At 37.0% G+C, this 126,069-nt stretch overlaps 5 protein-coding genes and 5 pseudogenes across 8 annotated transcripts; 5 read left to right on the top strand and 5 right to left on the bottom strand.

Annotated features, from left to right (window-relative positions):
• The first annotated feature begins 6,946 nt into the window (after window positions 1–6,946).
• On the top strand, window positions 6,947–19,827 carry LOC101975579 (uncharacterized). Its single transcript, XM_021721076.3, has 6 exons — window positions 6,947–7,184; window positions 11,764–11,878; window positions 12,040–12,213; window positions 15,032–15,138; window positions 17,672–17,809; window positions 19,779–19,827. Exons 1-6 carry the CDS (start codon window positions 7,015–7,017, stop codon window positions 19,783–19,785), a joined length of 711 nt encoding a protein of 236 aa, XP_021576751.3. The 5' UTR covers window positions 6,947–7,014; the 3' UTR covers window positions 19,786–19,827.
• Window positions 19,815–78,219, top strand: LOC144374220 (uncharacterized). Of its 4 annotated transcripts, none has more exons than XM_078037145.1 (19): window positions 19,815–20,174; window positions 22,737–22,770; window positions 26,037–26,103; window positions 28,357–28,414; window positions 28,510–28,655; window positions 41,843–41,926; window positions 42,098–42,170; window positions 44,238–44,311; window positions 57,380–57,452; window positions 59,914–59,990; window positions 61,614–61,695; window positions 63,570–63,668; window positions 64,226–64,251; window positions 64,343–64,430; window positions 66,485–66,558; window positions 71,361–71,433; window positions 73,895–73,971; window positions 75,595–75,676; window positions 77,551–78,219. In XM_078037145.1, the coding sequence occupies exons 1-19, from the start codon at window positions 20,120–20,122 to the stop codon at window positions 77,847–77,849; spliced, it is 1,641 nt and encodes a 546-aa protein (XP_077893271.1). In that variant the 5' UTR covers window positions 19,815–20,119; the 3' UTR covers window positions 77,850–78,219. The 4 variants fall into 4 exon arrangements, with proteins under 4 accessions (XP_077893271.1, XP_077893274.1, XP_077893275.1 ...); XM_078037148.1 differs by having other exon boundaries at window positions 73,898–73,971; XM_078037149.1 differs by having other exon boundaries at window positions 66,488–66,558.
• LOC144374215 (replication protein A 32 kDa subunit pseudogene) lies at window positions 54,953–56,427 on the bottom strand (annotated as a pseudogene).
• LOC144374213 (replication protein A 32 kDa subunit pseudogene) lies at window positions 68,929–70,411 on the bottom strand (annotated as a pseudogene).
• On the top strand, window positions 78,212–92,215 carry LOC144374221 (uncharacterized). The gene is made up of 7 exons (XM_078037150.1): window positions 78,212–78,232; window positions 78,324–78,411; window positions 80,494–80,567; window positions 85,358–85,430; window positions 87,894–87,967; window positions 89,591–89,672; window positions 91,547–92,215. Exons 2-7 carry the CDS (start codon window positions 78,369–78,371, stop codon window positions 91,843–91,845), a joined length of 645 nt encoding a protein of 214 aa, XP_077893276.1. The 5' UTR covers window positions 78,212–78,232; window positions 78,324–78,368; the 3' UTR covers window positions 91,846–92,215.
• On the bottom strand, window positions 82,926–84,407 carry LOC144374217 (replication protein A 32 kDa subunit pseudogene; annotated as a pseudogene).
• On the top strand, window positions 92,208–106,216 carry LOC144374222 (uncharacterized). Its single transcript, XM_078037151.1, has 7 exons — window positions 92,208–92,228; window positions 92,320–92,407; window positions 94,490–94,563; window positions 99,357–99,429; window positions 101,894–101,967; window positions 103,592–103,673; window positions 105,548–106,216. Exons 2-7 carry the CDS (start codon window positions 92,365–92,367, stop codon window positions 105,844–105,846), a joined length of 645 nt encoding a protein of 214 aa, XP_077893277.1. The 5' UTR covers window positions 92,208–92,228; window positions 92,320–92,364; the 3' UTR covers window positions 105,847–106,216.
• LOC144374214 (replication protein A 32 kDa subunit pseudogene) lies at window positions 96,925–98,407 on the bottom strand (annotated as a pseudogene).
• Window positions 106,209–120,204, top strand: LOC144374223 (uncharacterized). The gene is made up of 7 exons (XM_078037152.1): window positions 106,209–106,229; window positions 106,321–106,408; window positions 108,491–108,564; window positions 113,355–113,427; window positions 115,892–115,965; window positions 117,590–117,671; window positions 119,546–120,204. Exons 2-7 carry the CDS (start codon window positions 106,366–106,368, stop codon window positions 119,842–119,844), a joined length of 645 nt encoding a protein of 214 aa, XP_077893278.1. The 5' UTR covers window positions 106,209–106,229; window positions 106,321–106,365; the 3' UTR covers window positions 119,845–120,204.
• On the bottom strand, window positions 110,930–112,403 carry LOC144374216 (replication protein A 32 kDa subunit pseudogene; annotated as a pseudogene).
• Window positions 120,205–126,069: the final 5,865 nt, after the last annotated feature.

Below are 126,069 nucleotides of genomic sequence, written 5' to 3' on the forward strand. Positions count from 1 at the left end.
TCCTTAACCCTAAACCTTAACCTAAACCAATCCCTACCTGAAACCTGACCCTAATAATACACCTGACCCTTAAATAAACCTAATTCTTACACTAGACCTAGTCATACCCTAACCTTAAAACTAACATTAACCATAAATCTAGACCTGACATTAGCCCTATCCCTAATCCTAGCCCTAGCTCTAACACAAACACTCGTCCTAGCACTAAACATAGCCTTAATCCTAACCCTAGCCCTAACCATAATTCTAACCCTCATCCTAGCCCTAAGCCTAGCTATAACACCATCGCTTCCCCTATCCTAAACCTAACCCAATGTTAGTCCTAAATCTGGCACTAACCTTAAACCAAACCCTAACCCCAACAATAACCATTACCCTAAAACAAACCCTAGCTCTAAATCTTATCCTAACCAAAAACCAAACTAGAACACTAGACTTATCCATAACCCTAACGCTAAAACTAGCCATAATCATATCCCTAGCTCTTATATTACCCATAGCCCTAATGCTAGTCATAAACCTCACACAAACGTAGCCCTTATCCTAGCCCTAAACCTACCCCTTATTGAAATCCTAACCATAAGCCTAGACCTAACCCCAACCCTAACCCTCGCCCTAACCCTAATTCTAGCTCAAACTATGAACTTAATCTAAACATAACCCTAACCCTAAACCTAACATTAGCCCTGACTCTAACCCTAAACCTCATGCTACCCTAATCCTAGCTCAAACGCTAACACTTACCCCAAACCTAACCGTGACACTAACCCTAGGCCCAACCCTAACCCTACTCCTAATTCTAACCTTAACCATAGCCCTAAACTTAGCTCTAACCCTATCCATTAACCTAAAGATAAGCCTAACCCAAATGCTAACCCTAGGCCAAACGTTAACACTATTGCTAACACTAATCCTATTCATTACTCTAAATATAAACTGAACACTAAACCTAACCCTATCAATTATCTTAACCTGGACCCTAAACCTATCCCTAACCATAATTCAAGCCCTAATCCTAAATTGTAACATAAACCAAACCCTACTTGAACCCTGACCCTAAAAATACATCTAGCTTTAAACTTGACCCTTAACCTAAACCTAACTCTTACACTAGACCTAGCATTAACCTAACCCTAAAACTAAACATAAACCCAGACCTGACATTAACCCCAGCCCTAATCCTAGCTTAACCCTAACACAAAAACTAGTCCTCATCTTAGGCCTATACATACCCTTAATCCTAACCCAAACCCTAACTCTACCCCTATCTCTAATTTTAACCCTTGCCCTTGACCTGAACTTAGGTATAACCCCATTCTTACCCCTAACCTATCACTAACCCTAACCCTAACACTAATCATGTCTCTAGCCCTAACCATAGGCCTAACCCTAATACTAACCCTAGCACTAATCCTAGCCCTAAATTAGCCCTAACCCTAACTCTACCCTTAACCTTGGCCTAAGACTAACTCTAACTTTCCCCCATCCCTATCTCTAGTTCTAACCCTATTCATTAAAATAAACCTAACAAAAGCCCTAACCTTAGCCCTAAACCTAGCCCTAGACGCTACACTAGATCTAACCATAACTCTAGATTTGACTCTAACCCTAAGCCTAATCCTCACCCTACCACTAGACCTAACACTATCGCTAATCCTAAAACTAACCATAACCTTAGCCTTATCCCTTAAAAAAAAGGAGCCATAGTCCTAACCCTAAATGTTAACCTAAACCAAACCCTAACCCTAAACCTAGCCATAGCCTTCTAGCTCTAATTCATGTCCTAGTCCTAAAATTAACCCTAACTCCGACTTATATTCTAACACTAACCTTAGTTCTAAATATCACACTAATCCTAAAGATAAGGCTAACGCAAGATCTAGACAGAATACTAACTCTAATCATAACCTTAATTATTATATTAGCCATAGCCCTAATCCTAGCCCTAAACCTAACAGAAAAATTTGCCCTAATCTGAGCCCTAACCCTAGAAGTAAACCTAAAACTAATCCTAGCCCTAGCCCTAACCCTAAACCTAACCCTAGCTCTAACTCTATCAATTACTCTAAGCTAAACCATATCCATAATGCTAACCTTAGTCCTAATCCTAATCCATAGCCTAATTCAAACCCTAATACTCTTACTAGTCCTAACTCTAGCTGACGTTCTAGCTCTAACCCTAACTCAAATCTTTCCCTAACACAAACCCTCAGTCTAAAACTGACCCTAACCACAAACCAAACCCTAAAACTATCCATACCAGTAAACTTATACCTAAACCTAACCCTAACACTAGCCCTATACCTAAGCCTAATCATAAATATAGCCATAACTCTAGACCTAGACCTAAAAAAAAAACAAAAAAAACTGAGCTCTAGCCCTAATATAATTCTTAACCTAAAGTAAACACTAACCCTATCCCTAGACCTAACTCTAGTCCTAATTCTGGCTTTCACCTTAAACCTAACTCTAACCTGAACCTTGAAACAAACACTAACACTAAACCTAGCTCTAAACCTGAACCTTGCCCAAAACCTAAACCTAACACTAGACATAGCCATAACCCTAACCTTAAAACTAGCTCTAATCAGAACCCTAGATCATACATTACACATGGCCTTAACCCTAGGCCTAAACCTAACACTAACCCTAGCCCTAATCTGAGGCCTAAACCTACCTTAAGCATAACCATAATCCTAAATGTAGCCCTGACCCTAACCCTCGCCTTACACATTACCCTAGCTCAAAGACTAACCCTTAGCCTAAACATAACCCTAGCCCTATTCATAAACATAAACCTTAACTTAGCCCTAATCCTAACCTTAACCCTAGTACTAACACTAGCTCTAACCCTAACGTTACCCTAAACCTAAACCTAACCCTAATTATAACCCTAGCCCTAAACCTAACCCTATCCCTAACTCTACTCATAAACCTAACCTTCGACCTAACCCTAAACCTAACACTTGCCATAAATTTAACCCTAACCCTTACCATAAATCAAAACTAAACCTATATCTAAACCTAAATTTAACCATAAGTAACCTAAACTTAACCCTAAACCTAATCTTACATCGAATTCAATACTTTACTCTAAAGCTAACCCTAACCCTAATAAAAACACTAGCACTAACCCCAACCCTAACCCTACCATAACCAAAACCCTAACCCAGACCTAACACTAAACCTAGCACTCCCCCTAGCCCTATCTACAGATTAAATCCTAACCCTTACCCTAAGTCTAACACTAGCCCTAGCCCTAACCATAACGCTAACTCCAGCCCTAACCCTAACCATAACGCTAACTCCAGCCCTAACCCTAACACTAAACCTAACCCTATTTTAGCCCTATTCCTAACCTTAACCCTAGAATTAAGACTAACTATAATTCTCACACAAGACCTATTCCTACTTCCAACCCTATCCCTTACCATAACCCTAACCCAAGCCATAACCCTAGTTGTAACCCTTGCACTATCCTTAGCCCTAGCACTAACTCTAGATCGAACCTATCACTGAAACTAACCCTTAACCCATGACTCAGCCAAACCCTGAAACTAGCTCTAACCCTAATGCTGATCCTAAAATTAGCCCTAACCCTAGCACTAGCCATAAACCAAAATGGAGCCATACTCCTAACACTATCCCTTACCCTAGACCAAACCCTAACCTTACACCAGCCCTAACCCTAGCCCTAATTTGAAACCTAACCTTAACCCTAAATATAACCACGACCCTGACTCATATCCAAAAACTAAATCTAACTCTAAACATCACCCTAATCATAATCCTAACCCTAACACTAGACCTAGCCATAAACCTAACCCTAAAACTAACCCTAATCGTAACCCTAGTTCTTACAATAGCTGAAACCATAACACGAGCCCCAACCCTAATACAAAACTAGCCCTAATCCAAGCCCTAACATGAGCTTCAACACTAAACCTAACCCTAACCCTGGTCCTAACCCTAGCTGTAACCCTATCACTTACCCTATCACTTACCCTAAACCAAACCCTCACCCTAATACTAACCATATTCTTAGCACTACTCCTTAGCCTAAGTAAAACCCTAACTCTACAAATAGTCCTAACCCTAGCCTTCATTCCAGATCTTACCATAACCCAAACCCCAAACCTATCCCTGACCATTATTCTGACCCTAACACTAATCTTAGGTGTAAATCAAAACCTAACCCTAAACTGAACCCTAACCCTACTGATAACCTTAAACCTAAACCTAAGCATAATACTAGCCCTAGACCTAAACCTAATCCTAAATCTAGCCATAACTATAGCTCTAGACATAAAGACAAACTAGACCTAACCATAACAAAAACCCTTAACCTAACCCACACTCTAACCCTGCCTCTAGAACTAACCCTAGTCCTAATTCTGGCTTTATCACTAACCATTACCCTACCCGAAAATTGTCCCTGACACTAACACTAACCTTAGTTCTAAACTTCACTCCAACCCTAAAACTAACCCTACAACAACACCTAGCCCTAGCATTAACCATAAAACTAATCCTAAAAATTACTCTAGTTCTTACATTAGCCATAGCCCTAACCTATCGCAAAACTTAGCCCTAATCCAAGCCCTACCATAGCTTTAACCCTAAAGATAACCGTAACCATAACCCTAGCTTTAACCATAAACCTAAGCCAAACCTTAGACCTAATCCTAACAATAACCCAAGCCCTAACCCTAGCTCTAACCCTATTCACTACCCTGAGATAACTATAATCCTTATGCTAACTCAAGGCGGAACCCTAATCCTAGCACTAGCCTTAACCCTGTCCATTAACCTACACCGAACCTGAACCCTAAACCTAACTGTGTCATTACCCAATCCCTAAACGTAAGACTAATTTGAGCCCTAAACCTTAACCTAACCCAAATTGTAACCTTGACCCTTACTCAAATAATACTTATAGCTCTAAACCTGACCCTAACAAGAAACCCAATCTTTACAATAGACCTAGCCATAAGTCTAACCCTAAAACTATCCCTAACCATACCCTGGACCTGAAATTAGCCCTAGCTCTAATCCTAGCCTTATCCCTGATACAAAACTTAGCCCACATCCTAGCCATGAACCTCACCTTAATCATAACCCTAACCCTAACGTTAACACTAACCTTAATCCTAATTCTCACCCTAGTCCTAAAACTAGTTATATTCCCATCTCTTACCCTAAATGTAACCCTAACCCTAAACCTAACACTAACCATAGCCCTAACCCTAACACTATCACTAACCCTAGCCCTAATCCAAGCCCTAATTTAGCCCTATCCCTAACCCTAACCCTAGCCCTAAGACTAACTCTAACTCTCACACTAGCCCTATACATAGTTCTAACCCTATCTTTTACCATTACCATACACCTAGCCCTAAACGTAGCCCTACCCTAGCCCTATACTTTGCCCTATCTCAAAACCTAGATCTAAACCTAACTCTAAATTTAACCCTAACGCTAAGACTAAATCTAGCCATAACTCTACTCTTATCCCGAAAACTTAACCTAAGCCTAAATCTCACACTTACACTAGCCCTAACCCTAAGACTAATCTTAAAAGTAGCCCTAAACCTACCCTTAGCCCTAAAACAAAACCGAATCATAGTACTAACCTTAACCATTAACCTAAAACAAAACCTAACCATACACCTAGCCCTAGCCCTAGCTCTAATTATAGTCTAACCCTAACCTGAAAACTAAGACTCACCCTGACTCTGACACTGACACTCACCCTGGCTCTAAACATCACCATCACCATAAACCTAACCTTAACACTAGACCTAGAACTAACTCTAACCCCATAACTAGCTGTAATCATAAACATATTTCATACATTATCAGTAGCCTTAACCCTAGCCCTAAACTAACCCAAAACCTAGCTTTAATCCAATTCATAAACCTAGCTTTAGCCCTTAACTTAGCCCTAACCCCCAAACTATTCTAATCCTATGCATAACCCTAGCAGTAATCTTAGGGCTAACCCTATCCATTACCCTAACGATAATCCTAACCCTTCTGATAACCCTAGGCCTAAACCAAACCCTATGCATAATACTAAACCAAAACTAAACCCTAAATGTAACACTGTCATTACCCGGTGGGCACGCGGGGGCTGGGCCACGAGTAAAGGCCCAAGCGCAACCTGCAGCCAGGAATGCGGACAGCTCTCCCGTTGCGCTCACCAACCATCGTGGGGGTCGGAGAAGACCTAGGGCGCGGGAGAGGAGGGCTGCCGGGCCGCTATGGCGGGAAGCCGCGGCTGACGCTGCAACCAGACCAGAGGACGCAGCTGGGCGGCCCGGCGAGGCCCGGCCCACAGTCGGCCCCGCCGCCTGGCTGGAGCGCGAGCGGCGCGTTGCCGCAACTTCACTGGACCGCGGGCCGCTGGGGGCCCGGCCCCGCGCCCGCCCCTCCCCAAGAGGCTGCCTGGCCCCAGAGCCTGGAAGCAACTGGCAGCCCGCACTCACCAGTCCATGGTCCCACCGCCGGCACCAGAGACGCGCCCGGAGCTCCGTCGTCCCGCCGCGATAACTCAGGGTCCCAGTTATCTACATGCACATGCACGTGCGCAGGAGTGCAGTTATCGCTGACGGTTAGACAGATCCCGTGGCACTCTGCGCACGTGCACGTGCATGAACATGCACGTGCGCAGGAGTGCAGTTAGCGCTGATGGTTAGACAGATCTCATGGCACTCCTGTGCACGTGCATGCACATGCACGTGTGAGCAACAACCGTTTTTGCGGGAGTTGGCGCCCTGAGCGGAGCCGCGTCTGGACCTCAGCAGCGAAGAGGCTGAGAAGCGGCAGAGTGCAGGAGTAAGCCTCCTGACAAGTTGGGGGATCCCTGAGCAGGTTTAGGGCCTGTGCCAGGTCTGCCCGTTGGGCAGGTCTGCCCCTTTGTGCCTGGGTCCTGCCCTAAGGGGGACTTACCTCTTCCAACTGTTCTTCACACAGTAGGTGGCCTCTGACCTCCACCCTAGCCCCCGGAGAAGGATGAACACTTTTCGGAAGACCCTGGGCGCCATTGGACTGCGAGCTAGGGTCGTGGGCTACAATCCCATAGGCCGCCTACACAAAGCTGCCAGGGATGGCGACTTGGAGGAAGTGACGCGTCTCCTTCTTCGAGGGAGCTGTCATGTCAATGACATAGATAAGAAGAACAGGTAATAGAGTCCAAGAGGCCGGCAGCCCCTGGTGCAAGGGACCTCATGGGGGAGGCAGAGCCGATGGAGAAGAAGCCAGCGTCATCCAGGCCATTCCCTGGAGGATAGGGCAGAAAGGTGGCCTTGTTTTATCTGGATGCTTGGCTTTAACAACCTCAGGGACTCTTTAGCACCTGTAGACCTTGGGGCAGTCTGACGTCCAGGCCCTCTTGTTAAGCAGCTACACGAAAAAAAAAAAAAAAAAATTAGCCGGTTTCCCTGGTGCGGACATATCCCCTCAGGAGGCTGGCCAGCCAGCACTGCAGAGCTGCTCACCAAGGGGACAGAGCACAGTGGGCGCCAGAACCTCGTTAAGGGGGCTGAGAAGCAGCGGCAGGGGCCGACACATTGGGGGCAACCCAAAGCTGGGCAGTGTCTGGGCTAGGAGCTTTGCTGGGTCCACACTTCTGTCCCTGGGTCCTGCCCTAGCGGGGACTTGCATTCTGTTCTAGCTGCCTAGGGGAAAGAGCCAGGGAAGACATGGAAGGGTTAGCGAGAAGGATCATCTGCCTGAGGCTGGAGGGAGCTGACCTGTGTCTTCACCCAGCCTGGGCCTATGCCACCTTAGCCCTAGCTCTAGCCCTAACCCTAATCCTAACCCTAACCCTAATATTATGTCTCACTAAGAAGAATCAATAAAAATAGAAAAAAATAAAAAGTATATTATAGTCCAGGTGGGAAAGTTCATTATATAAAAAAATCATTCATAATATAATTACACCACTATTCTTTATTGCTGTATACTTATGTTTACATTTTGTCTAATCTGCAACCTTGTAAGGGTCTTTGATGTGGGCAGATGATTCTTTGTTCTCTGTTCTGATTTCAGTTTTACAGTTGTTTTTTACATTAGTTTTCTTAGGGTTGCCACTTCTACTCCTCTTTATGCATTTCTTGCTTCTCATATACTTTACTTTCTAGTTCATGTGTTCTCAGTGTCTCTTGACCAATCAACCATTTTCTTAATCTGATTATTGAGAACCCCTGGTTTTTTTTTCTGCAAATGCTAAGTTAACTTTAATGAATTCTGAGACAGTAGAATAGAAGTCATGCATGGGAGCATTCACATTCTCCAAAGCACATTGTGGGTTTTCAATCTTGTCACCCCTTCACGCTGATCACACTAAGGAAAATTCACTAAATGCTTTAAATGCAAATCTGCAGATTTATGCTGTCCAGGTATCATTTTCTGTAGTTATCCATTCAGGTATCATTTTCTGCAGTTATCCATTCTTGTTCTTTTGTTTATTTAGGCACAGAGATCAGAACATCTGTTCACTGCATCTAATGGTACAGGCTCTCAGTCACCAGGGCCAAGATGATTGCAGGCAGGGTATGCACAGGCTGCACAGATTGTAAGCTGCTGCCCTAGTGCCCCTTCTCTGGCTTGTTCTCAGGACACTTGGAATAGCCAGAGCCTGAACCCTGGTGTGGTGTATTTTAAGAGAAATATTTATTATTACCAAAGTCTGAGCTCTTTCTATGGTTAACAGTTTCAAATAACCAAATAAAAATGTCAGACCTTAATCATTTTTGAGTTCTACATACAAACTTTTAGGATAATTATGACACTAACAAAGTGTTTGTAGTAAAGACTTGCCTGTCTGTATACCAAATTCCCCATCAACTGTCACATATTGTTTGCCAACAGACAAAAGGCAGATAAATGAGTAGAACAGAATAAAACAAGAAACACCCAAATATCTGAAAAAGTTTAGAATGTGCTACTGATGAATATCATATTCGTAGAAAAATAATTGTGTCAATGAAATGTGTAATAATGGTAGAAAACTAGCTGGATTTTTATGTCACAAAAATAATTCCCTGATACAATATGGATTATTAATTTTAAATAATGCAAAATGAGAAAAATATTAGAAGAAAACAAATCCTTCTGTACACATTTTATGTGGACAAAGTTCTTAGAAAGAATGAACTGAAAAACAAGGCTTCCTTTTGTTCTTTTTCTCTTTTAGTTTTTAATTTTGTTCCTGGGGTTTGATCCTATTACCTTGAACTTTCTATTCGAGTGCTCTGCCATTAAGCTGTATTCCAGAGCCCCTGAACCTTATAATTTAAATTAGGGAAAGTACTTTTTTTCGGATGCACAAGTGACCTGTGTATATAGGAAAAAGGACTTTGTGTCCCTGGTAAGAGAAGGAATTTAATGATAAATGAAATACAGTTTTTAGCTACAATACTTGTGAGGATGAAGAGTAGTGGTACTTATGTTGCTGCTTAAGGGTTGAGTTCCTTATGAATTCTAAAATAAATGATAGTATTGTACATTTTAATAATGTTTATTTCTGTACATATCAATTTCTTTATACTATCTTTAGGATATTATAAAATATGCATGACTTAATATAGCAGTGTGTTAAAAAGGACTCATAGAATTGATTGTAGTAAGAAAATGCAGTGCATTTCTAGCATGAAATATTATGTAACCATTAGAGGTAACAAAGATATAAATGTATGTTGACCTGAGAAGATGTCTTTTTGAATATCAAGTGAAAACGAAGCTTGATAGTACATACACACAAATAGATTGTGGTCTTGTGTTAGGCACAAATATATAAAAAAATGTAGTAAAATTTAAACACTGAGCCATTATTTTCAGCATTCAAATTATGAGTAAAGACTTCTTTTCCTCTTTTGTTTAATGTTTATTTTATCTCCAATATTTGGCAATTCCTCCTTATCTTTCTGTTTGTTTCTACCTTAGTTTCATTGACAGCAGTTAATATGCTCTGTAGTAATGCAGTATTTTGACATTTTCTGTGTTCTGCTTTTTTTCAACTTCCATGTGGGAAGTTTTGGAAAAATTCCACATTGGCTTCTATTTTTCCTTTTCCTTATCTGTTATTTCTAAAATGCATATGTGTAAAAGTTTTAATGAGAACTACTTGTTAATAAAATAATCTTTGGGAGAAGCAGGGAGATAAATCTTGTTTCTGTAGATTGTTATCTTTAGCCAACTTTTAGCCTCTTCAGAAGAAAAGATAATCTTTTCACCTGTGCTTGTAGATATTAGTGCCTATACATTTGCTATAGATGTATGTTTCATTCCATACAGATTCATTTCATAAATGCAATTGTAGGTTTATCGTTTTGTTTTGGTTACATTCTTAAGAAAGTAAAAGAAAGCAAATATAAATATTGTTGAAAGTATTGCTTTAATTTATAAAACTTTTGTTTAAAAATGCTGACCTTCCCACCAGGTGCCTTTGTGTAAATCTGTAATCCCAGAAATATGTGAGGCTGAGGTAGAAGGATCTCAAGTTCAAAGCCAGTCTCAGCAATTTAGAGAGGCCCTTAGCAACTTAGGGGGACACTGTCTCAAAATGAAAAATCAAAAAGACTGTGGCTGCTGCTCAGTGTTTAAGTGCCCCTGGATTCAATTCCCAGTAGAGAATGACAAACAAACAAGCAAAAAAACACCACACACTGAACTCCCCAAGTATACTTTTCATTTCATTTACTCACCACTCATATCCTGAATACCTATTATTCAAAATATTTGACATATTTTATTATTTCTGAGATCCTCCTTTCTTAAAAACTTCATGTTTCCCTGACTGGAGATTTAAAACTGAACTAATAGAACTCAATTTGAAGTGAAGAATTTCCTCAGGCTTTTCAAACAAAAGCACTTCTGGAGATAAGAGTTTGTAAACTGCCCATTTAAAAAGTTAAGATCACATTAATACTGATATTAAGTATTGGATATATTCAATTTACTTAAGGGCTACAAATCTAAATACTGAACAATGTGAAACATACTAATTCTTTTGAATCATACATTTCTGTTGGCTTTGTTTCTTGAAAAAAAAAAGCAAGAATAACTTTGCTTTAAATTTGGTCTATTGATGTTTTCTTATTCAACCCTCTTTATCTATAGTACTTTTTGTAACTAAAACTTATTGAAATGTCACTCATATGACTAGAACATCCATTGATAAATTGTGTTATCACATTTCACTTAAGGTAAGGCACCATGGATGGGTGATGGGCCTTTCTTTTATGTGTAAATAAACATTTTAAAAATTGAAATACTTAGTCCTTAAAATACATCTGAAAAATTATTAACAATACACAACCAAAATCAAGATTCACTGGTGTCAGAAGCAATGGTGCATACTTGTAATATAAGTCAGTGATTTGAGAGGGAAGGTGAGGCAGAAAAATTGCAAGTTCAACATGAGCCTGGGCAACTTAGTGAGACCATGGCAGAAAGTGAAAAATTAAAAGGGCTCTGGATATGGCTCAGTGTTGAGTGCCCTTCAGTTTAATCCTCAGCCTGGGGGGGGTTATGGTGGGGGAGGAAAGAAGTCAGTGGAACAGGCAGCTAGAATGAGCTAATCTTTCATTAATTTTCATTAATTAGCTGTAATAACAGCTAATAAAGATTGTTGTTTCTTCTGAAGAAATTGTTTTGAAGGGAGAGGAATTATATGCTATCTAATGTTTACAGTGGCATGAATAATTGTCTGATTTAAGTGGAAGCTCTATGACCTCCTAACAAATCTTACTTTTGTAGGACTCCTCTACATTACGCATGTGCCTATGGCCAGACAGAAGTGGTGGATTTTCTAGTAAAGAACAAATGCGACATTCACCTCTGTGACAGTGACAACAACACACCTCTGATTAAGGTAGATGTAGCAAAGTATTTCTGTGAAGGATGAACTATATTTACATACTTAGAGGAAAAATTGATTAATATCATTTAAATATAACTAATTAGTAAATCCCATGGAACGTTTGTGTTGAATTCTTGAAATTGACAATCTATTTCTTGGTACCAAACCAACAGGCCATCCAACAGCAAGAAGAAGAATGTGCAACTATTCTTCTAGAAAATGGTGCCGATGTAAATGTTCAGGATCCCAATGGTGGAACTCCTCTCCACCATGCTGCCTGTACTAACAACACATCAGTGGCAGCAAAACTGCTTTTACATAATGCAGATATTGAAGCTCAAAACAAGGTAAACATCCCCACCTTTATTTCCAAAATATTTGAAATACATTTATTTTGACAGTGACATAAGTCAACAGATGTTGTTTATAAGCAGGATTTTCTTGATTAGAAGAGTAGCAAATGTTGGAACTTTTTTATCTTATGGATATATTTACTTAATATAAGTGTACATAAATTGACTCCACATTTAAAATTCAGGAGACTTGTGTGGAAATATGGAGTTCAAGCTTCTCTTGAAGAACCATGTGGAGTCTCCTTTGAGCCCATGTTACCATGTGGTACGCTTTGCTCAGGTGCCCCTTCATACCTGGCATGGGTGTTCCCCAGATTGTGCTGGATAGCTACAGCATTCATTCACTCAGAATCCCATACTTTGCCCTATAAGAAGTTTTATAACTCCTGTTTTATACTTAATTTACAATTTCATGGTTTCATGATAGTTTATATTAATTTATAAGAACATGGCTTATGGACTATATTAATCTCTTTGAAATGGAATTTTAGAATTTATAAATTTATGCTTTTCAAACCTTTTACTTATATGTACGACATAAATTATATTCCCATTAGAGTTTCTATAAGCTTCATTAGGCTACTCATAGTTAGGTGGAGAGCATACACATTGTGTAAGCAGTATTATATCTTTGTCCTCAGCTTTGTCTCTTTAGTCTTTTATGATGCTAAAAATAGTTCATGTAGATCAGTATAAGACTTTTATTGATACACAAAATTTCTGAATTCTAGTTTGTCTAAAATTATAAATATCTTTAAGCAGCAATTCAAATGGAACCAGAATAAAAAAGAATTTGGTAAAGTGGATGTGCATTATGGTCCCAGGATGATTATTATGAATACATTTTGTATTAACTTTCTAACATGTAAGAGTAATATCTTTCATCTTATAATAGGAGAAAACACAGGTACCAAATGACTCAAAGTTCATTTGAAGCCTCTCTCTTTTTTATTGAATTATTTATGTATTCTAATTTGCTGTATATGACAGAGAAATGCAACTCATTTCATATTACACATATAGAGCACATTTTTTCAAAGTCTCTGGTTGTACACAAAGTATTTTCACACCATTTGTGTCTTCCTACATGTACTTAGGGTAATGATGTCTAACTCATTCCACTGTCTTTCCTGCACCCATGCCCCCTCCCATCCCCTCCTTCCCCTTTGTAAAGTTTCTCCATTCCTTCCATGTTCCCCCTACCATCACCATTATGAGTCAGCATCCTCATATCAAAGAAAACATTCAGCCTTTGTTTTTTGGGGCTTGGCTCACTTCACTTAGCATTATATTCTCTAACTCCATCCATTTTTTGCAATTGCCATGATTTTTTTTCTCTTTTAATGGTGAGTACTATTCCATTATGTATACATACCAAAGTATCTCTATTCATTCATCTACTGAAGGGCATCCGAATTGGTTCTACAATTTAGCTATTGTGAATTATGCTGCTATAAGCACTGATGTGGTTGCATCACTGTAGGATGCTGTTTTTAAATCCTTTGGGTATAAACTGAGGAGTGGGATAGCTGGGTCAAATGGTGTTTCCATTCCAAGTTTTCCAAGGAATCTCCATTCTGCTTTCCAGATTAGCTACACCAATTTGCAGTCCTTCCAGCAACATATGAGTGTGCCTTTTCCCCCACATGCTCACCAACACTTATTGTTGTTTGTATTCTTGATAGCTGTCATTCTGACTGGAGTGAGATGAAATCTTAGAGTAGTTCTGATTTGCATTTCTCTACTTGCTAGAGTTGTTGAATATTTTTTATATATTTGTTGATTGATTATATATCCTCTTCTGAGAAGTATCTGTTTAGTTCCTTGGCCCATTTATTGATTGGGTTATTTGTTTTTCTTTTTTTTTTTTTGGTGTTGAAGTTTTTGAGTGCTTTATATATCGTATAGATTAGTGCTGTATCTGATATGCTTGTGGTGAAGATTTGTTCCCATTCTGTAGGTTCTCTGTTCACTTCACTGTTTCTCTTGCTGAGAAGAAAACTTTTAATTTGATTCCATCTTATTTATTGATTCTTGGTTTTAATTATTGTGTATAGGAGTCTTATTAAGGAAGTTGGGGCCAAATCCGACATGATGGAGATTTGGGCCTACTTTTTAGAAGCCTCTCTCTCTTAACTCAAGAGTGTATTTTCCTAGTGGAACGGGAGTGCCTTATATTGTTGTCTAAGATCTTGAACTATATAGAGGAGATTCAACAGGATTTGTGTTGCATGGAGGAACCTCCCATGTTATTGGATAACTCTTAGAACTGTATCCCTATAACTTGAATTCTTCATAAGTGAATGTCTGCTATGAAAAAGTGTTGTCAAATTAGTGTTAGCAATGGTACACGGATGTCCTTACTAATGGATGCATAATGCACAATTCTGTGGTATTTTTCTAATAGTGAATCAATGAAATTTTTTGATGAATCTTGGTATTTCTGTAAAATTAGAAATTCTTTGGAATATTGATTGATAAACCCAGCTCTAGAGATAAAAGTTTAGCCCATGTATTCAATAGGATACTTAAGCCCTTTTACTACTTTGCTTCAGGTATGGGGTCATAGAGAAAAAAGATACATACCCTGTCCTCAAGAAGTGTTTGGTTTTGATGGGAGATAGTGGCAATCACATAACCCATTGTAAGGGGAAAGAGCATTCATGTGGAAGTGCAGGATGCTAGAAGGAAGAGGCTGCTCTTCATTTATTTTATAGTGTTTACGTTTATGTTTGTGAGGTGTGTTATAAGATTTTGAGTTCAATTGAGAAATAAGCAAAATTGTTAATAAATTGTTTTTGTTGTTTTCCAGGATGGCTGCACCCCACTTTTACTTGCCCTAAAGGAAAACAAACACCGTATGGCAGAATTTTTAATTAAGGCGAAAGCAAATATACATGCGGTTGACATGAGAGGAAGGTATAGTAGTTTATTCTTTAAAAACACTCATTCAAGCCAAATATTAAATTAATGGGAAGAAGAATATTAATTTATACATATTGGGGTAGAGTGAAAAATATGAACACAAACCATGTTTTAGGTAGAAATAGTTGATTTTTTTGTTCACATGTGTTATGGTTTGGATATGAGGTATCCCCCAAAAGCTTACCTGTGAGACAATGCAAGAAGGTTCAGAGGAGAAATAATTGGGTTGTGAGAGTCTTAACCCAATCAATGAATTAATCCCGTGACAGGGATTAACTGATTAACTGACTGGTAACTGAAGTGTCTGAGGTGTCAAAGGGTGTGGCTGGAGGAGGTGGGAATTGGGGCCATGGCTTTAGAATATATGTTTGCGTCTGGCAAGCGCAGATCTCTCTCTCTCCCTCTGCTTCCTGATCACCATGATCAGGATGTGAGCTGCTTCCCTCTGCCACACTCTCAGATCATAATATTCAGCCTCACCTTGAGCCCCTGGATATGGAGCTGGATTCTATGGACTAAGACCTCTGACTCCAATGAGCCCTTGAATAAATGTTTTCTCTTCTACAATTGTGCTGGTTTTGTCCTTTAGTCACAGTTGTTAAAAAGCTGACTAAAACAACAAAAGTTTTAAATAAATATGGACTTTGTCATTTTTTGATTGAATAATGTATTTCTTAACCTCTCTATTGTAATTTTAACTTCTATTTCTTATACGTTTCCTTTAAAAGGTTATATTGAGCATAAATAGACTTTGATGACTTTTTTTTTTCCTTTTGGATGACTCTAAATTGCTTTTTTTGAAGAATATTGATGTTAACTTATTCCTAATTGAGCATTAATTTCTGTTGCTAGATGTCCATTTTCTAATATATTTTGATGTTTTTCTTCCCTTTTTCAGGACTTTTTATTAGTTCTAATCAGTCGTGCATAGCAGTAGAAAGCTCTTCAACTCATTAAATACAAATGGAGCAGAATTTTTCACTTCTCTGGTTGTTCATGAAGTAGGGTCACACCATTTGTGCAAATGTACATGTAATGATATCCACCTCATTCCACTGTATTTCCTGCCTTTATCCCCTCATTCCTCCCCTTTTCCCAAACCAAGGTTCCTCTACTCACCCCCTGCTCCCTCCATATGGATTAGCATCCACTTATCAGAGAAAACATTTAGTCCCTGTTTTTTTGAGATTGGCTTATTTCCTTTAGCATGATATTCTCCAACTCCATCCATTTACCTGTAAATACCATAATTTTATTCTTTTTCAATTGTAATATTTCATTGTATATATGTACGACAGTTTCTTCATCTATTGAAGGGAATCTAAGTTGCTTCCACAGTTTAGCAATTGTGAATTGCGCTGCTATAAACATTGAAGTGGCTGTGTCACTGTAGTTTGCTATTTTAAGTCTTTAGGGTATAGACTGAGGAATGGGATAGCTGGGTCCAAATGTGGTCACATTCCAAGTTTTCTAAGGAGTGTCCATACTGCTTTCCAGATTGGCTGCACCAATTTTCAGTCCCACCATCAATGTATGAGTGTACATTTTTCCCCACATTTTTGCCAACACTTATTGTTGCTTGTCTTCTTCACAGCCACCATTCTCACTGGAGTGAGATAAAATTTTAGAGTAGTTTTTATTTGCATGATTTCTTTCTTTTAAAAATACATTGTTTAGTTGTAGATGGACACGATACCTTTATTTTATGTATTTATTTTTCAATGGTGCTGAGGATTGAACTCAGTGTCTCACGTGTGCTAGGCAAGTTCTCTACCATTGAGCTACAACCCCAGCCCTGATGCTTTTAATTCTAATTGGCTAGGGCTGAGGGAAGAAAAACAGCTTTAATGGCATATACAGTTTCTTTAATGAAGAAATAGGTTTGTAGTGATGAGAAAGGAGATAGGCTTTAAATTCACAAATGACTGTGTTGCATTTCCAGCTTTCTTAGTTACAAAGTGTGACACTTTGGAAACATTACTTATCACTAAATATATTTCCTGATATGAAAAAAATTCTTTTCATTCAAAACATGCTTGAAAGGTGGTTGTAAGATGAAACATAAACGTTGATTTTAGTCCTTACCAAATGCTTATTTTCATTGTTATTAACTGAATTAATAATGACTGATTATCACTATTATTATTATAGCAATTGTTTTAAGCCTGCTCACAGCCTTTGTTTGCTTGACTTTTAAGCTGACTATGAGTTATATTACATCAGACTGAGGAAGAAATGGGGCATTCTTCTTTTGAAATCTTTTATGTACTTCAAATAAATAGCCTCATCACAGTTATTGTCCATCAAGTGATTTTATGTTTATAACTTCTACCATGTAATTCCCTATTGGGACAAGAAGTTTCCTCTTTGTTTTTTTTTCTATTTAGACTGAGAGATGATTTGCACAGATGATCCCCCAACATGCTTATGTCTGTTAAGATATGTAAAGCAAGATATTAAATTGATTAGATACATAAAATTAGCTCTTAAAGTACCTAATAACAAAATTATTTCTCCATTATTTCAGAACAGCCCTCATGCTTGCAGTGAGGTATGAATCACCACATATAGTCAAGCTTCTTATTGAAGGAGGCATTGATGTCTTTGCGGAAGATGTGGATGGAGGGACTGCATTATGTTATTCTGTTGCTAGTGGCTGCAACATGTAAGTGTTTTAATTAAAGTACTAATCAACATTAAGTGGAGGTTGAAAATAAGCACAACTATCATCTTATGTATCATTTGAGTGTTCATAGTTCAAATATGTTAGGAATGACAGTGACTGAGTCCCTTCACCAGCCATTTACACTGCAGAAGTCTAGGCTAATTAGCAGTAGTGATTAGTGCAGGATATCTCACAGGACTTTCTTTTTCTTTTTCTGCTGGTGTTGTGGTGTTGGGGATTGAACCCAGGTCCTCAACCATGACCTCTCCCACTGAGATACACCTCCAGCCTATATCTTAGAACTTTAAAACGTTTATCCTTATAGATCCCAGCCTTATCCACTTCATTCCAAATATAATGTCCACTATGGCAACTATGATTTTTCTTATTAGGTATTTGCATTTTTAAATGCTCAGCTTAGTAAAAAAAACTTCTTACTTTCCTCTGGGAGCTAGCTCTTTCACTTTCCTTCTTGAATATCCCCAGGGTCTGTGAATTCTTTAAGTTCAAGGAAGACAGTTCTCTTTTACTACACAGCTGAAAGGGAAAATAAGGGACTTTAAAATCATTATTCATTTCTGTCATTTCATTGCTGCAGTGTTGCTATTAGAAATGGTCTTGCAGTGTGGCAATGGTTAACTTTTACTACCCAGTTGTCCTGACAGATCACTGTCTCTAAGTCCTCATGGAACAATGTAGGTTTGAAAGTTACACTTGTTTTTGAAGTTCACATATGCATGTGTGGCCACACTCACTTATGATTCTCAAAGCAGCTGCATTCTGCTTTGGCATGTGAGCCATCTAGCTTTAGTCACACACATAGTGAGCAAGCACACCATGTCCTCCACTTAAATTCTTACATAGAGCAAATGTGTTAGCCAAAACCTTCAGGGTGAGTCATTCTTTGTCTTTTCTGCAAATATTAGTTGGAATCATTTAAAAACTATCAGATACTTTAAATAATGTCATAGGAAGAGATCAGTTTCCTTTCATGTTTGCTAACAGATCAGTACCCAAAAGCCTCATTATGTCCTGTGAAGCACTTTTCTTTGACAGGGGGAGGTCTCATATTACTGTTTCCAAAGGGGAAGTGTGATGACTTTAATTGGCATCTCTAGTGATTTTTCTTCAATTTTGATGAAAATTTCTCAAATTACTTGCCCATTTTCCTGAAGGCTTCAGAATATTTTCAAGTTCTGCCTCACTGGGAAGTCATTAAAAGCAGCATTCTAAGATCTAAGAGAATTGAGATATCTGACAGTTAAGCCCCATACTGACACATCAATATCTGTGTATAAAATAGGATTTTGTCATCCAAGTCAGCTGAAGATGAACATGGAGACTAAGCATCATTCTCACAGAGATCTGCTGGTTCCATTTGACTTGATAGAGAAGGAATAGTAGCAGGCCAAGTCAGTTTTGGCATTTGTTAATTTTCTGCCCTGGGTGCAATTGCTTAGTTTCGTAACAGGGAAAATTATATTATGTAATTTAAGGATATAAAATATTCATAAATAAATTGGATTTTTAAATTATCCCAATGCTGATTTGCCCTGAATTATGAGGCCTAAAGAAGAATACAGTCAATATCCAAAATAAAAACCTAATAGTATTTTTCCAATAACCTTAACATTTGAATATTAAATCCTGTGATAACAATTGGCTTTCCAGAATAATTCAGGATTAAAGAACTAATTACTTCATTACTATTTTTCTTAGCATGTTTTAATATTATCTCCTTAAATCTTCATAACAACCTGGTAAACTAATGAAGTATGGTCTTATTTTTTAGAAGGAGACTTGAGTCCAAGAGAAATGATTTGTGCAAGATCAAAGAGCTATTGTTTACAGAGAGAGGATCTGAATTCAGGACATTTTTTTTATGTCAAGCTACTCTAGTTAATGTATTGAGCAGTATTGTCCTTAATGCATAATTATTTCACCTTTCTTTTTTCTTCTTCATTACAAGCCTTTGAGTGCAGTGGCATGCACCTTAACTGCAGATACTTGGGACCCTGGGGCAGGAGGATCACTTGAGCCCAAGAGTTCAAGACCAGCCTTCGCACCACCATGGTGAAACCTCAGCTCAAAAACAATACAAAATAAAATGAAAACATAAAACCATACAAATAATTGTATGGTTATTGGATGTTTACAGAGCTCACAAATTTGAAATACATGGGATAAAATTCTGTTGTTAGCTCTTATGATGTCTAAAATTCTCTCAAGTTAATCTATTTGTTTAACATTTTTCATTCAGTATTAAAATACTAATTGTGTTGCTTTTCTATACATGGCAACAGGAAAATAATGTTTGACTGTACAGAAGAAAAACGTAAGATGAGGAGGAGAAATACCAAAGAAGGTAAGAATTCTGACAGTGAACTCTCTTGTTGTTTCTACCTTACTAAGTAAGTAAGAATAAAAAATGTTTTGGTAACAAAGGAGTAGTGAAAAAGTCAAATTGTAAATTGCATTCATATTTTTTAAATTTGTTTTAAATATTTTTGAATACCTTATTCAAGAAATTAATTATTGGAAGTTTATAATCTGAAACAGTGTTATCTGAAAAAACTTACATTAATAGTTTTAACTGTATAAATATATATTTTATGTAAGATGTTTTATGGATTTACATTAGTAGTTTTGACTGTAAATATAATATATGTTTTATATAAGATGTTTTATGGATTTATAGTTTTTCTTATATATAAAAAAAGATTTTTAAATTGGTGTGTTGTGTTTCTTTAGTAACATTATAGCATTTTAGATTTGTTCTAAAAAGAGATATTCTTTTTAACTACAGATATTGACTGCTTATTTGCACAAATTATTGGATTTCACTCTGACATCCATATATGCACATCTTACTTGAATCTTATCCATCCTCCCTAGTTCCCACTTTATTTTCCCTCACTCCCCCTCCTCAACTCCCCTTTCCCTTCTCTAGTAATATCTTTTCTATTTTTTAGGATATTATTGTTTTTCATAATCCACATATGAGGGAGAACATGAAATCCTTGGCTTTGTATTCCTAATATCCTGCTTAACATTATGACTCCCATTTCCATCGACTTACAAATTTTTTTCTTTGTTTATTTCTTCAGGGATTTCCTTCAATGTTTCTGTTGAGAAACCTGCTGCTCATTTGATGGGTTTACTTTATAAGTGCTTTGATTCTTCTCTCTCATAGCTTTCAATATTAATTCTTGATTTGTATTTGTCAATTTTATGTTATAGAAAAAACAGTCATTCTTTTCTGGTTAAGTACGCTTGGGGTTCTAAATGCTTCCTGTAGGTACAAGGTTTTCATACCTTTTCCCAAATTTGGAAAAATTTTTGGTGTTATTTCACTGAACAGTTTTGTGATGCCTATAGCCTGTACCTCCATTGCTTGGTCTTTATGAGTCATAAAGTTTAGTCTTTAATAATATCCTAGGGGGTTGAATGTTCTGTTCATTCTCCTTTTTATTTCTTGAGGTTTGCTACTACCTGAACTTGAAATTTTATCAACCTATACTTGGTCTAGTCTATGGGTGTTACATTAGCTGAATTTTTTATTTGAGCTATTTAGCTTTTATTTTCAATATTTTGCTTGATGATAGATAATTAGTGCATTAAGAACTCTTATATCCCCTTCTCTGTATTTATACAGAATCTCTGTTCATTAAATTGCTCTTTTGTATCCTGCAGTAAATTTCTTAATTTATGCAATTATTTATTTGTATTCTTTTTGAATTCAATCATTATTTTTGGCATTTTTAAAAATTATTTTTCTGGCATTTCATCTACTGCAGTATCTTTGAAATCATTTATCAGAGACTCATGAAGATGTGAAGGAGTAATTTAAAAAAAATTAAATCCAGGGTTTATGCATGCTATGCAAGCACAATACCACTGATCTTTATCCCCAACCTTCTTTATCAGTAGATTTTCTGCCATGGTAAATACGAAGACAATCATATTGCCTTTTGTTTTGTTTCTTATCTTACATGAAGTGGAAAATGATTTTTTTTCTCCTACCAGGAGTTGGCACATTCTGTAAGCTCAAGTAACTTAATAATTGTATTTAAATACTTTTTCATATCAGCTATTACTCCTTGGCAACTTGCTGCTAACTCCCTGGTGCTTCTTTTTAAACTTCTCTATGAGAATGATATAGTTGTTATGACTATATCAAGTGATAAATATATGATATGGTGTCTAGCCCAGACATGGTGTCTAGTCCAGATCATGTTTGAGCTCTCAAGGGTATCATCTTTCTAGTGGTAAGGCCTTGTTTGCACTACACACAAGAAAGTAGCTGGAACTAAGAGATTAGTATCTTCATTAGAACATCATTAGTGAGGGTAAGTATATTGATTTCTACTGAGCTCTTCTCAACTTTAAGCTATAATATCTTTGTAAGCATACCAGTCCCTGGTCTGTTGCCCAATTTTTGCCATGCCCCAAAGGATGCTTCCTACACATCTAGCTTCCTTATGAAAGAGTATTTCATTATAAATTTCATGTCATAACAAAATAATCATACTCTCTTATAATTGTTCTTAACTGCTTTTAGTCCAGAAAACTCATGAGATTTGTTTGATATTGTCAGCTTAATACTACCAATTCAACTAATGATAATTTCTGTCAGTTTTACATCTTTCCCATTAGAATTATGATCATGGGACATAGTATTTTACATTTTAATATCAAATTATGATGAATCTCATTCTTTGTCCTTGCACTAGATAAATACAGAGAAGGGGATATAAGAGTTCTTAATGCACCAATTATCTATCATCAGTATCATGAATATTTATTCTAGAATCATCTCCATGTATGACCCCAAAGAAATACTTCATCACAAAGCATCAGTCATATACTTTTAACATTTTATATTTTATACAATTTATTAAATATGCATTTTATCTTTATTTAATAGGGAGTGAAAGTTCTACAGAAGACTCCCTAACAGGGTAAGATAAATTTTAAAAATTTATATGTTAACTATATTCAGGAATAAAAATTTAAAAAAAAAACTACTATTTCTGAATGCTTTTGTCTGGACTAGACAACATATTAGATATTTATCACTTGATAGAGTCCTAACAATATATTTGAAAGTATTTGTGTTATTATAACACATTATTTACTAATTAAGCAACTGTCATTCAGAGTTGTTTCCTAAATAGCCCGTGATCCTTTCATTAACAATAGCTGGTCTGAGACTGACAGTCAGCCTGTCTGGCTGACAATGCCATTTTCCTGCCCCACTGCCTAGGCTTCTATGCAGCCTACACTCAAGATACATGTATGATATGAGGAAAAGTGCATGGAGTACTGCATACATGGTATACATTAAGGGTGTCTGAGTGGAAAACCTGGTGCTAGGTGTGCCAGTGGAAAACCACTTACCCTGTAGGCACAGCCCTGGGTGTGAGGCTGTGTGTTGCAGTCCCTGCGTTTGCTCCATGGACTGCTCCTCAATTGGTCGCTGTAAGAACAGTTAGCAAGAAATTGTATTGGTGGCTGCCTATAATCTGCCTAGCTACTACCTGAGTATATATACATGGTATCTGCACAATAAAATCAGACCTGCTTCCTGGTTTGTCTGGAGGTCTTGATTAGTTACTCCATAGCCACATTGTCCTCTACCATGTTCTTTGGACCTCCTTGCTGGACAAAAGGGAGCCCATGCAGTATCAGATCAATTCAGAAAGTCATAGGTACTTATGTGTTATTTCTGACTATATTTTAACTGAGAAACCTGCTTATCCAAGAGTTTCTTCTGATAGACAGTTTTTCTGCTAACCAGTACCCTTTTTTTACATCAAAAATTTTAGGGAAAATCTTACATAGTTGTGGTTATAAGACAATGGGTTTTTCATAAGAAAGATTAGGCAAGGAAGAGAGGAATTATTTTACTAGATGTGAAGAATAACTATGTGTAGAATAGTATACATAAATTAATTTGAGTATCAATTTAGAGGTTATTTTAATTGATTTTTGTTAATTCTCCTAATTTGATGGTTCTTCAATTTGTTTGTTCTATAAAGACTTTTTTTTAGCTTTTTTTCTATGCCTTTAATCTTTTCTTGAATTTTTTCCTTTCTTTTCTACTCTTTTGTTGTTTATTTTGATATTTTTCAAAACATTTTTCATCTAAAAACTCATTTTTTCCCTTATAGAGCCAATAAAAAGCAGAAATAAGTTAAAGATTTAAGACATTCTAGCAACTAACCCAAGTATTCTATAATCCTTCAAAATGCTTTTAAAATACTGGCCAAGTGGTGGTTATGATGATGAACTTGAAACTTGAAAGATATTAAGAAGACTTTTCTGATACAAAACATGGAAGCAATGAGCTTTGAACTCAGGTTCCCTAATTTTAAACCAGTCCTCTTCCTTATTATCATTATTTTTTTCTTTAATGTATTTTTATTTGGTGCTGAGGATTCAACCCAAGTGCCTCATGCATGCCACGCAAGCGCGCTACCACTTGAGCCACATCCTAAGCCCCTATTATCATTCTTTAGTTGAATGGGGGAGCAAATTTAGGAACCTAAGTGAAGAAGTTAAAAATGGAATTAAGAAGTGAATTCAGTAGTAGAGAATCATAATGGAACTAACAGAGGAAGGGCAAATTTGAAAAACAATGGCACTGTGATGGGTAGGAATGAGAATTTTGGAAAAGTGATCAGAATATTGAAATTTATGACCAATTTGATAAAGACAAAACAAAGATTAATGACACAGGATATTGGGAGCTATCTAAAAAGGCATATTAAGTAGGAGGTCAAAGAGCATCCTGAATAAGTCATCAATTTCTTGTTTGTTTAATTGGAGTAACTGACAAACTTCAAGGTTTTTGATGAAAGAGGTTTAAATAATTTGAGCCACTGGGCAGAGTCTCCAGAGCACTTTGGAATGTGAGGGTGGCTTAGAAACAATCAAGCACCAGGGGACTTGAAGTTGCTAACCTACATGGATCTATGGCACAGAGCAGATGTCCACCTTTCACCTTTTTTCCCAACTCATTGATGACTTCCTATGCACATGAAGGTTAGGGCTCAGGAATGACTGGTTGGCAAAGCCATCATAGAGCTTCAGTTGGGTACTTGTTAACATGCTTATGCTGACACCAGTGACTGAGACACCATTTAGGAACATGGAAAATGAGCTCCAATATTGTGTCAATTGTGCCCAGCCATCTCTCAGGTATCTACATCTTCAAAGGATGTAGATTTAAAGGTTGGATACTACCACTAAGTCCTAAAGAAGAGGGATCTGAGAGTGTATACCCATAGGAAGGAAGATATTTAGGCTGTACTTAGGAGAACAGAGGTATGACTTTGAGTACTCTACTTTTCTGGCAATCTTTTCTCTTGATCATTTGAGTGCCCATGAAAATTTTGAAGTGCTTGATAGTTTATATGGATCTAAATGAGGCAAGACCTATATAGGAAAAAGAATTATATTTTATATTTCACTCTGTATGGCAAAAGTATTTCCAATAACAAATATATTTACATTCTTTGACTTGTGCACATTCAACTTTCAAACAATTCAAATATTTCAGGGAACTCCCTGTGCTGTTTGTGGATAAAAGGAAGCAGGGGCTGGGGATGTGGCTCAAGTGGTAGCATGCTAGCCTGGCATGCGTGAGGCCCAGGTTCAATCCTCAGCACCACATACCAACAAAGATGTTGTGTCCGCTGAGAACTTAAAAATAAATATTAAAAATTCTCTCTCTCTCTCCTCTCTCACTCTCTCTTTTTTTTAAAAAAAGGAAGCAATGGGCTCTTTTTAGTAGATAGTATCCATGTTGAAGAACCCAGCTTACTCTTTGATAGAAAAGATACAGGAAAGTATTTTTCTACTTTATCTTGGGTTATTAGAGACTGTTTCTGTTCAAGAAACAAAAATTATTTTGCCCATTAATTTGATTTTCAGTTCAGCTTTCACCACAGGCCAGTTTGTAAAGATAAATTATTCTCAGGTTCTGCCAAACTGTTGTTTGTCACTTTTTGAAAAGAAACTAAAAGATCCTTCAATGAATATTTCATAGACAGGAAAAATTGGAGGCAGAAATAAATAAATAAATTTTGTTTAAGAGAAGTCATACTGTTATTACTATATCATCAAGAAATATCATTTGATATAATTAAACATTCACCAAAGTTTGTTTTTTTGAAAAACTGGACTTATACATTTTTTGTTGTTGTTTATTTTTACTCTAAAGATGTTCTGATAAACCTGGCCCTAGTCATTCTATGCCGGATGAGGGCGGCAATCAATCTGATACCAAGGTAAAGTACTCTTTTGTGAAGTTAATTTTCTTGTTCCAAAATTTGTTTTTGGACATGTCTATTCTTAATGTTCTGCAGTGACCTCCCTGTCATTTATTTGAAAATTGTTCAGAAGAAATTATTTCATAGAATTATGGTGATTTCTTTTTATTAATACATTTTTGTAAATACTTAAATACTTCAGGGCATTGGGGGCTGGAAAACACACAAACAGAAAAGTTACATTAGGAAAATCCTTCCAACTGCAGAAGAAATGTAAAATTTTGTAAGATTCATTTGAATAAATATACTTTACTATGACTTTTAAATCATACAGGAATTTTATGATATTTATACCTAAATAAAGATTTAAGCATTGAATTACTTTTCCTAGTAATCATGGAATTTCCCTGGAGCCATTAATTTGAAGCTATAAAGCATATTGTGTATGTACATTGTGTATACTTATTTCTCTGGGACACTGTATGTTTTAGGATCATATTCTTCTTAGGAGAACTTTTTCCCTATTTATATTCTTGATTCTTTATTTATACTAAAATAATATTAGAAATGTGGCAATATAGAAATTTAGAATCTGTTTCTTAATGCTTGCATTACAAAGGGATTGCATCATGTTTTCTGAATCTCTCCACTGAGTGCTTTTAAACTCATGATCTAAATAAAATAGATATTTTGTGCAAGATAATAACCAGTTCTTGAAGCACAGCATCTTAATGACTATGTGGTAAAACTTTAGTTTTAGAACTTCTTTGCCTTGTAGTGTATTAAAATATCCACTCAAAGATCTTATATAACATTTTGAGACATATCTTTACTTAGTTATTTACATATTCATTTCAAATCTCTTCTATCATCATGAACTATTGGAGGTTAGGAAACATATCTCCCGGAGTAACTAGAATAAAAGGAATATTTTTAATGTTTTTGACATGAATAAAAATGACCCAAAAATAGATTTATAGATAATGAATTATCCTAAGTAATATAATATGCATGGTAGAGCTAATAATCAAATCTATTGAATTTCTACAAATATGGCTTAAATTTATGTTCTTCTTTAGTGCTTAGGTTGTAAAAGTTCAGGTGAGTTATCGTGAATTAATGTCAAAAAAGGAACAATTCTTTACAATTAAGAATTGTAATTCTTTACAATTAAGAAAAATGCCATAAATAGGAAAGTTGCAACCAGAATATCTCCTGTAGAGTCTCAACCCATGTGTGATTAAGTATCAAGTTCCACATTTTTCTTTTTCTTCAGAAGTAATATTACAGGTTTCAGATAGTGGTTTATAACCATTTAAGTCACAGTTATTATATTCTAATAAAATGTAATGCTTTATTATAGAATTATTAACAAAAACAAGCATAATATAATACTATTGAGTCTTAAACATTAGTATGAATAAAAATCTTTATTATATTTAATCGTAACCACTCAATTCCTTTCTTTTTCTTTATTGACTTAAACTCAGAGTCAATTGACTAGTCATGTCTTCTATTTTTGTTTCTTTCTCCTTTCTTTCCTAGTAAAAATGTTTTAGTCCTAGAAAACATTTATTTAGTGTTTGTTCTTTCAGCCATCTTTGTTTCATGGTCGGTTTTATTTTAATCTCCTGGCTTAGAAACTGTGTGACTTTCAGCCATCAATCATTGCCCCAAATATTATTCTTGTCATTATTCTTCTCTTTCTTAGAAGGAGCACCATTTATATAATCATTTATCTTCAGCTGTTTGACTCACAGGATTGAAGCAACTTAGGTTGTTTGTGATTCCAACCCCTCTTATTCATAAGATATTCAGATAGCATGTTTTTCCACCAAGAGGTAGTTCATATCAATGTAAATCATGAAAACCCATTCCAAATATTACATGTAATTACTTTATATTTCTTAAATTGTTATTTTTTTAAAAGTACTCTAAACTGCTACACATGGCTGCAATTTTTATCCTAGATTATTTGGGTTAAGAAAATAGTCAAATGGATTTCAGTATTTTTGTAATAATCAATTGGAGGTAAGGGGAGTAATATTTAGGAGCTCTCTCTACCATCTCTCATAGTCCTCATCCCATGAGAAGATGTAGGTTAGTAAATGGCAGCATTAGGGTTTGAGTATACATCCACTGACTCAGAAACCTGTGTTCTTACTGTTGTATCATGGAGCAATGGCCAATATTATGTAATTATCAATTTTTGCCAATGTAATTATCAATTTTGGTGCTTGCTACACCCAAAGCTTTTTTTTTCCTTTCTAGAATATTGCAAGAGAAAAAGAAGAATTATGTAAAGATTTTCAACAGTCCAGTAAAGATGGTAAGCTATTTGAAGACTGCTTCTTCTTATGCTGTTCATTAATTTGAAATGACAGACATTTTCATATACTATTTACTTTGTTTTTACTGTCATAGAAGCAATATCTGACACAGGAACACGAGAAAATAAAACCTTGTTTGACAACAGTGGTACTGAGTGTCAAAAGGAAGATGAAGATGAAGACAATCTTGTACAATTTATCAGTATAAAGACCCCTTTCTTTTCAGCAACTGACTCAAAGGTGAGGTGTTTTTAAACCTCTTTTTCCCATGTCTTCTTACATATCATCTTCCATATGCACATAATAATGACATACATCCCAGAGGTAAACATAAGGCTACAAAGTCATAAGGATAGCAACAGGCAGAGTAGATATGCAGGATTAACATTTATGGAACTTGGTGGGAGTGAGCAATCCTTAGGAATGCCATTATGGATGGAAAGAATTAGAAAAAAAAGCATAATCCCCCACTTATGTATGGGTGTACCTGGAAGGAGAGCCCCCTTATCTAAGGAAAGCCCAAGGAATGTATCCCAGAGCTACCAGGCTAAACCAAAATTCCAGGAAATATATTTGATAGTTAAAAAAAATAAGAATGTGTCCTTGACAGTGTTCCACACATAGGATAATCATTTATCAAACATGTCATGGCAACAAAGAAAGGCTGGGACTGCCATTGCTTGGGAGGGTTCCCACTGCAGTCATACCGATTTGAATTATCTACCAGCTAGAGGACAGAGTGACCCAACACACCTTTTGGGGATTCTAAGGTATCTGAAAGCTGGGAATCTTTCAAAAGAAACAATGACCAAGAGATTTTGTTGTATACGTTGTGTAGTTTTATTGAAATTAAAGAAAAAGGCAAAAAAAAGTAAAAATTGAAGAAAAAGAAAATAAGCCAAAAGAACAGCTCGATGAATACGAAGCTGAGAATGAGGGATGCATAGGAAGAAATTATTTAAGGGCGAGATATATCCAGATTGAATAAAAGTCAAGATGAAAGAAGTTAAAAATATAACAGAAATAGTGAATTTAAGGACAGCAGGAGCTCTATATTATTAATTATGATAGAAACTAGATTCTTCTGAAAAACTTAGTTGATTTTAATGAAGATCTTGAAGAAAATATAATCCTCATTTCTTTTAAACTTAAGGAGTTTGTAGTTCCGATGTGGATAGAAGTGGGAGTGGAGTCATTGAAGGACTTTCTGGGTGTGAATATAAGCTCATAAGGATTGGAAGGAGCCAGTCAATGAATGCTTAGGAGGAGGCCATTCTGGATAGGGAGTGCAGTGGGTCATTTTACTCCTAATATCCTGAAATGACCAGAGAGGTGGTGTGGGATCACTATCAGCATAATCATTTTGTGATTATAACATGTAGAAAAAATCATGAAAATAAGTGCTTGGCATATATTATATGCTTAGTAAAACAAAATTATTTTCATTGTGTTCTCACTGAAGCTTGGAATTTTAAAATTTAACACTAACGAATTATAGACAAGATGATTAAGATGGTATTTTTTTGTAATTGATGCACATGAAGTACCTAAATGACTTATTTGTACATGCATATTACATTTTGGCCAATTTCACTCCAAAATACTTACCATTTCTTCCTTCCTATGCCCAACTCCTTTCTCTCTATACTGATTGTCTTTCCCAGTGAAAATATCTCCTTCTTTAGTTTCACCATAGGAGAGAAAATGTCATGCTTTTTCTTTTGCATCTGACTTATTGTTCTTCACATGATGCTTTCTAGGTCCATCATTTTTTTAAGAATGACACAATATCACTTTTTTATGGATAAAAAATACACCTGTGTGTATATATACCACATTTCCTTTTTCTATTTTTTTTTTACTTTTTTAAAAAATTGATTTTAAAAAAATAAATGAGAGCAGAATGCATTACAATTTTTATTATACATATACAGCATAATTTTTCATATCTCTGGTTGTATACAAAGTATATTCACACCAATTCATGTCTTCATACATGTCCATCACATTTCACCATCCTTGCTAACTGCTGCTTCCTTCCATCCCCTCCCACCCTCTGCCCTATCTAGAGTTTGTTGGTTCCTCCCATGCTCCCCCTCCCTACCCAACTATAAATAAGCCTCCATATATCAGAGAAAACATTTGGAATTGTTTTTTGGATTGGCTAACTTCACTTAGCTTTATCCTCTCCAACATCATCCATTTACCTGCAAATGCCATGATTTTATCCTCTTTTATTGCTGGGTAATATTCCCTTGTGTATATATGCCACATTTTTTTTTATTCATTCATCTACTGAAGGGTATCTAGGTTGGTTTCACATTTTAGCTATTTTGAGTTATGCTGCTATAAACATTGATGTTGCTGTGTCCCTGTAATCTGCTGTTTTTAAGTCATTTGAGTATACACCAAGGAGAGGGATAGCTGGGTTAAATGATGGATCCATTCCCAGTTTTCCAAGGAATCTCCATACCCTAATCTTTATCATGTGTGATTAGGCCCCAACTTCCTTAATAAAAACTCGTGTAGTGCAAGAATTAAAATTAAGAATCAATAAAAATAAATCAATAAAATAAATCAATAAAACTAAAAAGTTTCTTCTCAGCAAAAGAAACAATCTATGAGGTGAATAGATATCCTAAATATTGGGAGCAAATTTTACTCTTCACACATTTTCTTTATTTATCTGTTGAGAAACACCTAGACTGATCCTATATCTTGTCTATTATAAATAGTCTCTTAAAAACATGGGTGTATACAGAATCTCTTGAGTATGCTGACTTTAATTGTTTCAACAAATACTGAGGACTGGTGTAGTTGAATCATACAGCAGTTCTAGTTTTACTTGTTTTTTGAATAACCTCCATAATGATTTACCTAGGGGATATAGTACTTTACGTTCCCACCAAAAATTTATAAGTGTTTTTTCTCCCCACAACCTCCCCAGTATTTATTATTTGCTTTCTGACTGGTGTAAGATGAAATCTCAATGCTGTTTTGATTTACCTTTCATATGGTGTTGGAGATTTGTACCTCTTTTTCTAAGAACTATTTTTTCCTTTTATTTGCCCACTTGTTGAATGGGAAATTTGTGTGTCAGGTGTTAAGAATTTTGAGTTTTTTATTCAGGATATTAGTCCTCTGTTAGAAGAATAACTGGCAAAGACTTTCTCCCATCTGAAGACCATCTCTTTATACTGCAGTTGTTTGACTAGCCTTGCAGAAGATTTTTTGATTTCATGCAGGCCCACTCATCTATTGTTGCTGTTATTTCCTGAGCCATTCAAGAAGTCAGTGCCTATGCCTATTTCCTAAAATGTTGTTATAATTTTCTGTACTTTTTTAGTTGCAAAGCTTTTGGTCTTATATCTCTTTGATTCCTTTTAAATTGTCTCTTGTACAATGTTAGAGATAGGGATCTAGTTTTATACTTATTGCTTGTTCACCCACAATCATTTTCTAAAGAATCTTTCTATTCTTCAGTTTATGTTTTTGGTACTATTGTCATAAATGAGATGACTGTAGTTGTGTAGATTTGTCTCTGTGTCTTTTATTCTATTTCATTTTGTATAGGACTGTCTTTATGCCAGTACCATGCTGTTTTCCTTACTATGGCTCTGGATTACGTTTTGAAATTGGGCATTGTGGTGTCTCAATCATTGGTTTTATTCCTCATTCACTTTAGCTAATATGGGTCTTTTCTTCTTTCATGTGTATTAGTAATACTTTTTCCAGTTGTGCAAAGCTATTATTTAAGTTTTTATATAAGTTACATGGAATCTGTAGATTATTCTTGGTAATGTGATCACTTTTACAGTATGAATTCTGTCTTCCTATGTATATGTGATAACTTGTTAGCTTCTAGTTTCTTCTTCAGTATTTTTTTTCAATATTTTTAAATTTTTGTTGACGAGGTCTTTCACCTCCTTGGTTAGATTTATTCCTAGGTATTTATTAAGCTATTTAAATGAGTTGTTATACTGATTACATTCCCATCAGGTTTGCTATTGCTATTGAAAACCTTATTATTTTTTTTTTTTGTATAATGACTTTGTATACTGTTACTCTGCTAACTTTGTTCATCCTTTTTGATGTCCAGATAATTGCTGCTGAAAGTCATTTATTTCAAATCTGGAAATAGGTACTCTTCTTTGTTTTTGGCTTCCATTTCCATGTGTTTTCATTTTCTATCCTTTTACTTTTATTGTCTGAATGTATTTTCCAGTCAAGCATACTCCTACAGAATAGTAGATTCATTTTTTTATTAATTCAACATTTCTTATATTTTGGATAGGTCTTATAATTGGAGAATTAGTGTTAATATACAGATGAGTGCTGCTTTCTTTTTTTATTTCTAATATAGATTTTGCTTCTAACTTAAATTTGCTTAACTATTGTATGCTTTCCTATGCTGTCTTTGTGGATTTTAATCTCATGTGTGGAATTTTTCTTTGAGCATCTTGTGAAAAACTGGCTTGATTGACATGATGTTTTAGTTTATTTTTGTCTTGGAAGGTCTTTATTTCATCTTTGAATTTGAAGGATAACTCTGAGGCATATCGCCATCTAGGCTGGCAATATTTCACTTTCAGGACTTAAAATATGTCATTGCAGGTGCTCCTAGCCTTTAGATTTATACCGGTGCCTTATCATTTATAGGTGTCTTGTTTTTTCTCTCTTTGCTCTTAGTTTTGGCATTTTAAGTAAAATATAAATGCAGAATTCCTCTTTTGTTTATATCTATTTAGACTCTAAATGTCTCCTGTGTTTTGATGTTCACCATGTTTCCATGATGAAAGAAATTTTCTCTGAAAAGTTCACTGAATAATAATATAAGTTCATTGAATAAGTGTTCTCTGTTATTCATCTCTGTCTGCAGTACTTAAGCACAATCTGAGACTTGACTTTGGTCATTTTTTTCAATATTTATTTCTTTTAGTTGTACACATACCTTTGTTTTTTTATGTATTTATTTTTATTTAGTGTTGAGGATCAAACAGAGGCCCTTGCACCTGCTAGGCAAGCACTCTACTGCTGAGCCACAACCCCAGCCCCTTGATCATTTTTTTATTAGACTTTTATGGTTATACATAGTCGTTAGGTTCATCCCAATAAACTCATATATGTATGGAAAATAATTTCAATTCATAATGTCCCCTTTTCCCTTTAATTCTCCCTTCTCTCTCCAATTCTCTTTCCTCTATTCTATTAGATTTCCTTGTGCTGGCCTACGAATTTGCATTTAATTGGTCCTTTATTTAATCTTATCCTCCCCATCTCTTTCCTTTAATTTACTCTTGATTTTGCAAGACAACATCTGACATTTGAGTTTTTGAGTTTGGCTAATTTTACTCAGTACTATATTCTCCATTTCCATCCATTTCTCAATAAATACTATAATTTCATTCTTTAAAATGGCTGAATAGAACTTCATTTTGTGTGAGTGTGTGTGTGTGTGTGTGTGTGTGTATATATATATATATGTATATATATATATATATATATATACATACATATGTGTGTGTGTGTGTGTGTGTGTGTGTGTGTGTCTTACCATGTCTTAACCTCTTCATGTATTGATGGGCATCTGTGTTGATTCCATATTTCAGGTATTGTGAATTGTATTGCTATTAATATTGATGTGGCTATGTTTCTGTAGTATACTGATTATAGATCTTTTGGGAAAATACCCAGGAATGAGATAGCTGGGCCATATCATGGGATGCATCCCTAGTTTTATTGAGGAATCTCCAATCTTTTTTTTTCAGAGTGGTTTATTAGTCTGTAGTACAAGTGTTCCTTTCTCCCCCTATTCTTGCCAGAATTTATAGCTCTTTGGATTCTTGATTATTGCCATTCTGAGTGGAGTGAGATGAAATCTTAATGTAGTTTGCATTGCCTTGATTGCTAGAGATATTAAACATCTATTCATAATTTATTGGCCTTTTATATTTTTCTATAGAGAAGTTTCAGTTTAGTTCTTTTGCCTATTTATTGGTTTTGCTATTTGTTTTTGTGGAGTTAAGATTTTTGAATTATTTCTATATTGTGGATGTTATTCTCCTATTGGAGGAGCAGATTTCCAAGATTTAATCCCATTTGTAGTTCTCTCTTCATGCTTTTGTTTACTTAGCAGTGCAGAAGCTTTTTATTTGAAGCCACTTATTGATTTTGGTTTCATTTTTTGTGCTCTGTGGCTCTTGTAAATGAAGATGGTGTCAGTACCTCTATGATGGAGTGATGCTCCTATGTTTTCTTCCAGCCATTGTAAGGTTTCTAGTCTAATTCCTACATCTTTGATCCATTTCAATTTGAGTTTTGTGCAGGGTGAATAATAGAGTTCTAATTTCATTTTTTCTACATACAGCTATCCCATTTTCCCAGCATCAAGATATATTTTTGTCATCTTTCCCATATATCAGACCATATAGGTTTGTGAGTTTTTCTTTGTGTCTTCTATTCCATTGGTCTTCATACCTCTTTCGGTGCCAATACCATGCTGCTTTTACTACTACAACTCTGTAGTATAATTTTATATTTGGTATTGTGATGCCTCCTGCTTCACTATTCTTGTTTATTATTACTTTGGCTATTTTGGGACTCTTCTTACAAATGAATTCAAGAATTGTTTTTCTTCTAATTCTGTGAAGAACGTCATTGATGTTTTGTTGGAGATTGTATTAAATCTATATATTGCTTTTGGTAATATGACCATATTGACAATATTAATGCTGATTATCCAAGAACATGTGATGTCTTTTCATCTTCTAAGGTCCTCTTTAATTTTTCTTAAGTGTTCTATAATTTTCATTGTAGAGCTATAACACTCCTTTAGGTTAATTTAAAAGTATGGTTTTTTAAATTTTATTTGAGGTTGTTGCAAATGGGATAGTTTTTCTATTTTCTTCCTTTATTGAATCCCCATAGGAGTATAGGAAAGCTATTCATTTGATCTTGTATCAGGCTACTTTGTTAAATTCATATATATGCTCTAGAATTCTTCTGGTGGAATATTTTGGACCTATAGATATAGGATCATAATGTGAGCATAGGATCATATTGTCAGTAACAGAGATAGTTTGACTTCTTCTTTTCCTATTTATAACCATTTGAGTTCCTTTTCTTGCCTGATTGCTTTGATAATGTTTCAAGGAGTATATTGAATAGGAGTGGTGGGAGGGGACAGCTTTGTCTTGTTCCTGAATTTAGTGGAAGTGCTTTTAGTTTTACATCATTTGCTATGATGTTGGTTTTGGGTTTGTCATAATGGCTTTTATGATGTTGAGGTAAGTTTCTTCAATCCACAGCTTCTTCCTCATTTATATTATGGGTGTTGGATTTTATTGAAGATCTCTTATGTGGCTATTGAGATGATCATGTGATTTTTTTGTTGTTCTGCTTAAGTAAAGAATCAGTTATTGGTTCATGTAGTTTTACCAGGCTTGCATTCCTGAAATGAAACTCAGTTGATCATGTGGTAGTATGTTCTTGATATGTTTTTGAATTTGGTTTGCTGATATATTATTTAGAATTTTTCCATCTATGTTCATCAGTGATATTGGTCTATAGTTTTCTTCTCTTGATCATCTTTGGTTTTTGCTTTAAAGTTACATATACTAGCCTCATAAAAAGTATTAGGGTTGTCCCCTTTCTTAAGATTTCATGGAATACCTTGAGAAAAACTGATATTATTTCATCTGTAAACTTCTTATAGAGGTCAGCTGTGAATCCATCACATCTAGGGCTTTTCTTTTTTGGAATGCTTTTAATTGCTGATTCAATTTCATTACTTGATATTGTTCTGCTTAGGATTTCTTTATCTGGTTCAATATGGGCGGTTATATGTGTTTAGAAACTTGTGCATATTTTCCAGGTTTACTATTTGATTGGAGTATAAATTTACAAAATAGTCTCTGATATCCTTTGGATTTAGACTGTGTGGTGATGTTTCCCTTTACCTCTGATTTTTGTCAGTTTGCTTCTTTTTAGTCTTTCTTTTGATTAGTTTGGCTATGGGTTTGGTGATTTTGTTTTGTTTATTTGCGAATGTATTTTTAATAGTCTTAATATATATTTAGTTTTCAATTAACCTATACTTTTGTATGCAGTGCTGAGAATCAAACCCAGTGCCCCACACACTAGGCAAGCACTCTACCACTGAGACACAACCCTAGCCCCTCCAATTTTGATATAGGCTCCAGTGCTATAAATTTGCCTCTTAGAAATGCTTCCATACTTCTCCAGAGATTTTGATATGTTGTGTCTCTCTATTTGTTTGTTTCTAAAAATTTCTTGATTTATGTTGTCATTTCTTCTTTTATCCCTTATTCATTTAAGTGAACATTGTTCATTTGGGATGAGTTTATATGGTTCTTAATATTTATATGTAGCTTCATTCCATTAGGAATTGATAGGATTCATTGGAATTGTCATTTTAAAATAATATTTGCTAAAATTTTATTTGTGGCATAGAATATGATCTATTTTATAGAAAGTTTCATGCACAGCTGAGAAGGTGTTAAATTCAGCTGTTTGGGGGTGCACTATTAGATGTCTGGTAAGTCTTTTTGATTTATAGTGTTGGTCAGGTTGGAGATATCCTTGTTGATTTTTTTATTTGGTGACATGTCTATTATAAACATGTATAGAAATCTACATGTTTGTGTTGAGATCTATGTGGAATTTAACATTGTGGTGTATTTTTTCCATATAATGGGGTGAATTGACATTTGGAGCATCAGTGTTTACTGTGGTTATATTTTTCTGTTACATTGTTTCCTTCACCAGGCTATAATGGCATTCTTTGTCTCATATTAATTTTTGCTTGGAATCTACTTTGTTAAATAGATTATATTTGTGAGTGAAATATATTTTTTGCTCTCCTTTTACCTTCAGCCTCTTTGCTTATGTGTCTCTTATAAACACATATAGGTGGATTTGTTTTTTGATCCATTCTAATAATCTGTGCTTTTAATTGGGGAGTTGTTAATATGAATATGTGTTTGTGTTTTCCTGCCTTTTTCCCTCTTTATTCTATGCTGTCATGATTGTCACTTAGTGAATTATTCTTCTGTTGAACTTCCTTGGTTTGCAGGCTTTGGGAAGTGTTCCTTTAGTTCCTGTGTATATAGTTTATGTTTGAGTATTCTTTGTAGTGTTGTTTTGGTACACATGAGTTCTTTTAGTTTATTTTTGTTGTGTAATGTTTTTATTTCCACCTTAAATTTGAAACTGAGCTTTCCTGGTATAGTAACCTTGTATGGCAGTTGTTTTCTTTTAGGCTTTGGAATGACTCACTTCAGGCCCTCCATAATTTTAGTGCCTCAGAGTGAAAACAGAAGTGAATCTTATTGGTCTGCCTCTAAATGTAACCTAATGTTTGTCTCTTGTGGCTTTTAGTATTTTTTTTCCTTTATGTTAGGTTAGGCATTTTGATTATGATGTGTCTCAAAGAGCTTCTCATGTGGCTGAGCCTATTTGGGTTCCTGTAAACCTCCTATATGTGTTTGTCCATCTCAGTCTTGGTATGGGATAAATTTTTTGTAAATATCTCATTGAAAATATTCTTTATGCCCATAGTTTCTATCTCCATGTTCTTATATTCTTTCCTAATGTTTCTTGTATATTCTGGTCATGCTGTATAATTATTTTCCCTTTACTACCTTCTATATATTCAAGATTATATAGCCTGTATTTAATGCCTGAAGTTCTGACTTCAAATTAAACTTCTATTTTCTACACCATCTGTTTTGTTAATAATACCTTCAAGTGAATTTGTAATTTGTGAATTGTATTTTATTTCTAGGATTTCTCCTTTTTTTGGTACTTCTATTTCATTATTACAATGGTCTTTCATCTCCTATAATGACTCTCTTACTTTCTTACTTAGATATCTAGTTCATTGAACATTTTGATAATCAGTTTTTATAATCACTCTCTGGGTTTTTGTCAAGCTCAATATAAGTGGGTTCCCTTAGTTGGGGGATTGTGGATTTTAGGGTGGGCTTTGATTGCCTGCTTTCTCATGTTTTCAGGGCTCTTGGTCTTGCACACCTTTGAAGTGGATTCTTATACCATTTTTTTGTGCATGTCCATTTGTGTGTAGTTATCTATCCATTCTAGGACCTGTCTCTATTTTTTGATGTATGAGTAAATAAATGCCAAGGGGTGTGACCTGAGTTTTCTCTCCAGTTTTTCCTCCTTGGGTCATTATTCGTGGTTTGGAGCTTTTTGTTTCCTCTCTTCTTTGAATTGGAGTAATAGATAAAATGTTTATTTCTAAATGCAGCAGAATCTCTAACCTGTGGGGTTTCATCTTGTTCTAGGTTTGCAATACCTCATAGAATGGGAAAAAATAAACTATAATAACAACTATTGGAAATAACAAACAGTATTGAAGTAAACACATAGATCCTACTATGATGTTTCCAACACTAACTGTCACTAGTAAACAGGAATGGTGTGTTCAGTGATTGGGAGCAGTAGTAAAAACAGTAACCATGAATTAGTACTTGATTTAAAGCAATTAGTGGAGGCAGAGTTATATAAACCATGTAGTTCTGAGCAATAGTAAATATACAGTAAATTAGAAGTGAAGGAAATGTGGTTGGGAAATTAGAACAGAGTACAATATCCACAAAGTGAACAAAGAGAATGTAGAACAGTAGCAGGTGATACTTATATTGAGGGAGGGAAATAATTAGAAGAAGCATGGTATTAAGAAAGGGGGAGATTGTTTGAATTCAGCTAATGGTAGGAGAAGATAATATTGAAAAACAAAGGAGTAAAGTAAGCACATTAAAATAATGGAAAATCCAACCAAAATATAAAGTACAATGAACCTTAACCTTCCCAAGACAATGTTTGAAAAAGATAACTACATTGAAAAAGGCTGAATATGAGAGAGAACAAGACAAATAGTGTATGTATATATGACCTTGAAATAATCAGGATAGCCACATTTCTTTCTTTCTCTTTGTCTTGTTCTCTCTCTCTCTCTGTATGTGTGTGTGTGTGTGTGTGTGTGTGTGTGTGTGTGTGTGTGAGAGAGAGAGAGAGAGAGAGAGAGAGAGAGAGAGAGAGAGAGAGAGAGTAGGGAAAAGAAAAATGTTAGAAAATATATAGGTATTTCAAAAAACTCGATATCTTATTTTAGATGGAGGGGACACTGAAGTAGTAGTAGTTAAAATACTTGCCTGGAATGTATAGTCAATATCTGTGTTCATTAGTTTTTATTACCATTATTCTTAAGTAAAGTACTAATAAAGAGAACAAGAATTGGGGGATTTTAATTCCTTCCCATTATTGTGTTGCTCTCTGATTTATGAGTTGCCATGGTCAAAGATTGAATCTTTTTGATATGAGACTCAGTTTGCATTTTCAGCACTAAAAGGTGGGGTGGGTTACTATGTACGATGGGTTTGTGTTTTGACCCTCCATACAAGATCTATGCACCCCCTGGGCACTGCTTCTTCAGCACATTCTGCAAGGGGAAATCTGCCCTATGGTGCTGTGTTGTGTTTAGCCCTCAGCTTTAATTGGGTTACCTTATTTGGAGTGGCTAGGTTGACCTGCCCCTAGGACTAGACTTTATCCAATTGCTTCTGTGGGTTTGGTTCTTAGGTGCCTCCCAAGACATCCAATTGTGGGGAAAGGGTGCTGTTCCTGCACTCACTTTTGCCCAGGAACTCAGCCATCCCAGGTATAGTTCCTTTGGATATTCCCATCACCAACTGCCACTTCCAGACCACCTCAGATGTTCATGTGAGCCACTGGACAGCAAGGCTTCCCTTCACCCTTCCAACTGCAGGCACAGTCACTCCATGCCCATTTCACTCACATAGGTCAGACTTTGCCTAGGCACCTGCAAATACTGTGGCTGTGTTTGTGTGTGTTTCTGATCTCTGGAGTTCTGCAGATGTCATGGCATGCATGCTGGCCCCTAAAGGATTCCTGCCTGAGCACTGCATGGCCAGTCAGGATAGAGCACTCACTTATTTCACACCCAATTGTAATTGTAAAAAAACCTGCAGGGTTTGCAATCTCCTAGTTTAAGTAAGTTCAGGCAATGTTTTGATCTCTGATTTCTCTATACCAAAACAAGTGGTGGGTCTGCTCAGGTGATCAGAAGCTACTATCAACAGTGGTGAGCTTTCTTCTTTATTTTCCTGTATCCAAACTTCCAATTCTCCAAGCTTCTCTGTTGCCTGATATTAAATCCCAGTGAAATCCCTTTTAAACCACCACACTGAAAAGCTGTATATCAGCTGCTTTGGTTTTATTGCCACAGAGTAGGCTAGAAAGCAGACTTCCCTATTCTGATATCTTGTAATTTCAAGTTGATCTTTTGACATTGCCAAGTTTCTTATTTTTACTAGTATCTGAAAGTTTACTAATGTACCATGTCTTCAAGCCTTAACATTCTTTTTTTCTTCCTGATATAGTACATTGGTGGTACTGTCTACTCAGATTTTTCTTTGATTTAATGAACTTATCATTTCCAAAAATTGTTTTCCAAGAAACTTTTATCTCATTACTATAATGTTCTTTCAAAATTTCTATTATCTTCATTAATTTATTTCTAAGTTTTCTTACTTAAATATTTTTACAATAAATTATTTCTTCAGCATGCTTGTCAATCTTGGTATGTGAATTGAGTTATTGGGAAATTTGGAACTTTTGATGGTTACTTATTATGTGGCTCTCTCATATTACTTATATTAGTATGTTGAGGATAATGCATGCACTTGGCTTGATTTCCCTTCTGCTATCCAATGTGGGTCATTTAACTGAGATTTCTTTTGTTGATATGTTCTGAGCAGAGGATATGTCTCATTTTCAAAGCTCCAACTCAACAAGAGAAAAGTGCTAGGATCATTCATTCAAAGAACCAAACTTGGAAGCAAAAAACATGTAAATTTATAACAAAAATATGTTTAAGATGATGTCTCTAAATTATCTAAGCAATGCGAAGTGGGAAATAATAATGTAAAATGCAAAAGAAAGGTATTAGTGATTCCAAAATTAATACAGAAATAGACAAAAAAAAGCAAAATAAATAAATAAATCAAAAAGTGGTGGAAGGGAAAATCTACAGAAGGAAAATGAGGGTGAAAAGTGAAAATGAGAAATGATGCAAATAAAAATGAGAGATACAAAAACAAGTACATAGAAAAACCCATTAAAACAATAGAAAGATTATATAAATTATACATATTAAAGCATAAATAATGAGGAAAAACTTTTTTTAAAAAAAACTACAAAAATCCAAAACCAACAACATTTCTTACACAGGAAATATTGATATAATTAAATGTAGAATTCTGATGTGATTAAAATGTAGAAATTTGTTTCCACAACTTCTGTCTTTAGAATTTTGGGTTTTCTGGCTAGCAACTACAGTTCTACTTATTTCTTCTGAATTCTAGTCTGAAAAGCCTGGAGTCTTTACTGTGCAGTACCCTCCTGTATGCCTACCAGGATGTGTTACAGGACCATTTTCAGAAGCAGAGGTAAATCACATTCAATATTGGCTTTGTGAACCTGGATATAGTGTAAGAGCTGCCCCCAAAGCATGGAGACTGTGGAATATTCTATACACTAAAACTCAACTTGAAATATTGCCAAATAATGCATGAAATACAATCAGTATTTACTTAATATATTTTTCCAAACTCATTTAGGCTTTCAAGGAAATAATTAATACTCCTACAAATCAATCAGTACCAATGAAAGAAGCAAAGACACTCAAATCAGGTAAATTTTGCAATACAATTTCTCTGTAAAGATGTATACGAAAACATTTGACATGCCAGCAGTCTGTATATTTTAATTCATTTAAAAACTTCATTGTATACTGGCTGAATATTTTGTATCTTCTATGTGTCTGGAAATATTCCCTCAATTCAAGTCTTCATCATCTTTATTTTGTGTTGTTGCCTTCTAATTATTCATCACCATTTATGCCTGTGCACCTCACATACATCCTGCTGGTGACATTTGTAGGTCATCTAGTTACAATGCAAATATAAACAAGAACCACTTCATACAACATGGGGTCCAAGTATTTTAAAGTTAACTAGAAATTTTTCATGATATAAATTCTGCCTGCATATATTTAACTCTTTCCTCTGTATTTTTAGTCATCTGTCATTACTCCTCATCAATCACCATAATTTTTTTTTAAAAAAATCAAATTGTATACTTTATTTATTTATTTATTTATTTATTTTTATGTGGTACTGAGGATTGAAACCAGTGCTTCCCACATGCCAGGCAAGTGCTTTACAACTGAGCCACAATCCCTGTCCCCAAACCCCATATTTTTTGACAAATAAAGATGCCATTGAATATTGTACTTTCCCTCTTGCAACTGTCTTTCCTGCCCTCTCCATTTCCTGTCCTGGCTACTTACATCACTACTTAATACAGAGCTCAGGCCCTAGCTGCAGAAAAGCTATCACATGTGAAGCCTTTTGTCCATACTGGCATGTACCAGGAGCTCAATCAAATATCTGGTCAAGTAAATAAGATTGGAGATAAAATTGTTCCTTCCAATCTAGGAGCAACTGGGTAATACCTATAAATGAAGAATTTACAGTATGAGTTGCAAAGAATCAGTAGAAAAATTGGTCAAGTACTAAAAAAGACCGAGGAAGGAAACACCAGCCTACATACATAGGAAAGTAATGTAGATTAATTCTACTATTCCTGCTCCCTCTTTTCTAATCTACTGAACTTCTAGTTTACTTCAATCCCTTGTTGTGTGTTAACATCCACATATCAGAGAGAACATCTGACTTTTGGGTTTTGGGGATTGGTTTATTCTGCTTAGGTCAATACAAGAATAACTCAAAAGAACAAGTAAAAAATATCAATCTATTTATAAGAAAAGAATCTCCTAGCAACTCAGGATTACAGACTTGGGCAAAGTATCTTCATAGGCACCAAGTTAGAGCACTATCCTATAATATTAGTCATGGTACTTTTGAGTAAAGTGAAATGAAACCATTAAATCTTATATTTAAATCTTAAATATTTTATTTTTTAGAACAGCTTCATTAAGTGTAATAGATATAAAATAAAGAGAAAACACAAGCCTATGTCATTAGTGAGAGTTAAGGAAGACTTCATATAGGACAGTGAGTCCCAAATGCAGAAAAGAAATTTGTTAGAATAAAAGAAAAAACATTTCATAGATAAGGGACAGGGCATTATTAACAAAGGTGTAATAATATCAGTCATTTTGGAAATCACCAGTAGTGAAAGAGGGGTTGTTTTAAAGCTACTTATTCTAAGGTAGAACATAGTGAACAGTATGAATTATCATGTTTCTGTGGAACTATAAATTTTGTTTCTGAGGACTTTGCATTTATCTTGAGTGGTGAATCTTTGAGATACTTGTGTGCATTGAACCTGGTAACATCTAGCCCAAGAGGTTTCTGAAATTTTGGGTTAGTATAGATATTTTTTTAGAGGAGTCAATATTAGCTGGGCATACTAAAGCATATCTTTAATCTATCCTATCTATAGGAGGATGGCATATTTCAAGCCAGCCTGAGCATTTTCCAGAAATGGTGTCTCCAAATAATATAAAAGACCTAGAAATGAAAGTCAGTTGCAGAATATTTGCCAAGCTTTGGGTTCAACCCCTCACAATCAGAACAAAAATTATAAGATAGTCACCTAAAAGTCAAAATTAATTTAAATGCATATTTGGGAGAATATAAATAGATTATTGTTAGAGATATTTATTTTTATTTTTCTAGAGGATCCCTCTTTATAACTCTCTAAGTCATTTAAGTATATCTATATATTTGTCAGCAAAACCATATTTACCTGTGACTCCGGAGGATGGGAGAAAAATTCTTGGTGGTACCCAAATCCAGCAGCCAAAGGTATGTAAACATTTAAGTTCCTGACTTCCTGTATTTTTCTTTGCTTTAATAATGAAGAATAGGCTAAATGAAATTACCTTTCAAATGAATGTTAGAATGGAAAGATCATTTATTATTTCATAAGCCAAAAGCATTCAAACTGGTTGTGAATCTACAAATAATTTAAGAATTCATGGTGTCTATAGATCAATTTTATGCTTGGGATTGAGGCAAAAAAATATTTTGTTTGTGCTTCTATTTTGATAATCTCCTTAAATGATCAACTAATAACTGGTTGAAATTAGGAACAAATTTAACAGCAAGGGCCACTGAATGCATTCATGCTAAAAGGTGGTCATTTTTTCTGACTGAAAATTTTAGTATTACCAGCCTGTAATATTGTGGTCAAAGATTTCATTGTGCCTTGTCTTCAGTGATTTTTTTTCAAAGTAGGAAACTGACTCATTAGAGGAAAACAGCTGCCTGAGCAATTAGGTAAGAGAGGAAATAAATAGGAAAGGAAGAAATCAAAATATCACTGTTTGTAGAAGACATGGTACTTGACCTAGGAGAGCCAACAAACTCCATGAAAAACTTCTAGAGATAATGAACAAATTTGGCAAAGTAGCAGGTTCCATAATGCACATGAAAAAAAATCAGTCCGCTTTTGCCGAAGTCTGGCTTGGCACAAATCAGGAGCCACTTGTCAAAAAGAAACTAACTTTATTTTTAGAACTACAAACGCCAAACAAAACAGCTCCAGGGAAAAACCCTCAGAGCCCAACTGCCACCACCGGCTTCCACACGCCTCTCTCCCCCACACCAGCCTTTTCCTCCCACAATCCTCCTCCTCTTGAGGCCGATTGGCTGGGTTGCGTGGGCAGAGCCAAAGAAGTCACCCAATGAGCAGCTCCGTGGAGGAGCCAATCAGCTAGATGTTGCTGGGGCAGCTGTGAGCCAATCATCAGCTGGCAGTCTGAAGGGCAGGGAAACAGCCCAATGAACATCACCGCAGAGGAGCCAATCAGCTAGATGTTGCTGGGGCAGTCTGAAGCTTGCTGGCAGCTGGAAGTTTGCTGGGGCCCCTTTGGCTGTGGCTCTCAACACGCTTTCCCATATACCAAAAATGAATCTTCTGAAAAAGCAATTAGAAAAACATTTTTTCACAATATCTTTAAAAGATACCTAGGTTGTTTCTTTTTTTAAAGTATGTTTATTTTAGTTGTTGATGGATTTAATTTAATTTATTTATTTATATGTGGTACTGAGAATTGAACCTAGTGCCTCACATATGCTAGGCAAGGGCTCTACCACAGACCCACAGCCTCAGCCCCTTAGGGATATTTCTAACCAAGGAAGTGAATGACTTCCACATGAAAATTGTGGAACACATTGAATCAAGTAATTGAAGAAGACTTCAAAAGATGGAAAGACCTTCCATATGTATGGATAAGTAGAATTAATATTATTAAAAGGCCCATACTACCAATAGAAATATACAGATTCAATGCAATCTCCATCAAAAATGCCAGTGATATTTTTCACAGAACTAGGAAACAATAGTTCTAAAATTGATTTGGAAGAATAATAAACCCAGAAGAGCCAAAGTAATTCAAAGACAAAACAGTGATGCTGGAGGTATTATAAAACCTGATTTCAAATTATACTACAGAGCTATAGTAACAAAGCTGCATGATACAGGCATGAAATAGACACCTAGATCTATGGTACAGAATAGAAGACATCTATTCTTTGTCACTTGTTCTTTGACAAAGATGCCAAAAACATACACTGGAGAAAAGAAAGCCTTTTTCACAAATGGTGCTGAGACAACTGGTTATCCATATATAGAAGAGTAAAATTAAATCCTTGTCTTACCTTGCACAAAAATCATTTCAAAGTTGATCAAAGACTTAGGAATTAGAACAGAACCTATGCAACTCCTAGAAGAAAACATTGGGCCAACACTCCAACATAAAGGCACAGGCAACTAAGACCACTAAAGCTCAGGAAATGATCCAAGAGTTTATCAATGGGATGGCATCCAACTTCTGCACAGAAAAGGAAACCAAGGGAATGCGAAGAGAGAAACTACAGAATGGGAGAAAATCTTGGCTAGGTATACTTCTGACAGAGCATTATCTAGAATAGATACACCAAAAAATATAATAACCCAATTCATAAATTGGCAAATGAACAGGCACTTCTCAAGAGAAGAAATAAAAATGGCCAACAAACATTTGAAAAAAAAATGTACATCATTAGCAATTAGGGAAATGCAAATCAAAGCACTGAAATTTTATTTTACACCAGTCAGAATGGCATCTATCATGAATAAAAAATAATAAACAATGCTGCAGAGGATGTGGAGGAAATGGAATACTTCACACTTTTGATGGGATTATAAATTATAAATTATAAATTATAAATCACTACAACAATTATGGAAATCAGTATGGAGGCTCTTCCAAAGATTAGGCTTAGAATCACCAATATACAGCTGTACCACTCCTTGGTTTTTCTTCTAAATTAAAAAAGTTATCATATTATGATAATACATGGATACCCATATTTATATCAGCACAGTTCACAATAGTTACACCATAGTAGCAGCCTAGGTGTCTGCCAATAGATGAATTGTTAAAGTAAATGTGATGGATATACACACAATGTAGTTTTATTCAGTCATCAAGAAAACTGAAATTATTTCATTTACAGTAAAATGGATGCAATGGAGACCATTATATTAGCAAAATAAGTCAATCTCAGAAGGCTGAGGGGCATTTTTTTATTTACATGAAGTAGCTAGAGAGAAAAAGGAAAAGAAAGGTGAAGGCTGATGTCATGAAAATCAAAGGGAGATTACTAGAGGAAAAAAACCAAGGAATGGAGGGGTGGGGATGAATGGGGCAATTCCTGGGGAGTGATATTGGGCAAATTATATTAGTACATTGTGTGCATTGTATGAATATGTAAGAACATATTCCATCAGTATATGTGACTATAATGCACCAGAAAAATGTGGAAGAAAGACAAAAAGAAAGAAAGAAGAATAGCCAGTCCCTTTTAAGGGGATTGCCTCCCAGGATGGGACATTTGCTGTTAGAGCACTAAAGATAACTTCCCAGTTTATTTCTGTACTATGTCAGAAATCACTAAAAATTATGAACCATGCTTTATCCAACCTCTTTTGTGGATATTAGAATGTAAAAGTGTGGGTGCAGTTATTGGGGAATTATAACATTTGGGAGGGGTGTTATTGTCCTGTTTTCCCTTATACTCAGTATTACTATCCGAAGGTTTATGCATGCATTTGGATGTATTTCTTCTTCATTGTTATATGTGGGTCTTTTTGGAGAACTGCTTTCTCTGTGCACTGGCCCTGGGCAAAGGCTATATCTCAGTGTCAAACCCTAAATGGGCATGACCAAAGAGGTAGGTTTACCCATCATCATCTCTTTCAGAGGAAAGAATAATAACCAGCAAGAGCAAGAAACTAGAAGGAAAATAAACTTCAACTAATAATTGAATGCTTATTTAAAAGCATCTCTAAGACTCCAATAACTAAAGAGAAGAAATGGGAAACCACAGACTGCATGGATGAAAAATAAGGCAACAGTGACAGTTAAATTAACTAAACTCAGAAAAATAGGTGAAAAAAGTGGTAAGATGGAGCAGAAAGGAAGAAATGAGGGGAAAATTAATAAAAATAAGATAATGGCATTAAAATGAGAACAAAAAGTGATATGGAGAGAAAAACCAAGAAATTAAAAGGAAAAAATGAGATAAGAAGAGCTGTTTTTCCTTTATTCCAATGATTCTGGGATGCCATATTGTTTCCTTGTGCTTTTAAATCTCTGGGCATCATGCAAAAGTATATTTTTTATTCTCCACATGTTTCTGGAGTTTTCTATTATTTTGATATCTAATTTCATTTCATTATGATATTAGGAGATGGAGGGCATTATCTTAATTTTTTGAATTTGCTATGACTTGTTTTGTGTCCTAGATATATGATTTACTGAACTGATGGTTCTATGTGCTGCTGAGTACAATGTGTATCTGCTATTGTCAGATAAAATATTCTGTACACATCTGTTAAATCTCTTCATTTTGAGGAAAAACAGAATTTGCGGAACTTTGGTGATATTTGTCCATATGATGTAGACATAGGTGAAAGTCCTGTATTGAAGTCAAGCCCACTTAGGACCTGTTACATTAGGTAGAATAAGTTTTTTGTTTTCTTTTTTAAATGACATTTTGTGTACTGTCATTCAGGCATGAATATATACTGTCATTTATCTTCTTATTGGATTGTTCCCTTTATCAATATTCATTTTTTTGACCTCCAGACAATTACTTCTTAAAGAATAAAATTTGAAATATGAGAATAGCTACTCTTATTTCCTTTGGCTTCCACTTGGATGTAATTTCATTTTCTATCCTTTCACTTTTATTCTATGAATGTCTTTACCAATCAGGCATACTTCTTGCAGAATAGTTGGATTATTTTTATTAATTCAACATTTCTTATATTTCATATGTCTTATAATTGAAGAATTTACTGAATTCTTTCATTTAATTTCTAATATAGGATTTGCTTTTAATTTAAATTTGCTTATCTACTGTATGCTTTCCCTTGCTCTTCTCGTGGATTTTAATCTAATGTATGGAATTTTCCTTTGAGCATCTTGTGAACACTGGCTTGATTGTCAAAATGTTTTAGTTCATTTTTGTCTTGGAAGGCCTTTATTTGATCTTTGAATCTGAAGGATAACTTCAATGCATATAGCCATGTAGGCTGGCAATATTTCACTTTTAGGGCTTGAAATATATCATTGCAGGTGCTCCAATCCTTTAGAGTTACACTGATGCCTTATCATTTATAAGCCAGTTGGTCCTTCTCCCTTGAATTTTAAAATCTCTCTTTGCTCTGAGTTTTGGAATTTCATCTGAAACACAGAATGGAGAGTTCCTTATTTGATTATGTCCATTGGGGATTCTAAATGCCTCTTGTGTCTTGATGTTCACCATGTTTTCATGGCAAAAGAGATTTTCTGTTAAAATTTCATTGAATAATAATATTGAGTAAGAGTTTTATATTATTCATCTCTAGCTGCACTCTTTTCTCATGGCCCGAGCATTCAATTTGGTCATTTTTTTATTAGAGGTTTATACCTTTACATAGTAGTTGAGTTCATTCCAATATGCTCCCCCTTTTCTGGAAATTGATTTCAGTTCATGATGCCCTTTTTTTCTTCCCAATCTCCCTTCTCTCTCCCATTGTCCTTCCTCTATTCTACTAGACTTTTTTGCACTTGCCCATGAATTTTTATGTGGTTGGTCCTTTGTGTGATCATTCCTTTACCTATTTCTTTCCATTAATTTACTCTAGCTTTCCATATGAATGAAAACATTTGAGTTTCTGATATTGGCTAAATTCACTTCATATAATAGTCTCCATTTCTATGTATTTGTCAATAAATACCATAATTTCATCCTTTTAAATGGCTAAGTAGAGCTCCAGTGTGTGTGTGTGTGTGTGTGTGTGTGTGTGTGTGTGTGTGTGCGTGCGTGTGTGTGTGTGTGTGTGTGTGTGTGTGTCACAGTTTCTTAATCCATTTATCTATTGATGGGCATCTTGGTTGATTGCATAATTCAGGTATTGTAAATTGTGCTGCTATCAACATAGATGTGGCTGTATCACTGTTATATGCAGATTTTAGATCTTTTAGCTGTGTCTTATGGTGTGTTCATCCCTAGTTTGTTGAGGAATCTTCAAACTGCTTTTGAGAGTGTATTAGTCTGCAGCCATACCAAAAATGTCCACATGTTCATTTCTTGGCACAACCTCACCAGCATTTATAGATGTTTTGTTCTTGACTGTTTGGAGTCAGATGAAATCTTAGCATAATTTTGATTTGCATTTTCTTGATTGCTAGAGATGTCAAATATTTCTTCATAATATATTGGTCTTTTGTGTTTTTTTTTCTATTGAGAAGTTACTGTTTAGTTATTTTACCCATTTATTAATTTTGATTTTTTGTGTGTATGTGTGTGTGCTGTTGATTTTCCATTATTTGTAGATTTGTATATTGTAGATATTAATATCCTATTGGAAAAAGTAGTTTTCCAAGATTTAATCCCATTTTTAGTTCTGTCTTCATGCTCTTAATTGTTTACAAAGCAGTGAAGAAACTTTTTAGTTTAATACCATACCACTTATTGATTTTTGTTTTATTTCTTGTGCTCTATGGCTCATGTAAAGGATTTTGGTGTCAGCTCCTCTGTGATTGAGTGATACTCCTGTTTTCATCTAGCCATTACAATAGTTTCTTGTCTAAATACTAGGTCTTTGATACATTTCAATTTGAGTTTTGTACAGAGTGAAATACAGAGTTCTAATTTTACTTTTATTATATACAACTGTCCCATTTTCTAGCATCATTTGTTAAAAGGGTGTCTTTGTTCCAAGATATATTTTCGTCATCTTGGTCAAATGTCACATGGTGGAGGTTTCTGGGTTTTTCTGTGACCCTGTTATTGCATTGTTCTTCATGCCTCTTTTGGTGCCAATACCATGCTGTTTTTATTACTACAACTTTGTAGTATAAGTTTATATTGTGTGTAATGATACCTCTTGCTTCACTTTCGTTGCTTAGTATTGCTTTGGTTATTCTGAGTCTCCTATTCTTACAAATAAATTTAATAATTTTTTTAACTCTTTGAAGAATATCATTGTTATCATTGATGGAGATTGCATTAAATCTGTATATTGTTTTGGTAATATGGCCATTTTGGCAATATTAATTCTGCCTATCCACAAACATGGGCTGAATTTTCATCTTTAAGGTCTTCAGTTTTTTTCAGTGTTATATCATTTTTATTGTAGAGCTATAATCCTACTTATTTAGATTAATTTCCAAGTATGTTTTTATTTGATTTGATATTGGGATTGCAAATGGGATTGTCTTTCTGATTTCTTTTCTCTGAAATGAATTATTTTTGAGGTATAGGAAAGCTATTCATTCATGGATATTTAACTTGTATCCTGCTACTTTGCTAAATTCATTTTTAAGCTCTAGAAGTCTTTTGGTGGAATATTTTGGACCCTCTAGGTATAGGATCATAATGAGAGAATAGGATCATATTGTCAGTAAACAGAGATAATTTGACTTCTTTTCCTATTCATATCCCTTGATTTCATTTTCCAGCCTGATTGCTTTGGTTCATTTTTAAAGGAGTATAATGAATAATAATGGTGGGAGTGGATAGTTTTTTCTTGTTCCTAAGTTTAGTGGAAGTCTTTTTTGCTTTTCACCTTTTGGTATGATGTTGGCTTTGGGTTTGTCATAATGGCCTTTATGGTGATGAGGTAACTTCCTTTGATCTGTAGCTTCTCCCACTTTTTGTAATATGAATGGGTGTTGAATTTTATTGAAGGTCTTTTTTGCATCTGTTGAGATAATCACATGATTTTTGTTCTCAATTTTGCTTACGTGATACATCACATTTATTGATTCATGTATGTTTACCCAGCCTTGCTTCCCTGGAATGAAACTCAGTTGATCATGGTGTAGTATCTTCTTGATGTGTTTTTGAATGTAGTTTGACAATGTTATTTAGAACTTCTTCACGTATGTTCATCAGGGATAATATTCTGTAGTTTTCTTCTCTTGATCATCTTTGTCTGATTTTGGTATCAAGGTTATACTAGCTTCATAAAAATTGAAGCTAGTATAACTCCCCAATATAAAGGGAGTGTCCCCTTTCTTTCAATTTCTTGAGACTGATATTTCTTCTCTGTAAAGTTTTGTCTTCTCTGTAAAGTTTTGTTATGAATCAATCGAATGAAGTGAAAGGTTTCTACAATGAAAACTAAAGAACACTAAATAAAGAAATTTAAAAAGACCTTAGATGATGGAAAGATCTGCTGTTTTTGGATAGGTAGAATTAACATTGTAAAATGGTCCTAATAACAAAAGGACTATATGGATTTAATGTAATTCTTATTTAAATCCTAAGGACATTCTTCATAGAAATAGAAAAAAAAGAAGTCATGAAATTTATTTAGAAAAATAATAAACTCAGAATAGATAAAGCAATCTTTAGCAATAAAAGTGAAACAGGAGACATCACAATATCAGACCTTGAATTATACTACAGGTGTATAGTAATAAAAATGGTATGGTGTTAGCACCAAAATAGACATGCAGACCTCTGGTACAGAATAAAATACACATAGACAATTCCACATAAATACAATTATCTTATTTTAGAGAAAGGCATGCAGTGGAGAAAAAATAGTCTTTTCAACAAATGGTGCTGGGAAAACTGGAAATCCATGTGTAACAAAATGAAATTAAATTTCTATCTCTCACTCTGCATAAAACTCACCTGTAAGTGGATCAAGAACTTGAGCATTAGACCAGAAACTCTGAGCCTAATAGAAGAAAATGTAGGCCCAAATATACATCATGTCGGCTTAGGAACTGACTTCCTTAACAAGACTCCTAAACTGCAAGAATTAAAATCAAGAATTAACAAATTGATTAGAATCAAATTAAAATGCTTCTTCATAGCAAAGGAAACAAGAATTTGAAGAGATAGCCTACAGAATTGGAGAAAGTCTTTGCCACCTGAATCTCAGATAGAGCATTAATCTCCAAGATATACTAAATTCTCAAATAATATTAACACAAAATAAACAAAGAATCTAATTAATAAATGGCCAAATGTACTGAACAGGCACTTAAATAAGAAGAAATATGATTGATCAATAGATATATAAAAACTATTCAATATTTCTATCAGTTAATGAAACTCAAATTAAAACTACACTGAGATTTCATCTCACTCCAGTCAGAATGGCAATTGTCAAGAATACAAATAACAATAAAGATTGGTGAGAATGTGAGGGGAAAAGTACTCACATACATTCCTGGTGGGACTGAAAATTGGTACAACCTCTGGAAAGCAGTAGGGAGATTCCTCAACAAACCTGAAATGGAATCATCATTTGTTATAGTTATCTCATTCCTCAGTAGATACCCCCAAATTTAAACTCATCATACTACAGTGATGTAGACACATTAATATTTATTGCAGCTCAATTCACAATAGCTAATCTATGGAAGCAGCCTAGGTGCCATTCAACAGATGAATGGATAAAGAAAAATACACACACACACACACACACACACACACACACACACATAATAGAATACTAATCAGCAATAAGAGAAGTAAAATTGTGGCATCTGCTGAAAATGGATGGAACAGAAGACTATCATTCTAAGGGAAATAAGCTAATCCCCCAAAACCAAAGGCCAAATGTTCTCTCTGATATGCAGATGCTAACTCACAATAAGGGTGGGTGGGTGGGTAGGGAAGAATTGAAGTACTTTGGATTAGACAAATGGGAATGAAGTAAAGGGAGGAGGGATGGGAACAGAAAGATAGTAGAATGAATCAGACATTCATTACATTCTTATGTGCATATATGATTACATGACCAATGTAAATCTACATAATGTACAACCAGAAGAATGAGAGGTTATGCTCCATGTATGTATAATATATGAAAATACATTCTACTGTCATGTATAACTAATAAGAACAAATAAAAAAAGAAATATATTGATGATAAACTCTTGTTTTCAGTTCGTTAAAAAAGCAGATAGTAGTATGAGCAGATGCTATCTAAACCATTTAGTTTTGAACAATGGTAAAAATGCAATTAATTAGGGAAAAAGTAAATTTGATGGGAAGTTAGAATAGACCACAATTTTATAAAGTGAAAAAAGAGAATGCAGAAGAGCAGTAGCAGGCAATGTTTATTCAGAGGAATGAGAAAAATAGAAAAATCATGGTGTTGGAGAGAGGGAGAGAGAATATTAGAATTTGGCCAAGAGTAGAAGATAATATTGGGAGAGAAATAAGTAAAATATACACATGAAAATAATAGAATATCAAACAATCTAATAAATCTGTACCTTCACAAGGCAATGCTAGCAAAAGAGAATTACATTAAAAATGCTAAATATGAGATAACACAAGACAAATATGTGTGTATATATATTATATATGATACAATATATATCAAATTATTATATAACATATCATATATAATATATATCAAATTATATAATAATTTGATTATTATACAAATAATCAGAACAGCCAGCATATATATCCCCCCCTCTCTCTCTTTCTCTCTCTCTCTCTCTCTCTCTCTCTCTCTCTCAACACACACACACACACATGGAAGGAATAAGATAAAATTGTTAAAAAATACATATAAATAAAGCTACCTTCTGATGTGATGGAATTTTTCTTAAAAATCTACATTATCATTAATAATTTATTTCTTAGTGTTCTTTGTTTCTTGATTTTTTTACAGTCAATTTTTTAAATTCTTTGTTTAGCTGTTTGACAATGTTGATATGTAAATAGAGTTGTTGTGGAAATAGAAAACTTGTTGGTTTCTTATTGTATTGTTCCCTCATGTTACTTGTGTTAATATACTGTTTGTGCATGTATTTGGATTGATTTTTCATCTGATATTTGATGTGAGTCATTGTATTGAGATTTCTCTGTTGAATATGTCCTGAGATATAGTTTTTTTTGCAATGTTTTATTTAACATTTCTTCTCCTCCTCCGTCCTATAATGCTAGCATGCTAAATCTCATTTTTATATAAACCCATCTTCAGCAGCAGACAAGGCAAGAAGGGGAACAAAAGTGCAATTTTGAAAGTAACCATAGAACCAGAGTGGGAAACAAAAATAGACAGAGGGCAGTGGGTTCCTTGGTTGGTGCTCTGCCCACAGACCTTCATCCTGCTCATTTGAACAGAAAAACTTCAAGAACAGAAACTCCCAGGTGTTAAGTAAATGCCTAACTCTCTTGGTAGCGCATCTCTTCTAATCCCATCTACCCTGGTATCCTAAGGAGCTTACTTGAAACTTGAGAAATTCCATCCTGGTTTACATCCCTGTCAACTGTCCATCTCCCTTTGAGCTTCAAAACCACAAAATACAAAAACAGAAAAGCAGTCAGTAAGTTTCAAGCCAGCTAAAACTCTTTACAGATGAATCTCCTTCTTTGAAGTCACTTGATCATATATATACAGAGCTGGAGGCAATGGACTGTGCAAAAAGATCCAGCTGGAAATATCTCAGGTACCCAGTGAAATCCAGTTATTCTGCATCTGTGGATTTAAAGTGATCGTCATCCACAGTAGAATAGATGTGTCCCTCGTTGCTAAGAAAATCCACAGCTTGCTTGACTGAAGCTACAGGCATGTGTTGGAGCCGAGTCCTGAGATCCTGAAAGTTCAACCCTTCGGGTCTTGGGCAAGCCTTTATCAAATTCAGCACTTGGTTTTGGACCACAGTGAGGCCATTTGTTGGCATGATGCTATTCCCACTGAAGTTTCCTGCTTCCCCCATTCCTGGATTGTTGATAGATGCTCTCCCTACTGAGGGCTGGCTGTTGGATTTGCTCAGCACCATGTGCGCATTGACTATTTCCAGGATATATGTGGTAAATTCATTCATATCCTCCAGGGGCATGATCTTAAAGGCTACCAGGCTCTTTTTGTTCTGAAAGGATCTCAGGTGGCCAGCCACTTTCACATATGTTTCTGGAGGAAGTACAGTATTTTCACCACTGGTGTCATCTGTGTCCACCCACTGGCAAACATCCATGGGTGCAGCTGTCATGCATCTTTTTTGTAAACAATATTGGTTGGAGCCTTGATTATTCCCACAACAGTGACCTGTGAAATTTCAACATTCCCAGTTTTGAACATGTCATCAACCAGAGTAGCAGAAAGCAGCTGAGATATGGTACAGGGTACAATGTGCTGGGCTTGGGCTCTTGATTTCTTTTCAGCCTGGGAAGGTGTCGGCGATCCGAAGCCTCCCGGGGACTGAGTGTAGCTGCTGGCTCCCCCAAAGGTGGTGGAGCTGCTATATCTTTCAAATCCACTATTCCACATGTCGGTTGCGATTTCTTTGGGAAAGAAGTCCAGAAAGTTCCGGTTTGGTGGGCTCGCCCAACTCCTCAGAATCCCGCTGCTGCGACAACCTTGTTTCTACTTTTTTCTGGCGCCACCAATTCCTTCCCGCGAATGACAGAGCCAGTGAGCGCCAAGGACGTTTCTCGCTGCCGCCAATCAACGCTCACGAATCCTACGCTTTGTCCTGAGATATAGTTAAGTCATATTTTCAAAGCTCTGACTCGATGTGATAAAGTGATAGGATCATTCATTCAAAACAATTTCTAAAAGAATGTCACCAGGAAGAGCAACAACTTCAAAGAAAAGCATTTGTTGATGTGTAAGAAAATATGTTTAAAATGATGACTCTAAATTATCTAACCAATGTGAAGAGAGTGTTAATAATGCAGAAAGCACAAAAAAAAAATGGTGTAAGTAACTCCAAAATTAATATTCCAAGATAGAAGAAGTTAAAAAAAAAATTAAAAAATGAAGGAAAAAGTGGTGGAAGGTAAAATCTACAGGAGGAAAATGAGGGTGAAAATTAAAAAGGGAAATGATGCAAATAGAAATGAGAGATGAGAAAACAAGTACAAAAACATTGAAAAAAGGAAAAGACAATGAATAGATTAAAAAATAATGATTAAAGATATAAAAAACTAAAAAAAAATTCAAGACCTAGACAATTTTTCCTTGCTGATGTAATTAAAAAGTGGATGCTTATTTCTACAACATCTATTTTTAGAATTAATCAGTCTTCTGGGTTTTCTGGCTAGCAACTATGATCTCCTTATTTGTTCTCAATTCTAGTCCAAGAAGACTGGAGTCTCTAATGTGACATACCCTCCTGTATGCCTACCAGGAAGTGTTACAGAACCATTTTCAGAAGCAGAAATAAATTGTCTTGAATATTGGCTTTGTGTACATGGAAATATTTGTTGGGCTGCAGTAGGAGCTGCCCAAAAACATGCACAAATTGAGACTGTGGAGCATTCTATACTGTAAAATTAAGCTTGCCATATTACCTATCTTTTGTTTGAAATACACAACATTTATTTAATATATTTTTTTTCAAAATCATTTAGGCCTTCCTTGAAATAAATGATACTCCTCCAAATCAATCAGTATGGATGAAGGATGCAAAGATACTTAAATCAGGTAAATCTGTGTAATATGAGTTCTCTGGAAAGATGTGTATGAAAACATTTGAAATGTTTGCAGTCTGTATACTTTTAATTCATTTTAAAACTTCATTTTATACTGGCACTGAAAACTTTGTATCTTGTATCTGGAAACATTTCCCCAGTTCAGGTTGATATCTTGTTTATTTTGTACCATTGCCTTCACCACTGTTTATGCTTATGTACCTCACATTGCTCCTGCCCATGGCATTTGTAGGGTTCTAGCTACAGTGCAAATATGAGTATGAACCATTGTGTACAATATGATAGTCCAAATATTTTAATTTTTTTTAGTTGTTGATGGAAAACTTTTATTTATTAATTTATATGTGGTGCTGAGAATCGAACCCAGTGCCTCACACATGCTAGGCAAGCACTTCACCTTGCCCTACAACTGCGCTACAACCTCAGCCCTAGTCCAAGTATTTTAAAGTTAACTATAAATCTTTCTTTATACAAATCATGCCTAACTCTGTATATTTAACCCTTTCCCTTGTCTTTAATGTTCCCTGTCATTACTCCTCATTAATCTCCATATTTTTGACATAGAATTGTTGTCTTTTTCTCTTGCAACTTTCATGCTCTCACCATTTCCTGCCCATGGCTATTAACCACACACCATAAGAAACAGCTCAGGCCACATTTCTGACAACTTTTATCCACACTAGCACATTCCAGGAGCTCAGTCAATTGTTAGGTCACGTAAAGATTGTTGACAAAGTTGACTGATACATTTATTTTCTCCAGCACATGAGTAAAGAGTGAAATTTGTAAATGAATAATTTACAGAAGAAGTTGTGAAGAATCAGTAGAAGAAATTAATAAAGTATTAAGAAAGGACCAAGCAAAGAAACACCAGACTATGTACATAGGAAAGTGATGTCAGAATCATTCCACTGTTTCTGCTCCATTCTGTTCATTCCCCTTTTCTAATCTAACTCCTAGTTTACTCCCACCCATTGTTGTGTGTTAGCATCTACATATCAGAGGGAATATTTGGGGTTTTTTTTGGGGGGATGGGGTTATTTCACTTAAATCATATAGAAATACTAGTTAGGATCCTAATTAGTATAAGATGTACTCTGAATTTGTGTAAATATGTCAAAATACAATCTAATGTCATGTATAACACAATTGAACAAATAAAAATTATATGTACTTTAAAAATACTCACAAAGCTGGGCTGGGGTTGTGGCTCATGGCAGAGCATTTGCCTAGCATGTGGGAGGCACTGGGTTTGATTCTCAGCATCTTGTACCAATAAATGAAAGAAAGGTCCATTGACAACTGAAAAAATATTTAAAAAAATGCAAAGCAACTCAGGTTTCTAGAAATGGGCAGAAAATCTTCATAGGACCTCATTATCCTATTATATTATCTGTAGTACTTATTTTGTTCCAATTAGTTATACATGACAGGAGAACGCATTTGACACATCATGCAGAAATTGAGTATAACTTCTCATTCTTTTTGTGTACATGATACAGAGAGAGTTACAGAGGTCATATAATCAAATATGCACAAAGGATAATAGTGATTCTTTTGATTCAGGAGAAATGAAACTGTTGGACTCTTTAATCTTAAATGTAAATCTTAAATACTTTATTGTTTATCCAGTCTTCATTAACGTGTAATAGATATAAAAACAAAAATAAAACAAACACCACCCTATGTCAGCAGAGAAAGACATAATTAAGCAAGACTCCATAAAAGTTCTGAGTCATAAAAGAAGAAAAGAAATCTATCAGAATAGAAGACAAAAACATTTCAGATGTGAGGAAATTGGCATAATTGATAAAGGTGTAATGCTATCAGTCATGTTGGAAATTACTAGTACTGAAGAGGGGCTGTTTCAAAATTCCTCTTCTGAGGCAGAGCCTAGTAAACAGTGTGAATTGTCATATTTCTATGGGATTTTAAAATTTTGTTTCTGAGGACTTTCCATTTGTTTGAGTGGTAAATCTTGGACATGCTTGTGTGCATTGAACCTGGTGACTTGTAGTTGCTCCCCAAGAGGTTTTTAAAGTTTTGGATTAGTCTCAGTATTTCCTAGAGAAGTCAATAATAGCTGGGTGCAGTGAAGCACATCTGTAATCCCAGCTATGTGAGGGGCTGAGGAAGGAGGATTGCAGCTTTCAAGCCATCCTGGGAATGCTGAGTGACAGTGTCTCAAAATACTATTAAAGACCTAGAGATGAAACTCAGTGGCAGAATATTGCAATACATGCACAAGTCCATGGGTTCATTTCCAGGAGCACACCCACTCACACACAGTGGCAATATAAATTTAATAGTAAATATTCAGCTAACAGTTAAGCTTAATACAGATATGGGAAAATATAAATAAATTATTGTTAGATATACTTATCTTTATTATGCTAGAGGACCCATCTTTATAATTGTTCTATGCCATGTGAGTAAATCTATACTTTCATCAGCAGAACCACATTTAGATGTGACACCAAAGGAAGGGCAAGATACTCTTGATGGTACTGAACACCAGCAGTCAACAACGGTATGTAAACATTTAAATTCAAGTTTCTGACTTCCTATACTTATCATTGCTTTCTTAATGAAGAATAAGTCAAATAAAATTACCTTTAAAAGCAAAGTTAGAATAGGAATATCATCAATTATTTCATAGTTCTGAAAATATTCAAACTGGTTATGAATCTTCAAATAATTTCAGAATTCATGGTAGATCACAGATCAGTTTCATCCTTGGGATTGAGGAGAATTTTTTTATTGTTTGTGCTTCCATTTGGCTATCCTCCTTAAATGATCAATGAGTTATGATCAAATATGAGAATAATTGATAGCTGGTTGAAATTATGAACAAATGTAACAGCAGTGGCCATTGAATGTATTCATGTTAAAGTGTGGTCACATCTCATGGTTCAAATATTTCATTGTGTCTTAACTTCTGTTGACTCAGCCACACTCTTTGTGTGGGTGTCTTCCAGCCTAGAGAAGTCAGGTCATAGTGGGTCTTGGAACGCTGAAATCAAATGCCTGGCTTTTCTGATCTCTCATGACTAAAACCAAGAAAATAAGAGCCCTAATGAAGATGGGTCCTGGCCAGGCACTCTGAAACTGCAGGGAAAAGTCTTCATTGCACCTGTGCTCCCTTGACTTGTCAGGCAGAATCCAGGTCCCTTCTTGCTGAAAACCATTTATTTAACTTGAGTGGCATGAGCTTTTGTTGAAATGGCTGGGATTCCCTCACTGGGCCTCCAGGAGGACAACTTTCCCTCTTCACCCTAACCAGTTTTGTTCTGACACTAATGCAGTCTGATTCTTTGGTAAATTCTTTTATAGAACCCAGTACTTCTGGGTTTCATCTGGTGTCTGGCTCTCTATATTTATACAGCAGTGTTTTATAGCATCACCTCAACATACAGCCACACACCAGTTGAACTATGTCAAATCCAGGGAGCAGCTGACAAGCACAGTGTGCTTATGCACTCCCATTTTTCTCCCTTGGTACACTTTTCCTAAGTGGAAATTGCTGCATACTCTCCCCCATAATGTTCGCTGTTATATACAGCTAAAATAAAGGAACATTTTTCTTACTATTTTGGTACTTTTTTAAATGATTTTTCCTCTCAGTAAAAATTTTCCCAAAAGATATTAACATTTCTGAAGTCTTTGATTAGCTAAAATGAAGCAAATGTGAGAATGCTCCATTTCTGCTCCGCATACAACAATTCAAATTGTCTTATCAAATATTAGTGTTAACACAAAATACTTTGTCTTTAAATGTTTCAAATGTTTAAAGCTGTCTAACATCAAGTGTATTTCTAAGAATATTTTTAAATATTCTCTTATTTTTGGTAGAAAATATTGAGTATGGTTAGGTGTAGAGATGTTATATCTTTGTGAAGTTATACACATCATTTAGTATGTTGTCAGTGAATGTTTTCTTCTGTCTTTGCATTCTTGTTTTCGAGTCCTTAGCCATAACATTGAAAGTTAAGCTTAATTGGAGAGGATATACAAAATTCTTTCAAATGTTTAAGTTTTAAGCGTGTACTTGTCTAGTATATATTCTTATTGATTTTAAAAGTGGAAATTTAGCTGTCTGCATTTAAATAGTAATTAAGACTCTGCAACTCAATACTGACATTAATTTTAACAGCGCATCTGTGAGATTTGTTCACCAAAGTGCTTTGATCATTTTTCTTTGGATGCACTTCAAATGAAAAAGCATATTGTGGAAGGTAAGAGCCACATATTTTTAAAATGTTTGTTGGACAAAATATTTTTTAAAAAAATTCTAAGCAGTAAATATATTTGAGTAATTGAGGATATGAATGTACTAAATACTTGGACCAAAAGGGAAAGGTAATAGGGATATATCTTCTCATGTTTTAGTGACAGGTAAAATTCAGAGTGTGATCAGATGATCCAAACTATTAATTCTATTTCAAAGCCTGATAAAAGCAATGTTGGGAAATACTGAAGAGAAAAGTAGAAAGTGGAATGAAGAATGAGCAAAGCAGAGTGCAGGGAGTAAATGGATAAAAAAGAACCAGATGTGCACTCTGAAGGGGAAAACTCAGGTCATACATTAGAAAGAGGGAGAGCAGCATATGAAAATTGTGAGGAAAATATATGAGTTTCCAGTACCAAACCTGGTCTGAAATACAGTGCTATTTTTTCCCACTTTTCTTTTCTTCCTATTGGTGAGAATGGCATTAAAAATGAATTACTAGGTCATCCAGAGCTACCTTGCGTTTACCACAAATAAACATAAACCTATATGTTCCCACAGCCATATACATAATTTGACAACATATACAATGCTGCTATTTCCAATGACAGTAGATAATCCACAGGATGTGAGAATGGGGATTAGAGCAGACTTGGTTATGGAGTGATCACCAAAACCACAACCTCATGAAATGTCCAGTGGACATATTGAATCTTTATACAGATTCAATTTGGGGGACAGGGTACAGAGGAGCTTGAGGCTCGAATGAAAATATGAAATTAAGGTAGAGGATTTAGTGTTGGACTGCTATAGGCCAGATTTCTCCAGTTCTATGAGTTATTTGTTGGAGATGAGGTTCAAAATACACATTGCAATTCAGAAGGTCTTTGATTCTGCATTTCCAATGCATTCTAAGGTGATTGGAATGTTCATGGTCATTAAACCACATTAAGAGAACTAAGGTAATGGATTTCTATTTCAAGAATGCTCAGGGAAGAGCAATGTGATGATAGCTGAGGACAAAAACCAGATGAATGGAAGGCAAATATTTTGATTTCATTTCAGAACATGCTTCTTGACAAGGTGTAAGAATAAAGAATAAGAACAAAGAAATATTATTTGATACTGTACTGAATTGGGAAAGAACTAATTAGAAAGGATTCATAAACAGAACCTCAAACACAATGATGAAGAACAAAGTGTAAGAAGTTCTTTTTGAAAACCTGAAGAGTAGGTGCAATGATGGAGAAAAGAAGAAAGATATTTAGGCACATAAGGAGATAAGGATGAGGAAGGACAAAATGCATTTAATCTGAGTTCCTTCAAAAACCTATGACTACTATTTGTTCATAGATGTTTTAATAAAGATGAAAATGGTAGAATGGGGTCAAATGTGAGAAAGTCATTTCACTCTGAGACACTTTCAGGAGAGGAGCCTGCATTTTGCAGGGAAGTTAATGGTTCACATGGGATAACAATGATTGTAGAAGCATTGGATGTTTTCAAAAGACAGCACTCATCTCATTCCCAACTCTGGGAAGGGGGAAATAGTTCGATGGAATCCAGGGCTTTCAGCAAGCTACAAAGGTGCTCAACTCTTCACTGACACAGGACATCATTCAGAGATCATTCTATGAGAGGCATTTCATGAAAATTCTTGAAAAATGGCCAAGATATAGGAAAGTAGATTTATTAGAAAAAGAAGTCTTAATAGAACTTATATTTTGAGTGTCCAAAGTCTTATTTTTAATGGGCCTTCCCAAATGTTTTAAGTAGGGAAAGTTATCGGTGGAAAATACTTCTGCAATCACACAAAATTGACCATTCCCTTTGCATTACCATACTTTGAGATATTAATCTTACCATCCATTGCTTTCTCAGAAATGGGCCCTCTGTCTTCTCCTGTGTCTTCATCAAGCAAGCTCAAGTTCTCAAAACCAGAGGATGCAAGAAAGGAGGGCACACCAGTGTCCCCCGTGGGTATGGAAATCAAGAATGTTTTGAATGAGCCCTTCTGCCGAAAGTGTGTATGTCAGGCAATGGGTGGAGGCAAAGTTCTTGGATCAGAAATGGATGACCCCTTTCACTGGACTCTACACAATTGGTGCTCACTGACTTCTAGCACAACTGGAGGAACAGCTCAGGTGTTGGGAGTGCAGCGCACTGAAGAACTCCCATAGGTGTCAAGGAACATATGTGCCATCACATCTTTCCTCACTGTGCCTCTTTCCGGTGGCATCCATTCGCTTTCCTCTTTGATTTATGGCTATTGCAAAGAGTCTCAGGGTTGGAAACTTCACTGCTTGTGTTGATTCAACCTACGTTTCTGCCCCGGTTTAAGGTGGTACCATGCAGCCTTGTGGTTTTGAGGACCCAAAACCAGGAAATATGCACACAAACCCTAAAGGGCCCAAGGCTACCAAAGTTATTCCCAAAGTGAAGCATGAGTGTCCAGCTCCTTCTTAATATGAGACCAAGCTATGGCTGGTTTTGTCACATGCATGGCTAATTGACTCTGTGTCCCTTTTCCTTTTCAGGATCTCAGAGGGCTCCTTCCTTGAAGGTAACTGCACCTTGCGCTTCTCTTCCTATGACCTACACATTGCAGTAAATACACAGCATTTATTTGATATCATTTTCCCAAACCCATCCAGCCTCCCACTGCATTGAGACATTCTGGTGAAAGTACAGACCCAGAGATGAAGGGTGCCAGGAGGAAGGATGTCAAGACTATCACACCAGGTACATTTTGCACTAGGAGTTCTTTGGAAAGGCGTCTATGGACACACCTGAAATGGTGGCATTATGTGAAAACCTCTGAAAGGCTCCCATTCCTCATTCTTTGGTATCCCCCATTGGAAGGGGAGATTGGATACAGAAAAGGCCAATGTCAACGTGGGCATTCACGTTGGTACAAAATTGCCTTTATCAACCTGAGAAAAATACCATTCAAGGCAAGCATTAACTCGGTTGTGTGTAAACCCCAAGATCCACCACTGGATTTAGGGATTTATAATCATGAATGAGGAAGCTTAGGCTAACGTGCTGCAGAGTTTCCAGATGTGCAGTGGACAGCTAGGCGGGAGTGTCAGGCTCCTGAGAGACTGAGGTCCATATTGGACTTGGACACAAAAATAGATGATGAGCCAGTGAGACATATGAAGAAGACACGTAAAAACAATCAGATTGCTTGCTACCACGACACCCAGTGTACTCTCTGATGGCTCACACCCATATTGTGCTCTATGCACGGATTTACTCCGTCAGTGACCTTTTCCTTCTGTGTGCTTTATTCTGCACTCACTTAATATGTTACATCACTATATGTTTCCCCTCTCCTCTTTCCAAAAAGAAATATTGTATTATTGGGTCATAGGCAATCACTTCCTCGCATGGTCTCTGAGGCTGCCCATCCAGAGTTCCTCCTTCAAGACACTGATGCCATCGATCCTATTCCTATTCATGCCTGTAATACTCATTTTCAAGGGAGCGAATAGTTTCTCTACCACTGAGCCTGAATGCCAGCTCAGGACATCACTCGCCAAACATGAAGAACACTTTCCTCAGTGTAGGCAGCTGAGCAGCACAGAAACCAGATGGTGAACACAAAAACCTGAATCCTGTCCTCTAGTTCATGTCCCATCTGATTGCATATGTTCTATAGACTTGTGAAGTGATCTCCTGTTCTAGGGACACAGATTTTTAGTTGAATTCACTTAAAAAGCTCATTGTTCCCTCGCACTGACGACTTGCTACTTGGTGTCCTCTACATGTCTGCATCCCTCCCCCCAGTCCAGGTGTGCATGGATATTCTATTGGGCGGTTGCCTTCTACACATTCGCCACCAATTTCGCACAGGCCCCTCACATTCCATGTACCCAGGGGATGTGTCATGTTGTTCTCCCTACACTGCACATATGAGGCATGAACCTGGGTGTACCCACGTTGCCTTTATGCACTGATATTTTATGCACGTGATGGTCCCAGTGTTGTCAAGTCAACTAGAAACCTTTCAGAGTGTAAATTGGGCCTCTCTCAGTGTATGCATCCCTGTCCCCTCTCCTTTCGGTCACTTGACACGACTCCAACTGTAATGGTTTTGAGCCATGCAGATGCCATTGAATCATGGTCTGTTTCTCTCCCTTGCAAATCCCTTCCTTGCTGTCACCATTTCCGACCCCTGGCTGCCCCCCCCACCTCCGTGCTCACTCATTGAGACACTGCTCTGGCCCTACCTGCAGGAACACCACCACATCTGAAGTCTTTTATCCACACTAGCACTTACCAGGAGCTCAGTCAACTATCAGGTCAAGTAAATCAAGACTCTTGGCAATGGTGACTGATACCATTGACTGAGGATGGGACCCATAATGTTGTTCCCTGCAACCCAGAAATCGTGATGATCCAGAACTAAGGGAATCATCCAGTGGAAAAACAAGTAAAGAGCTAGCCAAGGAGCAATGCAAGAAACACCAGTGTGTGTACCTAGGAAATTTATGTCAGCTTCATCCAATGGTTTTCCTAATACCTAGAATAGGATCCCAAGGGAGAAAATCCAGTGGCAGAGTGTTTGCCAAGCATGCCAAAGTCCATGGGTTCCATTCCAGGATCACTCACTCACACACAGTAGCAATGTAAGTAATAAAATCAGCATTCAGCTGAAAGTGAAGCTGCAGGTAAATGCATGTGTGGGAAAAGAGAAGTGAATTACTGTTAGACCTATGTATTTGCATTAGGACACAGCATCCCTGTTCAGGATGTTCTAATTCATTTATGTCAATCTGCATATTTGTCAGCAGAACCACATTTCCATGTGAAGGCAGAGGAAGCGGGCACAACCCTTGGTGGTTCCAAGATGCGGAAGCCAAAGGTATGTAAACATGTCCATTTCCCTTCCTGGCTTCCCAACACTTGCCTTGCTCTACTCATGGACAGTAGGCCCCATGAAATGACCTCTCTGACTATTCTCATCAAGCCGAGATCATCACTGAGTCCTTAGGTCTAAAAACACTTGGAAAGTTTAAGAATGTGCAAACCATTTCAGAATTCATGGTACCTTATTGAACTAGTTGCTCCTTAGGTCTGAGGCCTAAAATTGCTTGGGGTTTTCTGCTTCCATTTGGATAACCACCTGAAATGATCAATGACTTATGATCAAATATTAGACTGATTTAACAGATGGTTATTATGATGAACTAATGAAAAACACCAATGGCGTGGTCCCTACTTGTGGCCCAAAAGGTTAGGATTATACTACTAGCCTCTAATCAAGGGCCATGGATTTCAAGAGGCCTTGTCTTCAGTGTCTATTCCCCATGAGAGAACTGGGTCAATTCTGGAACACAGCTTCCTGAGCATTCAGGCAAGAGAGCCATGAGAAAATGGGGGAAGGGGCAAGAATAGGAAAGGAAGATGTTAAAACATTACTGTTGACACAAGAATAGGATCTTGTATCTCCAAGATCCAAGAAACTCCCCCAAAGGCTTGCAGAAGTAATAAACAAATTGACAAAAGGAGCAGGATAGAAAATGAATATTTAAAAGGAAAGAAAGAAAGAGAGAGAGAGGGAAGGACAGAGAAAAAAAGAAAGAAAGAAAAAAGAAAGGAAAAAAGAAAAAAAGGAAGAAAGGGAAAGAAAGAAAGAAAAGAAAGACACCTTTGCTTTCCCATAGATCCACATTGAATGTTCGGACTATGCAATCAGGAAAGACATTTTCAATCCCATGATATTCTGAGTTGCCCTGCTAGATTCTTCCACACTCTCTTTGTGCCTGTCTGCTGGCCTATTCAATTTTCATGTACCAGGGGGTCTGAAAAGTAAAACTGTGGCATTTGCTGATAATGGATGGAACAGGAGACTATCATTCTAAGGGAAATAAGCTAATCCCCCAAAACCAAAGGCCAAATGTTCTCTCTGATATGCAGATGCTAACTCACAATAAGGGTGGGTGGGTGGGTAGGGAAGAATTGAAGTACTTTGGATTAGACAAATGGGAATGAAGTAAAGGGAGGAGGGATGGGAACAGAAAGATAGTAGAATGAATCAGACATTCATTACATTCTTATGTGCATATATGATTACATGACCAATGTAAATCTATATAATGTACAACCAGAAGAATGAGAGGTTATGCTCCATGTATGTATAATATGTGAAAATACATTCTACTGTCATGTATAACTAATAAGAACAAATAAAAAAAGAAATATATTGATGATAAACTCTTGTTTTCAGTTGGTTAAAAAAGCAAATAGTAGTATGAGCAGATGGTATCTAAACCATTTAGTTTTGAACAATGGTAAAAATGCAATTAATTAGGGAAAAAGTAAATTTGATGGGAAGTTAGAATAGACCACAATTTTATAAAGTGAAAAAAGAGAATGCAGAAGAGCAGTAGCAGGCAATGTTTATTCAGAGGAATGGGAAAAATAGAAAAATCATAGTGTTGGAGAGAGGGAGAGAGAATATTAGAATTTGGCCAAGAGTAGAAGAAAATATTGGGAGAGAAATAGGTAAAATATACACATGAAAATAATAGAATATCAAACAATCCAATAAATCTGTACCTTCACAAGGCAATGCTAGCAAAAGAGAATTACATTAAAAATGCTAAATATGAGATAACACAAGACAAATATGTGTGTATATATATTATATATGATACAATATATATCAAATTATTATATAACATATCATATATAATATATATCAAATTATATAATAATTTGATTATTATACAAATAATCAGAACAGCCAGCATATATATCCCCCCTCTCTCTCTTCTCTCTCTCTCTCTCTCTCTCTCTCTCTCTCTCTCTCTCTCTCTCTCAACACACACACACACACATGGAAGGAATAAGATAAAATTGTTAAAAAATACATATAAATAAAGCTACCTTCTGATGTGATGGAATTTTTCTTAAAAATCTACATTATCATTAATAATTTATTTCTTAGTGTTCTTTGTTTCTTGATTTTTTTACAGTCAATTTTTTAAATTCTTTGTTTAGCTGTTTGACAATGTTGATATGTAAATAGAGTTGTTGTGGAAATAGAAAACTTGTTGGTTTCTTATTGTATTGTTCCCTCATGTTACTTGTGTTAATATACTGTTTGTGCATGTATTTGGATTGATTTTTCATCTGATATTTGATGTGAGTCATTGTATTGAGATTTCTCTGTTGAATATGTCCTGAGATATAGTTTTTTTTGCAATGTTTTATTTAACATTTCTTCTCCTCCTCCGTCCTATAATGCTAGCATGCTAAATCTCATTTTTATATAAACCCATCTTCAGCAGCAGACAAGGCAAGAAGGGGAACAAAAGTGCAATTTTGAAAGTAACCATAGAACCAGAGTGGGAAACAAAAATAGACAGAGGGCAGTGGGTTCCTTGGTTGGTGCTCTGCCCACAGACCTTCATCCTGCTCATTTGAACAGAAAAACTTCAAGAACAGAAACTCCCAGGTGTTAAGTAAATGCCTAACTCTCTTGGTAGCGCATCTCTTCTAATCCCATCTACCCTGGTATCCTAAGGAGCTTACTTGAAACTTGAGAAATTCCATCCTGGTTTACATCCCTGTCAACTGTCCATCTCCCTTTGAGCTTCAAAACCACAAAATACAAAAACAGAAAAGCAGTCAGTAAGTTTCAAGCCAGCTAAAACTCTTTACAGATGAATCTCCTTCTTTGAAGTCACTTGATCATATATATACAGAGCTGGAGGCAATGGACTGTGCAAAAAGATCCAGCTGGAAATATCTCAGGTACCCAGTGAAATCCAGTTATTCTGCATCTGTGGATTTAAAGTGATCGTCATCCACAGTAGAATAGATGTGTCCCTCGTTGCTAAGAAAATCCACAGCTTGCTTGACTGAAGCTACAGGCATGTGTTGGAGCCGAGTCCTGAGATCCTGAAAGTTCAACCCTTCGGGTCTTGGGCAAGCCTTTATCAAATTCAGCACTTGGTTTTGGACCACAGTGAGGCCATTTGTTGGCATGATGCTATTCCCACTGAAGTTTCCTGCTTCCCCCATTCCTGGATTGTTGATAGATGCTCTCCCTACTGAGGGCTGGCTGTTGGATTTGCTCAGCACCATGTGCGCATTGACTATTTCCAGGATATATGTGGTAAATTCATTCATATCCTCCAGGGGCATGATCTTAAAGGCTACCAGGCTCTTTTTGTTCTGAAAGGATCTCAGGTGGCCAGCCACTTTCACATATGTTTCTGGAGGAAGTACAGTATTTTCACCACTGGTGTCATCTGTGTCCACCCACTGGCAAACATCCATGGGTGCAGCTGTCATGCATCTTTTTTGTAAACAATATTGGTTGGAGCCTTGATTATTCCCACAACAGTGACCTGTGAAATTTCAACATTCCCAGTTTTGAACATGTCATCAACCAGAGTAGCAGAAAGCAGCTGAGATATGGTACAGGGTACAATGTGCTGGGCTTGGGCTCTTGATTTCTTTTCAGCCTGGGAAGGTGTCGGCGATCCGAAGCCTCCCGGGGACTGAGTGTAGCTGCTGGCTCCCCCAAAGGTGGTGGAGCTGCTATATCTTTCAAATCCACTATTCCACATGTCGGTTGCGATTTCTTTGGGAAAGAAGTCCAGAAAGTTCCGGTTTGGTGGGCTCGCCCAACTCCTCAGAATCCCGCTGCTGCGACAACCTTGTTTCTACTTTTTTCTGGCGCCACCAATTCCTTCCCGCGAATGACAGAGCCAGTGAGCGCCAAGGACGTTTCTCGCTGCCGCCAATCAACGCTCACGAATCCTACGCTTTGTCCTGAGATATAGTTAAGTCATATTTTCAAAGCTCTGACTCGATGTGATAAAGTGATAGGATCATTCATTCAAAACAATTTCTAAAAGAATGTCACCAGGAAGAGCAACAACTTCAAAGAAAAGCATTTGTTGATGTGTAAGAAAATATGTTTAAAATGATGACTCTAAATTATCTAACCAATGTGAAGAGAGTGTTAATAATGCAGAAAGCACAAAAAAAAAATGGTGTAAGTAACTCCAAAATTAATATTCCAAGATAGAAGAAGTTAAAAAAAAAATTAAAAAATGAAGGAAAAAGTGGTGGAAGGTAAAATCTACAGGAGGAAAATGAGGGTGAAAATTAAAAAGGGAAATGATGCAAATAGAAATGAGAGATGAGAAAACAAGTACAAAAACATTGAAAAAAGGAAAAGACAATGAATAGATTAAAAAATAATGATTAAAGATATAAAAAACTAAAAAAAATTCAAGACCTAGACAATTTTTCCTTGCTGATGTAATTAAAAAGTGGATGCTTATTTCTACAACATCTATTTTTAGAATTAATCAGTCTTCTGGGTTTTCTGGCTAGCAACTATGATCTCCTTATTTGTTCTCAATTCTAGTCCAAGAAGACTGGAGTCTCTAATGTGACATACCCTCCTGTATGCCTACCAGGAAGTGTTACAGAACCATTTTCAGAAGCAGAAATAAATTGTCTTGAATATTGGCTTTGTGTACATGGAAATATTTGTTGGGCTGCAGTAGGAGCTGCCCAAAAACATGCACAAATTGAGACTGTGGAGCATTCTATACTGTAAAATTAAGCTTGCCATATTACCTATCTTTTGTTTGAAATACACAACATTTATTTAATATATTTTTTTTCAAAATCATTTAGGCCTTCCTTGAAATAAATGATACTCCTCCAAATCAATCAGTATGGATGAAGGATGCAAAGATACTTAAATCAGGTAAATCTGTGTAATATGAGTTCTCTGGAAAGATGTGTATGAAAACATTTGAAATGTTTGCAGTCTGTATACTTTTAATTCATTTTAAAACTTCATTTTATACTGGCACTGAAAACTTTGTATCTTGTATCTGGAAACATTTCCCCAGTTCAGGTTGATATCTTGTTTATTTTGTACCATTGCCTTCACCACTGTTTATGCTTATGTACCTCACATTGCTCCTGCCCATGGCATTTGTAGGGTTCTAGCTACAGTGCAAATATGAGTATGAACCATTGTGTACAATATGATAGTCCAAATATTTTAATTTTTTTTAGTTGTTGATGGAAAACTTTTATTTATTAATTTATATGTGGTGCTGAGAATCGAACCCAGTGCCTCACACATGCTAGGCAAGCACTTCACCTTGCCCTACAACTGCGCTACAACCTCAGCCCTAGTCCAAGTATTTTAAAGTTAACTATAAATCTTTCTTTATACAAATCATGCCTAACTCTGTATATTTAACCCTTTCCCTTGTCTTTAATGTTCCCTGTCATTACTCCTCATTAATCTCCATATTTTTGACATAGAATTGTTGTCTTTTTCTCTTGCAACTTTCATGCTCTCACCATTTCCTGCCCATGGCTATTAACCACACACCATAAGAAACAGCTCAGGCCACATTTCTGACAACTTTTATCCACACTAGCACATTCCAGGAGCTCAGTCAATTGTTAGGTCACGTAAAGATTGTTGACAAAGTTGACTGATACATTTATTTTCTCCAGCACATGAGTAAAGAGTGAAATTTGTAAATGAATAATTTACAGAAGAAGTTGTGAAGAATCAGTAGAAGAAATTAATAAAGTATTAAGAAAGGACCAAGCAAAGAAACACCAGACTATGTACATAGGAAAGTGATGTCAGAATCATTCCACTGTTTCTGCTCCATTCTGTTCATTCCCCTTTTCTAATCTAACTCCTAGTTTACTCCCACCCATTGTTGTGTGTTAGCATCTACATATCAGAGGGAATATTTGGGGTTTTTTTTGGGGGGATGGGGTTATTTCACTTAAATCATATAGAAATACTAGTTAGGATCCTAATTAGTATAAGATGTACTCTGAATTTGTGTAAATATGTCAAAATACAATCTAATGTCATGTATAACACAATTGAACAAATAAAAATTATATGTACTTTAAAAATACTCACAAAGCTGGGCTGGGGTTGTGGCTCATGGCAGAGCATTTGCCTAGCATGTGGGAGGCACTGGGTTTGATTCTCAGCATCTTGTACCAATAAATGAAAGAAAGGTCCATTGACAACTGAAAAAATATTTAAAAAAATGCAAAGCAACTCAGGTTTCTAGAAATGGGCAGAAAATCTTCATAGGACCTCATTATCCTATTATATTATCTGTAGTACTTATTTTGTTCCAATTAGTTATACATGACAGGAGAACGCATTTGACACATCATGCAGAAATTGAGTATAACTTCTCATTCTTTTTGTGTACATGATACAGAGAGAGTTACAGAGGTCATATAATCAAATATGCACAAAGGATAATAGTGATTCTTTTGATTCAGGAGAAATGAAACTGTTGGACTCTTTAATCTTAAATGTAAATCTTAAATACTTTATTGTTTATCCAGTCTTCATTAACGTGTAATAGATATAAAAACAAAAATAAAACAAACACCACCCTATGTCAGCAGAGAAAGACATAATTAAGCAAGACTCCATAAAAGTTCTGAGTCATAAAAGAAGAAAAGAAATCTATCAGAATAGAAGACAAAAACATTTCAGATGTGAGGAAATTGGCATAATTGATAAAGGTGTAATGCTATCAGTCATGTTGGAAATTACTAGTACTGAAGAGGGGCTGTTTCAAAATTCCTCTTCTGAGGCAGAGCCTAGTAAACAGTGTGAATTGTCATATTTCTATGGGATTTTAAAATTTTGTTTCTGAGGACTTTCCATTTGTTTGAGTGGTAAATCTTGGACATGCTTGTGTGCATTGAACCTGGTGACTTGTAGTTGCTCCCCAAGAGGTTTTTAAAGTTTTGGATTAGTCTCAGTATTTCCTAGAGAAGTCAATAATAGCTGGGTGCAGTGAAGCACATCTGTAATCCCAGCTATGTGAGGGACTGAGGAAGGAGGATTGCAGCTTTCAAGCCATCCTGGGAATGCTGAGTGACAGTGTCTCAAAATACTATTAAAGACCTAGAGATGAAACTCAGTGGCAGAATATTGCAATACATGCACAAGTCCATGGGTTCATTTCCAGGAGCACACCCACTCACACACAGTGGCAATATAAATTTAATAGTAAATATTCAGCTAACAGTTAAGCTTAATACAGATATGGGAAAATATAAATAAATTATTGTTAGATATACTTATCTTTATTATGCTAGAGGACCCATCTTTATAATTGTTCTATGCCATGTGAGTAAATCTATACTTTCATCAGCAGAACCACATTTAGATGTGACACCAAAGGAAGGGCAAGATACTCTTGATGGTACTGAACACCAGCAGTCAACAACGGTATGTAAACATTTAAATTCAAGTTTCTGACTTCCTATACTTATCATTGCTTTCTTAATGAAGAATAAGTCAAATAAAATTACCTTTAAAAGCAAAGTTAGAATAGGAATATCATCAATTATTTCATAGTTCTGAAAATATTCAAACTGGTTATGAATCTTCAAATAATTTCAGAATTCATGGTAGATCACAGATCAGTTTCATCCTTGGGATTGAGGAGAATTTTTTTATTGTTTGTGCTTCCATTTGGCTATCCTCCTTAAATGATCAATGAGTTATGATCAAATATGAGAATAATTGATAGCTGGTTGAAATTATGAACAAATGTAACAGCAGTGGCCATTGAATGTATTCATGTTAAAGTGTGGTCACATCTCATGGTTCAAATATTTCATTGTGTCTTAACTTCTGTTGACTCAGCCACACTCTTTGTGTGGGTGTCTTCCAGCCTAGAGAAGTCAGGTCATAGTGGGTCTTGGAACGCTGAAATCAAATGCCTGGCTTTTCTGATCTCTCATGACTAAAACCAAGAAAATAAGAGCCCTAATGAAGATGGGTCCTGGCCAGGCACTCTGAAACTGCAGGGAAAAGTCTTCATTGCACCTGTGCTCCCTTGACTTGTCAGGCAGAATCCAGGTCCCTTCTTGCTGAAAACCATTTATTTAACTTGAGTGGCATGAGCTTTTGTTGAAATGGCTGGGATTCCCTCACTGGGCCTCCAGGAGGACAACTTTCCCTCTTCACCCTAACCAGTTTTGTTCTGACACTAATGCAGTCTGATTCTTTGGTAAATTCTTTTATAGAACCCAGTACTTCTGGGTTTCATCTGGTGTCTGGCTCTCTATATTTATACAGCAGTGTTTTATAGCATCACCTCAACATACAGCCACACACCAGTTGAACTATGTCAAATCCAGGGAGCAGCTGACAAGCACAGTGTGCTTATGCACTCCCATTTTTCTCCCTTGGTACACTTTTCCTAAGTGGAAATTGCTGCATACTCTCCCCCATAATGTTCGCTGTTATATACAGCTAAAATAAAGGAACATTTTTCTTACTATTTTGGTACTTTTTTAAATGATTTTTCCTCTCAGTAAAAATTTTCCCAAAAGATATTAACATTTCTGAAGTCTTTGATTAGCTAAAATGAAGCAAATGTGAGAATGCTCCATTTCTGCTCCGCATACAACAATTCAAATTGTCTTATCAAATATTAGTGTTAACACAAAATACTTTGTCTTTAAATGTTTCAAATGTTTAAAGCTGTCTAACATCAAGTGTATTTCTAAGAATATTTTTAAATATTCTCTTATTTTTGGTAGAAAATATTGAGTATGGTTAGGTGTAGAGATGTTATATCTTTGTGAAGTTATACACATCATTTAGTATGTTGTCAGTGAATGTTTTCTTCTGTCTTTGCATTCTTGTTTTCGAGTCCTTAGCCATAACATTGAAAGTTAAGCTTAATTGGAGAGGATATACAAAATTCTTTCAAATGTTTAAGTTTTAAGCGTGTACTTGTCTAGTATATATTCTTATTGATTTTAAAAGTGGAAATTTAGCTGTCTGCATTTAAATAGTAATTAAGACTCTGCAACTCAATACTGACATTAATTTTAACAGCGCATCTGTGAGATTTGTTCACCAAAGTGCTTTGATCATTTTTCTTTGGATGCACTTCAAATGAAAAAGCATATTGTGGAAGGTAAGAGCCACATATTTTTAAAATGTTTGTTGGACAAAATATTTTTTAAAAAAATTCTAAGCAGTAAATATATTTGAGTAATTGAGGATATGAATGTACTAAATACTTGGACCAAAAGGGAAAGGTAATAGGGATATATCTTCTCATGTTTTAGTGACAGGTAAAATTCAGAGTGTGATCAGATGATCCAAACTATTAATTCTATTTCAAAGCCTGATAAAAGCAATGTTGGGAAATACTGAAGAGAAAAGTAGAAAGTGGAATGAAGAATGAGCAAAGCAGAGTGCAGGGAGTAAATGGATAAAAAAGAACCAGATGTGCACTCTGAAGGGGAAAACTCAGGTCATACATTAGAAAGAGGGAGAGCAGCATATGAAAATTGTGAGGAAAATATATGAGTTTCCAGTACCAAACCTGGTCTGAAATACAGTGCTATTTTTTCCCACTTTTCTTTTCTTCCTATTGGTGAGAATGGCATTAAAAATGAATTACTAGGTCATCCAGAGCTACCTTGCGTTTACCACAAATAAACATAAACCTATATGTTCCCACAGCCATATACATAATTTGACAACATATACAATGCTGCTATTTCCAATGACAGTAGATAATCCACAGGATGTGAGAATGGGGATTAGAGCAGACTTGGTTATGGAGTGATCACCAAAACCACAACCTCATGAAATGTCCAGTGGACATATTGAATCTTTATACAGATTCAATTTGGGGGACAGGGTACAGAGGAGCTTGAGGCTCGAATGAAAATATGAAATTAAGGTAGAGGATTTAGTGTTGGACTGCTATAGGCCAGATTTCTCCAGTTCTATGAGTTATTTGTTGGAGATGAGGTTCAAAATACACATTGCAATTCAGAAGGTCTTTGATTCTGCATTTCCAATGCATTCTAAGGTGATTGGAATGTTCATGGTCATTAAACCACATTAAGAGAACTAAGGTAATGGATTTCTATTTCAAGAATGCTCAGGGAAGAGCAATGTGATGATAGCTGAGGACAAAAACCAGATGAATGGAAGGCAAATATTTTGATTTCATTTCAGAACATGCTTCTTGACAAGGTGTAAGAATAAAGAATAAGAACAAAGAAATATTATTTGATACTGTACTGAATTGGGAAAGAACTAATTAGAAAGGATTCATAAACAGAACCTCAAACACAATGATGAAGAACAAAGTGTAAGAAGTTCTTTTTGAAAACCTGAAGAGTAGGTGCAATGATGGAGAAAAGAAGAAAGATATTTAGGCACATAAGGAGATAAGGATGAGGAAGGACAAAATGCATTTAATCTGAGTTCCTTCAAAAACCTATGACTACTATTTGTTCATAGATGTTTTAATAAAGATGAAAATGGTAGAATGGGGTCAAATGTGAGAAAGTCATTTCACTCTGAGACACTTTCAGGAGAGGAGCCTGCATTTTGCAGGGAAGTTAATGGTTCACATGGGATAACAATGATTGTAGAAGCATTGGATGTTTTCAAAAGACAGCACTCATCTCATTCCCAACTCTGGGAAGGGGGAAATAGTTCGATGGAATCCAGGGCTTTCAGCAAGCTACAAAGGTGCTCAACTCTTCACTGACACAGGACATCATTCAGAGATCATTCTATGAGAGGCATTTCATGAAAATTCTTGAAAAATGGCCAAGATATAGGAAAGTAGATTTATTAGAAAAAGAAGTCTTAATAGAACTTATATTTTGAGTGTCCAAAGTCTTATTTTTAATGGGCCTTCCCAAATGTTTTAAGTAGGGAAAGTTATCGGTGGAAAATACTTCTGCAATCACACAAAATTGACCATTCCCTTTGCATTACCATACTTTGAGATATTAATCTTACCATCCATTGCTTTCTCAGAAATGGGCCCTCTGTCTTCTCCTGTGTCTTCATCAAGCAAGCTCAAGTTCTCAAAACCAGAGGATGCAAGAAAGGAGGGCACACCAGTGTCCCCCGTGGGTATGGAAATCAAGAATGTTTTGAATGAGCCCTTCTGCCGAAAGTGTGTATGTCAGGCAATGGGTGGAGGCAAAGTTCTTGGATCAGAAATGGATGACCCCTTTCACTGGACTCTACACAATTGGTGCTCACTGACTTCTAGCACAACTGGAGGAACAGCTCAGGTGTTGGGAGTGCAGCGCACTGAAGAACTCCCATAGGTGTCAAGGAACATATGTGCCATCACATCTTTCCTCACTGTGCCTCTTTCCGGTGGCATCCATTCGCTTTCCTCTTTGATTTATGGCTATTGCAAAGAGTCTCAGGGTTGGAAACTTCACTGCTTGTGTTGATTCAACCTACGTTTCTGCCCCGGTTTAAGGTGGTACCATGCAGCCTTGTGGTTTTGAGGACCCAAAACCAGGAAATATGCACACAAACCCTAAAGGGCCCAAGGCTACCAAAGTTATTCCCAAAGTGAAGCATGAGTGTCCAGCTCCTTCTTAATATGAGACCAAGCTATGGCTGGTTTTGTCACATGCATGGCTAATTGACTCTGTGTCCCTTTTCCTTTTCAGGATCTCAGAGGGCTCCTTCCTTGAAGGTAACTGCACCTTGCGCTTCTCTTCCTATGACCTACACATTGCAGTAAATACACAGCATTTATTTGATATCATTTTCCCAAACCCATCCAGCCTCCCACTGCATTGAGACATTCTGGTGAAAGTACAGACCCAGAGATGAAGGGTGCCAGGAGGAAGGATGTCAAGACTATCACACCAGGTACATTTTGCACTAGGAGTTCTTTGGAAAGGCGTCTATGGACACACCTGAAATGGTGGCATTATGTGAAAACCTCTGAAAGGCTCCCATTCCTCATTCTTTGGTATCCCCCATTGGAAGGGGAGATTGGATACAGAAAAGGCCAATGTCAACGTGGGCATTCACGTTGGTACAAAATTGCCTTTATCAACCTGAGAAAAATACCATTCAAGGCAAGCATTAACTCGGTTGTGTGTAAACCCCAAGATCCACCACTGGATTTAGGGATTTATAATCATGAATGAGGAAGCTTAGGCTAACGTGCTGCAGAGTTTCCAGATGTGCAGTGGACAGCTAGGCGGGAGTGTCAGGCTCCTGAGAGACTGAGGTCCATATTGGACTTGGACACAAAAATAGATGATGAGCCAGTGAGACATATGAAGAAGACACATAAAAACAATCAGATTGCTTGCCACCACGACACCCACTGTACTCTCTGATGGCTCACACCCATATTGTGCTCTATGCACGGATTTACTCCGTCAGTGACCTTTTCCTTCTGTGTGCTTTATTCTGCACTCACTTAATATGTTACATCACTATATGTTTCCCCTCTCCTCTTTCCAAAAAGAAATATTGTATTATTGGGTCATAGGCAATCACTTCCTCGCATGGTCTCTGAGGCTGCCCATCCAGAGTTCCTCCTTCAAGACACTGATGCCATCGATCCTATTCCTATTCATGCCTGTAATACTCATTTTCAAGGGAGCGAATAGAACCCAGGACCTTGACATGCGAAGCAGTTTCTCTACCACTGAGCCTGAATGCCAGCTCAGGACATCACTCGCCAAACATGAAGAACACTTTCCTCAGTGTAGGCAGCTGAGCAGCACAGAAACCAGATGGTGAACACAAAAACCTGAATCCTGTCCTCTAGTTCATGTCCCATCTGATTGCATATGTTCTATAGACTTGTGAAGTGATCTCCTGTTCTAGGGACACAGATTTTTAGTTGAATTCACTTAAAAAGCTCATTGTTCCCTCGCACTGACGACTTGCTACTTGGTGTCCTCTACATGTCTGCATCCCTCCCCCCAGTCCAGGTGTGCATGGATATTCTATTGGGCGGTTGCCTTCTACACATTCGCCACCAATTTCGCACAGGCCCCTCACATTCCATGTACCCAGGGGATGTGTCATGTTGTTCTCCCTACACTGCACATATGAGGCATGAACCTGGGTGTACCCACGTTGCCTTTATGCACTGATATTTTATGCACGTGATGGTCCCAGTGTTGTCAAGTCAACTAGAAACCTTTCAGAGTGTAAATTGGGCCTCTCTCAGTGTATGCATCCCTGTCCCCTCTCCTTTCGGTCACTTGACACGACTCCAACTGTAATGGTTTTGAGCCATGCAGATGCCATTGAATCATGGTCTGTTTCTCTCCCTTGCAAATCCCTTCCTTGCTGTCACCATTTCCGACCCCTGGCTGCCCCCCCCCACCCCCGAGCTCACTCATTGAGACACTGCTCTGGCCCTACCTGCAGGAACACCACCACATCTGAAGTCTTTTATCCACACTAGCACTTACCAGGAGCTCAGTCAACTATCAGGTCAAGTAAATCAAGACTCTTGGCAATGGTGACTGATACCATTGACTGAGGATGGGACCCATAATGTTGTTCCCTGCAACCCAGAAATCGTGATGATCCAGAACTAAGGGAATCATCCAGTGGAAAAACAAGTAAAGAGCTAGCCAAGGAGCAATGCAAGAAACACCAGTGTGTGTACCTAGGAAATTTATGTCAGCTTCATCCAATGGTTTTCCTAATACCTAGAATAGGATCCCAAGGGAGAAAATCCAGTGGCAGAGTGTTTGCCAAGCATGCCAAAGTCCATGGGTTCCATTCCAGGATCACTCACTCACACACAGTAGCAATGTAAGTAATAAAATCAGCATTCAGCTGAAAGTGAAGCTGCAGGTAAATGCATGTGTGGGAAAAGAGAAGTGAATTACTGTTAGACCTATGTATTTGCATTAGGACACAGCATCCCTGTTCAGGATGTTCTAATTCATTTATGTCAATCTGCATATTTGTCAGCAGAACCACATTTCCATGTGAAGGCAGAGGAAGCGGGCACAACCCTTGGTGGTTCCAAGATGCGGAAGCCAAAGGTATGTAAACATGTCCATTTCCCTTCCTGGCTTCCCAACACTTGCCTTGCTCTACTCATGGACAGTAGGCCCCATGAAATGACCTCTCTGACTATTCTCATCAAGCCGAGATCATCACTGAGTCCTTAGGTCTAAAAACACTTGGAAAGTTTAAGAATGTGCAAACCATTTCAGAATTCATGGTACCTTATTGAACTAGTTGCTCCTTAGGTCTGAGGCCTAAAATTGCTTGGGGTTTTCTGCTTCCATTTGGATAACCACCTGAAATGATCAATGACTTATGATCAAATATTAGACTGATTTAACAGATGGTTATTATGATGAACTAATGAAAAACACCAATGGCGTGGTCCCTACTTGTGGCCCAAAAGGTTAGGATTATACTACTAGCCTCTAATCAAGGGCCATGGATTTCAAGAGGCCTTGTCTTCAGTGTCTATTCCCCATGAGAGAACTGGGTCAATTCTGGAACACAGCTTCCTGAGCATTCAGGCAAGAGAGCCATGAGAAAATGGGGGAAGGGGCAAGAATAGGAAAGGAAGATGTTAAAACATTACTGTTGACACAAGAATAGGATCTTGTATCTCCAAGATCCAAGAAACTCCCCCAAAGGCTTGCAGAAGTAATAAACAAATTGACAAAAGGAGCAGGATAGAAAATGAATATTTAAAAGGAAAGAAAGAAAGAGAGAGAGAGGGAAGGACAGAGAAAAAAAGAAAGAAAGAAAAAAGAAAGGAAAAAAGAAAAAAAGGAAGAAAGGGAAAGAAAGAAAGAAAAGAAAGACACCTTTGCTTTCCCATAGATCCACATTGAATGTTCGGACTATGCAATCAGGAAAGACATTTTCAATCCCATGATATTCTGAGTTGCCCTGCTAGATTCTTCCACACTCTCTTTGTGCCTGTCTGCTGGCCTATTCAATTTTCATGTACCAGGGGGTCTGAAAAGTAAAACTGTGGCATTTGCTGATAATGGATGGAACAGGAGACTATCATTCTAAGGGAAATAAGCTAATCCCCCAAAACCAAAGGCCAAATGTTCTCTCTGATATGCAGATGCTAACTCACAATAAGGGTGGGTGGGTGGGTAGGGAAGAATTGAAGTACTTTGGATTAGACAAATGGGAATGAAGTAAAGGGAGGAGGGATGGGAACAGAAAGATAGTAGAATGAATCAGACATTCATTACATTCTTATGTGCATATATGATTACATGACCAATGTAAATCTATATAATGTACAACCAGAAGAATGAGAGGTTATGCTCCATGTATGTATAATATGTGAAAATACATTCTACTGTCATGTATAACTAATAAGAACAAATAAAAAAAGAAATATATTGATGATAAACTCTTGTTTTCAGTTGGTTAAAAAAGCAAATAGTAGTATGAGCAGATGGTATCTAAACCATTTAGTTTTGAACAATGGTAAAAATGCAATTAATTAGGGAAAAAGTAAATTTGATGGGAAGTTAGAATAGACCACAATTTTATAAAGTGAAAAAAGAGAATGCAGAAGAGCAGTAGCAGGCAATGTTTATTCAGAGGAATGGGAAAAATAGAAAAATCATAGTGTTGGAGAGAGGGAGAGAGAATATTAGAATTTGGCCAAGAGTAGAAGAAAATATTGGGAGAGAAATAGGTAAAATATACACATGAAAATAATAGAATATCAAACAATCCAATAAATCTGTACCTTCACAAGGCAATGCTAGCAAAAGAGAATTACATTAAAAATGCTAAATATGAGATAACACAAGACAAATATGTGTGTATATATATTATATATGATACAATATATATCAAATTATTATATAACATATCATATATAATATATATCAAATTATATAATAATTTGATTATTATACAAATAATCAGAACAGCCAGCATATATATCCCCCCCTCTCTCTCTTTCTCTCTCTCTCTCTCTCTCTCTCTCTCTCTCTCAACACACACACACACACATGGAAGGAATAAGATAAAATTGTTAAAAAATACATATAAATAAAGCTACCTTCTGATGTGATGGAATTTTTCTTAAAAATCTACATTATCATTAATAATTTATTTCTTAGTGTTCTTTGTTTCTTGATTTTTTTACAGTCAATTTTTTAAATTCTTTGTTTAGCTGTTTGACAATGTTGATATGTAAATAGAGTTGTTGTGGAAATAGAAAACTTGTTGGTTTCTTATTGTATTGTTCCCTCATGTTACTTGTGTTAATATACTGTTTGTGCATGTATTTGGATTGATTTTTCATCTGATATTTGATGTGAGTCATTGTATTGAGATTTCTCTGTTGAATATGTCCTGAGATATAGTTTTTTTTGCAATGTTTTATTTAACATTTCTTCTCCTCCTCCGTCCTATAATGCTAGCATGCTAAATCTCATTTTTATATAAACCCATCTTCAGCAGCAGACAAGGCAAGAAGGGGAACAAAAGTGCAATTTTGAAAGTAACCATAGAACCAGAGTGGGAAACAAAAATAGACAGAGGGCAGTGGGTTCCTTGGTTGGTGCTCTGCCCACAGACCTTCATCCTGCTCATTTGAACAGAAAAACTTCAAGAACAGAAACTCCCAGGTGTTAAGTAAATGCCTAACTCTCTTGGTAGCGCATCTCTTCTAATCCCATCTACCCTGGTATCCTAAGGAGCTTACTTGAAACTTGAGAAATTCCATCCTGGTTTACATCCCTGTCAACTGTCCATCTCCCTTTGAGCTTCAAAACCACAAAATACAAAAACAGAAAAGCAGTCAGTAAGTTTCAAGCCAGCTAAAACTCTTTACAGATGAATCTCCTTCTTTGAAGTCACTTGATCATATATATACAGAGCTGGAGGCAATGGACTGTGCAAAAAGATCCAGCTGGAAATATCTCAGGTACCCAGTGAAATCCAGTTATTCTGCATCTGTGGATTTAAAGTGATCGTCATCCACAGTAGAATAGATGTGTCCCTCGTTGCTAAGAAAATCCACAGCTTGCTTGACTGAAGCTACAGGCATGTGTTGGAGCCGAGTCCTGAGATCCTGAAAGTTCAACCCTTCGGGTCTTGGGCAAGCCTTTATCAAATTCAGCACTTGGTTTTGGACCACAGTGAGGCCATTTGTTGGCATGATGCTATTCCCACTGAAGTTTCCTGCTTCCCCCATTCCTGGATTGTTGATAGATGCTCTCCCTACTGAGGGCTGGCTGTTGGATTTGCTCAGCACCATGTGCGCATTGACTATTTCCAGGATATATGTGGTAAATTCATTCATATCCTCCAGGGGCATGATCTTAAAGGCTACCAGGCTCTTTTTGTTCTGAAAGGATCTCAGGTGGCCAGCCACTTTCACATATGTTTCTGGAGGAAGTACAGTATTTTCACCACTGGTGTCATCTGTGTCCACCCACTGGCAAACATCCATGGGTGCAGCTGTCATGCATCTTTTTTGTAAACAATATTGGTTGGAGCCTTGATTATTCCCACAACAGTGACCTGTGAAATTTCAACATTCCCAGTTTTGAACATGTCATCAACCAGAGTAGCAGAAAGCAGCTGAGATATGGTACAGGGTACAATGTGCTGGGCTTGGGCTCTTGATTTCTTTTCAGCCTGGGAAGGTGTCGGCGATCCGAAGCCTCCCGGGGACTGAGTGTAGCTGCTGGCTCCCCCAAAGGTGGTGGAGCTGCTATATCTTTCAAATCCACTATTCCACATGTCGGTTGCAATTTCTTTGGGAAAGAAGTCCAGAAAGTTCCGGTTTGGTGGGCTCGCCCAACTCCTCAGAATCCCGCTGCTGCGACAACCTTGTTTCTACTTTTTTCTGGCGCCACCAATTCCTTCCCGCGAATGACAGAGCCAGTGAGCGCCAAGGACGTTTCTCGCTGCCGCCAATCAACGCTCACGAATCCTACGCTTTGTCCTGAGATATAGTTAAGTCATATTTTCAAAGCTCTGACTCGATGTGATAAAGTGATAGGATCATTCATTCAAAACAATTTCTAAAAGAATGTCACCAGGAAGAGCAACAACTTCAAAGAAAAGCATTTGTTGATGTGTAAGAAAATATGTTTAAAATGATGACTCTAAATTATCTAACCAATGTGAAGAGAGTGTTAATAATGCAGAAAGCACAAAAAAAAAATGGTGTAAGTAACTCCAAAATTAATATTCCAAGATAGAAGAAGTTAAAAAAAAAATTAAAAAATGAAGGAAAAAGTGGTGGAAGGTAAAATCTACAGGAGGAAAATGAGGGTGAAAATTAAAAAGGGAAATGATGCAAATAGAAATGAGAGATGAGAAAACAAGTACAAAAACATTGAAAAAAGGAAAAGACAATGAATAGATTAAAAAATAATGATTAAAGATATAAAAAACTAAAAAAAATTCAAGACCTAGACAATTTTTCCTTGCTGATGTAATTAAAAAGTGGATGCTTATTTCTACAACATCTATTTTTAGAATTAATCAGTCTTCTGGGTTTTCTGGCTAGCAACTATGATCTCCTTATTTGTTCTCAATTCTAGTCCAAGAAGACTGGAGTCTCTAATGTGACATACCCTCCTGTATGCCTACCAGGAAGTGTTACAGAACCATTTTCAGAAGCAGAAATAAATTGTCTTGAATATTGGCTTTGTGTACATGGAAATATTTGTTGGGCTGCAGTAGGAGCTGCCCAAAAACATGCACAAATTGAGACTGTGGAGCATTCTATACTGTAAAATTAAGCTTGCCATATTACCTATCTTTTGTTTGAAATACACAACATTTATTTAATATATTTTTTTTCAAAATCATTTAGGCCTTCCTTGAAATAAATGATACTCCTCCAAATCAATCAGTATGGATGAAGGATGCAAAGATACTTAAATCAGGTAAATCTGTGTAATATGAGTTCTCTGGAAAGATGTGTATGAAAACATTTGAAATGTTTGCAGTCTGTATACTTTTAATTCATTTTAAAACTTCATTTTATACTGGCACTGAAAACTTTGTATCTTGTATCTGGAAACATTTCCCCAGTTCAGGTTGATATCTTGTTTATTTTGTACCATTGCCTTCACCACTGTTTATGCTTATGTACCTCACATTGCTCCTGCCCATGGCATTTGTAGGGTTCTAGCTACAGTGCAAATATGAGTATGAACCATTGTGTACAATATGATAGTCCAAATATTTTAATTTTTTTTAGTTGTTGATGGAAAACTTTTATTTATTAATTTATATGTGGTGCTGAGAATCGAACCCAGTGCCTCACACATGCTAGGCAAGCACTTCACCTTGCCCTACAACTGCGCTACAACCTCAGCCCTAGTCCAAGTATTTTAAAGTTAACTATAAATCTTTCTTTATACAAATCATGCCTAACTCTGTATATTTAACCCTTTCCCTTGTCTTTAATGTTCCCTGTCATTACTCCTCATTAATCTCCATATTTTTGACATAGAATTGTTGTCTTTTTCTCTTGCAACTTTCATGCTCTCACCATTTCCTGCCCATGGCTATTAACCACACACCATAAGAAACAGCTCAGGCCACATTTCTGACAACTTTTATCCACACTAGCACATTCCAGGAGCTCAGTCAATTGTTAGGTCACGTAAAGATTGTTGACAAAGTTGACTGATACATTTATTTTCTCCAGCACATGAGTAAAGAGTGAAATTTGTAAATGAATAATTTACAGAAGAAGTTGTGAAGAATCAGTAGAAGAAATTAATAAAGTATTAAGAAAGGACCAAGCAAAGAAACACCAGACTATGTACATAGGAAAGTGATGTCAGAATCATTCCACTGTTTCTGCTCCATTCTGTTCATTCCCCTTTTCTAATCTAACTCCTAGTTTACTCCCACCCATTGTTGTGTGTTAGCATCTACATATCAGAGGGAATATTTGGGGTTTTTTTGGGGGGATGGGGTTATTTCACTTAAATCATATAGAAATACTAGTTAGGATCCTAATTAGTATAAGATGTACTCTGAATTTGTGTAAATATGTCAAAATACAATCTAATGTCATGTATAACACAATTGAACAAATAAAAATTATATGTACTTTAAAAATACTCACAAAGCTGGGCTGGGGTTGTGGCTCATGGCAGAGCATTTGCCTAGCATGTGGGAGGCACTGGGTTTGATTCTCAGCATCTTGTACCAATAAATGAAAGAAAGGTCCATTGACAACTGAAAAAATATTTAAAAAAATGCAAAGCAACTCAGGTTTCTAGAAATGGGCAGAAAATCTTCATAGGACCTCATTATCCTATTATATTATCTGTAGTACTTATTTTGTTCCAATTAGTTATACATGACAGGAGAACGCATTAGACACATCATGCAGAAATTGAGTATAACTTCTCATTCTTTTTGTGTACATGATACAGAGAGAGTTACAGAGGTCATATAATCAAATATGCACAAAGGATAATAGTGATTCTTTTGATTCAGGAGAAATGAAACTGTTGGACTCTTTAATCTTAAATGTAAATCTTAAATACTTTATTGTTTATCCAGTCTTCATTAACGTGTAATAGATATAAAAACAAAAATAAAACAAACACCACCCTATGTCAGCAGAGAAAGACATAATTAAGCAAGACTCCATAAAAGTTCTGAGTCATAAAAGAAGAAAAGAAATCTATCAGAATAGAAGACAAAAACATTTCAGATGTGAGGAAATTGGCATAATTGATAAAGGTGTAATGCTATCAGTCATGTTGGAAATTACTAGTACTGAAGAGGGGCTGTTTCAAAATTCCTCTTCTGAGGCAGAGCCTAGTAAACAGTGTGAATTGTCATATTTCTATGGGATTTTAAAATTTTGTTTCTGAGGACTTTCCATTTGTTTGAGTGGTAAATCTTGGACATGCTTGTGTGCATTGAACCTGGTGACTTGTAGTTGCTCCCCAAGAGGTTTTTAAAGTTTTGGATTAGTCTCAGTATTTCCTAGAGAAGTCAATAATAGCTGGGTGCAGTGAAGCACATCTGTAATCCCAGCTATGTGAGGGACTGAGGAAGGAGGATTGCAGCTTTCAAGCCATCCTGGGAATGCTGAGTGACAGTGTCTCAAAATACTATTAAAGACCTAGAGATGAAACTCAGTGGCAGAATATTGCAATACATGCACAAGTCCATGGGTTCATTTCCAGGAGCACACCCACTCACACACAGTGGCAATATAAATTTAATAGTAAATATTCAGCTAACAGTTAAGCTTAATACAGATATGGGAAAATATAAATAAATTATTGTTAGATATACTTATCTTTATTATGCTAGAGGACCCATCTTTATAATTGTTCTATGCCATGTGAGTAAATCTATACTTTCATCAGCAGAACCACATTTAGATGTGACACCAAAGGAAGGGCAAGATACTCTTGATGGTACTGAACACCAGCAGTCAACAACGGTATGTAAACATTTAAATTCAAGTTTCTGACTTCCTATACTTATCATTGCTTTCTTAATGAAGAATAAGTCAAATAAAATTACCTTTAAAAGCAAAGTTAGAATAGGAATATCATCAATTATTTCATAGTTCTGAAAATATTCAAACTGGTTATGAATCTTCAAATAATTTCAGAATTCATGGTAGATCACAGATCAGTTTCATCCTTGGGATTGAGGAGAATTTTTTTATTGTTTGTGCTTCCATTTGGCTATCCTCCTTAAATGATCAATGAGTTATGATCAAATATGAGAATAATTGATAGCTGGTTGAAATTATGAACAAATGTAACAGCAGTGGCCATTGAATGTATTCATGTTAAAGTGTGGTCACATCTCATGGTTCAAATATTTCATTGTGTCTTAACTTCTGTTGACTCAGCCACACTCTTTGTGTGGGTGTCTTCCAGCCTAGAGAAGTCAGGTCATAGTGGGTCTTGGAACGCTGAAATCAAATGCCTGGCTTTTCTGATCTCTCATGACTAAAACCAAGAAAATAAGAGCCCTAATGAAGATGGGTCCTGGCCAGGCACTCTGAAACTGCAGGGAAAAGTCTTCATTGCACCTGTGCTCCCTTGACTTGTCAGGCAGAATCCAGGTCCCTTCTTGCTGAAAACCATTTATTTAACTTGAGTGGCATGAGCTTTTGTTGAAATGGCTGGGATTCCCTCACTGGGCCTCCAGGAGGACAACTTTCCCTCTTCACCCTAACCAGTTTTGTTCTGACACTAATGCAGTCTGATTCTTTGGTAAATTCTTTTATAGAACCCAGTACTTCTGGGTTTCATCTGGTGTCTGGCTCTCTATATTTATACAGCAGTGTTTTATAGCATCACCTCAACATACAGCCACACACCAGTTGAACTATGTCAAATCCAGGGAGCAGCTGACAAGCACAGTGTGCTTATGCACTCCCATTTTTCTCCCTTGGTACACTTTTCCTAAGTGGAAATTGCTGCATACTCTCCCCCATAATGTTCGCTGTTATATACAGCTAAAATAAAGGAACATTTTTCTTACTATTTTGGTACTTTTTTAAATGATTTTTCCTCTCAGTAAAAATTTTCCCAAAAGATATTAACATTTCTGAAGTCTTTGATTAGCTAAAATGAAGCAAATGTGAGAATGCTCCATTTCTGCTCCGCATACAACAATTCAAATTGTCTTATCAAATATTAGTGTTAACACAAAATACTTTGTCTTTAAATGTTTCAAATGTTTAAAGCTGTCTAACATCAAGTGTATTTCTAAGAATATTTTTAAATATTCTCTTATTTTTGGTAGAAAATATTGAGTATGGTTAGGTGTAGAGATGTTATATCTTTGTGAAGTTATACACATCATTTAGTATGTTGTCAGTGAATGTTTTCTTCTGTCTTTGCATTCTTGTTTTCGAGTCCTTAGCCATAACATTGAAAGTTAAGCTTAATTGGAGAGGATATACAAAATTCTTTCAAATGTTTAAGTTTTAAGCGTGTACTTGTCTAGTATATATTCTTATTGATTTTAAAAGTGGAAATTTAGCTGTCTGCATTTAAATAGTAATTAAGACTCTGCAACTCAATACTGACATTAATTTTAACAGCGCATCTGTGAGATTTGTTCACCAAAGTGCTTTGATCATTTTTCTTTGGATGCACTTCAAATGAAAAAGCATATTGTGGAAGGTAAGAGCCACATATTTTTAAAATGTTTGTTGGACAAAATATTTTTTAAAAAAATTCTAAGCAGTAAATATATTTGAGTAATTGAGGATATGAATGTACTAAATACTTGGACCAAAAGGGAAAGGTAATAGGGATATATCTTCTCATGTTTTAGTGACAGGTAAAATTCAGAGTGTGATCAGATGATCCAAACTATTAATTCTATTTCAAAGCCTGATAAAAGCAATGTTGGGAAATACTGAAGAGAAAAGTAGAAAGTGGAATGAAGAATGAGCAAAGCAGAGTGCAGGGAGTAAATGGATAAAAAAGAACCAGATGTGCACTCTGAAGGGGAAAACTCAGGTCATACATTAGAAAGAGGGAGAGCAGCATATGAAAATTGTGAGGAAAATATATGAGTTTCCAGTACCAAACCTGGTCTGAAATACAGTGCTATTTTTTCCCACTTTTCTTTTCTTCCTATTGGTGAGAATGGCATTAAAAATGAATTACTAGGTCATCCAGAGCTACCTTGCGTTTACCACAAATAAACATAAACCTATATGTTCCCACAGCCATATACATAATTTGACAACATATACAATGCTGCTATTTCCAATGACAGTAGATAATCCACAGGATGTGAGAATGGGGATTAGAGCAGACTTGGTTATGGAGTGATCACCAAAACCACAACCTCATGAAATGTCCAGTGGACATATTGAATCTTTATACAGATTCAATTTGGGGGACAGGGTACAGAGGAGCTTGAGGCTCGAATGAAAATATGAAATTAAGGTAGAGGATTTAGTGTTGGACTGCTATAGGCCAGATTTCTCCAGTTCTATGAGTTATTTGTTGGAGATGAGGTTCAAAATACACATTGCAATTCAGAAGGTCTTTGATTCTGCATTTCCAATGCATTCTAAGGTGATTGGAATGTTCATGGTCATTAAACCACATTAAGAGAACTAAGGTAATGGATTTCTATTTCAAGAATGCTCAGGGAAGAGCAATGTGATGATAGCTGAGGACAAAAACCAGATGAATGGAAGGCAAATATTTTGATTTCATTTCAGAACATGCTTCTTGACAAGGTGTAAGAATAAAGAATAAGAACAAAGAAATATTATTTGATACTGTACTGAATTGGGAAAGAACTAATTAGAAAGGATTCATAAACAGAACCTCAAACACAATGATGAAGAACAAAGTGTAAGAAGTTCTTTTTGAAAACCTGAAGAGTAGGTGCAATGATGGAGAAAAGAAGAAAGATATTTAGGCACATAAGGAGATAAGGATGAGGAAGGACAAAATGCATTTAATCTGAGTTCCTTCAAAAACCTATGACTACTATTTGTTCATAGATGTTTTAATAAAGATGAAAATGGTAGAATGGGGTCAAATGTGAGAAAGTCATTTCACTCTGAGACACTTTCAGGAGAGGAGCCTGCATTTTGCAGGGAAGTTAATGGTTCACATGGGATAACAATGATTGTAGAAGCATTGGATGTTTTCAAAAGACAGCACTCATCTCATTCCCAACTCTGGGAAGGGGGAAATAGTTCGATGGAATCCAGGGCTTTCAGCAAGCTACAAAGGTGCTCAACTCTTCACTGACACAGGACATCATTCAGAGATCATTCTATGAGAGGCATTTCATGAAAATTCTTGAAAAATGGCCAAGATATAGGAAAGTAGATTTATTAGAAAAAGAAGTCTTAATAGAACTTATATTTTGAGTGTCCAAAGTCTTATTTTTAATGGGCCTTCCCAAATGTTTTAAGTAGGGAAAGTTATCGGTGGAAAATACTTCTGCAATCACACAAAATTGACCATTCCCTTTGCATTACCATACTTTGAGATATTAATCTTACCATCCATTGCTTTCTCAGAAATGGGCCCTCTGTCTTCTCCTGTGTCTTCATCAAGCAAGCTCAAGTTCTCAAAACCAGAGGATGCAAGAAAGGAGGGCACACCAGTGTCCCCCGTGGGTATGGAAATCAAGAATGTTTTGAATGAGCCCTTCTGCCGAAAGTGTGTATGTCAGGCAATGGGTGGAGGCAAAGTTCTTGGATCAGAAATGGATGACCCCTTTCACTGGACTCTACACAATTGGTGCTCACTGACTTCTAGCACAACTGGAGGAACAGCTCAGGTGTTGGGAGTGCAGCGCACTGAAGAACTCCCATAGGTGTCAAGGAACATATGTGCCATCACATCTTTCCTCACTGTGCCTCTTTCCGGTGGCATCCATTCGCTTTCCTCTTTGATTTATGGCTATTGCAAAGAGTCTCAGGGTTGGAAACTTCACTGCTTGTGTTGATTCAACCTACGTTTCTGCCCCGGTTTAAGGTGGTACCATGCAGCCTTGTGGTTTTGAGGACCCAAAACCAGGAAATATGCACACAAACCCTAAAGGGCCCAAGGCTACCAAAGTTATTCCCAAAGTGAAGCATGAGTGTCCAGCTCCTTCTTAATATGAGACCAAGCTATGGCTGGTTTTGTCACATGCATGGCTAATTGACTCTGTGTCCCTTTTCCTTTTCAGGATCTCAGAGGGCTCCTTCCTTGAAGGTAACTGCACCTTGCGCTTCTCTTCCTATGACCTACACATTGCAGTAAATACACAGCATTTATTTGATATCATTTTCCCAAACCCATCCAGCCTCCCACTGCATTGAGACATTCTGGTGAAAGTACAGACCCAGAGATGAAGGGTGCCAGGAGGAAGGATGTCAAGACTATCACACCAGGTACATTTTGCACTAGGAGTTCTTTGGAAAGGCGTCTATGGACACACCTGAAATGGTGGCATTATGTGAAAACCTCTGAAAGGCTCCCATTCCTCATTCTTTGGTATCCCCCATTGGAAGGGGAGATTGGATACAGAAAAGGCCAATGTCAACGTGGGCATTCACGTTGGTACAAAATTGCCTTTATCAACCTGAGAAAAATACCATTCAAGGCAAGCATTAACTCGGTTGTGTGTAAACCCCAAGATCCACCACTGGATTTAGGGATTTATAATCATGAATGAGGAAGCTTAGGCTAACGTGCTGCAGAGTTTCCAGATGTGCAGTGGACAGCTAGGCGGGAGTGTCAGGCTCCTGAGAGACTGAGGTCCATATTGGACTTGGACACAAAAATAGATGATGAGCCAGTGAGACATATGAAGAAGACACATAAAAACAATCAGATTGCTTGCCACCACGACACCCACTGTACTCTCTGATGGCTCACACCCATATTGTGCTCTATGCACGGATTTACTCCGTCAGTGACCTTTTCCTTCTGTGTGCTTTATTCTGCACTCACTTAATATGTTACATCACTATATGTTTCCCCTCTCCTCTTTCCAAAAAGAAATATTGTATTATTGGGTCATAGGCAATCACTTCCTCGCATGGTCTCTGAGGCTGCCCATCCAGAGTTCCTCCTTCAAGACACTGATGCCATCGATCCTATTCCTATTCATGCCTGTAATACTCATTTTCAAGGGAGCGAATAGAACCCAGGACCTTGACATGCGAAGCAGTTTCTCTACCACTGAGCCTGAATGCCAGCTCAGGACATCACTCGCCAAACATGAAGAACACTTTCCTCAGTGTAGGCAGCTGAGCAGCACAGAAACCAGATGGTGAACACAAAAACCTGAATCCTGTCCTCTAGTTCATGTCCCATCTGATTGCATATGTTCTATAGACTTGTGAAGTGATCTCCTGTTCTAGGGACACAGATTTTTAGTTGAATTCACTTAAAAAGCTCATTGTTCCCTCGCACTGACGACTTGCTACTTGGTGTCCTCTACATGTCTGCATCCCTCCCCCCAGTCCAGGTGTGCATGGATATTCTATTGGGCGGTTGCCTTCTACACATTCGCCACCAATTTCGCACAGGCCCCTCACATTCCATGTACCCAGGGGATGTGTCATGTTGTTCTCCCTACACTGCACATATGAGGCATGAACCTGGGTGTACCCACGTTGCCTTTATGCACTGATATTTTATGCACGTGATGGTCCCAGTGTTGTCAAGTCAACTAGAAACCTTTCAGAGTGTAAATTGGGCCTCTCTCAGTGTATGCATCCCTGTCCCCTCTCCTTTCGGTCACTTGACACGACTCCAACTGTAATGGTTTTGAGCCATGCAGATGCCATTGAATCATGGTCTGTTTCTCTCCCTTGCAAATCCCTTCCTTGCTGTCACCATTTCCGACCCCTGGCTGCCCCCCCCCACCCCCGAGCTCACTCATTGAGACACTGCTCTGGCCCTACCTGCAGGAACACCACCACATCTGAAGTCTTTTATCCACACTAGCACTTACCAGGAGCTCAGTCAACTATCAGGTCAAGTAAATCAAGACTCTTGGCAATGGTGACTGATACCATTGACTGAGGATGGGACCCATAATGTTGTTCCCTGCAACCCAGAAATCGTGATGATCCAGAACTAAGGGAATCATCCAGTGGAAAAACAAGTAAAGAGCTAGCCAAGGAGCAATGCAAGAAACACCAGTGTGTGTACCTAGGAAATTTATGTCAGCTTCATCCAATGGTTTTCCTAATACCTAGAATAGGATCCCAAGGGAGAAAATCCAGTGGCAGAGTGTTTGCCAAGCATGCCAAAGTCCATGGGTTCCATTCCAGGATCACTCACTCACACACAGTAGCAATGTAAGTAATAAAATCAGCATTCAGCTGAAAGTGAAGCTGCAGGTAAATGCATGTGTGGGAAAAGAGAAGTGAATTACTGTTAGACCTATGTATTTGCATTAGGACACAGCATCCCTGTTCAGGATGTTCTAATTCATTTATGTCAATCTGCATATTTGTCAGCAGAACCACATTTCCATGTGAAGGCAGAGGAAGCGGGCACAACCCTTGGTGGTTCCAAGATGCGGAAGCCAAAGGTATGTAAACATGTCCATTTCCCTTCCTGGCTTCCCAACACTTGCCTTGCTCTACTCATGGACAGTAGGCCCCATGAAATGACCTCTCTGACTATTCTCATCAAGCCGAGATCATCACTGAGTCCTTAGGTCTAAAAACACTTGGAAAGTTTAAGAATGTGCAAACCATTTCAGAATTCATGGTACCTTATTGAACTAGTTGCTCCTTAGGTCTGAGGCCTAAAATTGCTTGGGGTTTTCTGCTTCCATTTGGATAACCACCTGAAATGATCAATGACTTATGATCAAATATTAGACTGATTTAACAGATGGTTATTATGATGAACTAATGAAAAACACCAATGGCGTGGTCCCTACTTGTGGCCCAAAAGGTTAGGATTATACTACTAGCCTCTAATCAAGGGCCATGGATTTCAAGAGGCCTTGTCTTCAGTGTCTATTCCCCATGAGAGAACTGGGTCAATTCTGGAACACAGCTTCCTGAGCATTCAGGCAAGAGAGCCATGAGAAAATGGGGGAAGGGGCAAGAATAGGAAAGGAAGATGTTAAAACATTACTGTTGACACAAGAATAGGATCTTGTATCTCCAAGATCCAAGAAACTCCCCCAAAGGCTTGCAGAAGTAATAAACAAATTGACAAAAGGAGCAGGATAGAAAATGAATATTTAAAAGGAAAGAAAGAAAGAGAGAGAGAGGGAAGGACAGAGAAAAAAAGAAAGAAAGAAAAAAGAAAGGAAAAAAGAAAAAAAGGAAGAAAGGGAAAGAAAGAAAGAAAAGAAAGACACCTTTGCTTTCCCATAGATCCACATTGAATGTTCGGACTATGCAATCAGGAAAGACATTTTCAATCCCATGATATTCTGAGTTGCCCTGCTAGATTCTTCCACACTCTCTTTGTGCCTGTCTGCTGGCCTATTCAATTTTCATGTACCAGGGGGTCTGAAAAGTAAAACTGTGGCATTTGCTGATAATGGATGGAACAGGAGACTATCATTCTAAGGGAAATAAGCTAATCCCCCAAAACCAAAGGCCAAATGTTCTCTCTGATATGCAGATGCTAACTCACAATAAGGGTGGGTGGGTGGGTAGGGAAGAATTGAAGTACTTTGGATTAGACAAATGGGAATGAAGTAAAGGGAGGAGGGATGGGAACAGAAAGATAGTAGAATGAATCAGACATTCATTACATTCTTATGTGCATATATGATTACATGACCAATGTAAATCTATATAATGTACAACCAGAAGAATGAGAGGTTATGCTCCATGTATGTATAATATGTGAAAATACATTCTACTGTCATGTATAACTAATAAGAACAAATAAAAAAAGAAATATATTGATGATAAACTCTTGTTTTCAGTTGGTTAAAAAAGCAAATAGTAGTATGAGCAGATGGTATCTAAACCATTTAGTTTTGAACAATGGTAAAAATGCAATTAATTAGGGAAAAAGTAAATTTGATGGGAAGTTAGAATAGACCACAATTTTATAAAGTGAAAAAAGAGAATGCAGAAGAGCAGTAGCAGGCAATGTTTATTCAGAGGAATGGGAAAAATAGAAAAATCATAGTGTTGGAGAGAGGGAGAGAGAATATTAGAATTTGGCCAAGAGTAGAAGAAAATATTGGGAGAGAAATAGGTAAAATATACACATGAAAATAATAGAATATCAAACAATCCAATAAATCTGTACCTTCACAAGGCAATGCTAGCAAAAGAGAATTACATTAAAAATGCTAAATATGAGATAACACAAGACAAATATGTGTGTATATATATTATATATGATACAATATATATCAAATTATTATATAACATATCATATATAATATATATCAAATTATATAATAATTTGATTATTATACAAATAATCAGAACAGCCAGCATATATATCCCCCCTCTCTCTCTCTCTCTCTCTCTCTCTCTCTCTCTCTCTCTCTCTCTCTCAACACACACACACACACATGGAAGGAATAAGATAAAATTGTTAAAAAATACATATAAATAAAGCTACCTTCTGATGTGATGGAATTTTTCTTAAAAATCTACATTATCATTAATAATTTATTTCTTAGTGTTCTTTGTTTCTTGATTTTTTTACAGTCAATTTTTTAAATTCTTTGTTTAGCTGTTTGACAATGTTGATATGTAAATAGAGTTGTTGTGGAAATAGAAAACTTGTTGGTTTCTTATTGTATTGTTCCCTCATGTTACTTGTGTTAATATACTGTTTGTGCATGTATTTGGATTGATTTTTCATCTGATATTTGATGTGAGTCATTGTATTGAGATTTCTCTGTTGAATATGTCCTGAGATATAGTTTTTTTTGCAATGTTTTATTTAACATTTCTTCTCCTCCTCCGTCCTATAATGCTAGCATGCTAAATCTCATTTTTATATAAACCCATCTTCAGCAGCAGACAAGGCAAGAAGGGGAACAAAAGTGCAATTTTGAAAGTAACCATAGAACCAGAGTGGGAAACAAAAATAGACAGAGGGCAGTGGGTTCCTTGGTTGGTGCTCTGCCCACAGACCTTCATCCTGCTCATTTGAACAGAAAAACTTCAAGAACAGAAACTCCCAGGTGTTAAGTAAATGCCTAACTCTCTTGGTAGCGCATCTCTTCTAATCCCATCTACCCTGGTATCCTAAGGAGCTTACTTGAAACTTGAGAAATTCCATCCTGGTTTACATCCCTGTCAACTGTCCATCTCCCTTTGAGCTTCAAAACCACAAAATACAAAAACAGAAAAGCAGTCAGTAAGTTTCAAGCCAGCTAAAACTCTTTACAGATGAATCTCCTTCTTTGAAGTCACTTGATCATATATATACAGAGCTGGAGGCAATGGACTGTGCAAAAAGATCCAGCTGGAAATATCTCAGGTACCCAGTGAAATCCAGTTATTCTGCATCTGTGGATTTAAAGTGATCGTCATCCACAGTAGAATAGATGTGTCCCTCGTTGCTAAGAAAATCCACAGCTTGCTTGACTGAAGCTACAGGCATGTGTTGGAGCCGAGTCCTGAGATCCTGAAAGTTCAACCCTTCGGGTCTTGGGCAAGCCTTTATCAAATTCAGCACTTGGTTTTGGACCACAGTGAGGCCATTTGTTGGCATGATGCTATTCCCACTGAAGTTTCCTGCTTCCCCCATTCCTGGATTGTTGATAGATGCTCTCCCTACTGAGGGCTGGCTGTTGGATTTGCTCAGCACCATGTGCGCATTGACTATTTCCAGGATATATGTGGTAAATTCATTCATATCCTCCAGGGGCATGATCTTAAAGGCTACCAGGCTCTTTTTGTTCTGAAAGGATCTCAGGTGGCCAGCCACTTTCACATATGTTTCTGGAGGAAGTACAGTATTTTCACCACTGGTGTCATCTGTGTCCACCCACTGGCAAACATCCATGGGTGCAGCTGTCATGCATCTTTTTTGTAAACAATATTGGTTGGAGCCTTGATTATTCCCACAACAGTGACCTGTGAAATTTCAACATTCCCAGTTTTGAACATGTCATCAACCAGAGTAGCAGAAAGCAGCTGAGATATGGTACAGGGTACAATGTGCTGGGCTTGGGCTCTTGATTTCTTTTCAGCCTGGGAAGGTGTCGGCGATCCGAAGCCTCCCGGGGACTGAGTGTAGCTGCTGGCTCCCCCAAAGGTGGTGGAGCTGCTATATCTTTCAAATCCACTATTCCACATGTCGGTTGCGATTTCTTTGGGAAAGAAGTCCAGAAAGTTCCGGTTTGGTGGGCTCGCCCAACTCCTCAGAATCCCGCTGCTGCGACAACCTTGTTTCTACTTTTTTCTGGCGCCACCAATTCCTTCCCGCGAATGACAGAGCCAGTGAGCGCCAAGGACGTTTCTCGCTGCCGCCAATCAACGCTCACGAATCCTACGCTTTGTCCTGAGATATAGTTAAGTCATATTTTCAAAGCTCTGACTCGATGTGATAAAGTGATAGGATCATTCATTCAAAACAATTTCTAAAAGAATGTCACCAGGAAGAGCAACAACTTCAAAGAAAAGCATTTGTTGATGTGTAAGAAAATATGTTTAAAATGATGACTCTAAATTATCTAACCAATGTGAAGAGAGTGTTAATAATGCAGAAAGCACAAAAAAAAAATGGTGTAAGTAACTCCAAAATTAATATTCCAAGATAGAAGAAGTTAAAAAAAAAATTAAAAAATGAAGGAAAAAGTGGTGGAAGGTAAAATCTACAGGAGGAAAATGAGGGTGAAAATTAAAAAGGGAAATGATGCAAATAGAAATGAGAGATGAGAAAACAAGTACAAAAACATTGAAAAAAGGAAAAGACAATGAATAGATTAAAAAATAATGATTAAAGATATAAAAAACTAAAAAAAATTCAAGACCTAGACAATTTTTCCTTGCTGATGTAATTAAAAAGTGGATGCTTATTTCTACAACATCTATTTTTAGAATTAATCAGTCTTCTGGGTTTTCTGGCTAGCAACTATGATCTCCTTATTTGTTCTCAATTCTAGTCCAAGAAGACTGGAGTCTCTAATGTGACATACCCTCCTGTATGCCTACCAGGAAGTGTTACAGAACCATTTTCAGAAGCAGAAATAAATTGTCTTGAATATTGGCTTTGTGTACATGGAAATATTTGTTGGGCTGCAGTAGGAGCTGCCCAAAAACATGCACAAATTGAGACTGTGGAGCATTCTATACTGTAAAATTAAGCTTGCCATATTACCTATCTTTTGTTTGAAATACACAACATTTATTTAATATATTTTTTTTCAAAATCATTTAGGCCTTCCTTGAAATAAATGATACTCCTCCAAATCAATCAGTATGGATGAAGGATGCAAAGATACTTAAATCAGGTAAATCTGTGTAATATGAGTTCTCTGGAAAGATGTGTATGAAAACATTTGAAATGTTTGCAGTCTGTATACTTTTAATTCATTTTAAAACTTCATTTTATACTGGCACTGAAAACTTTGTATCTTGTATCTGGAAACATTTCCCCAGTTCAGGTTGATATCTTGTTTATTTTGTACCATTGCCTTCACCACTGTTTATGCTTATGTACCTCACATTGCTCCTGCCCATGGCATTTGTAGGGTTCTAGCTACAGTGCAAATATGAGTATGAACCATTGTGTACAATATGATAGTCCAAATATTTTAATTTTTTTTAGTTGTTGATGGAAAACTTTTATTTATTAATTTATATGTGGTGCTGAGAATCGAACCCAGTGCCTCACACATGCTAGGCAAGCACTTCACCTTGCCCTACAACTGCGCTACAACCTCAGCCCTAGTCCAAGTATTTTAAAGTTAACTATAAATCTTTCTTTATACAAATCATGCCTAACTCTGTATATTTAACCCTTTCCCTTGTCTTTAATGTTCCCTGTCATTACTCCTCATTAATCTCCATATTTTTGACATAGAATTGTTGTCTTTTTCTCTTGCAACTTTCATGCTCTCACCATTTCCTGCCCATGGCTATTAACCACACACCATAAGAAACAGCTCAGGCCACATTTCTGACAACTTTTATCCACACTAGCACATTCCAGGAGCTCAGTCAATTGTTAGGTCACGTAAAGATTGTTGACAAAGTTGACTGATACATTTATTTTCTCCAGCACATGAGTAAAGAGTGAAATTTGTAAATGAATAATTTACAGAAGAAGTTGTGAAGAATCAGTAGAAGAAATTAATAAAGTATTAAGAAAGGACCAAGCAAAGAAACACCAGACTATGTACATAGGAAAGTGATGTCAGAATCATTCCACTGTTTCTGCTCCATTCTGTTCATTCCCCTTTTCTAATCTAACTCCTAGTTTACTCCCACCCATTGTTGTGTGTTAGCATCTACATATCAGAGGGAATATTTGGGGTTTTTTTTGGGGGGATGGGGTTATTTCACTTAAATCATATAGAAATACTAGTTAGGATCCTAATTAGTATAAGATGTACTCTGAATTTGTGTAAATATGTCAAAATACAATCTAATGTCATGTATAACACAATTGAACAAATAAAAATTATATGTACTTTAAAAATACTCACAAAGCTGGGCTGGGGTTGTGGCTCATGGCAGAGCATTTGCCTAGCATGTGGGAGGCACTGGGTTTGATTCTCAGCATCTTGTACCAATAAATGAAAGAAAGGTCCATTGACAACTGAAAAAATATTTAAAAAAATGCAAAGCAACTCAGGTTTCTAGAAATGGGCAGAAAATCTTCATAGGACCTCATTATCCTATTATATTATCTGTAGTACTTATTTTGTTCCAATTAGTTATACATGACAGGAGAACGCATTAGACACATCATGCAGAAATTGAGTATAACTTCTCATTCTTTTTGTGTACATGATACAGAGAGAGTTACAGAGGTCATATAATCAAATATGCACAAAGGATAATAGTGATTCTTTTGATTCAGGAGAAATGAAACTGTTGGACTCTTTAATCTTAAATGTAAATCTTAAATACTTTATTGTTTATCCAGTCTTCATTAACGTGTAATAGATATAAAAACAAAAATAAAACAAACACCACCCTATGTCAGCAGAGAAAGACATAATTAAGCAAGACTCCATAAAAGTTCTGAGTCATAAAAGAAGAAAAGAAATCTATCAGAATAGAAGACAAAAACATTTCAGATGTGAGGAAATTGGCATAATTGATAAAGGTGTAATGCTATCAGTCATGTTGGAAATTACTAGTACTGAAGAGGGGCTGTTTCAAAATTCCTCTTCTGAGGCAGAGCCTAGTAAACAGTGTGAATTGTCATATTTCTATGGGATTTTAAAATTTTGTTTCTGAGGACTTTCCATTTGTTTGAGTGGTAAATCTTGGACATGCTTGTGTGCATTGAACCTGGTGACTTGTAGTTGCTCCCCAAGAGGTTTTTAAAGTTTTGGATTAGTCTCAGTATTTCCTAGAGAAGTCAATAATAGCTGGGTGCAGTGAAGCACATCTGTAATCCCAGCTATGTGAGGGACTGAGGAAGGAGGATTGCAGCTTTCAAGCCATCCTGGGAATGCTGAGTGACAGTGTCTCAAAATACTATTAAAGACCTAGAGATGAAACTCAGTGGCAGAATATTGCAATACATGCACAAGTCCATGGGTTCATTTCCAGGAGCACACCCACTCACACACAGTGGCAATATAAATTTAATAGTAAATATTCAGCTAACAGTTAAGCTTAATACAGATATGGGAAAATATAAATAAATTATTGTTAGATATACTTATCTTTATTATGCTAGAGGACCCATCTTTATAATTGTTCTATGCCATGTGAGTAAATCTATACTTTCATCAGCAGAACCACATTTAGATGTGACACCAAAGGAAGGGCAAGATACTCTTGATGGTACTGAACACCAGCAGTCAACAACGGTATGTAAACATTTAAATTCAAGTTTCTGACTTCCTATACTTATCATTGCTTTCTTAATGAAGAATAAGTCAAATAAAATTACCTTTAAAAGCAAAGTTAGAATAGGAATATCATCAATTATTTCATAGTTCTGAAAATATTCAAACTGGTTATGAATCTTCAAATAATTTCAGAATTCATGGTAGATCACAGATCAGTTTCATCCTTGGGATTGAGGAGAATTTTTTTTATTGTTTGTGCTTCCATTTGGCTATCCTCCTTAAATGATCAATGAGTTATGATCAAATATGAGAATAATTGATAGCTGGTTGAAATTATGAACAAATGTAACAGCAGTGGCCATTGAATGTATTCATGTTAAAGTGTGGTCACATCTCATGGTTCAAATATTTCATTGTGTCTTAACTTCTGTTGACTCAGCCACACTCTTTGTGTGGGTGTCTTCCAGCCTAGAGAAGTCAGGTCATAGTGGGTCTTGGAACGCTGAAATCAAATGCCTGGCTTTTCTGATCTCTCATGACTAAAACCAAGAAAATAAGAGCCCTAATGAAGATGGGTCCTGGCCAGGCACTCTGAAACTGCAGGGAAAAGTCTTCATTGCACCTGTGCTCCCTTGACTTGTCAGGCAGAATCCAGGTCCCTTCTTGCTGAAAACCATTTATTTAACTTGAGTGGCATGAGCTTTTGTTGAAATGGCTGGGATTCCCTCACTGGGCCTCCAGGAGGACAACTTTCCCTCTTCACCCTAACCAGTTTTGTTCTGACACTAATGCAGTCTGATTCTTTGGTAAATTCTTTTATAGAACCCAGTACTTCTGGGTTTCATCTGGTGTCTGGCTCTCTATATTTATACAGCAGTGTTTTATAGCATCACCTCAACATACAGCCACACACCAGTTGAACTATGTCAAATCCAGGGAGCAGCTGACAAGCACAGTGTGCTTATGCACTCCCATTTTTCTCCCTTGGTACACTTTTCCTAAGTGGAAATTGCTGCATACTCTCCCCCATAATGTTCGCTGTTATATACAGCTAAAATAAAGGAACATTTTTCTTACTATTTTGGTACTTTTTTAAATGATTTTTCCTCTCAGTAAAAATTTTCCCAAAAGATATTAACATTTCTGAAGTCTTTGATTAGCTAAAATGAAGCAAATGTGAGAATGCTCCATTTCTGCTCCGCATACAACAATTCAAATTGTCTTATCAAATATTAGTGTTAACACAAAATACTTTGTCTTTAAATGTTTCAAATGTTTAAAGCTGTCTAACATCAAGTGTATTTCTAAGAATATTTTTAAATATTCTCTTATTTTTGGTAGAAAATATTGAGTATGGTTAGGTGTAGAGATGTTATATCTTTGTGAAGTTATACACATCATTTAGTATGTTGTCAGTGAATGTTTTCTTCTGTCTTTGCATTCTTGTTTTCGAGTCCTTAGCCATAACATTGAAAGTTAAGCTTAATTGGAGAGGATATACAAAATTCTTTCAAATGTTTAAGTTTTAAGCGTGTACTTGTCTAGTATATATTCTTATTGATTTTAAAAGTGGAAATTTAGCTGTCTGCATTTAAATAGTAATTAAGACTCTGCAACTCAATACTGACATTAATTTTAACAGCGCATCTGTGAGATTTGTTCACCAAAGTGCTTTGATCATTTTTCTTTGGATGCACTTCAAATGAAAAAGCATATTGTGGAAGGTAAGAGCCACATATTTTTAAAATGTTTGTTGGACAAAATATTTTTTAAAAAAATTCTAAGCAGTAAATATATTTGAGTAATTGAGGATATGAATGTACTAAATACTTGGACCAAAAGGGAAAGGTAATAGGGATATATCTTCTCATGTTTTAGTGACAGGTAAAATTCAGAGTGTGATCAGATGATCCAAACTATTAATTCTATTTCAAAGCCTGATAAAAGCAATGTTGGGAAATACTGAAGAGAAAAGTAGAAAGTGGAATGAAGAATGAGCAAAGCAGAGTGCAGGGAGTAAATGGATAAAAAAGAACCAGATGTGCACTCTGAAGGGGAAAACTCAGGTCATACATTAGAAAGAGGGAGAGCAGCATATGAAAATTGTGAGGAAAATATATGAGTTTCCAGTACCAAACCTGGTCTGAAATACAGTGCTATTTTTTCCCACTTTTCTTTTCTTCCTATTGGTGAGAATGGCATTAAAAATGAATTACTAGGTCATCCAGAGCTACCTTGCGTTTACCACAAATAAACATAAACCTATATGTTCCCACAGCCATATACATAATTTGACAACATATACAATGCTGCTATTTCCAATGACAGTAGATAATCCACAGGATGTGAGAATGGGGATTAGAGCAGACTTGGTTATGGAGTGATCACCAAAACCACAACCTCATGAAATGTCCAGTGGACATATTGAATCTTTATACAGATTCAATTTGGGGGACAGGGTACAGAGGAGCTTGAGGCTCGAATGAAAATATGAAATTAAGGTAGAGGATTTAGTGTTGGACTGCTATAGGCCAGATTTCTCCAGTTCTATGAGTTATTTGTTGGAGATGAGGTTCAAAATACACATTGCAATTCAGAAGGTCTTTGATTCTGCATTTCCAATGCATTCTAAGGTGATTGGAATGTTCATGGTCATTAAACCACATTAAGAGAACTAAGGTAATGGATTTCTATTTCAAGAATGCTCAGGGAAGAGCAATGTGATGATAGCTGAGGACAAAAACCAGATGAATGGAAGGCAAATATTTTGATTTCATTTCAGAACATGCTTCTTGACAAGGTGTAAGAATAAAGAATAAGAACAAAGAAATATTATTTGATACTGTACTGAATTGGGAAAGAACTAATTAGAAAGGATTCATAAACAGAACCTCAAACACAATGATGAAGAACAAAGTGTAAGAAGTTCTTTTTGAAAACCTGAAGAGTAGGTGCAATGATGGAGAAAAGAAGAAAGATATTTAGGCACATAAGGAGATAAGGATGAGGAAGGACAAAATGCATTTAATCTGAGTTCCTTCAAAAACCTATGACTACTATTTGTTCATAGATGTTTTAATAAAGATGAAAATGGTAGAATGGGGTCAAATGTGAGAAAGTCATTTCACTCTGAGACACTTTCAGGAGAGGAGCCTGCATTTTGCAGGGAAGTTAATGGTTCACATGGGATAACAATGATTGTAGAAGCATTGGATGTTTTCAAAAGACAGCACTCATCTCATTCCCAACTCTGGGAAGGGGGAAATAGTTCGATGGAATCCAGGGCTTTCAGCAAGCTACAAAGGTGCTCAACTCTTCACTGACACAGGACATCATTCAGAGATCATTCTATGAGAGGCATTTCATGAAAATTCTTGAAAAATGGCCAAGATATAGGAAAGTAGATTTATTAGAAAAAGAAGTCTTAATAGAACTTATATTTTGAGTGTCCAAAGTCTTATTTTTAATGGGCCTTCCCAAATGTTTTAAGTAGGGAAAGTTATCGGTGGAAAATACTTCTGCAATCACACAAAATTGACCATTCCCTTTGCATTACCATACTTTGAGATATTAATCTTACCATCCATTGCTTTCTCAGAAATGGGCCCTCTGTCTTCTCCTGTGTCTTCATCAAGCAAGCTCAAGTTCTCAAAACCAGAGGATGCAAGAAAGGAGGGCACACCAGTGTCCCCCGTGGGTATGGAAATCAAGAATGTTTTGAATGAGCCCTTCTGCCGAAAGTGTGTATGTCAGGCAATGGGTGGAGGCAAAGTTCTTGGATCAGAAATGGATGACCCCTTTCACTGGACTCTACACAATTGGTGCTCACTGACTTCTAGCACAACTGGAGGAACAGCTCAGGTGTTGGGAGTGCAGCGCACTGAAGAACTCCCATAGGTGTCAAGGAACATATGTGCCATCACATCTTTCCTCACTGTGCCTCTTTCCGGTGGCATCCATTCGCTTTCCTCTTTGATTTATGGCTATTGCAAAGAGTCTCAGGGTTGGAAACTTCACTGCTTGTGTTGATTCAACCTACGTTTCTGCCCCGGTTTAAGGTGGTACCATGCAGCCTTGTGGTTTTGAGGACCCAAAACCAGGAAATATGCACACAAACCCTAAAGGGCCCAAGGCTACCAAAGTTATTCCCAAAGTGAAGCATGAGTGTCCAGCTCCTTCTTAATATGAGACCAAGCTATGGCTGGTTTTGTCACATGCATGGCTAATTGACTCTGTGTCCCTTTTCCTTTTCAGGATCTCAGAGGGCTCCTTCCTTGAAGGTAACTGCACCTTGCGCTTCTCTTCCTATGACCTACACATTGCAGTAAATACACAGCATTTATTTGATATCATTTTCCCAAACCCATCCAGCCTCCCACTGCATTGAGACATTCTGGTGAAAGTACAGACCCAGAGATGAAGGGTGCCAGGAGGAAGGATGTCAAGACTATCACACCAGGTACATTTTGCACTAGGAGTTCTTTGGAAAGGCGTCTATGGACACACCTGAAATGGTGGCATTATGTGAAAACCTCTGAAAGGCTCCCATTCCTCATTCTTTGGTATCCCCCATTGGAAGGGGAGATTGGATACAGAAAAGGCCAATGTCAACGTGGGCATTCACGTTGGTACAAAATTGCCTTTATCAACCTGAGAAAAATACCATTCAAGGCAAGCATTAACTCGGTTGTGTGTAAACCCCAAGATCCACCACTGGATTTAGGGATTTATAATCATGAATGAGGAAGCTTAGGCTAACGTGCTGCAGAGTTTCCAGATGTGCAGTGGACAGCTAGGCGGGAGTGTCAGGCTCCTGAGAGACTGAGGTCCATATTGGACTTGGACACAAAAATAGATGATGAGCCAGTGAGACATATGAAGAAGACACATAAAAACAATCAGATTGCTTGCCACCACGACACCCACTGTACTCTCTGATGGCTCACACCCATATTGTGCTCTATGCACGGATTTACTCCGTCAGTGACCTTTTCCTTCTGTGTGCTTTATTCTGCACTCACTTAATATGTTACATCACTATATGTTTCCCCTCTCCTCTTTCCAAAAAGAAATATTGTATTATTGGGTCATAGGCAATCACTTCCTCGCATGGTCTCTGAGGCTGCCCATCCAGAGTTCCTCCTTCAAGACACTGATGCCATCGATCCTATTCCTATTCATGCCTGTAATACTCATTTTCAAGGGAGCGAATAGAACCCAGGACCTTGACATGCGAAGCAGTTTCTCTACCACTGAGCCTGAATGCCAGCTCAGGACATCACTCGCCAAACATGAAGAACACTTTCCTCAGTGTAGGCAGCTGAGCAGCACAGAAACCAGATGGTGAACACAAAAACCTGAATCCTGTCCTCTAGTTCATGTCCCATCTGATTGCATATGTTCTATAGACTTGTGAAGTGATCTCCTGTTCTAGGGACACAGATTTTTAGTTGAATTCACTTAAAAAGCTCATTGTTCCCTCGCACTGACGACTTGCTACTTGGTGTCCTCTACATGTCTGCATCCCTCCCCCCAGTCCAGGTGTGCATGGATATTCTATTGGGCGGTTGCCTTCTACACATTCGCCACCAATTTCGCACAGGCCCCTCACATTCCATGTACCCAGGGGATGTGTCATGTTGTTCTCCCTACACTGCACATATGAGGCATGAACCTGGGTGTACCCACGTTGCCTTTATGCACTGATATTTTATGCACGTGATGGTCCCAGTGTTGTCAAGTCAACTAGAAACCTTTCAGAGTGTAAATTGGGCCTCTCTCAGTGTATGCATCCCTGTCCCCTCTCCTTTCGGTCACTTGACACGACTCCAACTGTAATGGTTTTGAGCCATGCAGATGCCATTGAATCATGGTCTGTTTCTCTCCCTTGCAAATCCCTTCCTTGCTGTCACCATTTCCGACCCCTGGCTGCCCCCCCCCACCCCCGAGCTCACTCATTGAGACACTGCTCTGGCCCTACCTGCAGGAACACCACCACATCTGAAGTCTTTTATCCACACTAGCACTTACCAGGAGCTCAGTCAACTATCAGGTCAAGTAAATCAAGACTCTTGGCAATGGTGACTGATACCATTGACTGAGGATGGGACCCATAATGTTGTTCCCTGCAACCCAGAAATCGTGATGATCCAGAACTAAGGGAATCATCCAGTGGAAAAACAAGTAAAGAGCTAGCCAAGGAGCAATGCAAGAAACACCAGTGTGTGTACCTAGGAAATTTATGTCAGCTTCATCCAATGGTTTTCCTAATACCTAGAATAGGATCCCAAGGGAGAAAATCCAGTGGCAGAGTGTTTGCCAAGCATGCCAAAGTCCATGGGTTCCATTCCAGGATCACTCACTCACACACAGTAGCAATGTAAGTAATAAAATCAGCATTCAGCTGAAAGTGAAGCTGCAGGTAAATGCATGTGTGGGAAAAGAGAAGTGAATTACTGTTAGACCTATGTATTTGCATTAGGACACAGCATCCCTGTTCAGGATGTTCTAATTCATTTATGTCAATCTGCATATTTGTCAGCAGAACCACATTTCCATGTGAAGGCAGAGGAAGCGGGCACAACCCTTGGTGGTTCCAAGATGCGGAAGCCAAAGGTATGTAAACATGTCCATTTCCCTTCCTGGCTTCCCAACACTTGCCTTGCTCTACTCATGGACAGTAGGCCCCATGAAATGACCTCTCTGACTATTCTCATCAAGCCGAGATCATCACTGAGTCCTTAGGTCTAAAAACACTTGGAAAGTTTAAGAATGTGCAAACCATTTCAGAATTCATGGTACCTTATTGAACTAGTTGCTCCTTAGGTCTGAGGCCTAAAATTGCTTGGGGTTTTCTGCTTCCATTTGGATAACCACCTGAAATGATCAATGACTTATGATCAAATATTAGACTGATTTAACAGATGGTTATTATGATGAACTAATGAAAAACACCAATGGCGTGGTCCCTACTTGTGGCCCAAAAGGTTAGGATTATACTACTAGCCTCTAATCAAGGGCCATGGATTTCAAGAGGCCTTGTCTTCAGTGTCTATTCCCCATGAGAGAACTGGGTCAATTCTGGAACACAGCTTCCTGAGCATTCAGGCAAGAGAGCCATGAGAAAATGGGGGAAGGGGCAAGAATAGGAAAGGAAGATGTTAAAACATTACTGTTGACACAAGAATAGGATCTTGTATCTCCAAGATCCAAGAAACTCCCCCAAAGGCTTGCAGAAGTAATAAACAAATTGACAAAAGGAGCAGGATAGAAAATGAATATTTAAAAGGAAAGAAAGAAAGAGAGAGAGAGGGAAGGACAGAGAAAAAAAGAAAGAAAGAAAAAAGAAAGGAAAAAAGAAAAAAAGGAAGAAAGGGAAAGAAAGAAAGAAAAGAAAGACACCTTTGCTTTCCCATAGATCCACATTGAATGTTCGGACTATGCAATCAGGAAAGACATTTTCAATCCCATGATATTCTGAGTTGCCCTGCTAGATTCTTCCACACTCTCTTTGTGCCTGTCTGCTGGCCTATTCAATTTTCATGTACCAGGGGGTCTGAAAAGTAAAACTGTGGCATTTGCTGATAATGGATGGAACAGGAGACTATCATTCTAAGGGAAATAAGCTAATCCCCCAAAACCAAAGGCCAAATGTTCTCTCTGATATGCAGATGCTAACTCACAATAAGGGTGGGTGGGTGGGTAGGGAAGAATTGAAGTACTTTGGATTAGACAAATGGGAATGAAGTAAAGGGAGGAGGGATGGGAACAGAAAGATAGTAGAATGAATCAGACATTCATTACATTCTTATGTGCATATATGATTACATGACCAATGTAAATCTATATAATGTACAACCAGAAGAATGAGAGGTTATGCTCCATGTATGTATAATATGTGAAAATACATTCTACTGTCATGTATAACTAATAAGAACAAATAAAAAAAGAAATATATTGATGATAAACTCTTGTTTTCAGTTGGTTAAAAAAGCAAATAGTAGTATGAGCAGATGGTATCTAAACCATTTAGTTTTGAACAATGGTAAAAATGCAATTAATTAGGGAAAAAGTAAATTTGATGGGAAGTTAGAATAGACCACAATTTTATAAAGTGAAAAAAGAGAATGCAGAAGAGCAGTAGCAGGCAATGTTTATTCAGAGGAATGGGAAAAATAGAAAAATCATAGTGTTGGAGAGAGGGAGAGAGAATATTAGAATTTGGCCAAGAGTAGAAGAAAATATTGGGAGAGAAATAGGTAAAATATACACATGAAAATAATAGAATATCAAACAATCCAATAAATCTGTACCTTCACAAGGCAATGCTAGCAAAAGAGAATTACATTAAAAATGCTAAATATGAGATAACACAAGACAAATATGTGTGTATATATATTATATATGATACAATATATATCAAATTATTATATAACATATCATATATAATATATATCAAATTATATAATAATTTGATTATTATACAAATAATCAGAACAGCCAGCATATATATCCCCCCCTCTCTCTCTTTCTCTCTCTCTCTCTCTCTCTCTCTCTCTCTCTCAACACACACACACACACATGGAAGGAATAAGATAAAATTGTTAAAAAATACATATAAATAAAGCTACCTTCTGATGTGATGGAATTTTTCTTAAAAATCTACATTATCATTAATAATTTATTTCTTAGTGTTCTTTGTTTCTTGATTTTTTTACAGTCAATTTTTTAAATTCTTTGTTTAGCTGTTTGACAATGTTGATATGTAAATAGAGTTGTTGTGGAAATAGAAAACTTGTTGGTTTCTTATTGTATTGTTCCCTCATGTTACTTGTGTTAATATACTGTTTGTGCATGTATTTGGATTGATTTTTCATCTGATATTTGATGTGAGTCATTGTATTGAGATTTCTCTGTTGAATATGTCCTGAGATATAGTTTTTTTTGCAATGTTTTATTTAACATTTCTTCTCCTCCTCCGTCCTATAATGCTAGCATGCTAAATCTCATTTTTATATAAACCCATCTTCAGCAGCAGACAAGGCAAGAAGGGGAACAAAAGTGCAATTTTGAAAGTAACCATAGAACCAGAGTGGGAAACAAAAATAGACAGAGGGCAGTGGGTTCCTTGGTTGGTGCTCTGCCCACAGACCTTCATCCTGCTCATTTGAACAGAAAAACTTCAAGAACAGAAACTCCCAGGTGTTAAGTAAATGCCTAACTCTCTTGGTAGCGCATCTCTTCTAATCCCATCTACCCTGGTATCCTAAGGAGCTTACTTGAAACTTGAGAAATTCCATCCTGGTTTACATCCCTGTCAACTGTCCATCTCCCTTTGAGCTTCAAAACCACAAAATACAAAAACAGAAAAGCAGTCAGTAAGTTTCAAGCCAGCTAAAACTCTTTACAGATGAATCTCCTTCTTTGAAGTCACTTGATCATATATATACAGAGCTGGAGGCAATGGACTGTGCAAAAAGATCCAGCTGGAAATATCTCAGGTACCCAGTGAAATCCAGTTATTCTGCATCTGTGGATTTAAAGTGATCGTCATCCACAGTAGAATAGATGTGTCCCTCGTTGCTAAGAAAATCCACAGCTTGCTTGACTGAAGCTACAGGCATGTGTTGGAGCCGAGTCCTGAGATCCTGAAAGTTCAACCCTTCGGGTCTTGGGCAAGCCTTTATCAAATTCAGCACTTGGTTTTGGACCACAGTGAGGCCATTTGTTGGCATGATGCTATTCCCACTGAAGTTTCCTGCTTCCCCCATTCCTGGATTGTTGATAGATGCTCTCCCTACTGAGGGCTGGCTGTTGGATTTGCTCAGCACCATGTGCGCATTGACTATTTCCAGGATATATGTGGTAAATTCATTCATATCCTCCAGGGGCATGATCTTAAAGGCTACCAGGCTCTTTTTGTTCTGAAAGGATCTCAGGTGGCCAGCCACTTTCACATATGTTTCTGGAGGAAGTACAGTATTTTCACCACTGGTGTCATCTGTGTCCACCCACTGGCAAACATCCATGGGTGCAGCTGTCATGCATCTTTTTTGTAAACAATATTGGTTGGAGCCTTGATTATTCCCACAACAGTGACCTGTGAAATTTCAACATTCCCAGTTTTGAACATGTCATCAACCAGAGTAGCAGAAAGCAGCTGAGATATGGTACAGGGTACAATGTGCTGGGCTTGGGCTCTTGATTTCTTTTCAGCCTGGGAAGGTGTCGGCGATCCGAAGCCTCCCGGGGACTGAGTGTAGCTGCTGGCTCCCCCAAAGGTGGTGGAGCTGCTATATCTTTCAAATCCACTATTCCACATGTCGGTTGCGATTTCTTTGGGAAAGAAGTCCAGAAAGTTCCGGTTTGGTGGGCTCGCCCAACTCCTCAGAATCCCGCTGCTGCGACAACCTTGTTTCTACTTTTTTCTGGCGCCACCAATTCCTTCCCGCGAATGACAGAGCCAGTGAGCGCCAAGGACGTTTCTCGCTGCCGCCAATCAACGCTCACGAATCCTACGCTTTGTCCTGAGATATAGTTAAGTCATATTTTCAAAGCTCTGACTCGATGTGATAAAGTGATAGGATCATTCATTCAAAACAATTTCTAAAAGAATGTCACCAGGAAGAGCAACAACTTCAAAGAAAAGCATTTGTTGATGTGTAAGAAAATATGTTTAAAATGATGACTCTAAATTATCTAACCAATGTGAAGAGAGTGTTAATAATGCAGAAAGCACAAAAAAAAAATGGTGTAAGTAACTCCAAAATTAATATTCCAAGATAGAAGAAGTTAAAAAAAAAATTAAAAAATGAAGGAAAAAGTGGTGGAAGGTAAAATCTACAGGAGGAAAATGAGGGTGAAAATTAAAAAGGGAAATGATGCAAATAGAAATGAGAGATGAGAAAACAAGTACAAAAACATTGAAAAAAGGAAAAGACAATGAATAGATTAAAAAATAATGATTAAAGATATAAAAAACTAAAAAAAATTCAAGACCTAGACAATTTTTCCTTGCTGATGTAATTAAAAAGTGGATGCTTATTTCTACAACATCTATTTTTAGAATTAATCAGTCTTCTGGGTTTTCTGGCTAGCAACTATGATCTCCTTATTTGTTCTCAATTCTAGTCCAAGAAGACTGGAGTCTCTAATGTGACATACCCTCCTGTATGCCTACCAGGAAGTGTTACAGAACCATTTTCAGAAGCAGAAATAAATTGTCTTGAATATTGGCTTTGTGTACATGGAAATATTTGTTGGGCTGCAGTAGGAGCTGCCCAAAAACATGCACAAATTGAGACTGTGGAGCATTCTATACTGTAAAATTAAGCTTGCCATATTACCTATCTTTTGTTTGAAATACACAACATTTATTTAATATATTTTTTTTCAAAATCATTTAGGCCTTCCTTGAAATAAATGATACTCCTCCAAATCAATCAGTATGGATGAAGGATGCAAAGATACTTAAATCAGGTAAATCTGTGTAATATGAGTTCTCTGGAAAGATGTGTATGAAAACATTTGAAATGTTTGCAGTCTGTATACTTTTAATTCATTTTAAAACTTCATTTTATACTGGCACTGAAAACTTTGTATCTTGTATCTGGAAACATTTCCCCAGTTCAGGTTGATATCTTGTTTATTTTGTACCATTGCCTTCACCACTGTTTATGCTTATGTACCTCACATTGCTCCTGCCCATGGCATTTGTAGGGTTCTAGCTACAGTGCAAATATGAGTATGAACCATTGTGTACAATATGATAGTCCAAATATTTTAATTTTTTTTAGTTGTTGATGGAAAACTTTTATTTATTAATTTATATGTGGTGCTGAGAATCGAACCCAGTGCCTCACACATGCTAGGCAAGCACTTCACCTTGCCCTACAACTGCGCTACAACCTCAGCCCTAGTCCAAGTATTTTAAAGTTAACTATAAATCTTTCTTTATACAAATCATGCCTAACTCTGTATATTTAACCCTTTCCCTTGTCTTTAATGTTCCCTGTCATTACTCCTCATTAATCTCCATATTTTTGACATAGAATTGTTGTCTTTTTCTCTTGCAACTTTCATGCTCTCACCATTTCCTGCCCATGGCTATTAACCACACACCATAAGAAACAGCTCAGGCCACATTTCTGACAACTTTTATCCACACTAGCACATTCCAGGAGCTCAGTCAATTGTTAGGTCACGTAAAGATTGTTGACAAAGTTGACTGATACATTTATTTTCTCCAGCACATGAGTAAAGAGTGAAATTTGTAAATGAATAATTTACAGAAGAAGTTGTGAAGAATCAGTAGAAGAAATTAATAAAGTATTAAGAAAGGACCAAGCAAAGAAACACCAGACTATGTACATAGGAAAGTGATGTCAGAATCATTCCACTGTTTCTGCTCCATTCTGTTCATTCCCCTTTTCTAATCTAACTCCTAGTTTACTCCCACCCATTGTTGTGTGTTAGCATCTACATATCAGAGGGAATATTTGGGGTTTTTTTTGGGGGGATGGGGTTATTTCACTTAAATCATATAGAAATACTAGTTAGGATCCTAATTAGTATAAGATGTACTCTGAATTTGTGTAAATATGTCAAAATACAATCTAATGTCATGTATAACACAATTGAACAAATAAAAATTATATGTACTTTAAAAATACTCACAAAGCTGGGCTGGGGTTGTGGCTCATGGCAGAGCATTTGCCTAGCATGTGGGAGGCACTGGGTTTGATTCTCAGCATCTTGTACCAATAAATGAAAGAAAGGTCCATTGACAACTGAAAAAATATTTAAAAAAATGCAAAGCAACTCAGGTTTCTAGAAATGGGCAGAAAATCTTCATAGGACCTCATTATCCTATTATATTATCTGTAGTACTTATTTTGTTCCAATTAGTTATACATGACAGGAGAACACATTAGACACATCATGCAGAAATTGAGTATAACTTCTCATTCTTTTTGTGTACATGATACAGAGAGAGTTACAGAGGTCATATAATCAAATATGCACAAAGGATAATAGTGATTCTTTTGATTCAGGAGAAATGAAACTGTTGGACTCTTTAATCTTAAATGTAAATCTTAAATACTTTATTGTTTATCCAGTCTTCATTAACGTGTAATAGATATAAAAACAAAAATAAAACAAACACCACCCTATGTCAGCAGAGAAAGACATAATTAAGCAAGACTCCATAAAAGTTCTGAGTCATAAAAGAAGAAAAGAAATCTATCAGAATAGAAGACAAAAACATTTCAGATGTGAGGAAATTGGCATAATTGATAAAGGTGTAATGCTATCAGTCATGTTGGAAATTACTAGTACTGAAGAGGGGCTGTTTCAAAATTCCTCTTCTGAGGCAGAGCCTAGTAAACAGTGTGAATTGTCATATTTCTATGGGATTTTAAAATTTTGTTTCTGAGGACTTTCCATTTGTTTGAGTGGTAAATCTTGGACATGCTTGTGTGCATTGAACCTGGTGACTTGTAGTTGCTCCCCAAGAGGTTTTTAAAGTTTTGGATTAGTCTCAGTATTTCCTAGAGAAGTCAATAATAGCTGGGTGCAGTGAAGCACATCTGTAATCCCAGCTATGTGAGGGACTGAGGAAGGAGGATTGCAGCTTTCAAGCCATCCTGGGAATGCTGAGTGACAGTGTCTCAAAATACTATTAAAGACCTAGAGATGAAACTCAGTGGCAGAATATTGCAATACATGCACAAGTCCATGGGTTCATTTCCAGGAGCACACCCACTCACACACAGTGGCAATATAAATTTAATAGTAAATATTCAGCTAACAGTTAAGCTTAATACAGATATGGGAAAATATAAATAAATTATTGTTAGATATACTTATCTTTATTATGCTAGAGGACCCATCTTTATAATTGTTCTATGCCATGTGAGTAAATCTATACTTTCATCAGCAGAACCACATTTAGATGTGACACCAAAGGAAGGGCAAGATACTCTTGATGGTACTGAACACCAGCAGTCAACAACGGTATGTAAACATTTAAATTCAAGTTTCTGACTTCCTATACTTATCATTGCTTTCTTAATGAAGAATAAGTCAAATAAAATTACCTTTAAAAGCAAAGTTAGAATAGGAATATCATCAATTATTTCATAGTTCTGAAAATATTCAAACTGGTTATGAATCTTCAAATAATTTCAGAATTCATGGTAGATCACAGATCAGTTTCATCCTTGGGATTGAGGAGAATTTTTTTTATTGTTTGTGCTTCCATTTGGCTATCCTCCTTAAATGATCAATGAGTTATGATCAAATATGAGAATAATTGATAGCTGGTTGAAATTATGAACAAATGTAACAGCAGTGGCCATTGAATGTATTCATGTTAAAGTGTGGTCACATCTCATGGTTCAAATATTTCATTGTGTCTTAACTTCTGTTGACTCAGCCACACTCTTTGTGTGGGTGTCTTCCAGCCTAGAGAAGTCAGGTCATAGTGGGTCTTGGAACGCTGAAATCAAATGCCTGGCTTTTCTGATCTCTCATGACTAAAACCAAGAAAATAAGAGCCCTAATGAAGATGGGTCCTGGCCAGGCACTCTGAAACTGCAGGGAAAAGTCTTCATTGCACCTGTGCTCCCTTGACTTGTCAGGCAGAATCCAGGTCCCTTCTTGCTGAAAACCATTTATTTAACTTGAGTGGCATGAGCTTTTGTTGAAATGGCTGGGATTCCCTCACTGGGCCTCCAGGAGGACAACTTTCCCTCTTCACCCTAACCAGTTTTGTTCTGACACTAATGCAGTCTGATTCTTTGGTAAATTCTTTTATAGAACCCAGTACTTCTGGGTTTCATCTGGTGTCTGGCTCTCTATATTTATACAGCAGTGTTTTATAGCATCACCTCAACATACAGCCACACACCAGTTGAACTATGTCAAATCCAGGGAGCAGCTGACAAGCACAGTGTGCTTATGCACTCCCATTTTTCTCCCTTGGTACACTTTTCCTAAGTGGAAATTGCTGCATACTCTCCCCCATAATGTTCGCTGTTATATACAGCTAAAATAAAGGAACATTTTTCTTACTATTTTGGTACTTTTTTAAATGATTTTTCCTCTCAGTAAAAATTTTCCCAAAAGATATTAACATTTCTGAAGTCTTTGATTAGCTAAAATGAAGCAAATGTGAGAATGCTCCATTTCTGCTCCGCATACAACAATTCAAATTGTCTTATCAAATATTAGTGTTAACACAAAATACTTTGTCTTTAAATGTTTCAAATGTTTAAAGCTGTCTAACATCAAGTGTATTTCTAAGAATATTTTTAAATATTCTCTTATTTTTGGTAGAAAATATTGAGTATGGTTAGGTGTAGAGATGTTATATCTTTGTGAAGTTATACACATCATTTAGTATGTTGTCAGTGAATGTTTTCTTCTGTCTTTGCATTCTTGTTTTCGAGTCCTTAGCCATAACATTGAAAGTTAAGCTTAATTGGAGAGGATATACAAAATTCTTTCAAATGTTTAAGTTTTAAGCGTGTACTTGTCTAGTATATATTCTTATTGATTTTAAAAGTGGAAATTTAGCTGTCTGCATTTAAATAGTAATTAAGACTCTGCAACTCAATACTGACATTAATTTTAACAGCGCATCTGTGAGATTTGTTCACCAAAGTGCTTTGATCATTTTTCTTTGGATGCACTTCAAATGAAAAAGCATATTGTGGAAGGTAAGAGCCACATATTTTTAAAATGTTTGTTGGACAAAATATTTTTTAAAAAAATTCTAAGCAGTAAATATATTTGAGTAATTGAGGATATGAATGTACTAAATACTTGGACCAAAAGGGAAAGGTAATAGGGATATATCTTCTCATGTTTTAGTGACAGGTAAAATTCAGAGTGTGATCAGATGATCCAAACTATTAATTCTATTTCAAAGCCTGATAAAAGCAATGTTGGGAAATACTGAAGAGAAAAGTAGAAAGTGGAATGAAGAATGAGCAAAGCAGAGTGCAGGGAGTAAATGGATAAAAAAGAACCAGATGTGCACTCTGAAGGGGAAAACTCAGGTCATACATTAGAAAGAGGGAGAGCAGCATATGAAAATTGTGAGGAAAATATATGAGTTTCCAGTACCAAACCTGGTCTGAAATACAGTGCTATTTTTTCCCACTTTTCTTTTCTTCCTATTGGTGAGAATGGCATTAAAAATGAATTACTAGGTCATCCAGAGCTACCTTGCGTTTACCACAAATAAACATAAACCTATATGTTCCCACAGCCATATACATAATTTGACAACATATACAATGCTGCTATTTCCAATGACAGTAGATAATCCACAGGATGTGAGAATGGGGATTAGAGCAGACTTGGTTATGGAGTGATCACCAAAACCACAACCTCATGAAATGTCCAGTGGACATATTGAATCTTTATACAGATTCAATTTGGGGGACAGGGTACAGAGGAGCTTGAGGCTCGAATGAAAATATGAAATTAAGGTAGAGGATTTAGTGTTGGACTGCTATAGGCCAGATTTCTCCAGTTCTATGAGTTATTTGTTGGAGATGAGGTTCAAAATACACATTGCAATTCAGAAGGTCTTTGATTCTGCATTTCCAATGCATTCTAAGGTGATTGGAATGTTCATGGTCATTAAACCACATTAAGAGAACTAAGGTAATGGATTTCTATTTCAAGAATGCTCAGGGAAGAGCAATGTGATGATAGCTGAGGACAAAAACCAGATGAATGGAAGGCAAATATTTTGATTTCATTTCAGAACATGCTTCTTGACAAGGTGTAAGAATAAAGAATAAGAACAAAGAAATATTATTTGATACTGTACTGAATTGGGAAAGAACTAATTAGAAAGGATTCATAAACAGAACCTCAAACACAATGATGAAGAACAAAGTGTAAGAAGTTCTTTTTGAAAACCTGAAGAGTAGGTGCAATGATGGAGAAAAGAAGAAAGATATTTAGGCACATAAGGAGATAAGGATGAGGAAGGACAAAATGCATTTAATCTGAGTTCCTTCAAAAACCTATGACTACTATTTGTTCATAGATGTTTTAATAAAGATGAAAATGGTAGAATGGGGTCAAATGTGAGAAAGTCATTTCACTCTGAGACACTTTCAGGAGAGGAGCCTGCATTTTGCAGGGAAGTTAATGGTTCACATGGGATAACAATGATTGTAGAAGCATTGGATGTTTTCAAAAGACAGCACTCATCTCATTCCCAACTCTGGGAAGGGGGAAATAGTTCGATGGAATCCAGGGCTTTCAGCAAGCTACAAAGGTGCTCAACTCTTCACTGACACAGGACATCATTCAGAGATCATTCTATGAGAGGCATTTCATGAAAATTCTTGAAAAATGGCCAAGATATAGGAAAGTAGATTTATTAGAAAAAGAAGTCTTAATAGAACTTATATTTTGAGTGTCCAAAGTCTTATTTTTAATGGGCCTTCCCAAATGTTTTAAGTAGGGAAAGTTATCGGTGGAAAATACTTCTGCAATCACACAAAATTGACCATTCCCTTTGCATTACCATACTTTGAGATATTAATCTTACCATCCATTGCTTTCTCAGAAATGGGCCCTCTGTCTTCTCCTGTGTCTTCATCAAGCAAGCTCAAGTTCTCAAAACCAGAGGATGCAAGAAAGGAGGGCACACCAGTGTCCCCCGTGGGTATGGAAATCAAGAATGTTTTGAATGAGCCCTTCTGCCGAAAGTGTGTATGTCAGGCAATGGGTGGAGGCAAAGTTCTTGGATCAGAAATGGATGACCCCTTTCACTGGACTCTACACAATTGGTGCTCACTGACTTCTAGCACAACTGGAGGAACAGCTCAGGTGTTGGGAGTGCAGCGCACTGAAGAACTCCCATAGGTGTCAAGGAACATATGTGCCATCACATCTTTCCTCACTGTGCCTCTTTCCGGTGGCATCCATTCGCTTTCCTCTTTGATTTATGGCTATTGCAAAGAGTCTCAGGGTTGGAAACTTCACTGCTTGTGTTGATTCAACCTACGTTTCTGCCCCGGTTTAAGGTGGTACCATGCAGCCTTGTGGTTTTGAGGACCCAAAACCAGGAAATATGCACACAAACCCTAAAGGGCCCAAGGCTACCAAAGTTATTCCCAAAGTGAAGCATGAGTGTCCAGCTCCTTCTTAATATGAGACCAAGCTATGGCTGGTTTTGTCACATGCATGGCTAATTGACTCTGTGTCCCTTTTCCTTTTCAGGATCTCAGAGGGCTCCTTCCTTGAAGGTAATTGCACCTTGCGCTTCTCTTCCTATGACCTACACATTGCAGTAAATACACAGCATTTATTTGATATCATTTTCCCAAACCCATCCAGCCTCCCACTGCATTGAGACATTCTGGTGAAAGTACAGACCCAGAGATGAAGGGTGCCAGGAGGAAGGATGTCAAGACTATCACACCAGGTACATTTTGCACTAGGAGTTCTTTGGAAAGGCGTCTATGGACACACCTGAAATGGTGGCATTATGTGAAAACCTCTGAAAGGCTCCCATTCCTCATTCTTTGGTATCCCCCATTGGAAGGGGAGATTGGATACAGAAAAGGCCAATGTCAACGTGGGCATTCACGTTGGTACAAAATTGCCTTTATCAACCTGAGAAAAATACCATTCAAGGCAAGCATTAACTCGGTTGTGTGTAAACCCCAAGATCCACCACTGGATTTAGGGATTTATAATCATGAATGAGGAAGCTTAGGCTAACGTGCTGCAGAGTTTCCAGATGTGCAGTGGACAGCTAGGCGGGAGTGTCAGGCTCCTGAGAGACTGAGGTCCATATTGGACTTGGACACAAAAATAGATGATGAGCCAGTGAGACATATGAAGAAGACACGTAAAAACAATCAGATTGCTTGCCACCACGACACCCACTGTACTCTCTGATGGCTCACACCCATATTGTGCTCTATGCACGGATTTACTCCGTCAGTGACCTTTTCCTTCTGTGTGCTTTATTCTGCACTCACTTAATATGTTACATCACTATATGTTTCCCCTCTCCTCTTTCCAAAAAGAAATATTGTATTATTGGGTCATAGGCAATCACTTCCTCGCATGGTCTCTGAGGCTGCCCATCCAGAGTTCCTCCTTCAAGACACTGATGCCATCGATCCTATTCCTATTCATGCCTGTAATACTCATTTTCAAGGGAGCGAATAGAACCCAGGACCTTGACATGCGAAGCAGTTTCTCTACCACTGAGCCTGAATGCCAGCTCAGGACATCACTCGCCAAACATGAAGAACACTTTCCTCAGTGTAGGCAGCTGAGCAGCACAGAAACCAGATGGTGAACACAAAAACCTGAATCCTGTCCTCTAGTTCATGTCCCATCTGATTGCATATGTTCTATAGACTTGTGAAGTGATCTCCTGTTCTAGGGACACAGATTTTTAGTTGAATTCACTTAAAAAGCTCATTGTTCCCTCGCACTGACGACTTGCTACTTGGTGTCCTCTACATGTCTGCATCCCTCCCCCCAGTCCAGGTGTGCATGGATATTCTATTGGGCGGTTGCCTTCTACACATTCGCCACCAATTTCGCACAGGCCCCTCACATTCCATGTACCCAGGGGATGTGTCATGTTGTTCTCCCTACACTGCACATATGAGGCATGAACCTGGGTGTACCCACGTTGCCTTTATGCACTGATATTTTATGCACGTGATGGTCCCAGTGTTGTCAAGTCAACTAGAAACCTTTCAGAGTGTAAATTGGGCCTCTCTCAGTGTATGCATCCCTGTCCCCTCTCCTTTCGGTCACTTGACACGACTCCAACTGTAATGGTTTTGAGCCATGCAGATGCCATTGAATCATGGTCTGTTTCTCTCCCTTGCAAATCCCTTCCTTGCTGTCACCATTTCCGACCCCTGGCTGCCCCCCCCACCTCCGTGCTCACTCATTGAGACACTGCTCTGGCCCTACCTGCAGGAACACCACCACATCTGAAGTCTTTTATCCACACTAGCACTTACCAGGAGCTCAGTCAACTATCAGGTCAAGTAAATCAAGACTCTTGGCAATGGTGACTGATACCATTGACTGAGGATGGGACCCATAATGTTGTTCCCTGCAACCCAGAAATCGTGATGATCCTGAACTAAGGGAATCATCCAGTGGAAAAACAAGTAAAGAGCTAGCCAAGGAGCAATGCAAGAAACACCAGTGTGTGTACCTAGGAAATTTATGTCAGCTTCATCCAATGGTTTTCCTAATACCTAGAATAGGATCCCAAGGGAGAAAATCCAGTGGCAGAGTGTTTGCCAAGCATGCCAAAGTCCATGGGTTCCATTCCAGGATCACTCACTCACACACAGTAGCAATGTAAGTAATAAAATCAGCATTCAGCTGAAAGTGAAGCTGCAGGTAAATGCATGTGTGGGAAAAGAGAAGTGAATTACTGTTAGACCTATGTATTTGCATTAGGACACAGCATCCCTGTTCAGGATGTTCTAATTCATTTATGTCAATCTGCATATTTGTCAGCAGAACCACATTTCCATGTGAAGGCAGAGGAAGCGGGCACAACCCTTGGTGGTTCCAAGATGCGGAAGCCAAAGGTATGTAAACATGTCCATTTCCCTTCCTGGCTTCCCAACACTTGCCTTGCTCTACTCATGGACAGTAGGCCCCATGAAATGACCTCTCTGACTATTCTCATCAAGCCGAGATCATCACTGAGTCCTTAGGTCTAAAAACACTTGGAAAGTTTAAGAATGTGCAAACCATTTCAGAATTCATGGTACCTTATTGAACTAGTTGCTCCTTAGGTCTGAGGCCTAAAATTGCTTGGGGTTTTCTGCTTCCATTTGGATAACCACCTGAAATGATCAATGACTTATGATCAAATATTAGACTGATTTAACAGATGGTTATTATGATGAACTAATGAAAAACACCAATGGCGTGGTCCCTACTTGTGGCCCAAAAGGTTAGGATTATACTACTAGCCTCTAATCAAGGGCCATGGATTTCAAGAGGCCTTGTCTTCAGTGTCTATTCCCCATGAGAGAACTGGGTCAATTCTGGAACACAGCTTCCTGAGCATTCAGGCAAGAGAGCCATGAGAAAATGGGGGAAGGGGCAAGAATAGGAAAGGAAGATGTTAAAACATTACTGTTGACACAAGAATAGGATCTTGTATCTCCAAGATCCAAGAAACTCCCCCAAAGGCTTGCAGAAGTAATAAACAAATTGACAAAAGGAGCAGGATAGAAAATGAATATTTAAAAGGAAAGAAAGAAAGAGAGAGAGAGGGAAGGACAGAGAAAAAAAGAAAGAAAGAAAAAAGAAAGGAAAAAAGAAAAAAAGGAAGAAAGGGAAAGAAAGAAAGAAAAGAAAGACACCTTTGCTTTCCCATAGATCCACATTGAATGTTCGGACTATGCAATCAGGAAAGACATTTTCAATCCCATGATATTCTGAGTTGCCCTGCTAGATTCTTCCACACTCTCTTTGTGCCTGTCTGCTGGCCTATTCAATTTTCATGTACCAGGGGGTCTGAAAATGTGTACTCAAAATCACTTTTATGCCTTGGTGCCCTTTTCTGTCACTGTTTTCTTTTTGACTAGAAAGTGTTTCCTACACAACCACAACATTAAGCCCAAGTTAGGTAAATGCAAAATGGAGAAACCTTTCTCTCCCTAATTTGGCATCATATGCGAAGGATGAGTCTTCCTCTCAGTGAAAATTTCCCCAAAGGTTATTTAGATTGCAAAAGTTTTTGTTCAGCTAAGGAGGCCCAGGTAACGCTGTTCCGTTTCCCTTCAGCATAGCATAATTCAAATTCTTAGAAACCAAGGTGATTCTCTCACAAATGTCCTGTCATCAGAATGTTGCCAGTGTGTAATGCTGGCTGATATCCGAATTTGTCAGAATGTGCTGGAGTATATTTCAAATATCATTCTCTCTTTATGCTAGAAAACGTTGAGTCGGGTTAGGTGTTCCAGGAGTAGTATGTCTGCGCAGTTTTGGGCATCAGATAGTATGTTTCGGGAGGATGTGTTTCTTCTGTGGTGGCCTTCTCCTTTCAGAGTCAGTAGCCATGTGAAGATGAAAGTTGGTCTTCATGGGGGAGGATATGTGAAGTTCTCTTTTCAATCGTTCAATTTTGGAAGATTAGACTTGTCTCGTTTTTTAATCCTCACCGACGTGCACAGCCCAAGTGACATGTCTGCTTTAAAATGCTGATTCAGAATCGGTTATTGATATTAATTTTAAATGATATCAATTTTGATATTAATTTTACCAGAGAGTCTCTGAGATTTGCTCAGGAGAGAGCTTGGATGCTTCCTCTGAGGATATGATTGAAAAGGAAGCCCATACTCTGGAAGGTAAGAGCCTTTATATTTTTCATATAAAAAATTACAGTGGACAGCATATTTATTTCAATCCTAAGCAGCAGCCTATTTGAATAGTGGAAGACGGGAATCTACTGAGTAGTGGAAGGTAACAATGGGTACATCTCCTGCCTTTTGAAGGACAGGTAACATCCAGAGTGTCATGAGGTGATTGGAACCAATGATTCAAAACCTGAGCAGACTAAGGTTGGGAAACACTGGAGGGGACAGTAGAAGGTGGATTGAAGAAGGAGCAAAACAGAGTACAGGGAGTCAATGGAGAGAAAAGAAGCAAGCAGGTGTGCACCGTGAAGGGGGGAATCTCAGATGACTGGCTACAGAGAGAGAAAGAGAGAGACAGGGAGAGAAGCATATTAGAGAATGCCAGAAAGCCTTGTGAGCTTCAGGGACCAAACTTGGCATGAGATGTAGTGCCAGTTGTTCCAATCTTCCTATCTTCCTCCTGGTGAGAAAGGTGTTCAGGAACTCAGTCCCAGGTCATGCAGAGCTACCTTGATGCACCACCCGTAAACTGACATGTTCCCACAGCCACAAACAGAATTGAACATCCTAAGAAACGCTGGTATTTTTTGGAGCACCCTCGTGGACTTGGCAAGTGTAGGGTCGGTTATGGATTGATCACCAAGGCCCCAGCCTGACCGAAGGTCCCCTGGAAAAATTGACTCCTTATACATCTTTGATTTGGGGGACCTGGTAGAGAGGAGACTGTGGCTGGATTCCAAATAGGCAGTTGAAGTTGAAGAATTTAGGGTTGGACTCCCACAGACTGCATCTCTCCACTCCCGTGGGTCATCTGTTGGGGACCAGGCTCAAGATAAGCATTGCAATTCGGCAGGTCTTGAATTCTGCATCTGTAATGGGTTCTAAGGTGATTCCAATGCTCCTGGCCCTCAGAGCACATTCTGAGGAGTCAGGCAATGGGCTTCTCCTTAATGAAGCCTCAGTGAAGAGCCATGGGGAGATAGCTGAGGACCAAAGGAGACAGATGGAAGGCCAAGGTTTTGCAGCTAAAATTTAAGCTTAATTTAAATGCATATTTGGGAAAATATAAGTTAAGTTATTATTAGATGAATTTTTTTAATTTTGATAGAATACTCTCTTTTAAAAAAAAAGTGGTCTAGTTGTTTACATAAATCTATACATTTGTCAGCAGAACCACACTTAGATGTGCCACCAGAGAAAGGTCCAAAAACTCTTGATGGTAAAGAGAAGAAAAAGGCCAAGGTATGTAAACCTGTGAATTTAAATTCCTTGTTTCCTATAGTGTTCCTTGCTTTGATAATGAAGAGTTGGCTAAATGAAATTAGTTTTCAGAAGAGCCTTAGAATCTGATACTGAAGTCTGAACTTAAGCATTTAATTGGTTATGAATTTACAAATACTATAAGAAACCATGATAATAGAAAGTTTTATTTCTGATGGTCATTGTGCTTCCTTTTGGATAATCTCCTTATATTATCAATGAAATAACATTAAATATAAAACTTATTAACAAAGGTTGAAATTTTGAACAAATATAACAGCCATGGTCACTGAGCACTACCATGTGAAAGGCTTTTAATTCCCAGTGACTCAAAGATTTCATTGAAACTTTAGTGTCAGTGTCAAGGTAGGACAGAGGCTCCTTATAGAAACTCAACTTCCATCATGGATATTACATTCCAGATTGGACTTTACTGTTAGGGAACTTATAATAACTTCCCAGCTCA

This window comes from Ictidomys tridecemlineatus, unplaced genomic scaffold, assembly GCF_052094955.1.
Source record: "Ictidomys tridecemlineatus isolate mIctTri1 unplaced genomic scaffold, mIctTri1.hap1 Scaffold_623, whole genome shotgun sequence".
Taxonomy (NCBI): Eukaryota; Metazoa; Chordata; class Mammalia; order Rodentia; family Sciuridae; genus Ictidomys; species Ictidomys tridecemlineatus.

Bases quoted from the DNA above. Each gene is read 5' to 3' on its own strand.
- LOC101975579 (XM_021721076.3), top strand. From the start codon at position 7,015: ATGAACACTTTTCGGAAGACCCTGGGCGCCATTGGACTGCGAGCTAGG. The intron at 7,185-11,763 runs GTAATAGAGTCC...TTACTTTTGTAG, and splicing joins GACATAGATAAGAAGAACAG to GACTCCTCTACATTACGCAT. The intron at 11,879-12,039 runs GTAGATGTAGCA...CCAAACCAACAG, and splicing joins ACAACACACCTCTGATTAAG to GCCATCCAACAGCAAGAAGA.
- LOC144374220 (XM_078037145.1), top strand. From the start codon at position 20,120: ATGTTTGACTGTACAGAAGAAAAACGTAAGATGAGGAGGAGAAATACC. The intron at 42,171-44,237 runs GTAAATTTTGCA...TATATTTGTCAG, and splicing joins AGCAAAGACACTCAAATCAG to CAAAACCATATTTACCTGTG. The intron at 66,559-71,360 runs GTATGTAAACAT...AAAATCATTTAG, and splicing joins CCAAGATGCGGAAGCCAAAG to GCCTTCCTTGAAATAAATGA.
- LOC144374221 (XM_078037150.1), top strand. From the start codon at position 78,369: ATGAAGGGTGCCAGGAGGAAGGATGTCAAGACTATCACACCAG. The intron at 80,568-85,357 runs GTATGTAAACAT...AAAATCATTTAG, and splicing joins CCAAGATGCGGAAGCCAAAG to GCCTTCCTTGAAATAAATGA. The intron at 89,673-91,546 runs GTAAGAGCCACA...TTGCTTTCTCAG, and splicing joins GAAAAAGCATATTGTGGAAG to AAATGGGCCCTCTGTCTTCT.
- LOC144374222 (XM_078037151.1), top strand. From the start codon at position 92,365: ATGAAGGGTGCCAGGAGGAAGGATGTCAAGACTATCACACCAG. The intron at 92,408-94,489 runs GTACATTTTGCA...CATATTTGTCAG, and splicing joins TGTCAAGACTATCACACCAG to CAGAACCACATTTCCATGTG. The intron at 99,430-101,893 runs GTAAATCTGTGT...TTTCATCAGCAG, and splicing joins TGCAAAGATACTTAAATCAG to AACCACATTTAGATGTGACA.
- LOC144374223 (XM_078037152.1), top strand. From the start codon at position 106,366: ATGAAGGGTGCCAGGAGGAAGGATGTCAAGACTATCACACCAG. The intron at 108,565-113,354 runs GTATGTAAACAT...AAAATCATTTAG, and splicing joins CCAAGATGCGGAAGCCAAAG to GCCTTCCTTGAAATAAATGA. The intron at 117,672-119,545 runs GTAAGAGCCACA...TTGCTTTCTCAG, and splicing joins GAAAAAGCATATTGTGGAAG to AAATGGGCCCTCTGTCTTCT.